Here is a 144179-nt window from a genome sequence, read left to right as displayed (position 1 = left end):
TTTCGGTTAAATATTGTCCTGTTAATGCCATGAACTATCAGTTACTCCATATGTCCAAAGGTTAGTAGTAATACAGATATTTTCTACTTCTTTAACAACTTGTGATCTAATAATTTGCTTAGTTTTGGTATAACATTCCTGAAGTAATGAGCCTGACGTAATGAACAAGTTTTTCTTGTAGGTGGTTTATATCCAGGAATCCACCCTGCAAACTTTTTAAAAGCTCGTTCTTCAACTATGGAAAACGGATGAAACGAGTCTTTGCATAGGTTTATTAAATCCATATCTATTTGTTTGTTTTGTTCTAAACTAATATTTTTATTAATGGAAGTATCCATCACCTTTTGACGCTTGGGTGGCTTGGAGTTCACTACCCACAGTAGTGAACTAGTGAGTGAACTAGAAGTGACTAGTGAGTGTAGTAGTGTCTGGGGGCTCGGGAGACTGAGACCTCGGAAGCCCTGAAGAAGACATCAGAGAGGATGTCGAAAGCTCGGCAAAATGGATATCGACGCGGTTCAACCTGGAAGCCTGGTGAGTTTAATATTAATTTTTATAATAATATTAATCTTAGCTCTAAGTTTAATATATATATATATATATATATATATATATATAAATATATATATATATATATATATATATATATATATATATACATATATATATATATATATATATATATATATATATATATATATATATATATATTTATATAAATATATATATATATATATATATATATATATATATATATATATATATATATATATTTATATATATATATATATATATATATATATATATATATATATATATATATATATATATATATTTATATATATATATTTATATAAATTTAATATACATTTTAATGCTACAGATCTTTTAAAGGTAAGATCATTTACTTAATTGTTTTTTATATTAGATGTATCGCTAATAACACACTTTTAGATGAACTGATATATATATATATATATATATATATATATATATATATATATATATATATATATATATACATTTTTACAATAACTGTTTGTTCTTAATCTTGTACATTTTAGAATCTTGACAAAGGCAAGGTTTTCCTGCCGAAACGTTGATTTCTGTGGAAAATAAAATGTTCCGCATGTAATATAATTTATTGAACCTAAACCCAAGAAAAACTAATTTTATAATATATTATATATATATATATATATATATATATATATATATACATATATATATATATATATATATATATATATATATATATATATATATATATATATATATACATAAATCTCTATAGAATGTATATATAGAAAAATTGACTGACTAGATAGATAACTTTGCGTTTACAATTCACTAATGCTATAAATCTTCTTACATGTTTTGTAGAAAATATCAGTCTATTATATTATTAAAGTAGAACTTAACAAAGTAAATACTTTTTATGTACGCTCAATATTCTTTTTGTTTGACTAAATTTCTTCCAATTTCTCAAATTTCTTATTTCATCATTTAAAAGCAGGAACGTGCTTAATACGCCGGCGACAAAACTGAATTTAAAAAGCATTGAACTGCATTAACTTCTTTATTCTCTGTTCTTTCATTTATAACCGACCTTTTCGTGTTTAGGCCAGTAGAAGATATTTGCTTTCGCAACTGAAAGCTAAGGCGAAGCGTGTCGCCATTAGCATTTCAGTATAATGGAGTCAGCTTTGAAAGTTAAATGCATAAACTTTTCCTTAGTTAAACATTTCATCAAAGTACTGAGCCAGCATTTTCGCAAATATAATAAGATTTCAAAATGTTTGATAAGAACGCCTTTTTATATAAAAACAAATCATTATTTCTAAGTAATATTAATTATCATTATTAAGAATGACTATTAGTTAAAATATATAGGTAACTAAAATTTTAAAATTAATTTCTTCTAATTCTCTTTAAACAACTGAATCCGATTTGAAAAAAAAATTGCATTTTCAGTGTCACACACACCACATACACTACACACACATACATAATTTGTACAAACCCCAGCTCCGAGTGACATGTGTGTTCCAAACGATCAGCGGGACTCACATGTCCGAAGATTAAGCCGCTTACACTCCTTAACCCTAGGCTATCGTACGTAAAAATTACGTATCATTGCGAAAACTCGCTAATTAATTACTGTCAAACGCGTCCACTCTTCCACTCCAAGTACTAGCCATGGTATAATGAATACACAAGGTATGATATATAATGTTCCAAAATCGGTTCGCTTTCGCGCATGACGTAGTCAAGAACGCTTATTCCCGCAACATTGGAATGTAGTTGTATAGGAGACTTTTAATTTTACGTTTTTTATATAATTTGGCTAATTTAATTATAGTAATTATAAAGAGATGATAAAATTATGTTATCATAATATTTATTCTTTATAAAACAGATATCCTTTATAAGACAAGTTTTAATTATCTTTTATTACACGTAGGTACAGGTTAATTAACTTATACTCCAGAGTTCGATATTTCAGATGTTTAAAAAGATACAGAAAAGTGGTAATGGAGGTACACAAAATTTTTACGTATATATACCTACTTAACACAAAATCAAAATAAATAATGACGAAGTCAACTTTATTTTTATCGAATGAGCTAGCTGGCCATCGAATATGAGTGTAGTGAGGGCACACAATATTGCACAACATTTAAAATGACATCTTTTGTAATATTGACGCATAAAATTATCTTGGTATTGTTTATAATAATGATAACATTGTATATTTTAATAATGAAAACATGATTTAACAAAGAAAAATATGTTATTTTGGAAGATGCTAAATTGATTTCATCCGAAACAGTTCTTATTGCAAATTGCATAGCAGGCTGAGGCTAGTTTCTTACTTAACAAATCGATATGAAAAAACTATTTGAGGTTTCATGACTAATAATTAATAAAAATATAGATTTAGACTTACGTCGTTGACCTAGAAGTAGTAAGAAGCTGCTCAACATACTTTTTGTCTCTCTGTGTTCGCCTCCTTGTACGCGTTTCTTTTGGTTGGTTAAAAGGGTAGCCGATGTTGATTTAGGCAAATAAAGACTAGGTACTGCCTCAGGTTGCAGTTTTAGACCCTTCTTAGGAACGTAATTTAAAAGTTCCTGTTGTAGATTTCTTTGGTAATCTTCAGTTTTAAAATGTGTAGAACAAATTCTTACAGTATTACAATTAAAATTATCCTATCTACAACAAGATATAATCCACAGTTTTCTGGTCACACTATCTTTAGGAAATGTATGAAACCTAAAGATATTATCTTCATTGTCACTATTGCAACAAGCAATTGCACAGCATACTTTGAAAAAGGTACAAAACCAGATATACAATGGCAAATAAAAACTTTCAGTTTTACAAAAAAATACTATACAGTATAAATAAATAGTAACTAAACACCATTTGTATAAAGACACATAATATGTAAGCATATATCAAAATTATTTTTCTATTATAAAATAGATGACTCAGTCAGTATTGAGTTACTTTAAAATATATTTATTATCTCATAACTTGCAATTTGCAATAGTCACCATTGATAACCGATATTATTGTTGAACTTTTGTTTTTATACAAGCTTTCTGTCTTGCCGGTGTAAAGTCGTCTGAAATCGATATTTATTGTGTTTTGCGTTTGAACTAATTTGTGTCTTATTTTTTTATCTACAAGAAGGTACATAACAACTTTTTAAATATATGAGATTGAATATCTTCCAGATTATGGTCTATGGACTATAACAGGTATATTTATTGTTTATTTTTATATTGTCCTTTTGTTACTCTAATCTGGTACAATTGCGTTTATGGCAAAAACGGTTAAAAATATTGGTAAAACAAGTCTTTTTCAAGAAATAAAATTACCCAACAACAATCAATTCACCGCTCAAAGCCTACTTTTTATAAATGTGAAAATTATCCTCTCCCCTGTGCCCTTCTTAAACTCTAAACTATTTAATGCGTTTTTCCCGAAAACAGTTAAAATTAGTAGATTACGTATTATTAGAATAATTTTTACATATTTTTTTTAACAATTATTATTTTGCATTCCACCTAACTAAAACAAACGCCACTTTTGCGTTCAGCGGCAAAAATAATATCAAATTGGCTACTATTGGAGAGAAAATTATACGCCCTTAAAATAGTATGCTAATTAACTCCCTGTCTATTTAAGGTTAGAATGGTAAAATTTACTCTTAATGAGAGTTCACTCTTAAAGGTTAAAAATATTCAATAAATGTTTCTCTTCTTTTTTTAAGTAAATATAGACAAAAGTAACTTATTTTTAAATTCTCTGCTAAAATCGTGTCTAGAATGAGTGCTAGGTGAGAAGTAGTAAAGACTGTCTACAGACGTTCTTGTCTGATTATGAGTAAAAAATAACTTTGGTGGATGTTTATTATAAAACAAGTTTTTTTCAGAGAAAGGAGTGCAGAACATGTTTTTATTAACTATACTGCATAAGTGAAGGTCAAATTTAAAACAGACAAGCTACTTAACAGATTTTTGACCGAGCTTACACCTCTTCTTTCCTTTTCTATTTACCCAAACTGGAAAATGGTTTTCACCATCAAAACGTACATCATCAACTTGATAAATCGCTTGTTTTCCAATACCAGATGAACTAGTTTTACTAGAAGAATCAGGTTCACTGTTTCGAGCTGATGATATTCGACCTACATTTTAATTTTCCTTAAAAGAAACAAGGCCAGATGCTATCTCTTCACGGAATTCTAGAAGGGATAGAAGCCTCCCCTCTTCGCAACTATCACTGACATTATTTGCTTTTTCGATACCTATACGTTTATATAATATGAATACGTTTGTGGCGATTATGTTCACAACATGATAGAATATCCGAATCATAATATTTCTGCTTTTGGCTCGAATGTGATATCGACCCATAAGGCCATTCACGAAATCAACTCCACCCATCTGAGCATTATATATACGTATAATTTGTAGACAATCAACTGCGATTTTTCATTGCTTCCTGTCATACCAAGGTACATTTGCTTTTTGTTGATTTGGAGTGGTTCTTATAAAAGGTTCAATACCAACATAAGTCGATGTCAGGCAAACACATTTGTTATCCTTCCATAATACAGTGCTTAAGTCGATCTAATAACTTGAGGTCATGGATTCTATAGAAAACCCTCTACTTTCTTTATTTAATTCACTATCAGTCAACAGATTAGCTACAAATATAAAATTAAACTAACTATCATTTTAAATAATAGAAACTATGAACAATTTAATTACAGTTTAATTAATGCACATGCCCCGACCGAAGACAAACTAGAAGACATTAAAGAACAGTTTTTCGAAGACCTAGAACAAGCCTACAGAAGATGCCCCAAAAATGACATTAAAATAGTGCTAGGTGACATGAATGCAAGAATAGGACGAGAGCATGTTTTTATGCCGACTATAGGAAGGCATAGCCTACACAACATCAGTAGCGATAATGGATTACGACTGATAAACTTAGCAGCAGCACTGAACATGACCGTCGCTAGCACCTATTTTGAACACAAGAATATACACAAGGTAACCTGGACCTCCCCTGACTTAAGAACAACTAGTCAGATTGATCACATCTTAATAAATTCAAGACACGGAACGGACATAATACTGCAGAAGTTATAGAGGCGCAAACATAGACTCAGACCATTGTTTAGTGATCTCAACACTAAGGGCTAGAATTTCAAACCCCAACAAAGAAAAAGAAATAAATAGAAAGAAATGGAATGTACAGAAGCTGAGAGATGCAACTGTTGCAAAACAGTACTGGGAAAATATTACCAATAGGTTAAGGAATCAAAGTCTAGGCGAAGAAGACCAGAGAGATATAGACTCATTCTGGAACAGGATAAGGGAAGATATTGAGTCAGCAGCACAAGATAAAATAGGAACAGAAACTTGTACCCGAAAAAATCACTGGTTTGACGATGAATGCAAAGACGCAACACAGAAAAAAAAATGAAGCCTATGCAAAAATGCTTACCCGCCGAACTAGAACAAGTATAGACAAAGAGAAGAGAAGAAAAGAAAATACACAGAATGAAGAAACGAAACCACTTAAAAAAGGAACTTCAATATATAGAAAACCTCAACAGAGAGAAAGAATTCAGAACATTCTATAAGGAAGTTAACATCAACAGAAAAGAATTTAAGGCAAACACAAATCAATGTAGAAGTTTAAATGGCGATCTCTTAACAACAAGAACAGACGTACTAAACCGATGGACGGAATATTTTAACCAGATACTTAATATAGAGGAAGAAGAAAACCCGGAAGACGAAAGCTGCGAGGTAAGCGGAGCAGACGAGAGGGAGGAAAATCCACCAACGATCCTGGAAGTTAAAGACGCTGTAAACAAACTAGCCAGAAACAAATCACCCGGAATAGATAATCTCCCAGCGGAATTATATAAAGAAGGTGGCCACGATATCATAATAGCCCTACAGCAGCTTATAAAAGAAATATGGATACAGAAGTCCCTTCCCAATGATTGGAATATTGGAATACTTTGCACCATACACAAAAAGGGTGATATCTTTGAATGCTCTAACTATCGAGGAATTACGCTCCTAAATGCAGTGTATAAAATATTCTCCAATATACTATGCCATCGTATGGCACCATATGCAGAGCGAATAATAGGACAATACCAGGCTGGTTTCAGAGGTGGTAAATCAACAATTCATCAGATTTCAACCCTAAGACAAATTCTAGAGAAAACACTGGAATACGGTGTAGACACGCACCACATATTTATAGACTACAAGGCAGCCTACGACTCTGTAAATAGAAGAGAATTGTTTAGAGCAATGATAGACCTAGGAGTACCAAATCAGTTGGTAAGTTTAACCAAACTAACCCTTGAAAAAGTTGAATGCAAAGTACGAATCCAGGGGGAACTCTCTGAACATTTTAAAACAAATAACGGGCTACGTCAGGGAGACCCACTCTCCTGTATACTATTCAATCTAGCTCTGGAAAAAGTAATACGTACGTCACAAATCACAACTACCGGTTCAATATATAACAAATCTGTGCAAATCTTAGCATATGCTGATGATATCAATATTGTTGGGAGAACGGAAAACGCAGCACGAGAGGCTTACGTAGCATTAAAGGAAGCAGCTACAAAAATGGGTTTAATAATAAACACCAACAAAACAAAATACATGAAAATAGGTACGCAACCACAAACACTACGGCCACTTGTTATAGAAAATGACGTCATCGAAGCAGTTAACGAATTTGTATACCTGGGAACGCTCGTCAATACTGAAAATGACACTACCGCAGAGATAAACCGCAGAATTTGCACCGCTAAAAGATGCTGTTTTGGGCTTAATCTCCTTTTTAAATCTATAATTATATCAAGAAATACAAAAGTAAAACTCTACAAAACAATAATACGCCCAGTCCTAACATATGGTTCAGAAACCTGGACTTTAACAAAAAGCAATGAAAACATGTTAGGATGTTTCGAAAGAAAAATACTAAGACGCATCTATGGAGCGGTAAATGAAAATGGTGTCTAGAGAAGACGATACAACTTCGAACTCTATAGGATATACCAGGAACCAGATATCGTAAAACACATAAAGATAGGACGTCTGAGGTGGGTAGGCCATGTAATGCTGATGGAGCAAACCGACCCAGCTAGAAAAACGCTCCTTGATAGACCTATTGGTCAAAGAAGAAGAGGAAGACCCAGAACAAAATTACTAGATAACATAGACCAAGATATGAGAAATATGGAAATACGTGCTTGGCGGAAGAAGGCGATGGATAGGGACGACTGGAGAAAAAATCTTGGGGAGGCTAGGACCCACACAGGGTTGTAAAGCCAAAATGATGATGATGATCATTTTAAATAATAGAAACTACGAAAAATTTAATTACCTCTCACTGTGCCTAAACTATAAATTTTTCTTGAATGTAAATATACCAAGAGAGGAATTGAGGTATAGAAGTTGTTAAAATACCAGATGTGATGCACGAAATTAGAAAGCGTTTGTGATAAACACACCACAACATTTGATGTTGCTAATAGGTCTGGTGTACCAGGCAAGACTACATTATCTCCGGCACCATTGTGTTTAATTATTTGTTCTATGTGATTCACAACATAGAACAAATAATTTCACACCCCATTTGTGCGTTTTTGTAGAGCAGATCAACACAAAGTTTGAGGATGGAATCAAACCTGTCATTCAGTTTGTTAGCTAGCGTATGAATTCAAAATAATGAATCATATCTTGCTTCACTTTTCTTTTTTCGTTGTGATTTATCTTGAAAAGATAAATACTTGTTTATGGCAATAAATCGCTTCGATGTCATACAATTTTGAATTGGCATAAAAGCATTGTTTCCCCAATAAGTATCTATATTAGGATAGCGATATATAAACATGGACAGCGTTAAACCAATATTATCACCGTATTTCTTCTCCAGTTGTGCTAAATGTTGTATTTATATATATTTTTAAATTTTTTACTCTCCTAAGAAGGGATGAATCGCCACGAAAAGCCACCTTATTTACATGTAAACGCAGTAAGCGATTACGCCATATCAATTTGGAAAGCTCTTTTGGGTTATTTATATTATATTCAGAGCTGTAATAAAAAAGACAATATACCTAACGTATAAATATGTTTTCCATATAATCTTACCTGCTCCAGTAAAGCCAACATCATTAGGTTGAATTAATGGCCCAGTACCTTTAAGAGTTACCAATGGAGATTATTGCATTCAATGCATACTCTAAAAAAATTATGAAAAGAGTTCTTGAGGGAGAAAAAGCAGGAATAAAGGTCAATGGAACACCAATTAACAATATTAGACATGCGGACGATATTATCATAATAGCAGATAACCTCCAAGACCTCCGAAGCTAATGAACAAGATATTTGAGAATGGAGAAAAATATAGATTATCAATAAACATGAAGAAAACTAAATTTATGAAGATATCAAAAACCCAAAATAATGATGAAAGCCTGACAATTAACGGTAAAACTTTAGAACAAGTCGGAAACTACAATTGAAGCGTGCATTTTCATAACGTTGTAAGTGCCAATATGCCTCATTTGGTTTTTTTAAGTTAAATGAGTTGCAAGTGCCATGTTCCATCGCCTAAAATTTATTTCATGTCGATATGGCTAGCGACGGCGTGAAAAGTGGGGATAAAGTAGCGGTGCAAGTCATAACGTTGTAAGTAGGTATCGTAGTGCAATTCTGTTAAATGTAGAGTGGCGCATCAGTTCGATGGTCAGTATGAACATCCCAGTGAAAGTAGGAGAAAGCACTCTTTCACTTACCATTTAGTTTTGCCTGGAGGATCTGAAATAAGGGTTTGCCTCAAAACATTTTGTAGTACGTTTGCCGTAACTCCAAGAAGAGTGCAACTTTTAAGAGAAAAAATTCTTGATGGTAAAATGGATATGTCAGAAAAACGAGGAGGGGCTCGACAAAATATTTTCAAGACTGTCTGGACTAACAAGATTATAGAGCATATCGAAAGTTTTCCAAAAATTGAGAGCCACTACGCAAGGGCGAAAACCCCGGATAAGCTCTTCTTGTCACCGAATTTAAACGTAAGTAGAATGTACCGTGCATTTTTAGAGAAATATTGTGCGGATTATCAGCCGCCTAACAAACCACCAGTGACTAGACAATGGTATAATGAAATTTTTATATCAAAATTTAACTTATCTTTTGCAAGGCCTAAAGTAGATACATGCTCCACATGTGATAGTTTGGCTGTTCAAATAAAATCAGGAGATAAAGCTGCTGTAACAGAACAGGAGCTTCACCATCGGAGAGCAGAGGCTGCTACAAAAGCAATGTCAACTGAGACCAAAAATGCATGTACAAGTAATTGCTATGTTCTTTCCTTCGATATGCAGCAGCAAATGTACATTCCCCAATTAACTCACTCCGAAATGTACTATTCACAACAGCTTGCAGTATGTAACTTAGGAATTCACGATTCCATCACAGGAAAGGGATTCATGTGTTTATGGACTGAGGACTTTGAGGGAAGGGGTGCCTTGGAAATTAGCTTCTGTTTATATACTTACCTTACTAAGGAAATTGGCAATCATGGAAAGAAAAAGCTTATTTTGTGGTCGGATAATTGTGGGGGTCAAAATAAAAATCAGTTCATGATCGCCATGTTTTTGACCATACTAGCAAATAACGTTTTTGAGGAAATTATTCATAAATTTCCTGTAAAAGGACACACTTTCCTTAATTGCGACAGAGATTTCGCAATCATAGAAAAACGTAAAAAAGTGTGTAAGGCTTATACATTGATGAATGTTGTTAACATTATTACTAGTGCGGAACAGAAAAATCCATTCTCGTGCATGGTTGTTAAGGACTTTTATGATTTCAAAACCGTTGCCTGTGATAAACTGAACACAAAGAAGTTAGGAATTTCAACAGCTACGCAGCTTCGTCTTACAAGAGAGAAATTTGGTACGGTGATGGTGGCTAAAGGACATATTGAGCTCGCTGGATGGAGTGAGACCGATGTACTCAAATCTGGTGTTACATTAACAGACTTTAAAATCATAGACCTTCAAAAAACTAGAACTCACTTTGGTATCCCAGAGAAAAAAAGAACAGATATTGAAAAAATGCTCCCTTATCTTCACGATGATGCCAAGAAGTATTTTAAAGAAAAATTAGGTCAACCAGGGCAAGTTTCTACTGTAGGAAACAATGGTTAAAAATCTGGCACTTAAAACGTTTTAACTTGCAAACCTGATGGCACTTACAACGTTTTGACCTTAGACAGATTTTTGAATTTTTTTTTAAGTAAGCTTTGTTTATTGTTCCTTTGCGGTATGTTTGTATTATATAATACCTTTAAACTAATCCTTTTTCAGTATGTTACATTATAAAAAATAAACATGTTCGATAAAAAACTGTTTTTTACTCCTCCTGAAAAATTTATAATTTGGCACTTACTACGTTATGGAAATGCACGCTTCAATTATCTTGGCACAATAATTAATCACACAAACGATTACTCCAAAAAGATCAAAATTCGAATAGAGAAAGCACGAACAAACTTTAATAAAATGAGAAAGGTACTTTGTGCAAGAGAATTGAAATAAGATTTGAGAGTTGGGCTAGCAAGGTGATATACTTTCTAGACTCTACTTTACGAGATAGATGCATGGACACTTAACGCGTCGCGTCGTCTAACTAAAATGTTGGAAGCATTTGAACTGTGGGTGTATAAAAGAATCCTGAAGATATCATGGACCGAGCATGTAACAAACAACGAAGTCATGAGAAGAGTCAACAAAAGAATGGAAATATTGGAAATCATCAAGACACAAAAGCTGCAATACCTGGGGCATGTTATTCGTAATGAAAGATACAACATACTTTAAGTAATTATACAAGGGAAAATCCAGGGCAAGACAATTGTAGCAAGGAGAAGAATCTCATGGTTGCGTAACTAGAGGGAATGGTACGGATGCACATCACTCGAACTATTCAGAGCGGCAGTATCTAAGATCAGAATAGCCATGATGATTGGCCATGAAGTCGAAGTGGATGTAGATGGTAATTTTACTTCAAATGTTTCGGTCGCTATGTCAACCAAAACTAATTTTAAAGAAGCTGCTGGTTGATCAACTTTGCTAATATCCAGTGACAAATTTATATCATTTACAAATGACTCAGTTGTCTAAGCTTTAAGCATTTCCTGAATGCATTCGTCAATAACTTGTGATTTAGTCTCTGATATCTCGGATAGCCTGTAAGGCTTCTCAGGCTTAATACTATCACCAATATAGTAAGGATCCACAATACTATCGTCACTACTATAAGTGATAACGTCGGTTTCAACGAAATCAGTAATTTCGAATACTTGTTCATCGCAAAATTCTTCCAAATTAATTTTGTTCTTGTGGTAACGATTTATTAATTTTTTTTTTAGCCCTTTTTCTATCCGAATTATCGAATAAAGGCCTCTCCCATTTCTCGCCATTCATCCCTGTTGTGTGCTAGGCGTTTCCACATTGGTCCTACGACTCTTTTGATATCGTCGCTCCAGCGCATTTGAGGTCTTCCTCTTGGTCTCTTCGCATTCTACGGTCGCCAGTTTCCGACTTCTTTGTTCCATTTACCATCTTCGAGACGTTCGTTGTGTCCAGCCCATTTCCATTTTAATTTAGCTGCTTGTTTCGCGGCGTCCTTTATTTTTGTTTTGTTCCGGATTGCTTCGTTCGTTTGCCGATCGATTAGTGAGATACCAAGCATCTGTCGTTCCATGGCTAGCTGAGTTTTTCGAATCTTGTCCATGTTCTTTTTTGTGAATGTCCAGGTTTGAGCTCCGTAAGTGAGAACGGGAAGGATACAAGAATCGAACACTTTGGTTCGAAGGTTTTGGGGTATCTTTTTGTCTTTCAGTATGTATGAGAGTTTTCCAAATGCGGCGCATCCCATTCTTACTCGTCTGCTTATTTCGGTAGTTTGGTTTTGTTTGTTAACCTTGATATTCTGACCCAGATATATGTATTCTTCTACATGTTCCACTTTTGTTCCTTGGATGGTTATCGTCGGTTGATCATCTTTATTCGACATTAGCTTAGTTTTACTCAGATTCATTTTCAGTCCTTTTTTATGGATTCCGTATGAAGCTCATCGATCATCGTCTTCAGTTCTTTCCAGCTGTCGGCTATTAGTACTACGTCATCTGCATATCTTAGATGGTTTAAATACTTTTCGTTTATCGACAGTCCCTTCGTTTCCCAATTTAGTGATTTAAAGATGTCTTCAAGTGTGGCAGTAAATAGTTTTGGAGATATGGTGTCTCCCTGTCTTACTCCTCGGTTGATTTTTGTTGGCCTCGTTTTCATTCCGTTATCCATCGTGACTACCATTTCAGCGTGTTGGTATATATTATGTATTAATATCCTATATCTAGAATCTATTCTGCTGTTGACCAATGCTTTCTCAATAGCCCATAATTCTATGCTGTCAAAAGCTTTCTCGTAGTCTATAAATGCTAAACAGATTGGTAAATTGTATTCGTTAACTTTTTCTATTAGGACCTTTAGTGTGTGAAGATGGTCACATGTACTGAACCCTTTTCTAAATTCGGTTTGCTCTACTGGTTGATATACATCGAACTTTGTTGTCAATCTATTTGTAATTATTTTTGTGAATGTTTTATAAAGTTGTGATAGTAGTGATATTGGACGATAATTTTTCAGATCTGTATTGTCCCCTTTTTTGTGTATTAATATTGTGTTAGCAGTATTCCATTCCCTTGGTATGTTTCCTTCAAATAGGCATTTATTAAAAAGTATTTTTAGGCACCTGATGACTTCTTCTCCTCCTTCTTTCAACATTTCTGCCAGAATTCCATCACTACCCGGTGCTTTATTTCTTTTCAATTCTTTGATTGCATTTTCTATTTCTACTTCGCTTATTTCGGGCATTACTTCAGAATTTACGTTTATTATTTGTCTTTTCAGATTTTGCTTTGAAGAGTCGGGGGGATCGTTTCTTGAGCGGTATAACTCAGTATAGAAGTTTTCAACTATGTTTGATATCTGAGCTTTGCTTGTTTCTAGTTGGCCTTGTTGGTTTTTCATAGTTATAATATTTTTCTTTCCTAATTTCGGTTTGGTATATTTCAGACTTTGATTTGTCTCTATCACTCTTTCTACATGTTCTTGTTGATGTTTTTTAATATCGTCTTCTATCTGTTTTCATGGCTCGATTAAGTTCTTTGTATTCTGTGGTATTTCTTTTGTTTAGTGACAGGAGCTCTTTTCGTTGTTTCAGCATATTCTTCGATTCTGCACTTATTATGGATTTTTTGTTGTTATGTCCACGTTGTGGAAATGGATTATCTTAGAAGGTCATGTCGAGTATCGAGAATGGAAAGAATCAGGAATGAGGAAATACGAAACCGTACAGGAATTAGAGATACTCTTTCAGATAGAATACAAGGAAGGCAATTACAATGGTATGGTCACGTGATGAGAATGGAGGAGGAGCGGTGGCCAAAGAAAGCCTTAATGTATGTTCCGCCAGAAAGAAGGAAAAGGGGAAGACCACCAAATTCCTGGAGAAGAGAAATTACAAAAACAATGCAATCTAGAGGCTTAGAAGAGGGAGATTGGAGAGATAGGAAAAGATGGAGGCTGAAATGCGGGAAGCGGCAATCGCCGTAGGACCCCCGTTATATGATGATGATGATGTTGTTATGGCGGGTTGCTACTTCTGAGCTAGCATTCAATAGTTCTTTTGTTATAACTGAGTTAATTTTATTAACGCTGAGTTGTTCTAGATTCAGTGCTTGGGCGGTTTTAAATTTGCTAGCATATTTTTCTTTATCGACTTTTAGCTTTTCTGTGTCTATTTGTATCGTGTTATTAAAGTTAATTCTACGTTTGCTATACTTAATCCTTAGTTTAGCTCTAACCATTCTGTGATCACTACCCAGAGAGACATTATTTATTACTGTTAGATCTTCTACGATACCTTTCTTGTTACACATGATGTAATCGATTTCGTTCCTTGTTTTTCCGTCTGGTGATAACCACGTCCACTTTCTTTGCGGTTTTTTCTTATAAAATGTGTTCATTACGAAATATTTTTTGCTATGTAGGAAGTTAACCAGAGTTTCTCCTCTCTCATTTCTAACACCATAGCCGAATTCACCAATATAGTTTTCGCTTTCTTCTAGTCGTTGTCCAATCTTAGCGTTGAAATCTCCTATTATAAGTGTGTAAGTGCTGTGATAGTTCGTGTTGGTTTCTATTATTTTCTCGTAGAACTCATCGATTTATACAATGTATCTATCACAGAAAAGAAAAATAATAGAACAACAGGAAAATAAGCATGTTTCTACGCACAAAAAGATAACAAAATTTCATACTGAAAGGAATATTTTTTATACATAAACCGACAAAGCCGTTTTAAGACGGTTTTGAAATTTTTGTTTATAAAGCATATTTTTACAATATTTTTTACTAAACGCATATTATATTACTGAAACAGGACCGTACTTACCATAAAATTATTAAGTTGATCACTTTTATCTAAAGATTTTTTGATGATTTAAAAATAACGTTTATGAAGAAATAATTTTCACTATCACATTATGCAAGAATGCGTTTAGTTGTATAGAATACCGTCAAGTAAAGTTTTGTAAAGTTGGACCTCGTTACTGTAGTAGCAAAAAACATTCGGTATAAGTTTTATAAGTTAACATGCAGAGACGGTCTTAAGACAGTCTTGCCTGTTAGAGAATTAATGATAAGAAGTTTTTAGATTGTCATATTATGTATGAAATATAATATGCTTGTACAATATAGTAGCTTTCTCTGTACCGAGTTATTTTCACTAATTTCACTGTTTGTCCTATTTAATAATAAATATTTTTAGATACACGCAGTTTTTCCTCTAAAACCGTTCCTGCTTAGGTAATAAATACAAAAGCGTGTTCTCCTGTGGCGCCTCCAGCGGTTTTGGCATAGCCGAACATGTATAAACCGACCGAATTGATCCCAAATAAAAAACTTCGCCAAGTGTGCATCTGGATATGTTTTCTCTTCTCCATCATTGGGGGGAGAAGAGGAGAAAGCAGTAAAACAAGCTTCGACGCTTCGAGTAAGGGGTAAATCTTAACCCATACTTTTTTCGGAAAAGCTTACACGGTAAGGAATTCAGAAGCGGGACAGATTTTTTATTGTGTTATCCAGCTTTTTCATGAGTGGAAAAAGGGTGAAAATCTAAAACGATTTGTTTTTATATTAGAAAATCTTTTTAAAATCCTTTTATATTGTTTAGTTTAGAAAGCGTTCTGCAATTTATATAGATAGTACTAAAGAACTTAATATTATATTTTTTAAAAAAATTACAAAGCAAAAAATTAAAATGTAAAAACAGTCAAGAAAAATATGCCGACTTAAAAATTATATTTGTTATATACCAATGCTTATATATATATATATATATATATATATATATATATATATATATATATATATATATATATATATATATATATATATATATCTTATTCTTCCTATGCCGTCCCCGTTAACGGAGGTTGGCGACCACATTTCTAAAAGTTTCTCTGTCTTTTGCAACGTGAAATAATTCGTCTACAGTCATGTTTGTCCAGTCTCGAATATTTCGCAGCCATGACATCGTCTTTCTACCTATTCTTTTTTTGGCATGGACTCTACCCTGCATGATGACCTGCAGAAGACTATATTTATCATTCCTCAGTATGTGTCCCAGGTATGCAGTTTTGCGTACTTTTATTGTTCTCAACTTAAGATATAGGTAAGAGAGAGACAAAAGATATATTTTCTCTCTCTTTCTCTCTCGGGAATAAAAATATTCCTTCTGTAAATATATTTAATATTTAATAATATGATTATTATTTTATATTAATTCGGCAATATATACATTTGGCCAAAGGCTTTCGTAAATAAATATTCTTCCTGGAACTTCTAGGATTCGTAATAACATTTCCATTTTTGGAATGCAATAAATAAAAAAATAAACACAAACACAAAATACAACCAAAAAACTGACACAATGTTCTTGACAAATAATGACATTAATTAGCCACCTTATTACTTAAGATTTTTGGTCGAATGAGTTGAGGCGCGGTATTAGAACCAGAAGTCGCGAGTTCGATCACAATGAGGAAATATACTTTTTTAATTATTATATTCTGATTTTTGTTACTTTGGTTTTAAAAATCAAAGAATAGAGAAATCATAATATATTTTTTTAATATCGTTTCGCTAATTTTATACATTATTATTTAATTTTCCAAACCATTTTATTTATCATTAAAGATTTAGTACATATAGTAGTCATGGGCGTAGAGATGAAAGGGACAAGTATAATGATTGTTATTTTAAATTTCTTTTATCTAGGTATATGTTTATATGCATGACATAAATTTCAAAAAAGGTCGATTTTACTTTTAAATTGTGATTTTTTGCATATATATGATACTAGTGACGTTATTCATCTGGGAAGAAAGAGTTATTCTTTCACCGAGAGTTAAATTAATAAGATTTTCACAATTTAGTGCGGATTTTAAAACGGTGCCACAAAGAATAAAAAAATCCAGGGACCTAATGATTTATACAAGTGCTTTCGCCAAGCACTTGCCAAGACGCTATTAATAAAACTGAGGCATAGTTCAGTTACCTAAAAATTTAGTAATTTAAGTTTTAAGGTTCAAAAAAGAGTTATTTGGGTGAAACTTATTTCGTTTTTGAAGTTATACTTCTATACGCGCGTTCGAAGTTAGAAATTTGTATGGGAGTGAATCGGCAAAATCATTATATATGTAAGATATAGGTAAGAGAGAGACAGAAGATATATTTTCTCTCTCTTTCTCTCTCAAGAATAAAAAAGTTCTTTTTGTAAATGTATTTAATTTTTATTAATATTAATATTATTTTTTTAATAATATTATTAGCATGGTAAATTAAACATATGCGTAAGTAAGTTATGCCTATTTTCATTTTTAAATACTTATGAATGTTGCATTTTAATTTGTATTGTATTATTATATTGAATTGTGTTGCAGTGTATTGTATTGTATTTTTATAATAATAACAAAATAAACAATGAATTTTACTGGAGAGTATGTGTAAAAAAACTTATTGCATTCAATTTCTTTCATACATATATGAAAATAAAAATATACATTTTCATCAAAATATTGATTCAATCCTTCATTTACTATACTCCTATTACAGGCAAAATGTTGTATATATACAGCAAACGATGCACCATATACCTATATACCTATATATGTTTCTCTTTCTGCTCTCTCTTACCTATAGCATTACATATGTAATGATTGTACAGATTGACTCCCATATAAATTTGTAACGACGAACGCGTGTATAGAAGTATAACTTCTACCGGCAGTCCCACTGGACTGCCACACCCGTTTTTTTTATTATATGTTATACAACCATTTGCAAATAAAAATGACGCATTTATAAAAAATAAATTTTTAAATAAATTAACAAATATTGAATTTAATTTAAATAATATTTTAGTAAGTTTGGACATAAATAGTTTATTTACAAATATGCCATTAGATAAGACTTTGAATATGGTCATGACAAAATTAGAGAGTGATGATACATTGGCAACTAGAACAACACTAAATATATCAGCTATAATGGAGTTATTGACATGATGTACTGGTAATATATATCTTCAACTAAATAATGAATTCAATAAACAAAATTTTGGTCTAGCAAATGGCTCTAGTTTATCTTTATTATTAGCCGGTATAATTATGGAAGATTTTGAAACAAATATTATTTCTAAACAAAATTTAAAACCACAGTATGTCGACGATATGCAGATCATGTATTCTATAGTATATTTGAAGAATAAGCTGGAGTAAATTCTCAGAAAAAAAAACTAAATTGTTAAGCATATTTTAGTACGTGTGCTTTTCGTACAACGTCAATATTTTAGCTTATTTTACGTTGGGTTTGACTATTTAGATAGAAATTTTTCCATGTCACATGGACTATCGTAAAATTTAAATACCTGCTATTGTTAGAACTGTGTAGGCTAGGGTTTTTTCAGCTGGTCACAGACGTACTTTAAGGGTATTACATTATTTGTTTCGGTTTGTTAGATATTTAAACCATTTTCAAAGCATATTATATTTATATAAATCTGTTTATTTTAGTAACGTTATTTATGGTTATTTTTGTCGTTATGATAATGACCCATTAAATAACAAGAAATAAAGAAACTCTTAAAATACACAGGTATTTAGTTAATGGTCTTTTGATAGATTAGATAGAAAAAGTCGATTAGCGAAAGATGGTTTCTGATAAATGTGAACGCTATCTTAAATAGTATAAATTTCGATTTTGTTTGGAAAACCAATGATTAATAAAATGGTTAATGGTCTTTAAATAGTCATTCATTAATATCAGAAAATTTTTGTTTAGTCGATTATAAGCGAGTGAAGAGATCTGACACAGTTGTTTTTTGCAAGAGTGAATAGTGAGTTTATAGAATATGGAATTAACGTGTGATTATACACCAGTTAAAAAATTAAAGTTGAATCATTTATCACTTAACGAAAAGAGTGTTATCCTTAACGTCTACAATTATTTTAAGCAACACAATCCTTCCAATACTGTTGATAGTATAGTTGAAATTTCGTCTAAAGTAATGGGATATTCAAAATCAACTGTATATAACATTTTAAAAGAGGAAAAATCAGCTGGTATAACGCCACCCAAACCGAGACCAGGAAGACCAAAATTGTCGAAAGTGAATGTGGATGAATTCTTCAAAAATGCAATTCGTAGAATGGTCCACTCATTTTTTTTTAACAAACAAATACCAACTTTAGATAAAGTTTTACAAGCCATTACCGACGATCCCGATTTACCCACAATAAGTAGAGACCAACTTTGGAAAGTTTTGCATGAGTTAAACTTTAAGTATGAAAAAGTGGGCAGACAGTCAATGCTTATCGATTCCGAAGAAATTGTGTGTTGGAGACGAGACTACCTCAGAAAAATAAAAAAAATGAGGACAGAAAATAAGAACATTTATTATTTAGATGAAACGTGGGTTAATGAAGGTCATACTGTAGGGAGAGTTTGGAAAGACAAAACTATAAAAACATGTCGACAAGCATTTCTGGAAGGATATTCACCTGGTTTCAAGGAACCAACAGGTAAAGGTCGACGATTAATTGTTACCCATATAGGTAGTATGAATGGATTTCTTAAGGAGGGTTTACTTTTGTTTGAATCAAAAAAGACCTGTGATTATCACGAAGAGATGAACGGAGACGTGTTTGAAGAATATTTCGAACAGATGATTGAATTCATACCTAAAAATTCAGTTATTGTGATGGACAATGCAAGTTACCACTCTAGATTAGTTGAACGTTTACCAACTACTCAATGGAGGAAAGATGAAATTGCAATGTGGTTAACTTCTAAGAATTTAATCTTTGACGATACAATGACAAAAGCAGAATTATTAGAGCTTGCTAAAATAAATAAACAAAATTATAAAAAATATGTCATTGAGGAAATAGCCAAAAAACGAGGAATTGAAATACTTCGCCTACCACCGTATCATTGCGAGCTAAATCCGATTGAATTAGTATGGGCCGAAGTTAAAAGTAATGTTGCTCGAAATAATACAACTTTTAAATTGTCAGATGTTACTATTCTTTTTCATAAATCAATATCCGAAGTAACGACTGAACATTGGCAAAAATGTATTAATCACGTTATGGATATTGAGAAAAATATGTGGAAGCTTGATCATATAATAGATAGCAGTATAGAACCTATAATAATTCATCCCGGATCGGATAACACTTCGTCTGAAACAGAATATGAGGAAGCTTAACTTTAAACTGTAGCTCAGAAGTTTATTTTACATTTGAACTAATTGCCGACAACTTCATTGTTTATTTTTTATTTATTTTTTATTGCTAATATAATTTTCATTCTTATTTCCAATATTATTAGTATTAAGAATATTATTATTTATTAATAGGAATATATAAAAATTTACAGTTTTTCTGTATGTATTTTACGTTTCAGTATAATTTATTGTATTTTATTATTTTATATTAACTGTATGTTTCACAAATAATAGAATTTTTATTCTTTTTATGTATATCTTTTTATTTTAAACCAGTATTGGATTGGATTACTTTGTTCTAAATATCCAAATAAATTTAAGGCAAACTTTTCTTTTAAGATTACGTTTTAGTTAGAAGATGTGCACGCCTATGTATTTCGAGGTGCGAAGATTAGTATTCTGAGAATTTACTCCAGCTTATTCTTCAAATATACTATAGATTCATGCAGATAGAATCATGGATCAGAGTTGCTAAACACATTCCTAAATAATATAAATATTAAAAAAAGAGACAATAACATTTTCCATGGAAAAGAAATATAATACACACTACCTTTGCTCATTTTTTAATCTCTAAGAACGATATTGTATATGAGATTTAGGTGTATAGAAAACCAACACACACCAACAGATATTTAAATTACAAATTAAATCACAATATCAATATTACAAAGCAAATCATTAAATTCTTATACGATAGACCCAAAATTGCTTCTTCTAACGAAAATTCCTTGTGGAGAAAAACATTTTTTAATATATGTTTTATTAAAAAATGATTATCCTTTATTGTTTATAAATAAGGAATTTTTCACAATCGACCGAATAGAACAGAACAACTTAGAAATTTAACATTTTAAAAACATTTAAAACAAAAACACATTTTGGCCTATTTTATCTAAAACTGAACCTAACAGTGAACAAGAAAGAACAAAGAATTGTATTTATAAAATACCTTGTGAATGCGATCTGTTTTATTTTGATAAAATATCAAGGACATTAAAAGTAAGACTAAGTGAACATTAACCTTATATTAAAAATAGAGAATTAAATAGATCTCAAATATGTAAATACGCATGGTAAAATGAACAAAGTGTTCAATGGAATAATTCAAGTATAGTCCTAAAAGGAACAGATGGTAAAAAGAAAAAAATCAAAGAAGCAGCTCTAATATTATGCTAAATGAGACCAATTGTGTCGCAAATTCCTCGGCAGAATGCAGTGGGATCTGGTTAACCATATTAAAAGAGGAAGTTAATAAAAGAAAAATACCAATATAAGTAAGTCAGTAACATATCGAGGATACATAATTTATGATTTTTAACCCTGGATCTGCACTGTTGGGTCTCAGAAACCCAGAGAGTCATTCATTGCAATGTGACATGCGCATGAGTGGTTTATGTGTGTCGTCACTTTATGTAAATTCAGTCTGTCGTAAGCCGAGTTAGAATACGGGTCAGCCAGTACAAGCATGGGTACCCCGGACCCAAGGGTGATGTTTACGGTAATAATTTTGTTTCAACTTATTTTTATTTATTTTAGTAAAATGGCGTCAACTAGTAGAGAAAATAGTCGAGTAAAGGCATCAACTAGCAGAGAAAATCATCGTCCTTTAACTGAAATAGAATTACAGAGAGAGGCAGACAATTTATGGAAGAATGAGAGTGAAAACGACATCGTAGACGATATGTTTGGAGGGGACGAGTCTGATGAAGATTACGTTGAAGAGCAACTGTCAGACAGCAACAGTGAACAAAGCGACAATGAAGACGAAATAGTGAATGAACCAGTTAGAAATATTCCTAGTTTACTGGGGAAAAATGTTCATCGGTTGAGCACACAAGCACCAGCAAGACAGGGTCGTACAAGACGAGAAAACATTGTAATACATTTACCTGGCCCCAAAGGAGAAGCGAGCACAGTTCAATCTCCTGAATAATCTTGGAATTTGTTGTTCAACGAACAAATGATAGATGTTATTGTTTTGCACTCAAATGAAGAAGTCATTCGTAAATGCAATGATATTAGACAGCAGAGTTACACAAGACCAGTAACTAGAACTGAAGTGAAGGCTTTCATTGGGCTGTTATTTTTAGCAGGTGCATTATGAGTTTTTAACTATAACTTAGATGAACTTTGGTCAGTAAGATTTGGAAATGGAATATTTCGGGAGACGATGTCACAGCAGCGATTCCAATTTATAACCTTATGTCTGAGGTTTGATAGTAATGACAGTAGAGCAGAAAGAAAATTAGTGGATAAATTTGCACCTATACTAGAATTATTCGACATTTTTGTGAATAACTGTAAATCGTACTATACACCATACGAATACTGTACTGTAGATGAACAGCTTGTAGGATATAGAGGAAAATGTCCATTTCGAATCTACATGGCTAGTAAGCCTGATAAGTATGGAATAAAAATATTGATGCTAAATGATTCAAAAACATATTATATGCTCAATGCAATTCTATACGTTGGAAGAGTAACCACAGAAAACAATGAATCAGTACTGGCTTATTATGTTCTAAAACTTTCACAATCAATACATGGAACTAACCGAAACCTCACTGTTGATAATTGGTTTACGTCAATTCCCTTAGTTGAACAAATGTTATAACAGTATCAATTAACTCTCCTAGGTACTTTGAGAAAAAATAAGAGAGAAATACCTGCTACATTCCTCAAAAAAAAAGAAGTAGGTACATCGCTATTTGCTTTTGATAGAAATAAAACTCTTGTTTCATATACTCCTAAACAAAACAAAATTGTTCTTTTGCTGTCAACATTGCATTTTGATGACTCTCTTAATGCCATTACGGGTAAGCCCAATATTATACATTCGTATAATGAAACGAAGGGAGGAACAGATACATTTGATCAGCTCTGCCATTCTTACACTACCTCACGGAAGACCAGACGTTGGCCGCTACGAGTTTTTTTCAATATACTTGATGCTAGTGGAATAAATGCAATAGTTTTGATTTCTCTCTCATATCCCCACTGGAAGGAAAGTAGAAACAATAATCGAAAATCTTTTCTAAAGCAGTTAGAAATGAGTCTAATTGAACCATGGTTACAAGAACGATTGACCGTGGCTGCTTTACAAAAAACACTGCGGCAAAGAATTTCTGAAATTCTGGGAATTAAAGTCCCCCCACTACAACATGATGTTCATTAAACAAAAAAAGTTAGATGCTGCTTTTGTGAAAAAGGAAAAGATAGAAAAACCAGTTTTGCGTGTTCTGAGTGTCGCAGACCATATTGCATGGAACATAGAGCTCAGCTATGCTGTGAATGCGAACATCAAGATCCAAGAAACTGAAGACCTGGCTAAGAATAACTAAGACTTATATTACCAAAAGAGTTTATTTTTTTGTTACAAGGATAGTTATACAGGTGTATTTTGAAGATAATAATTTCAATTTAATGTTTATTTGTTTTAATAACAATTTTTTATGTTTGAATATTACTATATGTTATTTTTGAATTTCAACAAATATATCTCTTTGTGAAATACCACACCATGGCTAAATTTTTTTCTACACATTCTACTAAGATTAGACATTCTCCCAAATCCATCAAATATTCACATTTTCTGTTTTTTTTTGTCAAAAAACAGCTTTGGGTTTCTGAGACCCGAGTGTGAAGTTCATACCTTAAAAAATAAGAGTGATGTACCAGGGTTAAATAACAAACATATAAAATCAGACTTTGGTGTTTATTGAGAGTAAACTAAATGTAGGACCAAATACTTACCATGTCGGGATAGTATTATGAGGTTTTTTTTTCTTATGATTTACTATACATATAATCACTAAAAGGAGAATTTTACTATCACTATGGCACGTGGTTGTCGTTTTAAAGACGAATTTCATGCTATGTTTTTTTTCTGACGAATATTCTTAAATTAAAGTTGATTTCATGTAATCGAATGAACTGTCTTACAATAAAGTCGTCCCAGGAACACAACTCAGTAATATTGGCAGTACTATTTTAAAATCATTTACTTTAAAATGTATAATATATGCCTGAATTGACAATATAAATTAATCAGATAAAATTAAATTATTAGAGCAATTTTTCACCAAATAAAAAACAAAATTTGTTAATTTATTTTAATGTTTGTATTTTGAGAACGATTTCCGAACTGGAAATTGAAACGTCAGTGAACTTATTTTCATTTTCATTTAAAGGTTATTTTTATTAAAATAAAATCTACTTCAATTATTTAAAAAAATAAAAATTTTTCAATAAAGTGTCTCCAGAACCATTAAGCAACTATTCTTAAATTGAGATGAGTGTGTTCATTTATGTTTCTGATTTGTTATTAAAATTACATTTTTTTTTATTAAAATTAAATGCTCTCTCTTAAATGACCACTCCACCAGCTTTTGATTCCCCTAGAATGGTCGCTATTAAAAGGTGTTAGTGTATAAATTTTATATTAAATTAATATCTCGTTACTGAAATATTACAAACAGCAAAACTTAGGTCCTTAGAAGTAAATTATTAGGGTATAATCGGTTAAAGGTATTATCGGTGTGCCTTCGTAATTTAAATTAACAATTATGTTTATGTACATCATATATTACATTTATATTACATTTATCGTGGTATAACCTGATGCAAAACATAGAAACAAATGGTATTAAAGCAGAATAAACTTAAACACGTTCAGAGTAGAGAATTAAAGCTATTTTCTCGCAGAACTCCCAGCTGAGAACATCCTTCGACGAAACCACTAAATTCATCCACAAATTGCTGTATACTATTATTTCTACCGGCATTCTGGCGGCCCCTTTGTGTACAGCATTTCTCTTGGAAATCCTCCCTTTTTGCGAAATATCATTGCCAAATACATTTTGATCCTATCAGAAACAGAAACACCGCCTTATATTGGATTTTGAATTATAATAAATATTTGGTAATTTAGAGCCTAATTTGTAAGGGTAATTAGACAAACATAGTCGCTCATTAATATAGAGAGATAGAGAGGATTTTCTGTCAACGTATTTAAAAATATGTTCAAATCAACATTTGAATTATAAAATCTAAATATACTGGTTTTTGAGACAAACGGACTTTTTAATTACTTGTCAAGTAGCTTTAATGGAGATACAGCTACTCTTGTAATAAATAAATAATGCAGTTTTAACTGGATAAATGAATAATCAACATCCACCGGAACTTTTTAAAAAGTATAAAAAAACAACTAGAAAATAACAACTTTTGTATTAAATTTATTTCGCTGTTACACTATTGTTCAGTTGATAAACTCTCTAAAGTAAAAAAAACCATACTCAGACAATTATAATGAAAAAATAAAGCATTAATACCAAAAAAGTTACACTGTAAAATTGAGTTGTTCATAAAAAAATGCAGTTTAATCTATGTTAGAAAATCTTTTTTTTTTTTAGAAAATCGATCTCCTTTTTCGTAAAATCTTCGTTTTGCAGTTTTTTGTCCCTCTTCAATTTCCAACAGTTATTAGCCATCATTCTAATATTCCATATTTGTTGTTTATGTTTCTTCATCTCCTTTATGTCCTCTAACATACGCAGTTACAAAAAAAATCCCTATATTATCTTATTTCTTTTATTTAGTTATGTTTTATTTCACTAACCAGTTATACTGTAAAAGATAAAAACAAAAAATGTATACACGGGTTGTGTGATGGCTGTATACTCCTGGAAGTGCACACTCCATCCATTGCTACTTTCCACTAAAAACCCTCTGTTACAGCAGTTATGCCAAAGATGTAACAATATCAAGTTATTTCTAAGACATAAACATTAAAACGCCTCTCAGGCTACCGCCCCTCAGGCAATACAGCCCCTCAGCCAAGTCAAAGGACCTACTGTCGCGAAACCTGAGCATTGAGGTCAAGGGCAACAAGCGTGAGCTCGTTGACCAGACCTTTCCGGCACTCTACCGGCGAAGAGAACAAAATTTATTTTGCCAATTCGGCGGCTTAAAGCTTGGGAGTCGATAGGTACCACTCCAATAAGGAGTGTGACCGGTTTGATCTTCGAACATGTGGATGCACACTAATCCATTGTAACACACATGTCTCCGTCCGGCTCGCGGAGATAAAGAATACGGCCGGGGTCAGAAAGCCCTGCCTGTCGTAAGAGGCGACTAATGGGTAGGAATAGGGAGGTGGAGAGCCGTCGTTCGAGATGTCGGGTTGGTAGAAACGCACACGGTCGCTTCGGCGACACGGTCACCGGTCTACATTCCTAGTATCCGAGACGAGACTACTCGTGGGACCACTCTACTCCCATTCCAAAAGAGCCTGGTGAGGTTGAACGAGCTGGGCCCGTAAATACCTCTCCTGACCTTGGTCAGGAGGGGTGTGGACACACCGCGCCTGACGGCGGTCAGGAGCGGTGTAGGTGCCCCGGCACGTACCCACCGGGAGATCCAAGAGTGGTAGAGGAGAGATCCTCGGCGGCGACCTGTCTACGTGTGAGGTGGAAATTCCTCCGCCTGCCGAACCTACCCGCCCGTAGTGTGGGAGTAACGGGTAGGCAAGGTACTCACAACACAGGTACTACGGGGAAGGTGGAGCCCCCGCGGGTTGCGTGTGCTAGACGTGTCGTGGTAACCCTACGGGGTACCCCCAAGGGGGACCTACGGGACGTCTTTGGTACGCGCCCCGTGGCACCTTCACTTTGGTGTCGGACTCGTAGGGGCAGAGGTTTCACTAACGGGCGTATGCCGAAAGGCCAGGTAGCCCAGGGTCCTGCCAGTTTTTTAATTGGAGGGCACGCCATTCATGTCATGTAACACACATGTCAGTTGGAGCTGGGGTTTGTACAAATTGTGTATGTGTGTGTGTGTGTGTGCTCTTATGACCACGGGGTAAATCCAAGTAGAAATTACAGGCCTAGAATTGAAGACTAGACATTATTTGAAGAAATAAATATATAATTAGGTAAACAGAAATAAAATAAGACTTCTTCTTTTCTTCGTCTAGCCATTCACGTCCACATCTGAACATAAGCCTCTTCAAGTCTTCCTTTTCATTGTTTTTTATTGTACGCTACTTGTAGCCAATTTTTCCCGGCAGTCCTTTTCAGATCATCTGTCCATCTCATAGGAGGTCTGCCTCTGGGTCTTTTGTGTTGGTATGGTCTCCAGGTTAAAATTGATCTGTGCCATTTGTTTAGATCGCTCCTAGCTACATGCCCAGCGTATTCCCATTTCAACTTTAATGATTTTTGCACCACATCGGTGACTTTGGTTTTCTGTCTTATCCATGTGTTTGTTTTCTTGTCCTTAAGTGATATACCTAGCATTGCTCTTTTCATCGCGTGTTAAGTGACTCTAAGTATATTCATATTCTTTTTTATGATATATAGTTCAGTTTACCGAATGCTGCCCAAGCTAACTTTCTTCTTCTTTTATTTCTTCAGTTTGAATTTCCCTATTTAGTATTATTTTTTGTCCTAAGTATATATATTCTTCAACTTTTTCTATAACTTTATCGTTTAATATTGTCACGGTGTCTTCGAAGTGCATGACTTTTGTTTTGTTTAAATTCATTTTCAGTCCTATTTTAGAAGATTCGGTATGTAGTTCTAAAAGCATGGTTTGCATTTCTCGTAGGTCAGTAGCTATCAGGATTATGTCATCTGCAAATCGTAGATTACTGAGGTAGCGGCCATTGATGTTTATTCCCTTATATTTCCAATTTAGGTTTTTAAAAACGTGTAAAAACTCCAAAACTAAGGTGAACAGTTTGGGTGATAAAGTATCTCCCTGTTTGACTCCCCTGTTTAATGGTACAGGGTTCGTGTGTTCATTTTCATTTAGGTAGTATGTAGCTGTAGCTTGGTTCATAGTTTCTTTTATTAAGTTAATATATGTGCTGTCTATTCTACAATTTTGCATTGCGTTTATTACGGCCGTGTGTTCTATGGTATCGAAAGCTTTTTCGTAGTCTACAAATGCTAGGAAAACTGGAAACTTGTATTCGTTACATTTTTCTATTAATATTTTTGTGGTTAACAGGTGATCGGAAGTTGAATAGCCTTTTCTAAAACCTGCCTGTTCATATGGTTGGTATTCGTCTAATTTCCTTGTTAGTCGAGTAGTTATGACTTTGGTGAGTATTTTAAACAGGTCTGCAGCCTACTGTCACACCTGTTTAAAAATAAGACTTACTCACAATCAATTAAATTTTACCACCAAAACGACAGATTTCGCTTACTACAATTTGCTAAGCATCTTCAGGTCTAACGGTACCAGGTAAATTAAATGCTTAAATTACAAAAGCCCATATAAGGGTGCGGTCTTATAAAGATAACAAACACAGTAATTATGCCAATATTACATGTCTGTGATTATTAATATAAATAAAATTGATAAAGCAGACAACCCACAAATTGGTATAAGATAATCTATTGAGTTAAAATAAATTAGTAAATAACCAAAATTTCACTTACATGTCGGTACAAGAAATATTAATTAATGATTCGGAAAACATAGTTCAAACTATCCTGGATTGCTGGTGATGGGTAATCATCGGTTTTATTGGAACTGTTTTGACAATTAGCGGGGAAGTTCTTGACGGGAGAGATATTTACAAATGAAATAGAAAGTACGTATTATGTAATTGTTTGTTAAATGATAGTGATGTTTAATATTATTTAAATAATTAAAAGTTATTTACATTTATTCCATAGATACATTTTAGAAATGTGTGTTAATTTATTGAATTTTTTTAAAATTATAGTTATATGACAATGAATGACGTTAGATGTACAATCTTGTGGGTGTGCAATTTCTTTAACTTGTAGTTATCAAATTTTTGATAAATTAGATTTGGTTTCTGCCTCAGCAGAAAATTGTGATGTCAAATGTATTAAAAATATTAAAATTAAAACAATTAAGGACAATCAAAGACACTTAGGGACAAACAGAACACAATCAAAAAGATAAAACAGACATTAAATTTAAAAGGGGGCACTTATTGGTACTACATCACTTATTAGGAGAGGAACTGGTAAAAAAAGGTTAGTTTTTTGTTGTCTACTAGATTTGTAAGAGGTAAATTTTGACAAGCTATTGTAGGATAAAGTGTGACAGTTCTTCTTCTATTACTTAGTATTGTAACTAAAGTTAACTAGTTTTGAAGCAATAGATAATTGAAATAGTAATTAAATATTTAAAATGTAAAGTTGTAAGCTAATATGCATAATATTGGCATACTTTTAACAATGACTAAAGGAATTAAATTTAAACTTAACAATCGAAATAATTGAAATAATTTCTTATATAAGAAACTTGGAAAGTCAGAATTACAAAACAAACAAAGTCAGTATTTGGTAATAAAATATTAATCCAAATATATAATAAATATACAAAATTTGAAAAGCTGTTGTCGGCGTGAATGAGCCATCTGTAATGGTATGTGTAAAACTTTAAAATTTTAATATATTAACCCATTAAGGGCCGAGACAATAAACAAAGAGAAATTTGACAATTGATTTATTAGATTGGATTAAAAACACATAAATTAAGACTAATTTACAACCAAAAAGAATTTTTTTTTCTCATGAAAGGAAAAACAGGTGGGTGCGTATACGCACCTTTGGCCGAATACGTATACAATTTTTTAAAAAGAAACATATTGTATCTTAACTGTAAATTAAATTTTAAGATGAAAATTTTCGAAACATTAGGGGTGTAGATGCACTGAACACTTTTTACATAAATAAACAGTATTACTTTTGCACATCCGACATTTTCTTCTTGCACTATTATCGTCTCTTTTTATAACGTGGCCAATATTGTCGAATCTAGTTTCATCTGGTAAAGCAAATTTAGATGGACGTCCATATATTGAGTTTGACAATGATGTAGCGGTTTCTTCACTATTCTCTGCATGTCCACTATATTTTAATAAGTTAAGAACCAATCTCGAACGAAACTCCAGTTGGGAAATTTTAGAATCATTCGCAATTTTAAAAATTTTTCAACTATTGACCACCATACTGTCAATCATGTTAGTAAACAACGGCCACCACCACTTTTTTCCTCTTATTTTAATACGGTAATTTGCAATGCCATTATCATGCAGATCCACTCCACCCATGTATTGGTTATATTGGTGAATTACATTAGGCTGAGGGATAAGAATTTCTTTGTGTTCTTTACGGCTATAACGTTTAATTTGCATAAGGGGTAAAACGTCAAAATGTATTTGTCATTACAGTCACTACTGAATTATCGTTCCATCTTGTCACCAAAACTTCTAAATTGGAATCGAATGCACATGTATATGAACCTCTTTCCTTTTTTTTTTCATAATTTTGTTTTCTTCCAGAAGACACTTAGCAGTGCGATTTTCCCTTACTGTTCCTGTTGCAAAAAATCGTTTTTCTTTCAATAGTCCAAAAAGAGCATATGACGTAAAGAAGTTGTCGAAAAAAACCTTATGTTGCTGTGGGTTTTGAACTATCGAAAGTAAATTCAAAACAACTGCCGTTCCTAAGCTAAAACTATTATCTGTTTTCTCAGTTTTTCCGCCATATGGAATAAATTTGAACAAATAACCAGTATCAGAACATAAACACCACAGTTTAAAACCAAATCTAACAGGTTTTCCACGGATGAACATTTTGCACGAATGTCGCCCGAAATATGGAACCATTTCCTCGTCAATGGAAATATTTTTTGCAAAGACTCCAAATTGTGCAAAATTTCTATTAATTATTTCAAAAATTGGTGACAATTTTGCAAATTTATCATTTTTATTCAGTAAGGTGTTATCTGACAAATGTATGTTCTGTTTGATTGAACGAAATCTATGTCGGCTCATGCTTTCTCTTACAATGTGCACTTTTTTATCCTCATCCTTCGACCAATACATATCAACTTGAGGCAGAGTGTGATAACCAGATAATATACATATGCCAATAAATTTTTTTAAATCTGTATCATTCATTTCAAAATCGTGACGGTTATTCTGCGATGCATAAATATTTGTAAAATATCGAATGCTCTCACTTACTTCTTTATCAAAAAAGAGTGAAAAAACTTCAATAGGAGACTTGCCTCCATGGTTGGCTTTTATATTTTCTAAATATCAATCAGACTGATGTTGAATTACTGCCGAGTACGTTAACAATTTCAAATTTATAGTCATTTGTGGTTACAAGTTTAATATCTCTATTCGACAACGTGAAATTTGTATTTGATTTAAGATTAAAATAAATTTATTTAAGTAATAATACTAGTCTGAAAGACATACATAACATTGAAGAATCGTTCATAGTAGTATTATTACTTAAATCAATGTATTGCTTTTAAAAATAATAAATGTTTTAATTTTAATATTTTTAAAACATTTGAAATCACAATTTTCCACCAAAACAGAAACCAAATTCAATTTATCAAAAATTTGATTATCACAAGTAAAAGAAATTGCACACCCACAAGATTGTACATCTAACTTCATTCATTGTCATATAACTATCATTTAAAAAAAATCAATAAGTTAACACACATTTCTAAAATATACTTATGAAATAAATGTAAATAACTTTTAATAATTTAAATAATATAAAACATAAATTTCATTTAACAAACAATTACATAATACCTACTTCTTATTTCATTTGTTAATATCTCTCCCCTCAACAACCTTCCCGCTAATTGTTAAAACAGTTACAATAAAACCGATGATTACCCATCACCAGCAATCCAGGATAGTTTGAACTATGTTTTTCGAATCATTAATTAATAATTCTTGTACCGGCATGTCAGTAGTATTTTGGTTATTTACTAATTTATTTTAAGTCAATAGATTATCTTTTACCAATTTGTGGGTTTTTACTTTTTGTCTGCTTCATTAATTTTATTTATAATAATAAACACAGACATGTAATATTGGCATAATTACTGTAATTGTTGTCTTTATAAGACAGCACCTTAATATGGGCTTTTGTAATTTCAGCATTTAATTTACCAGGTACCGTTAGACCTGAAGATGCTTAGAAAATTGTAGTAAGCGAAACCGGTCGTTTTGGTGGTAACATAAAATTGATTGTTAGTAAGTCTTATTTTATTTCTTTTTACCTATTTGAAATGGACTCACACAGACAATACATTCATGATTTAAATATATAATTATTAATTTGTAAGAGTTTCCAACATACGCGTTAAGATGTTTTATATTTTTTTTGTATAAAAACGGCGCCTTATGTAAAAAAATTAAAAAAAAAATTCAAAAGGTATTTTTAATTTGATGAATGATTATTTTATGGATTGTTTGTCAATGATGATTTTATGGATTTGGCAGATGATACTGTTATTACACTGTTTTGACTGACCTCTTCTATCATTGGCGGTTTTGTTATTTGCATCAAAACTGTCACTGAATTACTTATTTCAGGTATAGCTTGTTCTATAATAGTTTTACTGATTTTCTCTCACGAGACATTCTATAGTAAAAAAAAATCACTTACTGCAACTGTGGTTACAAGAATAATTCTTAACTAACAGTGCACTACACGGTAAAACAGTATAACGAGAAAATATACCTTTCGCAAGATGAGCTTTTTTTTACATATTACCGACGCAGCCTACCGTGAGTATGGTACGAATTAAATTTGTATCATACTGCAGCTAACGTGTTAAAATAATTCACGAAATTATTATAGGGTAGACTTTTGATGTGCGCTATAAATAATTCTAAAATATGCTTTAATATAAATTACCTTCCTTGTGAGATTTTCTTAAACTTTTGCTAAAACATACGACATTGTGTATAATTTATTTATTTTTAATATAATAAATGTTCCTCTAAATACTAAACTATACTAATAAGTGGCGGAAGTATAAGCATGGAGTAAATAAATCAAACCAATGTACATATTATAAATAGTAACCCTTGTGACCCAAACGTTAACCTTTGTGCGTAATGCCGATTCATCTGCGAATGGTAACTAAGCAAGTTCAACATCCTTTTACCCTCTCAGTGGTTATACTTATATTGGTATTTTTAAAGAGGGATAACTGCTTTTCATACGCGTTATGTATGGAATGTTAGAGAGTTAGAGTATGGAATCTACTCATAAAATAAAATTAGTTTCAGCTTTAACTTAGAATTCTGTATATTTTGATGTTGAGTTTTTTATTTTGTTTGCTATTGAAACTCAGCACCATACAGTATTTTTCTTTTAAATAATAAGAATCGTGACTTAATATGATCATGATATATCGTGAAGTAAAATAAACCTGATTAACTAAATAATTATTCAACAAAAATTAATTTCATTTTTGTCTAGTAGTGAATTAAATCCCTAAGATAGTGTACCCCCTAAATTACGCCACCATGAGCATAGCGATGTCATTTGTAAATGTAAAAGAAACGGGTGTTCACCTTCTCCGTATTATTAGAGTAGATGGCTCATAACTCCGTTATACTGGGTCCTAAGAGAGACCTCTGCCACATTTTTCTACCACTATTTCCCTCTCTGATAAATAATTTGTTAAGAAACCTAAACACATTTTATCTTGTAAAGTGTTCATAACCTCTGTCCAATCTAAGGCATTGAAAACATTTTATACGTCAAACATCAGTACGATCGCCTATTTCTGGTTATCCCTCACTATGTGAGGGTCCTGCAGGACTTTTATCACAGTCAGAAGGTAACAGCCTACCTATTCCTTAATGTATTGGTTTGCCTGTTATTATTACCTCGTATCTAATCAAACTTATGTATGACAAGAGGCACACAGAGAAATAATAATTATTTCATCAAGAACTCAACTATTTGACAAAAGACATGTAACTTGCAATTATTGGTTTAATAGTGATTCATTGGTATACCATTTACTCTATCTATCTATCTAATTAGCCTTCTTCGGTCCTTCTTTGGACATAGGCCTCCCCAATTCTTCTCCATTCTTCTATGTCTGTCGCTATAGTTATCCACCTAGAGCCCACGTGCTTCTTAATATTATCTGCCCATCTCATTTGGGGCCTTCCTCTGCTTCGTTTATATTCCCACGGTCTCCAACTTCTAACAATTTTGTTCCATAGGTCTTCTTTTTGTCTTATATTGTGTCCTGCAAATCTCTAATACAATTTTGCAACTTCTTGTCTTACATCCCTCACTTTTGTTGTCTCTCTTATCCACTCTTTGCTCTTTTTATTCATTAATCTTATGTGCAACATTTTTCTTTTCATTGCTTTTTGGGTTTTTATGATTTTGTCCATGTTGTCCATAAACAATAAGTGAGAACAGAGAGTAAGCATTGATTGTATACTTTGATCTTAAGATGCTGTGGATATCTTTAGTTTTTAAGAATGTAGCTTAGTTTGCCAAATGCCGCCCATGCCAGTCTAACTCGTCTTTTTATTTCTGCTGTTTGGTTTTCTTTGTTAAGTTTTGCACAATTCACTATTTTCACCAATATGGCTATTATTAGTAGGCTAATACATACTTCGATGTGCATCGCCCTGCCTTGTAACTTCTACGAATTTTAAGATTCGAAAATCGACCTGGAAATGCCCATATTGACATACAGGAACATATATAAATATGGGGTATTTTAATGCATACCAAAACCCTTCTGTTCCCACAATGACATGGCGCCCAACTACCAGTGGCTCTTGCGACTTATGCTCACACTGAAGAGCTAAAAAGAACTGCTCTACGAGCTGCGTTACAATCCACATTAGCAGCTAACTTGTACCATTATGATCTTTTGCTGTTTCTGACACTGTCCCGTGCCGAATGTTTTGAATAACAAAAAGTTCCCGAAGCTACCTATCCCAGAAGCAACTGGGGCCCTGGGGTAGCCGTGAAGTCACTCCTTGCCCTACCGTATGTATTTATAAGTGCAAATTGGCGCAAGCATACTCGCCTACCATAAAAAAGCGGCTAGCAAATAATTATGGGTCTGCAATGTTCAGGAGTAGCACTAATTACCAAGAAAAAGATAACTTCGACCGAGTATGGTACCTTATTATCACGGCGATAGAAACCCTAAAAAATGACAAATCCCCGGGACTAGACAATATTAATGCAGAACTGATTAAAAAAGGAGGGCATGAACTTAGAACTAAAATACACCAATTAATGAAAGAAGCCTGGGAACAAGAAATAATGCCAAAAGAATGGAGTGGCTGTATTATCGTGCCAATATATAAAAAAGGCAGAAAGGATACATGGGGCAACTACAGGGGAATCTCACTAATCGGTACTACATATAAGATATTAGCTTCAGTTGTACTAAAACGATTACTGCCATATACAGGGGAAATTATTGGCGATTACCAATGCGGCTTTAGGCCTGGAAGATCAACAATCGACCAAATATTTACTATCAGACAAATGCTAGAAAAGAATTGGGAATATAATAAAGAAGTACACCAGATCTTCATAGATTTCAAACAAGCATATGATTCCATAGATCGCTTAAAACTGTGGAGTGCAATGATGGAGTTAGGCGTACCAAAGAAGCTGACCATGATTGCGCGAATGTGTGTCAACAATTCCTTTGCATAAATTAGAATAGGAGGCAAAACTTCAAAGGCTTTCGGCATAAGCACCGGACTCAGACAGGAAGACCCGCTGTCCCCATTACTATTTAACCTAGCATTGGAATATGCAATGCGAAAAAACTATACCAGAGTCAAACCAGACATAACTGCCAGAGGAGCAAAGATTATTCTCGCATTTGCAGATGATGTAGATGCAGTAGCACAGACAACACTGGAAGTTAAGGATATAGTATCGAACTTTGAAGAAGCAACACTAAGCGTTGGCTGAAAATAAACGAAGAAAAAACTAAATACATGGTCGTATCAAAAAAGGAACGACAGCGACTAAGACAAAACATTACCATAAACGATCATAATTTTAAGGTGGTCAAAGAATTCAAATACCTAGGAGCAACAATTACCAGTGAAAACACAGGAGAACGGGAGGTTGAAATACGAATACTGGCGGGGAATAAATCATTCTTTGCCATTCAACATCTAATGAGGTCAAAGCTTCTCTCAAGGCGTGCCAAAATCCAAATGTACAAAACCATAATACGACCAGCAGTGACATATGGAAGTGAAACATGGACATTGAGAAAGAAAGAAATCAATAAGCTATTAGTATGGGAACGCAAAATCCTGCGAATTATATATGGTCCTTGCAGGGACAGCGTGACAAATGAATGGAGGAGCAGATACAACAATGAAATAGAGACTCTCTTCGGGAAAGGAAACATCGTAAGATACATAAAAGCCAATAGATTAAGATGGACAAGCCACGTGGTACGGAGTGATGACGACAGACTGATTAGCAATGTGTTTTGGGAAAGACCAGATGGTAGAAGATCGACAGGAAGGCCTAGAAAAAGGTGGAAAGACGCAGTCAGGGAAGACCTGGAGAAGATGGAAGTAAGGCCATGGGAAATAATAGCACAGGATCGGAATCAATGGAAGGCAATAGTAAACGCGTCAAAAACTCACGAAGAGTTGTAAAAGCCAATGATGATGATGATGAGTATGGTACCTGCAGAAGAAGAAGATGAAGACCACCGCCACCACCAGAAAGCTTGTTTTGTTTGAAAGTGTTTGAAATTTAATTTTTTATAAACCGTTTGCAATTTTGTTTACTTTTACAGCTCTGCAATTACTTTATAATTAATTTTCTAAACTTTAGTTACTAAATTTAGTTTGGTTACTAAATAAATTTCTTTCCAGTAGAAGTATCTCCAAAGGGGAGGGTAGGGTATCACCATCGGCTACTTGTAGTTGACTAATTCGAACCTCGATAAGCATTGTTTTGCCTTGAAACCTTCACGAATTTTAGGATGGGCCAATCGACTTGGAAATACCCATATCGACACAGAAGTACAGGTATAAATTTGAGCAATGAAAGACCGAACAATACCAAGCAATACTAAGCACAGGTTGGTCAACACACTATTTTTCCCATTGCTACATACGCAGATAGAGTTTTAAATAAAAGTAAGAGTAAGATCGAAGCCTTGGAAATGTGGCTCTATAGAAGAATTCTATGCGTATCCTGGACAGAACATATAAGCAACCTGTCAATTCTGGAAGAGTTTCGTATAAAATATAGGCTATTAAAAAAGTAAACCAAGCATACCTAATCTACTTCGGCCATATAGCTAGAAGAACGCGGACCATGGAACTATTGGTAGTAGAACGAAAGGTAGAAGGCTAAAGACCAAAATAAAGATCTCCAACACGATGGGAAGATCAAACGAAGACTCTGATGGGAAAATCCCTACATAAAGCCGTCAATATGGCAAAGGACCGCGGCCAACAGATACAGCAAGCTTATAATATTTAGAGTGTCGCCACGCCCTGACAAGGTCTCAAGGAATAAGGATTAGGATATTGGCGATACTATAAGATGAAACCGCAATGATATTTTTCTTTCTAATTATAATATACCCTGGAATTTTTAACGAATATAAAGATATGAATTTATTTTTTAGTTACCCAAAGATGTACAAATTTAAATTTTATTAAAAGGAAAAAGACAGTAAAGATTTTATTTCACGTATAGTACGTCTGTATATCCGCTTATATACACTTATATACGTATTTCACTCTAAAAGGGATCTTCAGAATGGCTATTCACAGACGCTCTGAACGTGAATATAAATGTTTCATGTCTTAAGAAGCAACTTTGTCATGGCTTTGTATGGACGCAAATAGCGACATCTGATAATAAATCCGTAAACTAATTTTTCGAAACCAAATTCAGATTTCTACTTTAATCTGTGCCTTCTAAGAATTGCAAGGCAAAACAGACGTTGGTAAAGATGTTATTAGAGACATGAGGAATCTAAAATTGCATTCCACAACATATCTCCTCAACTAAGCAAAAATCCTTAGCGAATTGGTTTCTAGTACTCATAAAGAGTATACCGGTATAAAAGGAGAAAGACAGTTAAGATTTGATTCCACGTATAGTGCTTCAGAACGGCTATTCACGTTCAAAGCGTCTGTGAATAGCCGTGAATAAATTAGTTTACGGATTTATTATCAGATGTAGCTATTTGCGACTTGCGTCCGTACGAAGTCATGTTAGAGTTGCTTCTCAAGACAGGATAGATTTATTTTCACGGTCAGAGCGTCTGTGAATAGCCATTCTGAAGATCCCCTTTAGGGTGAAATACGTATAACCGGATATACAGATGCACTATATGTGAAATCAAATCTTAACTGTCTTTTTCCTTTTATTCCGGTATATTCTTTATGAGTACTAGAAACCAATTCGCTAAGGATTTTTGCTTAGTTGAGGAGATATGTTGCGGAATGCAATTTTAGATTCCCCATGTCTCTAATAACATCTTTATCAACGTCTGTTTTGCCTTGCAATTCTTAGAAGGCACAGATTAAACTAGAAATCTGAATTTGGTTTCGAAAAATTAGTTTACGGATTAAATTTTATCGTTTAGAACATACAAGTAGGCAGATATTTACCCAACCAAAATCAATAAAAGGCATGTTCTTAGAGTTTTTCAAACAACTTGATATAGAGGTATTGCGTGCCATATGACTCTATTTAAAATTCTTTTACAAAATGGCGTTCATAGCGTCCATTAAAATTCAGAAATTATTTTTTTGTAGTTCAGTTACTCTGTGTTTAAGTTTAACGATTTACAAAATTGTGCAGAACAGATCATTTGGATATGCAATGTATGTTGTCTAATTGTTAAGATTTTATTTAATAAGCTTAAAAAAAAGACATTTGCATTACTATATTATTTACTATATTATGTTACTTACCTAAAATTTTGTTGATGATTTATTCTACTGTGAATTTAAACCAACTTACCTAAAAAAAAAATAAAAATTTAGTTTGAATACTAATTATTATCAGTTAATTAATCCTTCGTTCATCGGATGTGATCTGTGAGTCCACGGCAAAATAAAATTTTTGGATAATTACTTAATTTAATTTACTTTAATTTCTATCTTTACAGTACCTTCCTAGCAACAAAATATCATTCGTTTTTTTTTTATAAAAAAACTTTGTTTCAAATTTCTAAATAGGCGCTGCATGGCTGTTTGTCCACACAGACCCCACCCGATCAATCGTGTAACAATATTTGCATTAGTTTGTATTTTTCTTAATGTCTTGTTGTGTTTGGTAATGTTTGTGTTTTGTTTAATCCGAGAAATTACCTCACTTATGATTCCAAATCTCACAAACAAAATGGTACAATGCATGAAAAGTGTTTACATATTTTTCTAAAATATCAGTATCAGAATTTCATATTGACATTCTCTTGGACAACTATTATAAAGGTACGAAGTAGCTGCATAATTCACTAATCTAATTTATGGGACAAAATAATCATGAAAAGGAAATAGAGAAATTAATGAAGCTGTAATATGAGGAGATTGATACAGTGAATAAAATTGACGACTTTGTCGATGATTAGATCGCGGATCCAGATTTTTTTGGAAACAGTGATCATAATACAGACACCGAGCAGGAAAATGAAGATAAGCAAATTTTAAATTAGAATGAAGTCGAGAATGATAAAAACAATTAACCAATTGGTTATGACAGATGTTCATACTATTTTTGGTTAAGACGGAACTAAATGGAAAAAATTTGTCCCAACTATAAATATTAGAACACGCAACGAAAACATAGTGACTGCCTCATATACTGCCAGAGGTTGTTCCAACCCCTCCAAATAGATCTTAAAGAGTGTAGGTGCAATGCAGCAGCCTTGGCGAAGTCCTTTGGTCACTTTTATATTTCTTGTCACTTTTTGTCCAATCTTTATTACACTCGTCATATCATCGTATAACTCCCTTACAGCATTAATGTAAATCGGCGGAATATTCTTGTCTGCTAGCACCTGCCATAGCTTGGCTAATGGGACACTGTCATACGCTCTTTGAAGATCAATAAATACCATGTGTGTCTCTATATTATCTTCCAAACGCTTTTCTATTGTTTGTTTTAGGCAGACACATTTTCTATACAAGAACGACCAGTACGAAAGCCACTCTAATCTTCAGCGTCTTTCCAGAAATCTTCAATTCGGCTTTTAATTATTTTCCCGTAGACTCTACAGATTGAGTTAGTTACACTAAGCCCTCGGTAGTTCTTACAATCTTTTCTGTCGCCTTTATTTTTGTATAGATTGCTGATATATGCAGTTTTCCATTCTGGAGGTAGCTCTTCTCCTCTCAAGAATAAATTAAAAGTATAAGCCAATAGCTGAAATAGTTTGTCAGAGCCATATTTAATCAGTTTAATGGGTACTCCCCCCGGTCCTGGAGCCTTTCCATTTTTTATAGCGTTGGCGTGTTTTTTAATTTATTCTGGTGTTATTTCAGTTTCTTCGCGGTAGGAAATATCATATTTTTGGTAGAGAATATCTTGGAATTCTGTTCGATCTTCTGTCAGCATTTGTTCATAATATTTGACCCACAATTCTGGGGCTATTAGAGTTAACCTACTGCATTTTTTTCTATTTGTTCTACTACCTCTAATTGTTTTCCAGGCTTCTTTACTTCTTAATAATAGTCTCCCGTTTTATACCGCTGTCGCGGCTTTGGGAGTATAGCAGAGTAGTCTGCTATATCTAGGGCCTACGGTATACAAGGAAGGTAACATGGCCAGTGCTACGCTTCAACCGTCTATTATTACCCCTGGTTTTACCCAAGGTACTCATTTTTATTCAGGCTGAGTCGACCTGGGGCCTATAGACATTTTTAAAATGTCTAGATGTTCTTGCCGGCGGTGGGATTCGAACCCTGGCCCACCGGCTTGCGAGTCAAGCATCCTACCGCTTGCGCTACGCAGGCCCTCTTCTTTACTTCTTGCTGTACCCATAAAATTTTCTACGTTATCGCAAGCTTTATTCCACATCTCATTTTTGGCTTTATTTACCTCTTTTTTTACTTCTTTGTTTCAGCTGTTGTACTGTTGTCGATAGTAAGGGTCCTTTGTTGCTAGCCATTTGTTATACATATTCTTCTTCTTCCCCACAAGATCTTCTATTTCTTTATTCCACCATTCATTTCTATTTTTTATGCTATCCACTTCTCCAATAGCTTCCATTGCGGCTTCGTCAAGAGCTTTCATAATTTCGTTGTACGTATTAATTGGTGAGGAGTAACAAACATCGTGCAATTTCAGATTCAACCTCATTCGATACAGAAACTGGGTAGACTAATTTTCAAAACCTTGTAGATTATATCTCTTTGTTGAAATGCCTTGCAGTATCATTGAACTTTCGTTTTCATTTTGTCGTTGGCTTCCTTTAAATGTAAATAGTAGTGACGCTTTAAGCAAATGGTGATCAGATCCACATTCTGCTCCTCGATGGACTCTAACGTTATTAACCTTTATTGTGGAGTTTTCTTTGCATATACAGTAATCGATTATTGATTTTAAATTCCTCGTTGGCTGAATCCACGTGAATTTATGAATATCCTTGTGATGATAATATCCATTCATTATCTTAAAATTCATATGATCGCAGAAACTTATTAATCTCTCACCGTTTTTATTTATTTTTTCTTCTCCAAATGGACCGACCACTTTGCTATTTACTTTTCTTCCGATTCTAGCATTACTAGCTAGCATAGATAACTGTATTGAAGTTAAAAACACGAATGTGTACATGAACAAAATTTCCGTAAGATATGGCTGAATGTACACGTAGTAATCCAGTAGGAATCCGATTGTTAATTGATTTATTGTATTTAGTTAAACTTCGTCAAGCATCCCGAACAAATCTGGAGTATTAATCGTCAAATAGTGTGAGATATGAGATATTTCCTGCTACAATGACAAAATGTAGGTTTATATTTTTACTAAAATGTATCCGTTTTAATGATAGTACGACTCGGGAACAAAGAACAGAAGTGGACAAATTGACAGCAATGTGTAGTATCTTTGATTAGCAAGAAGAATTACTCATTGGGAGCTTTTGTGATTTTGGACGAAATGCTACTTACTTTTAGAGGTAGATGTAATTATAAAATGGACATTTCCGACAAATCTAACGAAATATGTACAACAAGTTTTTTTTGTTGTTGATGCCAAAACTTTCTTCACCTCACATATTGAAATCTATGTTGGTATTTAACCCGATTGCCCATATAAAGTTCACAATTCTACTGCTGTGACAACTGAAAGAATGTGCTCTCCTTCATAGAGTTCAGGAAGAAGTGTAAATATAGGTCGTTGGTTCACAGGATATGCAATTGTGAAGAAATCGAATCACCTTAATTGGTACAATTAGAGCCAACAGACGACAATTAGCTGCAGAGATAACACAAATTAAAAATAGGTAGGTATATTCTTTAGTCTTTGCATTTAGCAACGATATGACTGCCGTATCACATATATCCAAGAAAGGAAATTTTTTTTTATTTAAACACAAAACCACATCAACCGCGCAGGGTTATTAGTGGATATAACAAATACATGAAATATTACATTAAATAAAATTGAATAACTTGATGTCTTTTAAATAGCTTAACACTGTCGAAATTTTTTTGGTGAGAAATGTCTTGAGATCATCATCTGTGAATCCGTGGTATCTTCTTTCTTCCTTGAATTGAGGACTATCAAGCAGGACGTGTTTCACAGTCAGTGGGTTAGAGCATGAAGATAGCTACTCCACCACTGGCCTGTTGTGCTATTCTGTTTTTTGGAAAACATTGATAATTTCGAAGATTTATATTAACTTGTTTAAAATGAGTTTCTTGAAGACATAAGACCTTTGAGCATAATTCATTTATTAATAGTTTTAACTGTTCCAGATGCGTATAAAACCCATTAAGATTCCACTGTAAAATAAAGGAATTGGACATGTTAGAATTCTGCTTAAGATAATTGTTCATCTGTTTCTTCTGTGGAAGAGATATTATTGGGATTTAGTTTCTTTTTTAATCTAGTTATATTATTTTTTAATTTTGAATTGTGGGTATAAGCGTGAACAAAATTAAGGATCTCAATTAGATCGGTAGCTTCATTCGAGTAATCTTTTGAAATTATTTCAGGGTGTTTGGCATTGTATTTTCTAGAAAGTCACATATTTCATTATAATTTAGGATAAACGGTGGTGATCTGTTTTCTATTTTGTCTTTAATTGAATCTAGTGAAAGTAAAAGTTCTTCGCGGGAATTTCTGGTTGACTTTTTTGACTTTTTTTTGGTTTGCTTACTACAGGAGAAGTAAATATCTGTGAATCGGTCTGTGGGGTATTTTCGTTAGTGTCTGGAGAAGATGAGATGAACCTTTTTAGTTGATTAGGGACGTTTGTATTAATTGGATTTGGTGTTATTTCTACTGGAGTAGGATTTCTGATGTTGTTTGAGGTTGATGATGTTGGAGTTTGTAAGGAAGATGTTTCACTTGTATTACTTATGGATCCTGTCAGGTTATTGTCAGTTTCCATAATTTGTTCTGTTTGGCTATTAAAGGATTTTATTGTAATTAATGTGTTTTGAAAAGTTTCTGGGTGTGCACTAACAGTGGATGAATTAGCTTTGTCAGAACTTTGTAGTTCTGTTTGGTTATTAGATGTATTTACTGTAGCTAATATGTTTTGAGAAGTTTCTGAGTGTACATTAGAAGTAGTGGGGTTTGCTTGGTTAGAGCATTCACCTTCCTGATGTTCAATAGTCTTGCATTGTGTACAGTTAAATCCTTCTATAGAAAGGTATAAACGATAATTGGTATTATCATGAGAGATAATGAAAGAATCAGGAATATATATATATATATATATATATATATATATATATACATATATATATATATATATATATATATATATATATTGTCTAAAGGTGTAATAAATATTTGCTTTCTAAAACTCCAGACATGATTGTATTCGCTTTCAGTCATTTTTGAGATGGAGTTTATACTCATCTGATGTAGTTCTTGTTCATTTAACGAGTTTGGAACAGTAAGACAAGCATTTGATATAACTAGTCTTTGAGCTGGAGAGATAAGTCTTCTTATTTCTACTTGAGTTTCTTTTATATTAAAAATATTTGTGGGAATGCAGTAGTGAATCAACTGCATTTTTAGATGATAGATATAGACATATTCTATTGTTGGCAGTTCTGGAAGCGAAGGATACGTTACGTGGACCAACTAGTGAACCAACGGCGATGATATAGTTATGAACTTTAGTTCCTTCAATACTGGAAAGTATTATAGCTTGTTCTTTTGTTGGATCTTTAAATGTGTTGACAACACTGGAATATGAGACGTGAGATGAAGTGTGAGTAGTATTCATAGTTTTATTCGAAATCATGGTTGATTAATTATAAGTATAAGTTTATTAATTAAATCTTGCCCAAGTACTTTCGCTTCCTAGAGCATTTTCAGGGGCATCTAAAATAAGCCAAGAAGAAACGTTTTTTGATTTTTTTTTAACTGAAGAAAATTAATTAACTTCGATAAAAAACTCGAAGTTGATGGCTTATAAAAGTTTTTATACTACACTATTGTATAGCTCTCATACAGGGAACCTAAGATGATGCTTTACATATTCTGGATGATCTTAATAACCTCTGTCCTAATATCTCTTTTACACTGGAACCAGAATCTGACAATAAGTTGAACTTCTTGGATATGAATATCTCGGAATAAAGATTCTCTAGAGTACAATATTTACAGAAAACCTACTCAAACAGATCATGTTATACATGAAACATCTAATCATCCAACCCAACATAAAATGGCTGCTTTCGACAGTTACATTCATAGGTTACCCAAATTTCCACTTTTTAACAATAACTTCAATTTAGAACTTAGTACTCTCAAAGAAATTGTTTTCAATAATGGTTATGATCCCAATATTATCCATAAGCTTATAAATAGAGCTAAAACCAAAACTGCAGAAAAGCTTGCATATTCATTACAATGTTTGCTTTAACTGCTTCAAATAACATCAGATATTTCTCCTTTACTTATATTGGCAACATTTACAATAAAATATCTAAACTTTATACTTCTACAATTGAAAACATCAAAATTTCATTTAAGTCACACAACACTTTAGGTTCCTTTTTAATCAACACCAAAGATGGGATGAACATACTTGAAAAAAGTGGTATTTATAAATTAAAATGTGATGATTGTAATGCCTTTTATGTAGGTAGAACCATTAAAAAGTTATCTACTAGAATTTCAGAACATTTGAAAAGACCAAACTCTTCAAGTTTTGGTCAACACTTATTATCCAGTAAACACAATGTTAACATCAATACTGGTTCATCTATTTTACATGACATTAGTAGAAAGAAAAACTACTTGGAGTTGGATTTATTGGAAGATTTGGAGATAACAAGAAAAACAATTGAAAACTCTCACTGTCTTAATACTCAAATTAATTTAAATTGTACTAAATTTAAACCTATATTTTTAAAAACTTTATTGCAACTTCACCTCGTGGGGAAGCCAGCTCGGCTGTTTAGACTTCCTGCACTAAGTATGCCCATTAAGAATTTATTATTATAATTTACAAAACCATCTCCACAGCAAACAGCAAACATCAAACATATACCACCTCCACAGTTGTATATTTCAACATCTCCCACTGTTGGTCAGTTGGTCTTGAGTAATGCTTTGGCATTTTAATTTTATGGTTTTCCCATTAACTGTGAAACTCCCATTCTCTCTCCTAATGCCAAAGATAATGTAGCTTTGTTGTTTTTTAAAAAATCTTATACTGTTCGTCCTTGTGTAGTGTAGTGTAATCTACAATTTTATGTTTATGACATTCTCAACAGATTGTTGGATAGGATAAAATTGACGAAGTCTAAAACGTTATATCACATAAAAACTTTTATCAACCATCAACTTCGAGTTTTTTATCGAAGTTAATTTTATTCAGTTAAAAAAAATAAACTTAATAAACTGTGCTCGATATCTGCCTTTCGTTTGATCAAAGTTCATTTATTCGAGCACTCAACTTTACCTATATCAATATTAAATAATTAATAGGAATTACGATAAATAGATCAACCAGCATATTTTTTAATGTACATCGAATAAAAAAGGAATTTGATAACTCATTTTAAAGCTCCAACCTAGCAAAACTAAGTGGGCTCTCACAACAAGGCACCGACCGCCAACCCTCACTCTGACCATACCATATTAATTATCGATCACCAGGTAAATTAAATGCATTCTTTTAAATGCAAGCGTTCACTGTCGGTGATATGATATAATACGCGAGGATACGATGCGATGGTCTCTGTTATGAACGTACCCTTAATCTGAAAAATCTAAACATTCAATTCTCATTTCGGAGTTTGAATCTAGCCGTCGCGCGTCAACGAGTGTATAACGACGAATATATTGAAAATACATTGTCTAAAGTAAAACATGGTGTAGTGTCATTGCCCGAGGTGGTTTTTGCACGATTGGAACAATGATTAACTTTTTATCAGAAAGTGATTTAAAACTTTATTGTATAAAACCAGTTAACAGAAATAATTTGCTGGCCTTATAGGCCAGACATTGATTCCTCTCAAAATTAAATTGTCAGCTAATATCAAAAATATTTGACTGAAGCTTATCAACCAACTACTCCTTCTACAAAAATTTCTTAACAACATTCAATAATCCGCAATAACCAACATATACTAAACAACACTTCTTCGATGTCATACGTAAAAGCAGCAGAAACATTACCGAAAACATTATCCAAAGACAGAACAGCCAATCATACTCCATGCCGAAAACAGTCTTTAATTCAATCACGTTTTTCAGAAATCCCAAAAATCACAAATTTATGAAATAACAGTTTTCTGTAATTTTTGGTAGAATATAGGTACACGCACTTAACAGTAAACAGAAACCCCAAAACTCATTAAATTTACATACATTTCTTGCCAGTTAAAAATTTCATGTATTGCGAAACACCAAAACTCCAGGAATTTTGGTGTTTCTAAAATATAATATATGAACACACTGATTTTTGACATGACAGGAGGTTTTGAGTTTTTTAGGTTATGCACATTATTTGTGATCTCTACATATTGTTAGTTGTTATTACAGTAAAATTTAATAATAATTTAAGTAATGGAAATTGAAAATGAGTCTTTAACGCACAAAAAAAAGTGGAATATCTAATATCGGTGAATATAAAAGAGAAGTTATTAAAAGTTAAAGGGTCTGCCTATAAACGCTGGAGTGATGCCTTGGCGTCTAAAGTGAATCAAGGACCAGACTGCAAGTAAGCCTTAAAGCTTTAAAATATTACTAACTAGCTAAATAATAATGTTCTGAGGCTATTTCCTTATGGCATGTTAAACTAATTACTATTTAAATTGAAATAAGCCACAATTAAAGGTTAAAGTACGTTCATTGACGTTTCAATTTCCACTTCGGAAATCGTTCTCAAAATACAAACATTAGTAAATTAAACAAATTTTGTTTTTTTGTTACTTGGTGAAAAATTCTTCTAATAATTTAATTTTATCTGACTTATTTATATTGACAATTCAGACATATATTATACATTTTAAAGTAGACGACTTTAAAATGATATTGCCAATATTGTTGAGTTGCGTTCCTGGGACGACTTTACTTGTAAGATAGTTCATTCGATTACATGAGAACAACTTTAACTTGCAAATATCCATCAGAAAAAATGATAGCATGTAATTCGTCTTAAAAAAGACAAACACATGCTGTGATGACAGTAAAAATCTCCTGTTAGTGACTCTATAGTAAATTACGAGGAAAAACCAGGAAAAAAACCTCATAATACTATTCCGACATGGTAAGTATTTGGTCGTGCATTTAGTTTACTTTCAATAAACACCAAATTCTGATTTTATATGTTTGTTATTTAAAAAACATAAATGATGTATCCTATATATGTTACCGACTTACTAATACTGGTATTTTCCTTTTAATAACTTCTAAAGTGTGAAGAGTTCGATACTAACATAAAAAGTAAATTTTTTAATGAAACAGCAAAAAGAGTAGCACTGGCAAAAAAAACTGTTCATAAGAAATGGGCTAACAAATTTTATAACAAACTTAAAACCATTTCAGAACTTTGTAAAGTAGATGATAATGTAGGTGGTATTTGCATTGATTACACGCAAAAGATGCAACTACCGGTTATTCCTGTCCAGGAAACATTCTATTTAAGACAACTTACTATTAATGTTTTATGTATTCATAATATGAAAGATGATAAGGTAACATTCTATGTGTATCATGAGGGAACAGGAACTAAAGGGCCTAATGAAGTTGTATCATTTTTATTATATTTTCTTGACAACAATCCAGAATTTAAAAATATTAACCATTAACCAATAGATTTAATAAAATTGCACAATATTATCTCATACGGGGACATTCATTTCTACCGTGTGATCGGAATTTTTCCGTTCATAAAAGGAAAATTAAAAAATCAGATAGGATTTACACGTTAAAAGAGTATGTAGAGCTTATCATCACATCTAACAAGAGTTTAAACCGATTTACTGTAATTTTGCCGAATTCTGATAACATATTGAACTTTAAAAGATGGCGGCCCACGTATTTTAAAAAGACGATGCTCTCCTATAAATCTTTGGGCAGAAATATTCCAAGAGTTTAAAAAATTGCTTTTAAAATATCCAACTTTCGACACTTTATTCATTCGAGTGATCACGATCGAATTGTTATTGCAAAAGAGTACATAGATGGCTTGATAGATCATTCTTTTCGGCTACAAAATAGTAAAACGGATGTTATTAGTTTCCCTACAAGAAAAGCATACACCGAAGGACATATTCCTATTAATATCAAGAAGATGTAAGACTTGAGAAAACTAGAAAAGTATCTACTAGATAATGAAGAAGTCAAGGACTTTTACGGAGAAATTTTTAATTTGCCAACATTCGAGGTAGATTCAATTGAAATAATACAACTAAATGAGTGATTACTACTGATATATTATTCTGTATGCCCATATTTTTAAATAAATGTTAATATAAAACATGTTTTCTTATTTTTACATCCTTGAAAAATGTGTATATTTCAAAAACCTCAAAAATCCACAAAAGTAAAAAAGAAAAAAAAACATATATAAAACTAAAATTCACCACTTTTTTATGCAAACTAATTAAAACACATTAATCTCATGATTTTATTTCAAAAGCTCAACAGGTTTTTTTAAATATTTCATGAAATAAGGTTTTTTCTAATTTCTTAACATTTTATAAAAATGAAATTATGGGGTTTCTGAAATATGTAATTCAATTATTTTATTATGTAAAAGCAATTTCAAATTTCTCATCGGTTAGATGAGAATTTTGAGTTCAAGGAAAGTATTAGAAAGCCTAATAATTATGGTGACATACACGCTACTTCTTCTAGGACATACTTTAACATTTTTTTTGATAAGGATTTGTGTAATCAAATTATCGTACAATCTAATGTATATGCCGAACAAGAAAATTTTTCGTTGGAGCTAGATAGCGTACAATCGGATGCTTTTGTAGAAGTTCTTATAATAATGGGGTTTCATCCTTTACCTACATTAAAATGGTACTGGTCTAACGACATTGATATTCGAATAAACCGAATCACTGATATCTTCACGGTAAAATGCTTCCTCATAGTCTTGAGATATTTAAATATAAACAACAACACGAAAATGCCTCCACCTGAAAGTCCGGATTTTGACAAACTTTTTAAAATTAGGCCTCTTATAAACAACCTAAAAGCCAAGTTTTTGTCTACTTATACACCATCTAGTCATTTTTCAATAGATGAAAGTATGATTGGTTTTAAAGAAAAATTATCACTGAAGCAATATATGCCTATGAAGCCTATCAAAAGAGGCTTCAACGTATGGGCTATTGCTTGTCCCGAAACTGGTTATTTATTAGATTTCGAGCTCTACGAGGGCAAAAAAACGAAAGATACTGGTAATATGTTGGGAGAAAGTGCCGTCCTAAATTTGAGCAAATCATGTGCGGAAAAAGGTTATTTATTGCCTTTACTTTGGTAACTTTTTTTTGACAATTCCGCTATTTGAGAAAATTCTTACGAAGAAACTATTTGCTTGTGGTATAATCCGGCAATACGTGTCGTAAACGCACAGGATCCCAGAGAGATTCACATCAATTTGAAAATACAGGACACCTTGCTGTAAAGGGAACGTACCAAAATGTAAAACTTGCTTTGAACACAAAAATTAATATTTTCATTTCTATAATTATTGTTAGGTAATAAATAAGTTTATATACTTGTATAATTCACTTTTTAAAATAGAACATAAGAAAAATATAATGGTATCTATATTTACCAGTGATCCTTCGGCACTTTATTGTCACCCTAAACAAACTCTGGTAGCTATATTTACCAGTCATTTTTTGTGTTAATTAGGAAAAAAATCATTCGCGGATCTTTTAAAATATTTTCCCGTAAATCTATGGTCATATTGAATGCACACTATGAGCTGTAATTAAAAACCCAAGGAAAAAAAGTTTTGCCACTTGAAGGGTTAAAGACACAGAAAACTAAACAAAAATTATCAATTGGCAATAAACTATAAGCAAACATTCCGATGAACTTAAGAGACCGTAGATGGCGTAGCTTTTGTAATACTGAACTTTGCCTGTTTATTTTGTCTTAATCTAATAATAGGTATCTTATCAGCAAAAATAGAAGTTTATTTATTTTGTATACATATGTTCCATGATTAATCACAGAAATTTTTTAATGCTCAATTTCATAAGACTACAACTAAATAAAAAATAAATTCAATAGTTATTTTACCTATTTAAACTAGAAAAATAATGTAATAAAATATTTTTATTTTGTTGTTTTTATCTCGCCAAAATTTCTCATTCAACCTTTCTCTTTTATTTTGTTTAGGTTACAGGAAATTCTATTTAACGAGATCTTATTGCATGTGCGAGATATATTCATCGTATTATATATCTTGTCAATCTCCCTAAACTATTTAAATAAAGCAAAGTCATTAAAATCTGCAAAACAGGCAAAGACACTTCACTACTGGATAGTAACAGACTAATCGCCCTGTAAGATTTTATAAGATTTTTGAGAGGAGAATCTACGCGAGGCGTGTATAATCTGTCAGCAGAACTATTTCCGTAGAATAAGCTGGATTTATGCCAGGAACGAACCTCAGTGATCAAATTCTTTTTCTAACAACATTAATTGAAAATGGCTTCCAAAAAAAAAATCAAAACGGCACTAGCTCTCATTGATATAACTTACATTTACGACATGGTATGGAAAGAAGGCCTACTACTTAAATTGTACCAGATGATATTATGCAAATCATTTAATAACCTAGTAAATCAAATAAAGTGCGAAAGATTATTTCAAATTAGCGTTATTGGAAAAATTAGTAAATTCAAAAGTTTATAGAATAGCTAGCCCCATGGGTCGATTCTACGTTGCTCTTGTTTAACATTTTCACCTTAGGCGCTCTCATTACAATCTCACAAAATTTTTTTTCTATTTAAAATTTTCGCATCAACCATTAAAGGTTATTGGCGGGTTTTACAGATTTTAAAGTTGTTATTAAATATACTAATTACAAATTGCGTATTAAATTACAAATAATAAATTACCAAATTACAAAATTATATATATATATATATATATATATATATATATATATATATATACATATATATATATATATATATATATATATATATATATATATATATATATATATAAATATATATATATATATATATTATAACATTTATATATATATATATATATATATATATATATATATATTGAGATGATTGGTGTTTACAAAATTAATTTATATGTTATATACTAGATAATATTAGATATTAAAATTATTTGGTTATTTTAATAAGTTATATACTAGAGAATTTTATAAAAATATATTTATGTGAGGGCATTTTTAAGAAATTAGCATATAATAATAATTGTAAAAAGTTGTATTTTAATAATTATAATGTTGTAGATATATTTAAGTGAGCCATGTGACTAGGCAACCAAAAATACTCTTGAAAGTGACAGATAGAAATTAATAATTATTACGAATATAAAGTGGGGTTATAATGATATGTTGTTTAAAATGTGTAGTTTATTAAATTAGAATGTTAAGTTACTGATTTAAGTGTATATTCTGATCTGAAAAGCCTAAATGTCAACAAAATTATCAATAGAAAATAAAAGAATTCTCCAGAATGCAGAATTTGACCTTTGTTTATGGTGGAACATTCTGGAATAATGGTTGTCTGTGGATCGAACATATACTGTTTCCAGAACATCCACATAGAAGAAATAGAACAAAATCGAATAGGATTTCTTGCTACATAATTCTGGAACATGGAAAAAGATATATATACCCGGTGATTTGGATTCAAATCATCAGTTATGAGTTACAGTTACTATGATGTCCAGTTTAGTATGATGGTTAATTAGAGTTAGCATGAAATAGAAGTCAGATCAATTATAGTCAGACAGAAGGTCCAATTGTTCAATATAGTGAGTTAAATGAAGATTAAGAAACAGTATACAGAAAATATTATTGAAGATTAAAAATTATGTAATGTATAAATAGTGATTGGATAATGCAAGAAGTATTAATTGAAAATTAAAATTATATAATATATTTGGTGATTGGATATTGGTATACTGAAAAGAAGAATAAATATAAATGCTGTTTGCTGGTTTGCTTGGTGGTTTATAAATGCTTAAGAAGAAATATATTTTAAATTGGTGGAAGCTGATAATTGGAAAAAGTAATTTCATAAAAAACAAGGATAACCGAAGCACGAAGACGATAATTGGAAAAAGTAATTTCACAAAAACAAGGATAACCGAAGCACGAAGACATTGAGTGGTGATTAGAATCTATATAGTGGAAAACAGTTCATTTAGGCATTCAGTGACAGAAAGGTACAAAATTTTGTTAATATAATATAGTTAGTGTCATAACAATTTCAATTTTGAAGATAGTTTGTTTAAATTTTACATTGTCTATAGAATTTAATTAGTTCATAAGAATTTCAATTTAAAGATAGTTTATTTTAAATTTACATTGGCTAGGTTAGATATATATGTGTGTTTCATAATAGATATAATAAAGATAATTTAAAAAAGTACTTACAACCTAATTCTTTGAGACCGCGATAAAAACCCTATATTATTAAAAAACACTCATTGCTCATCATTCACAAACAATACATCATAACAATATATACATATATATATATATATATATATATATATATATATATACATATATATATATATAATATAACTTAAATTTTGTGTAGTTAACATATGTCCTTAAGGAATTTAATTGTATTTGATACATTACAGTTTAAAATATCTTTTAGATATAGATATAAAAATAAAGAGGACATTCAATCAATATAATATGTTGAACAGTTATTGGACATTCACAATAGGAATCTTTAGGTAGTAGTTCTTTTGTTATGAGATGCTGGTGAGTTAACGCTGTATGTCGAATTCTTAGTCAGTTTATAATCACCTGTTGCCTTTTGTTAGAATTATACTTCCAAATTTGTTGCCAATTTTTTCCACTGTGCTGTTTAATATTGATCTGTATATCACTGAATGGAAAGTTTGCTCGTCAGTAGCAGTTTTCTTTGCTAATTCATCTACTTTTTCATTTCCTGCGATACTTGTATGTGATGGTACCCAGAGACATTTACCGTGCACGTGTCTGTTTTGTAGGTGATAAAGTGCTAATTGTATTTGTTGCAGGATAGCATGTACTGGATATATTTGCCTTAAGCTCTGAAGAACAGATAAAGAGTCGATAATGATAAGAAAGTTTGAGCTTGTGTGACTCTTACACATGTCTAATGCCTTTAAAATGGCGATTGCTTCTCCCGTGAAAATGCTGCAGAATTGAGGGATGCGAACTGCATATTCAGACTTTCCTAGAATAAAGGCCGCTGCATGTCCGTTTTCAGTTCTTGACGCATCAATAAAAATTTTATTAAATGGCCAAATATATGGCCTAGGAGGACAAATTCGTTAAACTTCCCATGCTCGAATCGGTATCAATAAAGTGTTATAACTAATTTCGGCATATCCGAGCCGCATCAGACACTTTGGGCTGATACAAATTCAAACTCGGAAAGTCCAACGAATGTCTCCCAAAACTTCACTACAACAGTAGTTAGCTACAAAGGCGCCACCTGCTTTGGCGGCCGTGAACGAAAACGATATGATAATATCGTTTTCTGTATCCTCTGCGCTATGCGAAATGTGTAAAAGATATAATCTTTTAGCGAAAGCCTCTATCGCTTTATTTAATAAAGCGATAGCGGCTTTCGCTAAAAGATTATATCTTTTAAAAATTTTATTATTCATAATAGCCAGTGTATTCTGAGATCCGTTCTCAATATAATTTGTTGATGATTTTGGGATTTGTGGTACTCTTTGGATAAGCCGTGAGGGATATATCAATAATGAGAAAATTAATAGTCCAGGGAGGTATATTTCGTTGTGTAGGATAACAATGTGTCGGCTGCTCCATATCAAAACCTTATCTCGTTGAACTTTCTTTAAGGGGTGAATATTTAATTTGTTGATGGCAATGAGTAGGTGGATATATTATGTAAAGAAGTGGATAGTTAGGTTTGGAAGACAGTCTCGCGGTATAATTTAAAGAAATGTGTTGTCTTCGTATTGATAGGGGGGATTTATCTAGGATAACCTAAAAACTTGAAACAGGACTAGTTCGGTAAGCACCTAGAATAGGTCATAAACATGTGTTTCGTATAGTGTCTCATTTGTTAAGAATATAATTACTCGCAGTTGAATAGCATATTGCACCATAATCCAGTTTACTTCGGATTAATGATTGGTATATATGCAGCAATTTTGTGGTGTTCGCTCCCCAAGATTGGTTTGATAGAATTTTAAGGAGATTTATTTTAGATTGGCAGGATATAACTAGCTTTTTAATATGTTCTGCCCATGCTAACTGACTGTCCACTGTCCAGTCTCAGGCCAAGAAAGTCAATGCTCTCTACTTGTTTTAGGTTGATACCATTTAGAGTAACTGTTGTTTTGCAATCAGTTTTTTTATTGGATACGATGAAACGAGATTTATCACCTCCCACACAAATTTATTTATGCACATGACATGGCTTTAATTATACAAGGAAAAACATCGAGAAAATCCAAGTTCAGTTTATAGAAGGCTACCTAAACATTATTAGCACATGTTTTTAAAAATGGGACCTTCAACCAAATCCTACAAAGCCAGAAGTTACTGCTTTCCTTTAAATAGCCGCGAAGTAAACCACAGACTAAACATAAAAAGCGAAAAAATTAATTCTGTAACGTCGAATTTTTAATTTAATCGAAAAAAAAAATTACATTTGAGGCATACTAATTTTTTTAAATTTCACCTATAAATGATTAATCAATGGCCTTAGTTTGAATATTTTCTCATATGTGGCATTATCTTCTGGTATTTTAGAATTATGTTTAAAACGAATTTTGGATTTTATTTCTTCCAATCTCTTCCTGGTCATTACTTCTGACACGTGTGGACAGTTTAACTTAGTTTTCCAATACAGTCTTGAGTTGAATAGTTTTATCATGGACATTGCCAATAGGGACCCTAAAAAATTGTTCAAATTCAGGAATTGACAATTTTAGACTTTTATTAAGATTTTCTTCAATGACATACAAGTTTGACTGCTCAACTATCTTCTGAAACAACAATTCTAAAATATTCCATAGGTCGCTTTACAACTCCAGAAGACTTTAGTTGACCTAACCATATAGGCAGTTTATCTGTAACATTGCACCATGTTTCTGGTGCAGCTACTGTTTGTTTACTGGCTTCACTTTCTTTAGTGCATCTGGATCATGTCAGGTTCATCTATTATAAAAAAAGTATAAATGAGTCAATTTAAACTATAATACAAAGAGACAACACAGGTAATACAAATTACTAAAAAACTATAAAAAGAGAGACGTACTTTTTCTGTCTACAAAACAGAGACGATGTGATAGAGATAACGCATAGGGAAGGTCCTAAAAGAAAACCTGCAGATATTGTCGAGTACAATAACTCAAAAGCGTTTATGGACATGTCAGATCAAAAGACAGCTTACTCAAACTGCTTACGAAAGTCTGACAAATCGTACAGAAAAGTGACATTTGAGATGACTATTGGTACTTCACTGGTGAATGCTCTAATTATTTTTATTAACATCAACTAAAGCAAAATGTCAGTTACAAAATTCAAAGAAAATGTGTGCATGCAACTTCTTCAATGTAGTGATCTATCTCTTCCTGTATAAGTTGAAACCAAATATAAACTTACTTAAAATGCTTAGAATAAAAGAGGCAGATGCACGATTTGTTAAAAAAAAAACTCTGTACTACATGGTCGATTTTATGCTTTAAAAAACAGAACGGGTAACATATGTATGCAACGAATGTGGAGACAGCCCTTTTATGTGTTTAGAATGTTTCTTTGCCAACCATGTTTTTACAAAAAAAATAACTAAATTATGTACAACAAAACTGACTCTCAGTACTTAATTTTCTAGTTAAAAAATACTACATTCTTTGTTATTTTAATTACAGAATATGATGTACTATTGTAATGTAAACATAGCAAGGAAATAAAGAAGGAAAAATTAAGGGATAATTAGCCTAGTAAAGAGTAAGGACTATTTAAGTAATTATTACATATTACAAATTGATTAAAGAACAAATAAACTCATAGCTAGTAGGTAACATATTAATGTAAACATTTTACATTAAACAAAGATTGAAAACTCGACCCAGTTTAAATGTATTACACGAGTCTCAAATATCAGGCCACCACGGTTGTTTAAACCACGTTTCAAAAACATAGACCTCCGCTAAAAAATAACACGGGGACCCAGTCAGCAAAAAAAAACAATAACGCGACCTTGGTACTACGACTGAAAATTGAGAATACGGGCTGATAAAAAAAGCGAACAAGCGGGGCCAGCGGGGCCTAGTGGGAAGTTGGCACTCTAAACGCACTAAATACGCTAAGGTAACTAAGATCTATATACTAACCCAAGGTATATCTAATGATACGGAATTGTCCGACCTTTAATTCCTTGCTTTGTCTTTTCTCGTCTCCCTTCGTGCCTGATCGAACATTATTGGTCATAACTGATATTTTGTAGTGTACAGTCTATTTAATACATTGTAAACTCGAAATTTGTTTTTGTTATTTCTGGCCGTTACAGGTAGAGACTAGAAGAGATACACATTTCGCTTATGCAGTGCTCCGGCTTCTAACGTAAGCCCGTAGCCTCTCACTCTTTGCAGGACCTGAGAACGAGAAGTCCTTAATCCCCTTCCTTCCAAAAATTTCCCTACCCTCTTGTAAATCCGCGAGGGCGGAACCAGTCAGTCCAGACTAGTGGAACCAGTAAGCCTTGCCCTGCTCGCAGGGATAAGTATCCCCTAAGAATTGTAGATGCATTGATAAGGATATTGAGACAGACGTCTTCTACAATGGTGACAGCCTTTATTAGAGTGGAGACAATTCATTAGAGGGGTTTATTAGAATTATTTACAGCTTCAATCCTAAATTATTACAGCTAGCCACCCCCAATTTACTACACTATCATATAAATAAAAAAAGTTGATGTATATTTAATTTTCATTTTATTATCCCTTATGCCTTTAAAAATTAAAAAAATCCCAGGATATTTTTAAATTTCATAGTTATATACCAGACTCAATGATATTCCTATTTAAATACACGGTAAATGTGTACCAGCCACGGACATAAATATGGCTGAAACTTGTGTCCATTATATGTAGACATAGCTGAGAACTAAAATTGCATGTGTCCATATATGGTACACATGGCAGTTAAAGTGTTAAAACACGATCTGAAGCTCAGATCAGCAACTGTACGAACAGTTTTTGGTCTATGAGAGAACAAATAAAGTTTATATTCTAGTGTTCATATTCTAAAAGTATTGGTTTATTAAAAAGTTTGCCAATAACTAACAAATAAATAGATTGACTTCACATAAACATGACATTGTAAATGTCCCTATTGAAATAATATTCCACTCTGAAATTGAGCTGACGCAATAAAATCTTTATTGCACTTGTACTATGAAATGAAACATTTGATACAAAGGGAATTGATTAAATTGTTATCTTTTGGCAAATACTTATTAAATCACCACAACACACTAGTTCACATTTAAAATTAAAATGGATTCACATGAATCTTTATTAACAATTATAGTCTTTAAAAGCAGAGTTATGCAATTTAATTAAATAACAATTGTAACTGAATCACATTATTTATGACATAATATTGTTAATGTAAAGTTTCTTTATAAATACCAAATATTAAAAATTAAACAGAGGTGGTTTTAAACTTAACAAAAAAAAAACAAATAAATTACACAGGCCTGCAAAAAATATTTTTTGAAAGTTGTTTGAAATTTGATAATTGATTTGTATGTACTTTCTTGCGCTGATTTCAAAAATGCAAACCATTTTTGTCTATCACGTCAGGTTTTCTCACAAAGTAGGGAGTATGTTTGGGTATAATAATAAAATTTAAATAATGTTTCACCTTTTTCCAACGTTACAAAATTTAGTTCATTTATTAATAATGTTCTAAACTAATTTCTATTACAGTTATATTTCTCTTTAGGTTCTCAAGTCCTTATACTGTACCATGTCCATGCTGCCTTTTCATTTGTTTCCATGTTGTCCACAAAGTTGCCTCCCCTTCTTTAGTCAATACCTTGAAAAATTGTTTTATTAGCCTCAACTTTATGTGAAGTGGTGGAAGTGATCTTTTATTAGTTTTCTAATGACAGATCACTCACTCTCCTTCTTTAGTCAATGCCTTGACAAATTATTTTATCAGCCTCAACTTAATGTGAAGTAGTGGAAATAACACCTTTTTGAGCTCTTCCTTCTCGTCAACATTTTTAACCCCTACTTGTAAGACTTCTCTCACGGGCCAAACTTTTTTTTATGTGGTGTTGCTTTCTGCCTCGACTGTCCCATGACAGAGAAAGCAAGGGAACTTTGTATAGGAACTTTATTGACCAAGTAGCATCGAAATCACTTTTAATTCAGCACATAATGTCCATTTGTGATCTGAATAGCATAGTTTGCTTAAAACCAGTTTACAGTTTTCGTAATATTTTTTCCAGTAAACCGAGTGTCCAACTGGTATAGAAGCATACTTATTGCCATTGTATAGAAGTACTGCTTTAAGGCTGCTTTTTAAAGAATCAATCAAAAGTCGTCACTTATCAGGAGCATATTCTAGTTTGAAATGTGTCATAAGTGCAAGAACATCACTGGAAAACACCAGTCTTCTTGCGATCTTCTGCCGATTCTTTTACTAAATAATTCACTGTCTTCTTCACTACCACCTTGCTGATCCAATGCCTCGTGGTCATCATGTATATCATCCAAAGAATCTGAAGGAGAAGGTAGTGGCACTTCAGGTCCATGAGGAACAGGGCGAATGGCTGATTAAATGTTAGGGTAAGAAATATCTTTTTTGTTTCTTAAATTAAAACCTCGTACGTTGCAAGAACAAAAACAGCAGTCACTAATATGATTTTTGGGCTCCTTCTAAACCATTGGTATTTCAAAACGTAAGAAATCCTTACCTTGAAACCATTACCTCAATTCTTCAACACACACTGAACAAACTTTATGTGGGGGCTCAAAGCTTATCTTGATCGCCTAACTTTATACCAAAATAAGCAAAATATACTTTGTTAATCAAATTGGAAACGTTTCTTTATTGATGTTTAACGGTATAGTTACCGTAAATGTAACAGAAGCATTCTGTCATGTTTATACATTCTCTGGTAGCCATTGTCCAATGTCTACATAGCACAATAACTTCACAATACCAGAAAATAGTCACTACTTTAAAGTACTAATAAAAACAATACTAAGTGTAAAGCTGCTGTGAATTGTAACACATTTCCAAAGGCTCACTGTTTGTTAATGGTGGATGGGTGGGGGTACGGCAAGAACAAGTGCTGACTTAAAAATACTGCTGGTTTCTCCTAATTACTCCTTATTAGTTCATTTTGTGAAATAACTGTACGTAATAGAATTTTGTCACTATTTTTCCCAAAATCAGCGTTAAACACAGTATGAAAATCAGTTATTAAATTTTAAACAATTTTTTCGTCGCAGACCTGTGTTATTGAAGAATACTTCCTTGCACATATGGAAATAAACTAGGGTATAAGTATTTTTTTTATTAACAAAATCACATTAGCCAAATTGGCTTTTAGCAAAACAATAATAGCGAACAATAATTTGTATTACATTTATAATGTTAGTTTAGATAGGATTTAAAACGTTAATTGAGGCTAAGAAACCTTTTATGTTTGAAATATTGTACTGTAGACCTAAAATATCACTAAGTTTGTTTGGTATATTGTACAACATGCGCTTTGGCGTTAATGCTGGACATTTCTCTAATATATGTTTCGTTGTTAATTTTTTATCACAGTTGTCACAATTTGGTTCTTGTTTGTTGGAGAACACGTAGCTATTGGATAATCGCGTATGACCCAGTCGGAGTCGCGTTAATATTACCTGGTCTCTCCGACTTGTTGGTAATATAGGCCAGGGTTTTATCGATTTTTTAACATCGCGTAGCTTGGCCGATGACACTTTCCACCTTTCTTCCCACATATATCGCACTTAAGATTTAACCGCCGCTTTCACGTCCGCACTCGTAAATGTTTTAATACTCTCCGCACTATCAATACTCCGCAGCTTCTTTTGCAGCATTGTCTGCCTCTCCATTTCCTGGAATTTCCATATGGGATGGTATCCAGAATAATATATTATTTTTTCCATTTATTGAGCGGTACGGATTTCTTCTTTTATCTTGATGACCAAAGAATTAGTTAAGTAGACATATTGGATTGACTGTACGGAACTTAGAGAGTCTGTGAGTATAATATAATTGGTATTATTGGATGCGTTGACAGCAAGAGTGGCCTGGTATAGAGCATATAGTTCAGAACGGTAAATGGAGTACTCTGATGGGAGTTTGTATTTATTTGTCGATTTTGGGGTTATGATTCATTGCAGCACCAGTACCTTCATTTGATTTAGATCCGTCTGTGTATATATGTGTATAATCCTTGTAGTTGTGAAGCATATCGTTGAAGGCTGATTTGATTAATTGTGGGTTTTTTAAAGGTTTTTTGAAAGAATTGAGGCGGGATAGGCACTGAGGGTTCTTTAGTTGCCATGGAGGAATTAAGGACGATCGGGAGAAAAAGCATCCTGGAAACGTGTAGTTTAATTGATTTAAATAGCTTCTTATCCTTGCGTAGAAAGGTTTGATAGTTTTTGGGTTATTTATGAAAAGCTTTTCTATAAAACAATTGTGAATACTAGGGTTTTTTGGGTAAGACCTGATTTTTGCGGCGTATGCTACACTTAAATAAAGTCTTCTGTCTCCTAAGGACGGTTAACCAACTTCAAAATAAATACTTTCAATTGATGTTGTGCGAAAAGCTCCAGATATTATACGTAAAGACAGGTTGTAAAGTTAGTGGCTGTAAAACACACAGTAGATCCATAATCTAATTTTGATCTGATTAATATTCTGTATAACATTAAAAGTGTTGGGCGATCCGCACCCCATTCTTTATTGGCCAGAAGTTTTAGAAGATTTAATGGCCTGTAACAAGATAAGATCAAATTTATTATATAAAGTTTCTAGCTTAGAGTTTCTTCGAATGTCATGCCCAAGAATTTTATTGACGTTACACGTTTTAGGTTCTCATCACATAGTCTTAGGTTGGGGGTGTTTGTGACATTTTTCTTAGAAAACAGGATGAAACGAGTTTTTTCAGTGAAAAAACAGAAACCTGTTTTTTGTGACCAGAGTTCTAAGTGTAGTGTAAAGTTTTGTGTGTGACAAAATATATTTTGTATATTTTTACCTTTGTAAAGACGCATGCCTTTATGGGCGATTTTAATTTTTTGTGAATATCATTAATTGCCACTATAAAGAGCGTAGGACTTTATGCCACTATAACTGAGCCTTGAGAAATGCCATTTTTGATGTTGTGTTGTTTGTCCTAACTCTGAAAGCTCTATTTTGAGGAAAGTTAGTTAGAAATAAAGAAGAAACAGTGACCTTGGATGACCTATGTAATTTTTTAATTATATAATCTTGCCAGGTTGTATCGAAAGCTCTTGATATGTCAAAGAAAACTGCTAGACATTTATTCCTTAGTGCGAATGCTTCAGAAATGTCACTTTCCAAATGTATGATATTATCTATGGTTGACCTTTGCTCTCTAAAACTACTTTGTTCTGAAATAATTAAATCTTGTCTCTCCAGGTGCCATCTTAGTCTATTATTATTAATTTTTTTAAATAACTTACACATGGCGCATGTTAAAGATATCGGTAGGTATGACTCGGAACTTGTTTTAATACTATTATGTGTTTTTATAGGTATAACTGTTGATTCATGCCATTTTTCAGAAAATTTGTGCTGTAGCCAAATAATATTAGACAGATTTAGAACTTGTTTGTGAGCGCTATCAGGAAGGTGTTTGATAAAAATACTAGAAATATCGACCGGACCAGCGGTAGTTTCTTTGGGATTTGATAATACTTCTGTATACACAAATTAAGAAATGGGTAAATTTAACGGTTCATCTGTGTTAGGTATAATGCTAATTGTCTTATTTTTTTCTTGCTGTTTTTAATTAATGAAAGATTTTTTATAATTAATATTACTGGATCAGTTTTTGTATATGATAGCAAGGATATTTGCAATCTCAGTATTACTAGTAGAGATTAAGAGAGGTGGCCTTTCGGCCTATTCCACTGCGACCTTTTCAGATCTATTGTGGTCCTCTAGTCCTAGATAACATTCTCTAGCCTGACCCTTTTTATAGGGTCTAGTAGCTTCGAGACTGTACCTTCCATGTAGCTATTTGCCGGTGGATTTTCTTCTCCTAGTGCAAAGAACCGCACATTTGCCAGACTGTCACACTGACATCAAATGTGCTCTGCTGTTTCTTCTTCGAGGTGACAGAATCTGCACAGGTCATCATCTGATAATCCCATCAGCTTCAAGTGCCTATTCAGCTTACAGTGCCCTGTTAGAAGACCTACTATGACCTTGACTGTTTTCCTGTCTTTGCTTATTAGGTCTGCCGTAAATTTTGGCGAATGTTCTGTAATGAACTGTTTCGCCTGTCTTTGTCCTGGTGAATTCCTCCACCATTCCAGAGATTTGCGAGCTACCCACTTCCTTGTAGCCGTTCTTGTTACTGATTTAGCAACTCCGCAGAAGGGTTCCGGTCCAATGAATGGCAATGATGAGCCTTGTTTGGCCATTTCATCTGCTTTTTCATTGCCCTTATGACCCTCGTGCCCGGGTACCCAGGCTACCGTAACCTTGCTACGGTCTCCTAGTTTATTTAGGGCACACACGCAATCCCATACTAGCTTAGAATTGACCTCTACAGAATTGAGTGCCTTAAGCGCTGCCTGACTATCTGTGAAGATGGCAACTGAACAGAACGTTCTTTCCTGCCTTTCTATTTCTTCCACGCAGTGATGGATTGCAGTTATTTCCGCCTGGAAAACTGTCACATCCTTAGATAGACTTACCGGCAGCAGCTTGTATGGGTACACCTTTATTCCAGTCTTCCCTGCCTGGTATCTTAATTGTGAACTTATTGTTAAAGCTATATCTCGTAACTGTTGCATCGATAGGTTTCCCCATCACAATATCGGCTTTTAGCTCCTCGATTAGCTTTCTGTTGTCAGTACCATGCATCTGGCTTATATGTCCCTGACTATGGATTAATCTGTGCATCACGGATCTGGCCTCGCCCTGTATAAAAATATAAAGTGGTGGTAGATTCAACAGGACTTCCAGCGATGCAGTAGGAGTTGTTTTTAAGGCCCCCGTAATACACAAGCATGCTAGCCTTTGTGTATTACCTAGCAGCCTTATTGCTCCCACTTGCTACGTCTTTGTCCACCACGTCACCGAGCCATAGGTTATCATGGGTCTAATAACCCTTGTATATAACCATAGAGTCATTTTGGGGTTAAGTCCCCAATTCTTACCGCACATTCTTCTACATCTGCCCAAGGACGTAGTAGCTTTCTGTGTGGTTTTTAGAATCTGAGTATTCCATGTAAGCCTATGATCAAAATATACCCCAAGGTATTTTGTTTCTTTGGCAAATGAAATCTCTGTTCTTCCCAGCACCGGTGGTTTTAGGCCTTGTAGTGCTGTTTTTTTGGTGAAGTTGACAATTTGTGTGTTCTGAGCGTTGACTATCAGTCTCTCTTGTTTACAGCAGTCGTCAACTATATTTAGAGCTGCTTGCATTCTCTCAGACACTACCTGAGCAAACCTGCCCCTGACAACGATTGCTATATCGTCAGCATATCCTAGACAATAAAAGCCTTCTGTGGACAGATTTCTGAGGAGATCATCTACCAAGGTTGCCAAAAGTAGAGGGGACAGAACTCCTCCTTGTGGACAGCCTCCACCTACTTTTGCTTTGATGGTTGCTTTACCCAGAGTGGACATTACTGTCCTATTCTCCAGGGATGCCCTTATCCATCTGCATATTACCGCAGGTGCGCCTCGTCTACTCATAGCCCCTATCAAAGAGCTGGTGGTAACATTATTAAATGCCCCTTCTCTATCTAAAAAAAGCGGCTATTGCTATCTCTTTGTCTTTCATTGACTTTGAGATAAGCCTATTTAGATCATCCAACGCAGAGTCCGTAGATTTACCAGGTTGGTATGCATATTGACGATTGCTTAGAGGATTATCTTTTAGCACTTCGTCTCTGATGTACCTATCAAGAAGCCTTTCCAGCGTTTTTAATAGAAAAGAAGATAGGCTTATTGGTCTATATGACTTTGGTGTTAGGTCTGATACTTTACCTACCTTAGGCAAGTATATGACTTTGACCTTTTGCCATATTTCCGGTACGATCCCCCATGCTAAAGTGGCTTTGAGGAGCTTGCATAGGTGTGGTATCAATACCTCTAATTCCATATGCAACAGTATTGGATATATGCCATCTGTCCCTGGAGACTTATATGGCCGAAACTTATTTATAGCCCATCTAATTCTGTTTGGTCTTGTGATTGCTGTGGCTATTTTCCAATCTGTAGACCTTGGTCTAGTGAGCCTTTGGTCTATGTTGGTTTGCCTATCTGCATCATCCAGAATTGTTGAGCCCGGAAAGTGCATGTTCATTAGTTCTCTAAGACTTTCCTCTTTGGTGTCCGTAAATTTGCCATTAGCTTTCTTTAGGAAACCTACTTCTTTGGTTGTAGCACCATCCTTTGCCAGGACTTTATGGATTCGAGAACATGCCGGAATATCTGTAATCTCCTCGCAAAACTCTCTCCATAAATTCCTTTTGGCTTTACGAATTTCTTTATTGTATAGCGTTAGCTTATACCTGTAGGCATCCCAATCTTGGTTACTTTTGGCTTTATTAAATAGGCTTCGGACTTCCGACCTCATCTTCCTTAAGCCAGACTGTATTACTGCCCGACCTTTTCTTTTTTTTCTGGACAATTTTCCTGGTAAGCCGCCATAATAGCTTCACTTATCGTTTCTGCCGCCGAATCTATAACCTCTGGACTTTTAAACGAAATCGTACATTACGAAATCAATTGTCTGGCTTCGATCAAACCGATGGCTTCAGTCAATTCAAATTGACTGAAGCCATCGGTTAAAATTAAATAAACTAATGTTCTTACAGTTTTACTTGTATTTTTTGTTTCGTTTCTCCCGTTTAGTTTTTAATCTTTAATGTTAAGTTATCGTAGAGTTTTTATAACATCTTTAAAAAAACCCTACAAATTGTTTTTGTAAGTATGAACCCTGTTGGTTTGTTTACTTATATTCTAAAATCTTTTTTATTTGTAGTGAACTGATGATGCTTTTAAAAAATAAAAGCGAAACGTATTCAAATAAAGCAATAAAGTAGTTGACGTCTTTTATTTGCCAATTATTGACCGATAAAACCTCTGCTATTCAACCATTGAATATATTCCAAATTTAATCAACGGTCGTATTTTTTACTATATATATATATATATATATATATATATATATATATATATATATATATATATATATATATATATATATATATATATATATATATATATATATATATATATATATATATATATATATATATATATATATATAGTTTGAGTTTAGTTCTTGAACCTTAATATATATTTTTTAGTGGATTTTCTTGGGCTTAGGTTCATAAAAAAATTTGATTTGGTACTAAGGCATTTTCATATATTTATTCGACGTTTCGGCAGGAAATCCATGCCTTTTTCAAGAAGTAATATTGACTAAAAAAACATTTTATGACAGACATAATACGATTTAAAAGTTAAACTTTTGACTTACCAAGCATGTAAAAATTTGTTACTAAAAAGTAGACGTCACAATTAAAATGATATTAAAAACATAGGACATACCAACTAAGTCACTACATGTAAAATATATTTTAGATCTAATGTGTTGTTTATTGAAGTTAGTTTATCGTTTAAACAACCAGTTATTTTAACATCATAGGCGTTCTGAGATTGTCTTATTATGTGTTTTTAAATTAAGTTAAAATATATTTTGTTCAAATTTTTGACATCTTTTTTATCATTTATTGCATTATTATTTTTTTTTATTTGTATAGACTCTAGAAGCTCTCTCTTTTTCCTGTTGGGTTCACTTTTTAGGATCTTGGTTTTCTCAAAATCAAATTTATGTTTTTTTTCGTTTTCATGTTTTCTGAGGGCGGTTGAGTTTTTTTTGTCATATTTGTGGGAACGTATTCTTGAGTTAAGTAGCTGACTGGTTTGTCCAATATAAACTCCATCACAATTCGAGCAGGGAATTTCATATACAACATGCGATCTTTTTAATAGAGGGGTTTTTGTTTTTAATCTTGTAAAATTCTTTTTCAAAAGATTGTGCCCTTTATGAGCAACCATAATATTATGTTTGGACAGAAGATTTGCAATTTGTTCTGATAATCCTTTTATATAGGGAAGAGACATATAGTTTTTCTTTACCGTGTTGGTTTCATTGTTATTATTGTTATTGTAAAATTTATGCAGTCGCGATTTGAAAGTGTTGTCGATAAGGTGGTGTGGGTATGAATTAAGTGTTAGTGCTGTTTTTGCTTTTTTAATGGCCTGAGGTCTATTAATAGGATCGGATAATCTAATAGCTCTATCGGCGAGTCCGATAACTACTGATTTCTTTTGAGACAGGGATTTACTACTTTCTTTTTTTGATACGTTCCCACAAATATGACAAAAAAAACTCAACCGCCCTCACAAAACATGAAAACGAAAAAAAACATAAATTTGATTTTGAGAAAACCAAGATCCTAAAAAGTGAACCCAACAGGAAAAAGAGAGAGCTTCTAGAGTCTATACAAATAAAAAAAAATAATAATGCAATAAATGATAAAAAAGATGTCAAAAATTTGAACAAAATATATTTTAACTTAATTTAAAAACACATAATAAGACAATCTCAGAACGCCTATGATGTTAAAATAACTGGTTGTTTAAACGATAAACTAACTTCAATAAACAACACATTAGATCTAAAATATATTTTACATGTAGTGACTTAGTGGGTATGTCCTATGTTTTTAATATCATTTTAATTGTGACGTCTACTTTTTAGTAACAAATTTTTACATGCTTGGTAAGTCAAAAGTTTAACTTTTAAATCGTATTATGTCTGTCATAAAATGTTTTTTTAGTCAATATTACTTCTTGAAAAAGGCATGGATTTCCTGCCGAAACGTCGAATAAATATATGAAAATGCCTTAGTACCAAATCAAATTTTTTTATGAACCTAAGCCCAAGAAAATCCACTAAAAAATATATATATATATATATATATATATATATATATATATATATATATTGTTATGATATGTAAAATGGAGAAAAATATTGGTTTGTTTAAAAATATTTCAAAATTCAATAACATTAAAATAATTCAGATAAGTAGGATAATATCCAACAAACATTTCGAAGAAGGAGAGTTATTAATTTCTTGAATTACCTGTACCAAACAAAAAGTAAGCTTTGCATAAATTATTTCTTTGTTATACTTGAGTGACCCGCATAATTTTAAGTGAAAACAAAAAGACAATTGAACGGGGTTTTCCAAAATACATTAATGCAGTGATTAGGGACAAATAGAAGAGATTTTAGATAGAGGTTTTTGTTAGTTTGTAAGAATTATAGAAAATATTATTTGTAAATAAGTTTTAGGAAATTTTATAATTATAGGTAAAAGTTTGTTTGTTACCGAAATGAAAAAATGGGGGAATTGTGACGAGTTTTGATTGGCGGAGATTGAAAAAGGTGGGATAAGTATGTAGGAAAAAGTTTAGCGAGATTGAGGAGAGAGAAAAGAGAATCAGTGGATTTTCCAATTCTGTAAGACAAACAGGGATTGTTCTTTGGTGGTTCCCAAGAAGTAGCAAGCAGTAGTGTTGAATGTTAGTGAGTTTTTTGTGGAGTTAGTGTATCTGACAGCAGCTGAAGCAGCAAAATATTGTAAGTCATATTTTCCTACTTATATTCCAAGAGTCACTGTTCAGGCCAACGAGAGATTCAGTTTATCGTAAAGAGAAGATATTCCAAGAGTCAATTTTTCACTCGGGCCAACGAGAGATTCAGTTTATCGAGAGGAGAAAGGCTATCATAATTTGAATGATTGTTGCTTTTGAAGGAGATCATTAAGGACGATATACTTGCAACAATCTGTTGTAAGATTGCTGATTACATAGGGAGCGGTTGAGAGGAGATAATACAGTCTACAAGGAACAAGGATTTGGACCACTCATCATCAGAGAGAGATATTTTTGTTTTCTGCAGTTTTTTTTTCTTTTATTGATAACACAATTTTTACACGTAATTTAGAAAGGATATAAATATTTTGATTAGGAGAGTTAGAATAGTTTGGAATTTTGAGTTTTCAATTAATATTGTTTGTACCATTAATTTTGATTGTTCATGTACGGAGAACAAAATTTTGAGAATCCTTATATGAGATTTGTTTATTGAAAACTTTTGAGTGTGAATTATTTCATTATTTTTATTTCAATATATAGTGTTAGATCATATGTGTTTTTTATTATTCCGGTATTCTCTGGACCTTACCTTTCACATGTAATAGCATAGATATTGAAGCACGAATTTAACCCTGAGATAAAAGAATTAAAAATTGTGATAGAGTCATAATCATATCATTTAAATAATTTTAAATAATCAAAAAATTAATTAGCTAATTATTGCTTGGCGCACCAAGACTTTAAATATCACAATAATATATATATATATATATATATATATATATATATATATATATATATATATATATATATATATATATATATATATATATATATATATATATATTGTTTGTCAATTTGAAAATTTACAATGGGCTATATCTCATGAACAAAAGATAATATCGAAAAATCCTTAAAACAGTTTCTAGGACAGTAAGGGGAAACTAAAATGACATGAAAGAGAACTTATCCCCATCAGCCCCCTAGGTCCCACCCATCACAACCAAAAAAGTTTAAATTGCAAACCCCTACTTGTGATACATTACTGAAAAGACTACCAAAAATGCTATCCAATACCATAAATAATAATTATACAGGGTGAAGAAATAATTGTAAAACTTTGGCTTAAATGGAAAACTGATTGAGGTTTTTAATGAGCCGGCTTACTAGACTTTTGTATTTGTAATGCTATCTCCAGGACTATTATTTTTAATGATAAGTGCCCGTCAGATTTTTTTTTTTGTTAAATAAAACTTAATTTGCCGTTTTTGCAAAACAAGTTAAAAACACCTGTTTTTGGGTTCTATCAGATTCCATAATTTTTGGTTTATTTGAGAATGTTAAATGCCATTAGTTTTCATCATTTGTACGATCGGTACTGTCATTGAGTTGTAGTTGTCACGATGATTTACAGTATACCTGAATGCCTGTAGATCATTTTGATATTTGCCTCCCAGTGTTATTTACGAACAGTTCAAATATTTCATGAAAGGCATCCAGACTAAAATGTAAGTCACGTGTACGTCCGCGATTTAGATGAAAAATTTGGAGAAACGGGATCAGCGCAAAATAAAAAAAAGCGATGTCCCAAGATTACTAAACCAAACATCCCAAATTGAGTTCCTTGGAAATTTTGCAATAGAGCCTACCGCATCAACACGTCAAGTATCTGCAATGACGGAACTTACACATGAGTCGGTTAGAAAGGTATTGAAATTACATACGTTTTACCCGTACAAAACATAAATTCTTTAAGAACTAGGCGATGATGATCTCGACCGACGAATTGAGTTTTGTCAACTCGTGACTGAAAGAATTCACGTTGAACCGAGAATGTTAAAAAATATTTGTTTCAGTGATGAATGTACTTTTCTACTGAATGGTAATGTAATTTAACAAAAGTTTCGGTACTGGAGTGATGCGAACCCGCATCGATTCAGAGAAGGTAACACTCAATATCCTGAAAAACGGAATGTTTGTGCAGGAATATTATGCGATGCTATAATGTGCCCCTTGTTTATACCAGGCAATTTAAGTGGCGAAAAGTATCTCAATATGCTGAAAAAACCCATCGAATCTTTAATTGGACAAGAATTAGAGAACCAATTAGAGAACCACTTCTAAACAGATGGAATACCTCCTTGCTATGCCGCTCCCGTTAGGCACTGGTTGGATACTAATTATCCGAAAAAATGGATTGGAAGGAGAGGTTGTGGCCACTGAAGTCACCGGACTAACCGCCACCTGATCTTTTTCTAGTGGGTTACCTCAAGTCAGTTGTTTATAAAACTCAACCTGTGTCACTTTGGGAATTGTGAGAAAGGAGTACGCAAGCATGTTGGGCTATTTCTAGAACAACAATTGCCAAAGTTCGTGCAGAATTTAAAAATAGGCTGTTCTATTGTTTACAAAACAACGGAATCCAGTTTTTTTTTTTTTTTTTTTTTTTTTATTATAATTAACGTGTCTCGACTACGAGGTCATTGACACGATGACAGTATAATACAATAAAAAGTATATACAATTTTACATTTGACAATATACAGTACTTATTTTTTACAAATTTTACCGTTACACATAATTATTAAACTTTAGAGTTTACTAAGCACTTCAATGTCTTTTAAATAATTAAACAGGTTTACAAATTTCTGAGTTTCAGTTAACATTGCTTTAATATTATCTCCCAACTGGTGTTGTTTTCTTTTAGCAGAAAAATGCGGACATTCTATAAGAAAATGTTTGACTGTTAAGAGACTGCTGCAATGGCCGCATGAAGGTGGATCGGTAGATGCCATTAGAAAGCCATGTGTAAGACGAGTGTGTCCAAGTCTTAATCTTCTTAGAATAACCTTGTGTCTTCTGGGCATGGGTGGTAGCTCTAAGGAAGGTATAACTGGCTGTATATCGTGTAAGTGACTCTGAGTTGTGTTCCAATTAGCTTGCCATTTGTCATATATACGCTTTTTAAACATTTTCTTAATATCATTATGCAACTGGATATTTGATATAGGTATATCCAAAGTAGAAGCTTCTTTTGCGGCTACATCTGCAGCCTCATTTCCTACAACTCCTACATGTGAAGGTACCCAGACAATAGTGACACTTACTCCATGATCCGTAAGTTTATTATATATGTCATGTATTAAATTTACCAGAGGATGATCTGAGAACATATTTTTGATTACTTGTATTGACGATAAGGAGTCCGTGCAAATCGCTACATTGAGGTCAGTTGGTTCCAACATACGAAAAGCCTCGACGATACCATATAGTTCTGCAGTGTATACACTACAAACGGCAGGAAGTTTGATTAGTTTTGTAGTGCTGAAAGAGGAAACAACAGCACTACCCACCCCTACATCATTTTTAGAGGCATCTGTATAAGGAACTTTACGAAACTGATTTCGATTAAGTATGTCTAGGAACAATTGTTTAATTATAGCTTTAGGAGTATCATGTTTATTAAAAGAGCAAAGGGAAGTATTGACATTCGGAAGTTGCTTATGCCACGGAGGATGTGTAGAGATATGAAAGGGTGAAGTTGCAGAAAGATCAAAACCATCGAGAATAGAGTTTAGTATGCAAGAGAGGGGTTGTGCAGCTCTAGTGGTCTGAGAATGATTAATGAGATTATTTGGTTGTATAATTAGTTGATAGACTGGATTTTGTGGATTGGCTGATAAGCTAGCTGCATATGACAAAAGAAGATGTTGTCTCCTTAACCAGAGTGGTGGTTCGTTAGCTTCACAGTACATACTTTGAGCTGGGCTAGATCTGAAGGCACCTAAGCAGATTCTAAGACCCGTATTGTGTACGGAGTCAAGAGCTTTCAGATGTGACTTGGAGGCAGACATATAGACAAAACTACCATAGTCCATTTTTGAGCGAATAATGGATCTGTAAACTGTAAGCAATACCTCTTCGTCGGCTCCCCAATGAAAATGTGCTAAACTTTTTAGAATATTAATATTTTTTAAGGAATTGCCTTTTGTTTCCTGTATGTGTGTATTCCAAGTAAGTCTGGAGTCGAAGGTCAGTCCTAAGACTTTATGATGATCAATAACATCTAGTAATACTCCGTTGTATGTCAAAATTGGATTATCTTTTGTCGTTTTTCTGCTAAATCTCATGATTTTAGTTTTTTGAGAAGAGAAGGAAAGCCCAATATGCCTCGACCACTGTTCTATATTATCAATGGCTGTTTGCATTAGTCGACAGGTTGTTTCGGTATTCTTTCCTCTGCAAAAGAGTACAAGGTCATCAGCGTATAATGCGTGTTTAACTGGAAGATGAATACTTTTGCCTACATCATTAAATGCCAAACTAAACAGAGTTGTGCTTATAACAGAACCTTGTGGTACTCCATTATGTTGGATACGAGTAGATGACCGCTTTCCGTTTAAAATAACTTTAAAAGTTCTATCATCTAAAAAATTCTGCACAAAGTAGAATATGTTTCCACCAAGTCCACATTGTTGAAGATTTTGGAGTATTATAGATTTTTGAACAGTGTCAAAGGCTCCTTCTACATCAAAAAAGGCTGCTAATAAATCTTGTTTACAGGCCATAGAGTCGGAAATATGTGACTGTAAAATTACCAAATTATCTGATGTAGAGCGATGAGATCTAAAACCGGATTGTGCCGGTGAAATAACTCTATTTTTTTCCAAAAACCAGACCAATCTTTTGTTTACCATTTTCTCCATTAATTTGCACATGGTGCACGTCAGTGATATTGGCCTATATGAATTAGATAAGCTTTGTGTTTGGTTATGAACTTTTTTAATTGGTATAATATATGATTCTCGCCACAGCTTAGGAAAATTATAACTGTTCCAAATACCGTTGTAAAATTTTAATAAAACAATGATGCAAGGAGTCGATAATTTCTTTAAGAATATGAAAGGAATGTCATCTGGACCAGAGGCTGTGTTTTTACACAAATCGAGTGCCGTCATTATTTCCTCTAAGGTAAATGGTGTGTTAATAGGATCGATTTCTTGTACAGTTTTTATTGTGGAGGCCTTTTCGGTTAATGTGTCTGATGATATGTTAGTTGAGTATTGTCTTTTGGATTTTTGTTCAAACGTATCAGCTAGTAAATTGGCAATGCGTTGTGTGTCATTGATAACGATGTTTTCATAGCTTATACTTTGAATACCAAAACTTGTCTTACGGCCCTGCATTTGTCGTATTTTTGTCCATACTTCGGCAGAAGGAGTGTTGGTTTTTAGTGATGAAGTATATTCTCTCCATGAAATTTTCTTGTTTTCTTTTAGCACGTATTTTGCTCTGGCCTTTAGTTTTTTAAATTGCACAAAATCTTCGTTATTTCGAGTTCTTCGATATCTGTTTAATGCTTTTTTGCATTGACGAACTGCATATTCACAGTCCTTATTCCACCATGGTACTTTCTTTCGTCTATAGGTTGTAGAAGTTTTGCCAATATGTAAATCAGCTGCAGAGATAATGCAGTGGATAAAAAGGTTCAGAGATACGTCTACGTCATCAGAAAGAGACAAAAGTGGAAGTTTTTTTTCGAGATACGAGCAGAAGCCAATCCAATCTGCATTGGCGATTCGCCATTTGGGTACATTATAATTGCTAGATTTATTCTCGCTATTTGAAATCAGAATTGGAAAGTGATTGCTATCAAAGAGACTGTCGAGGACATGCCAGTTTAATAGAGATGATGACTTTGGGTCAGAAAAGCTTAAATCAATTGCTGAAAATGTGCCAGAAGATATATTGCAGTATGTGCTTGATCCGGTATTTAATAGGCAAGTGCTAGAACAATTTAATACATTTTCAATGACTTTTCCCCTTCCAAATGTTTTATCAGAGCCCCACATAATATTATGTGCATTGAAATCACCCACAAGAAGATAAGGAGTGGGGAGTTGATGGATTAAATCATACAGTTCCTCTTCTGAAAGTTTGTAATTAGGTGGTATGTAAATGCTGCATACTGTAATTTTGCTGGGGCACCAGATGGAGACTGCGACTGCTTCAATGTCAGTAGTGAGTATGTGATGTGTAGAAAACAGATCTCTGGAAACAAAAATTGAGGTGCCGCCACTGGCTCTCAGGAAGTCCTTTCGTAGACAATGGTAACCCTCGTAATTTTTAAGTTGTCCAATTTTGGTATCTTTAAAGTTTGTCTCCTGTAAACATATAAAATCTGCTTCTGTTTCTGCGATCAATTGTTGGATTCTTTCGTATCTCAAATAGAATCCGTCACAATTCCATTGAATTAATTTGAAAAGTAACTAAGTAATTAAAAGGTAGATTTTTGGGACTTTTGTGATGTATCTGAGAGATAATCGTCGTCAGTTGATGATTGTGATACTTCAGCGTTGCTATTATCTGTGGTTAAATATTTCTTTAATTTTTTCGTTGTTCTAGTAACTCTACCCTTAACAGATCTTTCTGTTAACGAAGGATATATCTTATACATATCGTCCAGCAGGACCTGTATATCTGTAGTAATTTGCAGAGCTTCGATTACTGGGTTGCCGTTGCCAAATGAGTTCTCGAGGAATGCAATAATCTGATCAGCTGTTAACGAATAGTCATTCGGATTTGTGTTACAGAGATTTTGTATAATTGTCTTTGTGTTGTCTGATAGAATAGCTTCGTTTGTGGACTGTATCCTAGGTTTCTTCTTAACTAATTTTGGTTTATCAGTGCTGGAGGAGTGCTCAGGAGGGGGCATTACATCAACGTCGGATGTCTGGTCTTCAAGAGAATTTGTGTCATTAGTTGATGAATGCAGTCGTTTGACACCTGGTGCTGGTAATAATGTAGTTGCTTGAATATTCTCAGAATTTGTATCAACTATTGTAGTTGTTGACAATGTTGATGATAAATTATTTGATTGCGGCAATAAGGTTGTTTGTGTATTTATGTTAGGACATTTGTTTGCTGTGTGTCCAGGCTGTTTACAAAGGAAACATTCCATACGATCTGTAGACAAAAATATTCTATATGCAATATTCTCATGCTGTATTAAAAGTGACGTTTGAAGCTCGTAGTTCTCAGTAGCTGGAATAACATAGACTTGACGTCTGAAACTCATAATATGCGAGTACTCATCTCCTGGGATACCTGCCTTTAATAATGATATAGGCGACACCATTTGAAGTCCGAAGTCTTTGAGTGCCTGTTCTATGACCTCGTTAGGTATGGATGGACAGACATTTGATATTAATATTCTCTTAGCTGGGGAAATTAGTCTTCTTATACTCAGCTCAACGGAATTTACAGTTACAGTGGAATGCTCTAATATAAGCTGGTCTACAAGTTCGGTTCTTGATAAGTAGATACACACTCGGTTGTTTGATATTTTCGATGCAAAACAAACATTTTTGGGATTAACGATGTTTCCAACTGCTTTAACGTAGTCCAATAACACAAGATTGGGATGAGAATGTATGATAATTGCTTGTTCTTTTTTTGGAAAAATAGGTTTAGGTCTTGTTTTGGCTGCAGCAACGTATGAAGTTGTAGGTGTATTGTTTTCTCCGTCATTCGTTAACATTATTGATTTAGTTACATTTGAAGTAGTTTGTTCAATTTGGTTGCCCTTGTAGTCAAAAGCAACAGGTTTAGGATTATCCATAGTGGTTGTAATTATTGGCCAGTATCTAGATAACAACAACACACCATTTCGTATTACTGGTTGCCTTTAAAATTGGCGTAAAGCGAAAGGCGATTTGAAATATATTAGTATTTCACTAATGAGCACAAAAAAGTTCAAAGATAAACAAAATAAACAGTTCAATGCAACAATAATTATAGTCAGATATTAAATATTACATTTACGCTTACTCGCAGGCAAGAGTCAACAGCAGTTTCCAATACACTACACTTTTATGTTTATATGTCCAAAATTTAGTAAATTTACAATCCAAATATTCACTTTAAAAACCTAAACAACGATTCTCGACATACAGAACGACCTTCACACGTTCAGTCACCATAATCGAATCCGGAACCCAGTTTAAACATTTACTTAATTGACATTTTTAACAAATTTGTAGTTCAACAAAAACTTTATTAAATTTTCCATTTAAGCACACAAATATTGCCTTACCCTGTATAATTATTATTTATACTATTGGATAGCATTTTTTAGTCTTTTTTCAATTATGTATCACAAGTAGGGGTTTGCAATTTTGCAAACTTTTTTGTTTGTGGTGGGTGGGGCTCAGCAGTTCGATGGGGGTGAGTTCTCTTTCATGTCATTTTAGTTGTCTTTTACTATCCTAGAAATGGCTTCAAGCATTTTTTGATATCAGCTTTTGTTCGTGAGATATACTCCATTGTAATTTTTATAATTGACACACAAATATATATATATATATATATATATATATATATATATATATATATATATATATATATATATATATATATGTATATATATATATACAGGATTTGGGAGTATGGGATATGAAATTAATGTTGGTCTTAAAATTTTCATTTATAAATTAAGCTCAGTTATACGTCACTAATCAGAGATGCCGAAAATTAAACCCTTTGTAGCAAGAAATGTGCACTGGTGCGATATAATCGATTTCTTTTTCAATTTAAAAATATTTCCAGTGAAACGAAGATGTTAAGCTGATGGACTTTCCCACAAATTCTCATTTTAAAGCCAAGCAAAAATCAATTACCATCATAATTGATATTCAGTAAATCCGCTATAAAATCAATCTTAGTTCCGATCCTGATAACCCAATCCATGGAGTGGTTAATTCAACACGTTTATGTACTTACGTATGAACTTATACGTACATACATCTTAATGTACGAACATTGCTAATAGGGTATCGTATATATTTTAAAGACTTAAATTTTTATAGATTTCTTTTTTATAAATAATACAACATTTAAAAAACTATAAAAATTTTTACTTTATTATTACTGTTATATTTTTTATTTATGTTAGTTCCTTATTCAATTTATGTTTCGACATCTTATGTATTAGCATAATTAGACAATAATATATATATATATATATATATATATATATATATACATATATATATATATATATATATATATATATATATATATATATATATATATATATATATATATATATATATATATATATACTACTCTCCAAAATTAACGCACCACCTAAAATGGACCATGATTTTAAAACTATATTTCTTCTAAACCCTTAATTGGATTTCCATGATTTATTTTTCACGTTGTAGGTATATTTGTAGTTAATGACTATATTAATGTTTTTTAATAAATGTCAACGTTTTACTTATATACAGGGTGTAAAAATAAAGTTGTGTTTTTTCATTTAGGTTTGCAACACCAGGTGGAATATATTAGAAACAAACGCTACATGTTATGAATATTTAAAGATCGCTTCATTCTTTCTTCACATTTTGGTAAAAAAATCATTACGATATGTTTATTATCAAAAAAGAAAAGTATGTTCAAAGCATTGCGTGATTTTTTACTCTCCAAAATTAACGACCGACCTCAACTCTACCATAAATATTAAGCTATTTTTCTTGTGTATCCTTGATTGGATTTAAATAAATTTTTTTGCTCATTGCAGACCTATTTCTAAGTAATTACAGTATTATTGTTTTCTTGGAGGTGTCAACATTTCACCTAGATACGGGGTGTAAAAATAAATTTGATTTTATTTTGCAACACCCTGTGGAATTTACTTAAGCAAATGCTACATCTTAATCTTAATACTTTAAAGGGGTATTTCATATTACAATATCACGAGTTATTCAACTTTTTCGAGAAACAAACGACCATACGAGACGGCGTGGGTAAGGAACAGAAAAACTTACAACACCACGACAAGATCAGTTTATCAGGCTTCGTGCTATAAGAGAACGTTTTCTCACAATGAGACATTCACAAATACAAGTGACAAATGTTCATAATATTCAAATTAGTAGAAACACTATATAAAGGCGTCTCGCTAAACAATATCTGCAAATAAGGATACTAGTCAGAGCTTTAAACGTAAATCATTGTAGAAGTAGATTAGAATTTGCCAGAGCACCTTGACTAAAATGTTGATGACTGGAAGTACGTGTTGTTCACTGATGAATCGTGGTATTGCCTATATAGCTCAGTGTGAGAGTTAATCGACGGCCAAGAGAACGCTATGTACAGTGTAATATACGACCTACTACTTTATTCAATGGTGGATCTGTAATGGTTTGCGGAGGAATATCTCTTACAGCGCAAACGGACCTTGTTGCTTTACGAAGAGATTTCTTAACAGGTGAAAGGTATATTACCGGTATTGAAAGTAGTTTCAATACCGGTAAGCGACCTCCCCTTTTTCTCCACCTCTTTAAATTTTCCGAATTTACTCGAAAATTAACCTTGAGACATTCCTCAACTTGACTTAAGAAACGTAAAAAAAATAGAACGCAATATATCGCAATATATCGTAACATTTTAACTTCCGTTGCAAACAGATAAACAGGGGCGTCTTGAGAAATTTTTAATACATAAATATTTCGTAGTTAAAAAAATTTAAAACGCTACAAATATTGGCAGTTATTTATAAGTATACCCTTATCCGAGTTTGACGGTTGTTCAATAATGCGTGGTGAATGGTGACATAAACACACCGTAAACTGTACGGTGTGTTCTTTTTGAACATTGGTAACTTCAGTGTATGTAAAGGTCTGTAAATTACTTTCAAATGAATTTATAATTCTATTGGCTGTTGTCTTCTTATTATTTATTGACTCATCGACATATCCTTTGGCCGTTGTTGAAGATTTCCATCCGCCATGTTGTCTAAGAGCCCTTAAATCACCACCGGCATCTACCTAAATAGTGGCAGAAGTTCGTCTTAAACAGTGACCTGTGTACATTTTGGGATCTGGTAATTTTGGTAACTATTTTGTTTAATCCTACCACCTGTTTCTTACACTTACCTCTTTGATAATTAAAAAAAAATTGATTTATTTGCCGATCGCTAATTTGTAGTCGAAATTCTATATATTGATTGCAGGTTTTATAGAAATTACCGAAAATAACGAAAGATCTACATATTTTGGTTTTCGTATCAGGAATTTTAACCATAACTTGGTACTTAAATCATCAATGTCAGAAATTTTAAGATTTTTGAACTCTTGTTTCCTACAAGCTCCACATATTCCAATAATTGCAATAACCTTAAAATAAAGTATTATAAGTAGGCACATTTATGTTAGGCATACTTGTAAATAAGATACCTTTATTAACAAGTACTGTACATCAGGAGTCCCATTTAAAAAAGTTTTATTTCATCAAGAAGTTTTAAAACCTTCTGATTGCCTTTTTAGATAAGCTCACAATTTCGGGTAATTTTCAATATTAACATTATTTTTCAAAGTTATAACACTTCTTAGCATAGAATATATTGCCAATAATGAGTATGGTTTAAATTTCGTAGCGATTTCTCCAAAATAAGCCAAGAGTACGTTTTCAGAAAATGAATTTACATTATTTGTTGTACGTCAGTATATAAATTGCTGATATACCTTTTCATATCATCCCCTTAATACTACAACTAGGTAACTCGAAATTTTACGATTTTGAGTTATCTACAACTAGGTATGTTCTATGCCCATTCTATACATGAGAATCCAATTACACACTAATAGCTTTGTCATAAGTTCGAAAAAAAAAATTGTTGCTAAAAGTGGTCATATTAAAATATCTAAAAGTGCAACTGACAACGCCAAAAATTTCTGCTGCAGCAAGTGTTTAACTTGACATACCTAATTGTGCGCCCGGGTAACTCGTGTTATGCGTTGCCTCCTCCGGATATTCTTTAAGATACCTATTTGTGCAGTTCGTCATAGCATACGTTGTGAGTGACATTGTTGCTTTATTTTTCGTAATATTTTTTGAAACAAAAGTAAAAATATCTACAAGAGCCAAATATATATTAAGATTAGTACGTGACCAGTTAACAGAAACAAAAGGTGAATGTTTAAATACTATTTGGAAAAATAAATTTGTTAAAATCGTGGCAGAGCTTATTTTTATAGGTTAGGTATTTGTCGATTCATTAGTTTTTGAACATAAATATAAAATTAATACCGTAGGATACTATTTTTATGTGATAAGCATAATATACCGAGTATGCATATTATGGTGAACTTATTTTTAGAACTTATTTAGCAAAACCTATGAAAATAAATTTGTAAAACGCTGTTTTTTAAAAAGTTTTAAAAAATTATTTACATTTTTTAGCGGTTTAAGACTAATAAACTATTAGACTATTTAAGATTCTTTAAAGTTTTTTAAATAGTTGTTTTTTGTAAAACGTATAGGTATCTTTTATCCACAAAATTTAAAAATATAAACATTTCTTTGAACTTAGTTTAAAAAGTACTAAAGTATTTTTTATTTTCAGATGAGAATACTGAGGTCCTTCCATCCACTTCTAAACAATGTTATAACGATTCAGAAACAGACTCTGATCCCTATTCTCCTGATCACTCGGAATATAATCCGGACTCTGATGATTCTTCTGACAATGAACTTGCTCTCGCAAATGGAACTTTTCAAACTATTAACAACGACTTGCATGACATGGAAAAGTTGCCTGTTACGAAAAATAAGTCAAGAAAGAGGAAAAGGAATGAACAAAACTTGAAAAGAAATATTGCAAAATCAAGAAAACAACGCGGCGAAGCATACTTATCTTCTAGGGGTAAATACGTACCAGGAGTAGTCATGAAGGATGCTTGTTTAGCTACCTGTAAACGAAAATGCACAGAAAAATTTTCCTATGAAGAGAGATTGTCGATTTTTCGAAGATATTACCAGTTAGAATTCTACGAAAGAAAACGAGACTTTATTAATGGCCATACAGAAACGAAAGATAAAAAATGGCATACTGCAGAACAGTCCAGACGTCAAAAAACCATTTTATTCTACTTACCTAAAAATGCGAATAGAATCCAGGTTTGTAAAACCATGTTTATCAATACCCTGGGAATTCGAAAAGGAATAGTAGACATATCTATGAAAAAGAGAACTGAAGAAAACTCGACTTTGGTAGACAATCGGGGAAAACATACAAAAAAGATCACGTCACCTGCTATCCTGGCAAGTGTAAAAAACCATATTGAGAAGTTCCCTGTAGTCAGTTCACATTATTGCCGTTCAAAAACACAACGGAAATATTTATCCTCAGACCTTAACATCACCCTTATGTATTCGTTATACAAGAAAGAATGCGGTGAGAACAATCAAACACCAGCTAACTCTGCCATTTATAGAAAGGTATTTTCAGAGGAATATAATCTTGGCCTTTACCGACCTCGTAGACCAGTGCCGGGTTTGTGTGGCCTACAACTCCCCCTTAAGCGATAAAGCATCTATGGAAACCGAATATCTCACTCACATAGCAGTTAAGAACAGAGCCCGTGATGAAAAGAGATTAAGTAGACAGTTAGCAGAAAATTCTAACGGTACACTCATAAGTTGCAATTTCGGTCTTCAACAAGTTCTTTTGGTACCAAATGACCCAACAAATAACGCTTTATTTCACAAACAAAGACTAAAAGTATTTAACTTCACCATTTATAATACAGTGTCTAAACAGGGTGATTGCTTCATGTGGACCGAGGTTGAAGGAAAACGAGGCTGCTGTGAGATTGCCACTTGTTTATACCAATACTTTAAATCTTTGCCGGAACAAGTAACTCAGGTTCAGTGTTTTAGTGATAGATGTGGTGGACAAAATTTAAATAAAAACGTCGCTAGCATGTGCTTAACAGCTGTTCAACATATTCCACATTTGGAAAGCATTGAACTAAACTTTCTAGTTTCCGGCCATAGTGAAATGGAGTGCGACTCCATGCACTCAGCCATTTCAACAGAGTTCAAAAAAGTAGGCAAAACACATTTACCACAAGACTGGAAAACAATTGCTAGATGTGCCCGGAGAAAAGGAGATAAACCGTACATCATTCATAACATTACTCACGAACAAATATTGGATTGGAAAAATCATGCGGAAAAAATTTTAATTTTCAGAGGTAAGGACGAAAGTAGGCAGCAAGTAGCATGGCAGAAAATGTGTTGTATGTTCTTTTCTAAATGCGAACCATCCATTATGAAATTTAAAGAAAACTTTAACGAAGAATTTAGAACTTTAAATTGCCAGAGAAGGACAAAATCGACTTAAAATATAACTACAATAATGCCAAATCCTTTATATAAGGACAGAATCCCTATTACTCTGGAAAAATACAAGGATCTATTGACATTGTTTAATACCAAACCTCCCGCAATTCCTCTGGAAAATAAGGATTATTTTGAAAACCTGCCTTTTAAAGCAACAGGAAGAGAAGTATCAAGTGAATCTGACATAAGTGAGACCGAGTGAAAGAAAAATATTGGCTATAATTATTAGTTAAGTTCTTCTACTTTTTTTGTTATATTTTGATCAAAATATGTTAATAAATTTCTTTTTTGGTATTAAAAAGTTGTACTTATTGCTACGTCGACAACTAGGTATATTTAAAAATTTTGAATAAAATCCTTTGTATAAAAAGGTATATAAAAAACCCAGTTGGGCTATGTTAAATTGGCAAAACGTTTTCGGAATAAGTATTCCATCATCAGTACCCTAAAAGTATTTAACCACTTAATTAAAAAGAATTGAAATAATTTAAGTTTTGACTAAGGTTAGTGTAAAATGTGGTTAATACTTACAAGTTAATACATGGATGTAGCCACTAAATATGGGGTTACAAACCCTTTAAAAAATTGCTAATTGAAATTTAGTTTACATAATGTCTGTTTTACAATTTAGATGGTAAAGTTACCGTTGGATTGGTAACATGGCGACATATGACTCTGCAATAAGTTGCAAGTCCTGAGACGGTATGTCTACGAGGACTTCAATAAAGCAACTGATTAAAATGACAATCTTGGCAGGTTATGACGGAAGTTGTGACAGAGCAGTCAGTGTAACTATATGTGTCTATTTAAGACAAAAGCCAACGTTATTTAAAAATTGTGAAAAATTGAAATAAAATAAAATTATAACAGTATCAACCATCAATGTTATTGTTGTAAATTATGTATGTAAGATAAAGTTATGGTGAGAAAATTATGTGATTAATCACATAATTTTCTCACCATAACTTTATCTTACATACATAATTTACAACAATAACATTGATGGTTGATACTGTTATAATTTTATTTTATTTCAATTTTTCACAATTTTTAAATAACGTTGGCTTTTGTCTTAAATAGACACATATAGTTACACTGACTGCTCTGTCACAACTTCCGTCATAACCTGCCAAGATTGTCATTTTAATCAGTTGCTTTATTGAAGTCCTCGTAGACATACCGTCTCAGGACTTGCAACTTATTGCAGAGTCATATGTCGCCATGTTACCAATCCAACGGTAACTTTACCATCTAAATTGTAAAACAGACATTATGTAAACTAAATTTCAATTAGCAATTTTTAAAGGGTTTGTAACCCCATATTTAGTGGCTACATCCATGTATTAACTTGTAAGTATTAACCACATTTTACACTAACCTTAGTCAAAACTTAAATTATTTCAATTCTTTTTAATTAAGTGGTTAAATACTTTTAGGGTACTGATGATGGAATACTTATTCCGAAAACGTTTTGCCAATTTAACATAGCCCAACTGGGTTTTTTATATACCTTTTTATACAAAGGATTTTATTCAAAACTTTTAATATATGGTATACAGCCAAACACAGGAACTTAGTTTCCTTGTGGAGGTATATTTAATTATTTTAAAAATTTTAATTGCTACAACTAGATATCTTGATTTTTAATAACAAAAAAAACTAAAACAAGGCTTTAGAACGCTTACAATTAATTAGAAGTTAGATTTATTTCAACTTCGTGCTGTAAATAGTAAAAAAAAATTCATTTACTGTAATACAGCACGGTTTGTTTCTTTTCAAATTTAAAACTGCTCTCCTGAAAAATAGCAAATTTTGAGTTACCTGATTGTAGTATTAAGGGGACGATATTTTCCTCTAGATTTTTCTGATAATAGGTTTTCGGTAGTGTTCGCAGCTAACTGCATAATATTGGGTGGTGTGCTACTAAATTCATCTTCACTATTCGATGAACTCATTTTATTTATCTCTATTTAAATTGCGACTTTATTTACACTGAAAGATTAATAATTTTTAATCTGTCAAAATCACGTCTGTTAATTCGTTTCCATGGTAACTCGACCAACTGACTTACAAGGCTTATGTGATATTACATATTACTATAGAACTGAAGCGAAATTTTTTTTATTACGTGCTAGTCATGTAGGTCATACATATATAATTTACTAGTAAGAGAGTAGAAAAATGTAATTATAAGTTTAATATATCCAAACTAAAAATACTTATGCAAAGTACAGTTTTGTACTAAAAAAATATTGCTTACATAGTTACATTAAAATCATTAATGTGTTGCACTCACGTAGCATTAGAGTCATCTAATTAAATCACCAGTCATAAATCACAACCTTTTGCATCAATACCAATATTACATGGCTATTAATTACGATAAATGTAATATCGATGTGTGTGCCAGAAGGTTCTGAGTTTAGCATCAGTTGAATACCTATTTTACGCGCTGTCCCCAATTTCACCTTGATCGAGCCGTCCAACCAGAACAAAGGAAAATGCCCTTTACAATCGAAGGGTTTGATTAAATTGCGTGTCTTCTTTTATCTGGCACTATTCAGGATAGCTTTGGAGTTTGAAATGGCGATTACCATATTTAACATACGAAAACGGCTTTTTAATAAAAATAAAAGTAGTATTTAAGTATATTTCGGTTACCTTGGTAAACACGAAATAGGTAAAAGGCTATTATTATAATTATTTTTACATATTTAAAAAAATGTTTGCTTATAGTTTCGAAGACAAATATATATAAAGCAGCGTTAAAAATTATAAGAGATGGGATGAGTTTATAACTCTTTAAAAGTAGACAAATTCAACATAAGTAGATAAAGTTATCATGATAATTTTTCAAATCAAATCAAATAAATTTCAAAATGTCATACTTGAATCTCGATCAAGAACACCACCACAAGATTATAAATATTATGCGTGGTAATAGATCTTCTATAGTAGAGAACAGCAACGAATCTAATGTTAACTTAAATTTTAATAATTGTACTTTCACTAACTATACTTTTAATAAATAAATGTTTTGTTATGTTGAGTTATGATTTTTTTTTTCGAAAAATTATTTGCCGAATATCCATCGGACATTGATGAATGCCTCATAATTTCATGACAAATTTCTCAAGCTCGTTGCTTGGTAACAGCACTTACCCTTCGGCTTCGTGCTGTTACCAAGGAACGAGCTTTCGATTGTCATGAAATTATCTCGTCTGTTATCAATGTCCTAGGGATATAATAATAATAATAGTCTCCCGTTTTATACCGCTCGCGGCTTTGGGAGTATAGCAGGGTAGTCTGCTATATCTAGGGCCTACGGTATACAAGGAAGGTAACATGGCCAGTGCTACGCTTCAACCGCCTATTATTACCCCTGGTTTTACCCAAGGTACTCATTTTATTTAGGCTGAGTCGACCTGGAGCCTATAGACATTTTTAAAAATGTCTAGTTGTTCTTGCCGGCGGTAGGATTCGAACTCCGGACCACCGGCATGCGAGGCAAGCATCCTACCGCTTGCGCTACGCAGGCCCTCCTAGGGATATTACTACTGATAATAAAATTTAATTAAACAATTCATTATTATCTATACTAAAATTTTTGACAATCAGATGAAACTTAAGTGTCAGAGTTTATTATTTATCGCTGGGACCAAATGCATTTTTTCTAAATTTAAGAGAAGTATATGCTTCTTGATTTAACTGATTCGACGCTTTTGTAAAACATAAAGAATCGGAGATGAATATATTTTTTTAATATCCTTAAATTTAATTTATATTTTAGTCTGTTTTTTGGAGAAAGAAAGATGAATACACATAAATCATTGGCTGGGCGAAACATTCTCGTAGCATAGTATGAGAATAGTGCCCTACGAAGTTTATACTGCTGGGTCTGATGATGGGTTATATATTTTAAACCTCGGAAGTGGGTTAACACCAATAAAAAAACCTATTTGCTACACATTGTTCGAGTACTACTGTTACACCCCTCTTGTGCACAGCGACGGCTTTTATTGTTAGGTATAAATATTAAAAGGTGATTGTTTCCATCGTATCTTAGATTGTCTGAGATTCTATTAAGCGAGACACTAAATTTCGAAGAACTGAGTCTTTCTCCATGCTTTGGAGCATTTGTATATTTTTTAAGATATGACTGAGCAATACATCTTCTGTAATCTAATTGGGAAATCTTGGGGTAGTGGTGCTTGTAGACTATCCAGCTGATATTAATACTTGCATCAATAAGCCATGTGAAGATACGCCACCACCAATTCTTTGAATGGATTCCAATTCTATATGTAGAGATATTTTGGTCCATTAAATCCGTTCGTCCCATATTATTGTTATATTTGGCAATGATTTGCGGTCTTGGAATTTGCACATATTTTTTTTCTTTTTTGCTACATCTACGCACAGTTTCTACAGGCGCAGCACCATAAGCTGTAAATGCAGCAGCCACAACGTTATTGTCTACCCACTTTATAATAAAGATACCATAATCGCTGTTGATACATAAAACAAAACTACCACGGTCCTAATTTTTCAATTCTTTTTTTCTCGGTAGTGGACAAGTTTTAGGATTTCTGTCATCCCTAAAGGTTCCTGTAATATTATATCCTTTTAATTTCAAGTAGTTAAAAACGTTTATATTAGTGAAAAGAGTATCCACATAGAAATTATAAGGATATTATTTATGTGGTATCTGCTCCAACATTTTTATCAGGGGAGTGGTAGGTTTTCCAAAGGTTTCTTCAACTGTGGTGTGTAAATATTTTCGTTTACCTTGGTAAAATTCAAAATCTAGAAAATATCCATTGTAGGAATTGAGCGCCTACATCTTGAAACCAAATCTAATTGGCTTTGCTTTTATAAATTGCTTGCACCCGTGCTCTTACCAAAGTATCAAATCATTGACTCATCATAAGACAAGTGCTCAACGGCAATAAAAAGTTTATGAAAATTATTTTTAACCATTTTTACAACTACTTTGGAGTTATCTGTGCAGTGTATAAGTCGCATTATCTGAGTGAATATTTCCCGTCTTATGAAATTATAAACTGCTTCATTTCGCATGTCAGGCTGGCTGTTCCAAAAATGTCGCTTGATAGGCGTTCAGTCGTATTCACACACGAGTAGAATAGCAATGAAACACCGAATTTCTTCCGCCGTAATTTGAGGATCTGGACAGTTTTTAAAAATGGCATACCTTCTTGTTTCTGTTACTAACATCTGGATTATATTATCATCTAACATTTATTCGAACAGAGCAACAGGATCTTCGATATCTTTTTTATTACTTTGCACAGGAAAAGGTCGTGCATGTGACGAAACTAAATCACAATTCTCGTTCCAGTTGCTTTTACTGTTAAGCTTAATTTTTTGAGGGATATTATTCCTCTCTTTCTGCTTTTCAAAATTCTCATTTTCTATAGTTTCTCTGTCTGTATTTTGTTCGAATGCATCATCTGAAAGAGCTTCGTCATCATCACCATCTCTATATTTTTTAAATCTAATTTCCACTTTGGACAGAATTTGACGGCCAGTTAGATTGTCTAAAAAACCTCCCTCATCCTCATTTTCATAATCCTCATCCGTTAATTAACTGGCATCCGGAGGATCAATGAAGATTCCATCTGCATCATCTATATATGCTAATTCTATTGCTTCTTGTAGAGTTAAACTCCGTCTAGAAAGAAATAAAGAGTATTTATACTTATTTCAAGGTTGAAAAGAACACGTACTCCAGAGAGCCTAGCGTTACATATGTAACTCTACAATTCAAAGGTGTTTTTATCAAACATACACAAAGTTTTTTTTTAAATTTTCACAGACAACAACAAAAAAGCATTATTCAACAGTGTTCTTGTAACATCATGCATTTTACTCTAAAAATAAGATTTTTTAACAATTACTTGGTTTTAACAAAAGTGCAGAAATTATCTAGAAGTTTGATGCGTTGTGTATTTAGATGCAGTTTTATTTTACCGTTTCCAATATTTAGGAAATGTTTGAAAAGTATTTACGCCGATAGACCATTGTGCACTTGTACTCTCATCTTAACCCGGCGTCACATACGTCGATTTTTCTGTCATTAGTACATATGTGGGGTGTGACAAACCCCAATTTCTAAGAAAATCAGAATTTTTTCTGGCAGTTTTTTTATATGTTTTTTAATTTCATAGTCTGAAGTGATCATCTAAGAACTATTTAAGCAAAAAAGAAATAATCAGAACACCTTTATTCAAAAGAAATTAAAAATAAACTAATAATAGGCAATTCTCCATAAGCAAAAACCACAACTTAACTGAACAATCTTACCAAAAAATATAAACACCATATGATCAAAAATACAATAGTACCCAAACGAAAATCTAATAGTAAGATAATACAAGAAAAAACTCTGCCCGGTTGTACAGTGGAAGAAAAAAAACTAATCGCTATTTGAATTCATCCAATTTTGACAACTTATGACAGCATGCTCCAGGCACAGTAATGATTCACAGTTTGAACAGAAATATTTAGTTTTCCGATCTCGGCTTCTTGGACATACTGAACATCTTCCCATGCGTTTTGGAATCTTGGCAGGTGGCACTGCAGGGGCATCTTGGCCAAAATGTACAATGTTTTGACGAATACTCCTTGGTATTCTTGGATTATTTTTTCTTTCAGATATGTGGTCCTGGATCAATTCAAAGCCCAACATTTTGATAAACAATCTTCTGGCAAGTTTTAAATCTTGATTGTTTTCTCTGTATATCACCAAAGCATTTATGGCAGCTGTATTCAAGAGAGAAAACACGATCGTAAGAGGCCATCTCCGTGAGTTTCTAGATACGTTATATGATGCAGACAGTTCATCCACTACATCTACTCCACTTTTAGTAAAGTTGTAGAAGCTTATTATTTCTGGTAAATTTTTATCGCCAGTTACTTCATCAATAGCTCCATCATGGTGCATGGTGGACAACAGTAGGACGTTTTTATTTTTTTTCGGCACATACGATAAAAGTGTAATATCTTTCTGAAAGCCAAATAAAGATGTCATTTGTTCTCTGTTCTGGACTGTCAAAAATTGTGCTGGGATGCATCGTTTGTTCTTTCTCAGCGTGCCTACTGACGTAAGTTTATGCTCGTTCAGCAATTTTATCATTAATTCATAACTAGTGTATCAGTTGTCAAAGGTCACATTTCGGTTGGAACCAGAAATAGGTTGTATTAGCCTCTCTACTATATCTATTGGGGAATTACTAACACTGTAGGGACCTTCTGGCTGTTTTTCTGCATACATTTTACTCTAAAAATAAGATTTTTAGACCAAATTTAAAACGTAGTACGAACGGGCGTCAACTAGGGCTTGCACTTTGATCCCATACTTTGCAGGCTTATTGGGCATGTACTGTTTGGAAGCACATCTTCCACGAAAAGACTCCAACTTCTCATCTATTGTCACATATTGAGAAGGAGTGTAGGCCTGCTTAAAATTTTCAATAAATTTGTCCAGAATTCCACGAACTGGAGCTAATTTGACAATCGCCAATCTGTCTTTACGATTCTCGATGTTATCGAACCGAAGACAGACCATCAGGAATTGAAAACGATTTATACACATCGTATTGCGGAATATATCGACACCAGTCCCATCTGTTTGCTATAAGTCTCTCAGATTCTGACGATTAGAATGAAACATACCTGCTAAATAAAGAAGTCCGATAAATGCTTTAATTTCACATTCATTGGTTGGTTTCACCATGCATTTATTTTGATATGCAATTGATTTTTGTTAAATTTTGAGATTGGTCCAGCGCACTATGTCTTCGATCATTTGTCGGTCAAAAAACAATTGCCAACAATCTAAAGCACGTTTAGCATTTTTTGCATAATGCTTCACACCCGGCAAATGAGTAATAATGTTCTCCGATCTTGTTCGAACCCGTTTATTATTTGAAGCAGGTTTGTTCCATTGTATTCCGTCTTTTCCGAGATACATTTCTTCGTTTCTTGGAGGTCCGTCAGTGCTTTTATTTTCCGTCTCATTCTGAAGTTCTGTTTTTGATGTCTCCATGTCTGAATCTCCGTCAGAAACTACATCTTCTATTGCGATATCCTGCTCCGAGTCGGTGTTGTAGTCGCTTTCAGAGATATGGTCAATATCGTCATCGCTTCCCGATTCGATGGCATCGTCATCAATTTCAGCCCATAGAGCTTTAAGCTTTTTCTGTTCCGCTTCGTATGACATGTTATTTTAGCTAAAAAATTAAACATTGAATATGCAGATTCAAATAAGTCAAAAATAAAAACTTACTTATAATGACAAAATTGCAAACGCGAGTACACAGGTGGGGTTTGACACACCCCAGAGCGTTTCAGGCGCGTGTAACTTCACTCACTGCCTACAATGTACTGAGGTAACGCCTGAATTCGATGGTGGGGACATTTTTGGGAAGCTATTGGGGTGGACGTGCGCATAAGTCTGCGTTTGATTTATTTTAAGAGCAATATTTGAGAGCTGGGGTTTGTGAAACCCCACATATGTAGTGCCGAGTTAATGGTCAATCGAACTGGTTCAACATTTCACCATAAAAACGATTGTGTTAAATATGTATTAATCTCATCCGCATATGTAAAGAGGGGAATAACCGGTAATGTCTGTCAGAAGTCAGCAGATAGTAGTAATACAGCATCACCGAATAATTTGTCGTTGTCGTTTTATTCTTGCATCCATTTATCCCACAGGTAACTGAACTCGTTTGTATCACTGCAACCATTATACTTATTATTTTTTTACATATTGCATTTGATTTGCTATAAATGTCTAATGGCAGCTTAAGTACTAAATGTGCTGTTCGCCCAAAATCTAACAATTTTCGAAATCAACAACTGTAATTTACCTACATTTGGCTTATATCAAAGACTGTAAATTATCATAAATTACCATTAAAATATATTACAATTACGATAAAAATATCTATGGAAAATTTTATGAATTAAGTGTACTTAAATAGATTTTAACATTCTGAGAAGATGTTAAAAGTTAATTTTATTTTTAATTCTTTTATTAAATTCATAACCGTTAAAATGTATTAAATTAATTTACAAACTTATATTCTTAACTGTATTGCGAAGAAAATGTTGAAAAATCGTTGTTTATTGTAAATAAACAATATTGAATCCAAAATGGTCTACCAGGATTCCTTTTCCTTTGATTTTGTCCTTTCTTATCAGCTGCATCTCATTTCAACAAATAGTATTCTTTATTTTTAAGTATGTGCCCCAGATATGATGTCCTTTTTTAATTGTGGTAAAGAGTGCTCTGTCTCTTTCCATTCTGTCCAACACCATTTTGTTCGTAATGTGATCGGTTCATGGTATTTTTTAAATTCTTCTGAAAAAAAAAACACATCACAAAAGCTTCTAGCTTTCTCATTAAGTCAACATTAATAGACCAAGCGACCATAAAAAAGAATAGAGTGGATGTATCCTTTCGCATACGATATCGTATTTGCAGATGGATACTTAGAAATTTAACCCTTTTACTGACAACCATGGTTTTCTTTTCTTTATGTTTATTGTTAAACCAAACTGTTACTTAGTATCAAAAATAGTGTTTGATAGCCTTTGCAGGTCTTTATCACTTTCAGCGATAATGACTGTATCGTCTGCATAACTAGTGTTATTTTTATTTTCACCATTTATCTTGTCCATTCTGTACATTTTTTAAGTGCTTGTGTAAAAAACTCTTTGGAGTGTATATTAAATAGTAATGGTGTAAGTACACAGCCTTGTCTCATACCTCTACTTATCTGTTGTGTATCCGTGCTATTTCCATCTAATATTACCACAGCCTGTTGGTTCCAATAGAGATTTCTCCCTAAGTTATTATTTTTGTTGAGTCCTCTTCGCTTTAGACATTCCATGAGAATATTAGATTTAAATTTGTCGAAAGCTTTTTAGTAGTATATAAATGCGACGAAAAGATCTTTTTGTTGTTTACATTTTAGAGCAATAGTTGTGAAAATATACAGAGCTTCTACTGTTCCGAAGCCATTACGAAAACCAAAATGTCTATTACTTATATACAATTTACACTTTCTGAATATTCTTGCATTTACAAGCTTTAAAATGTTTTTAATAGATTTGTCATTAAGACTGTTTTAGAATTATAAAACTGCTTTTAACTTAATTATCAAAAATACAGTTTTATTTTATGACAATTTTGTAAACTTTATTAAAATTTTTGAAGATCAAGCCGCTCTTATATTTTTATGTCAATATTAACCTCCATCGAATAAATGTATTTTTTTAATATTTTAATATAAGATTTAGTATTTATTGATCCCATTATTGTTAAGGAATTCGATCTAAGTCAGTCTTAAATATTTTTATTTATTTTTATTTTATTATGACAATATTATTCCATACCTATAAAATTTCATAAATTTAATACTTATGTAGTACTCCAGAAAATATTAGTATTCAACCAAACATTGAAAATTGATTCTTGTTGTTTTGTTACTGATTACATCGACTATAAAACCAAACTTTAATTATTCTATAGCATGGTATATACTTACATTGGATTTCACTCAATTTGTAACAAATTGTTCTAAAAAGTCCAGCAATTATCTAGAATGGGGAAATTGTCTGAAAAGTTTGACGACAAAATCTGTTTTAATAGCATTAGAAGCGCCCTATCGCCTCAAGAATATGTAACGAGGCGTAATGCTTCTGTAAATTGTATTAAATTTTATGCAATGTTACAATATAATTTTCTTGAAAACTACCTGAACTATCTATAAAATTTACCTTACTAGTAGATAGATAAAATAGTCTCTGACAGTTACGTATATTGTAAAAATTCATAAATTACGCTTTCTTAGAAGATTAAGTTGCAGGGTACCGTAATCTTGGGTGACTTTGACTCACTTTCAAACTTTAAATGTAGATTTCAGTATTCTTAATATACACATATGTCCAAAAGTTTGGAATATTGGAATATTTCATCTTTTTATTGATTTTTATATATAAGCTCTTCTGAATAGTTAAACATCATTTTGTTTCAATTCTCAACAATACTAAATAAATCTCAAAACCAAATAAACGATATGCAAAAAAATTATTTATTCTCTTGGAGTAAAAAACTTACAATGTACAACTTACATTTAAAAATAAATTAATATAGAAAAAAATAATTTTTAATAATACGAATAACTAGTATTTCCTTTAGTGGCCTGTGTGCATGCATGTAGGCGATTTGGCATGCTGCCGATTAACTGGTCGAGCTGGACTTGCGGAATTCTCTCCCATTTTTCACGAGCATCATCTTTTAGTTCTCGAAGTGTAATAGGAGGATTGTTTCGGTTCTTGATGCGTGTTTTGAGAATGCCCCAGGCATGTTTAATAACGGTCATATCGGGGGAATTCGATGGCCACTGTAATGTAGATATTCCTTCTTCGTCCAGAAAATTTTGTACTACTGCTGTTCGATGAGGAGGTGCATTGTCATGCATTAAACACAAATTCATCACCTACTGCCCCTCGGAATAGACGTTTGACAGGATTTAAAACTTCCTCGATGTACACAGCACCAGTGACTCTTCTCTCTTCTTGTGTTAGTAGGTTAGTTTAGGAACACGTAGAGGTCTTCTACGATACAAATTTACCGCATTTAGTCTGCGTGTTATTGTTTGCCGTGAAATATTCAGTCCTTAAAGCCTAAAAATTTCTCTGGATATACCACTTGTAGATTCCAGACGATTTCTACGAGCTATCAATGTTATTTGCCGGTCTTTTGCTGCTGTTGTACATCGACGTCTACCACTTCTGGGACGATCCTTGACGTCATTTGTATCTTGGATTTTTTTTTTATTTTCGACTTTTTATAGCACTCTGAGTAACATCAACAATATTCGCGATATAACTTTGACCAAAGCCCTGTTGTACCACAGCAATTACTCTAGATCTGTCAAAATGAGATATCACATTTCTAGGCATTTTTAAACGGCTCAATTCAAATTTAAACAAAGACTGAAATAATGTGTAAATACGCTAATCAGTTGAATGCGACCAAAATCATACAAAAACGATTCAAATTTTTTACCGTTTTCATTTAATAACGTTCGAGAATAAATAAAATTTTGAAACCACCATACGCTTAGATATAATATATACGTATTTCAAACTTTTGGACATGTGTGTATAAAAGTATGTTTTGTTATTTATTTGTATTTGAGTTTTGACAACTTTTTTACAAAAATTACAATAAAATACAAAGAAGCGCTTACTTTATTATAAAAAAAAATATGTGGTGTGCAAAGTCACTTGCTAGTGTCGGGTGACTTTGTTTTAAGCTACATTTTACATCTATTCTCTGTGATTATCATTGTTTGGGCTAAAGTCACCCTACAAGATAAATTAAAAACAAACATTTTGTTCACAAAAAACATAATTTCTTAACAAAAAATGAACAATAAAACGATTTGCTAGCTTTTTTTTAATCTGGAAAGAAATATCGGTTTTCTTTAAGTTCCAATGGCTCTGTAAAATCAATATTACGTAAGTGGTAGGATTTTCTTATGGCGACTTTGGACCATTGTCATAAACTTCTTTCATCCAGTTTCATTACTTGCCACCAACGGTAACAGTTATTAATAGCTCTTACAAATCCATCGAATTTTCCTGGAAAGCTGTCTAAGTAGTCGGATACAATTACGAAGTATCCAACTGGAATGGAAAACTCTTGTAGATCTGCATTATTCCTATAGCTCTCTTTACATGCAGAATTAGACATAGTATCTGCAGTGTTTCCAAATACTTGTATTTTATTGAAACGTTTTGTTTTTTTTACCATCTTATGTTTAGGTAATTCACTAAAGCCAGATGCAACAATGGTCGCCTGTTTAGAGATTTCTTGATCTAGGCTACTGCCAAGTACAACTTCATTATTAACGTCTATGAAGACCTCATTTTGTAGATTTTCTTTCTCTGTTTCGTAAATTTGATTATTGGCTTGATTACTCGCCTGTTCAGTTTTCCTTCCAATGTTACGTTTTGCTGCCATTCCAGTATTCGTTTTTGATTTTTTGTTGTGCCATTTTCTTTTACTGGCTTCATCTTAGCCGCTTTTTTTACAACTGCCGCATCTTGTTGGCTTTAAACATCTTTAGCACAGATACTTTTTCCTGTTGCAATTTTTATTTTTCTATTGCTTTTAACAACGCCATCAGCTGTGGACTGTAATCCACTTTTTTCTGCAATAAAATTTAAAATAGCGTCACTTACTCTCGAAGGTACTTGCGCTGCATCAGTTTTGTAGTTTGGAATTCTGGTTAGTACTTCCTCTGGGTTTAGGGGAAAATACCACATTTTTTAAAGCTACTTTCTTTTTCCGCCATTTACACTAATTATTTTAACTAGTTTTTTCAAAAGGGTGGGAAACGTGCTTTTTGGGATTAAGTTGGTGTTAATATTCAGTGTTTTGTATTCAACCAATATATTTCGCCAAGCTATTTCCATCAGTCGAAAGTAGACGACATCTAATGGCTATGTTAGGTGCGTAGAATTAGCAGGAAGACACATGAATTTAATGTTTTCTGCTGCACACAGCTGTAGGTAAAACTTTTAATGATATATGGGACGATAAATTGTCATCAATTAACACTTTAGTGATGTGAAAACCATAAATGTGTTTCAATGTTGGCAACAAAAGAGAAGTGAACCAGTCTTCAAAACAAGCTGTGTCGAACCATCCGCTTTTCGATCTGTTGTACCGTACCCCATTTGGACCATTTTCTACCCAAGTCGACCACAGTTTATTCGATTTATATAAGATGTATGGAGGTAGCCTTTCTCCAGCCGCATTTTCACAAAACATTATGGATGTTGCAGATTTACTAAAATTCATCATCCTTTCAGGATATTTAGTCCCACGTTTTGTTCAAATTTTCTTTTTGTCGGGGTCGTCACTTAAATTTGTTTTATCGTAGTTCCAAATTTTTTTACCTGGAACATCGACAAGTTCATTCTGCAATTTGTTAAAATAGTCTCTTATAGTGGTTTCACTGATTTCTGCTATCAATCGTTTGATGTTGCTTGCAAAACGTTGAGTTAACAACGGATTTCGTTTAAGGAAAGCATTTAACCAGTATTTTCCTGGCAAGTTATTTTTAAATTGCTTAATAATTCGACCATCACGATCTAAACAGTTTTTCACTAAACTTCGTAAATCTGTCTAATCCAATGGAAATCCCTATAAAATATGAGACGTGAAGGCTGTCCTCTTCAGCTTTTATAAAAATTGTCTGACCACCATATTGTTTTGTATGCCTATTTTATAATCTATTGTTTTAGGTACTTACTGGCACTCCAAATTCTATTGTAGATTTTCTCTGAGATAGAACTTAATTTCTGATAGCTTCTAGAGCCCTTTCGATTGTGTCTGCCGTATAATTTCCATAATTTTTACTATAAGCAACACGTTTGTAATTGGAGGGCATCTAAAAGAGAAAAAAGGTTACCCATGTCGTGAGTGCTATACAGTTAGTAAACCCTGCAGTTGTTACAAGGCTTAATTCAAATTTAAAATCAGTATTTACTTACTTTAATTTAATATAGAACCAACGAATGACCAAAATTCGACAATCAACAAACTGGGCCAAAGTCACCCGAAAAATCGTTAAATTTTGTAGCACCTTGCAAATAATACCCGACCTTCTTAGTGTCTATGTTTAGACTGAATAATTAATACCGCTGTACGGCGGTTAAGAATTAGCAGATTTTTAGTATAAAACTATGTAATTAATCTTACTATTGGAAATATTGTTGGTTGCCGACCAATTTGTCCGAGTCAAAAAATCATATGTGAAATGGCTACATTTTAGAAATTAGTTTTTTTTCTTAATATAACCCGTACTACCTTAATTTAATAAAATTTTCCTATAGTTCATATGGTACTGATGGTGCAGCATAATGAAATTTACTTGATAATATATTGTACAAGCGCCCTAGTTACTAAAATATCTTTCTCCCAAAATGAGCCAAAGTCATTCGAAATTACGGTATCAGAATTATGTAGGACGAATAAATTTATTTCTTAAAAACTGATCTTATTGAATCGGGTTTAATATCAAGCAAAAAAATATGTACAGTGTTTGAGATGAGTATGGACTTTATTTCTAATATTTTTAGATTTAGTACTACTTTTAGCATGGATGGAAATATTATATTCCTGTAGCCGCTCGTTTGTTGCCATCCAAAGAATATGTATCTAATATAGGTTATTATTGACTAATATAATGAATCTGAATACCTTATTTGTCAGTATTAAACAAATTTTGTGAAAGGAAGAGTAGTCGAGCTACATAATATAAGTGCCAAATCTAAAAATTGCCAGAAATCGAAGAAAACTTAACAACCAAAAAAAATAAAACAAATTGTTTATGGAAATTCCGATTTATTAACAAGTACGGAAATAAGTGATATCAAATTTTTGGTGTTAATACACTGAATAAACTTAGTATTTCATAATAAATAAAGAAAAAACGGAAATGATCACAGAAATAATATATGAAATAGATGATTAAAAATCCAAAATCTAAAATAGAGGTGAAAAATGCTATATTTTCCTGGTTAATGAATTCTAGCATGGCGCGAAGGTCTTTTTTCCTACTTTTATTTATGTGCAAAATACCAGGAAACGCTAAGAGCTCTGCGGATTTAACTTTTGGACAGTCACATCTTTTTTTAATACACGATACTTCCCCCATCCCATTAGGACACCAAAATTTTTCTTGTAGAATACTGTTCCTGGCTCTTCTTTCTTCACACCTAACTACGATAATTGAGTAATACCAAGTTTAGATGTATCTATAAATGGTGATAATATTTTATACTCATATCTCAAAAAAGTACATTTTCCCATATCTAACAGTCTGTAAGGCCTGGAAGGTCTAGCAGCAGCAATTAAAGTTTTTACATCGTGTACTGTTTGAAACTTGGAATGATAAGAGCAGAATCTCTATCTGAAGATGAAAAGCTGTAACCGGAAACTAAAAATTAATGATCGATTTTATCAAAGTGCTCATTGGCTACTAAGAAAATGTATAAGAACATAAACCTTCGGTTTTCAATTGCCCTGCACCGTTGCTACTCCATAGACGTAGTTTTCGCTTGTAAGTTGAAAGCTGTCCTATATTATTTAAGGCTTGTAGAAGACATGATGCAATTTGGTTCCCACCCCGACCCAATTGTCCTTTATACCAGATGCACATTATCCCATCTGACGTATTTTGCACGTGTGTTCCAAAATTGTAGCATGACAATTGACAGCTATAATACATACTACTATGCGTCACTTTGGGAACCGAAATTACTTTTTATGTGTAATGGTATAGGTATCGCAACCTGGAAGAGTACTGCTCGTAAAGTCTTCTTGAATAGCACTAAGAGTTTCACCTGGTATTCTGTGATGTAATTCTAAGTTTTAGCTTTTCTGGGTACATTAACCTCTTTGTCCTTGCTTTTTAAAAAAATTTAAAAAAAGTAAATCACAGGTCTTGCAGGTATCAACTCTGCGTCTTCTGAAAGAAATTTTTCAAAAAAAATCCTATAGAATTTGTATGTTGTGGTGCAGTCAGCAAAAACGTTTAATACTTTATTAACATTAAAGTAAGGATTGAGATATTCTTTTTCATGTTTTAATCGACTGTAGTGGCTCTTGTCCCTCGGGAAGCTATTGAATCTATTCTAATCCTATACATGCTGTGCTAGGAAACTTGCTGTGCTAGGCCACCACCCACCACGCTTAGTGCTGTGGTACCGATAGCTAACCGCAACGATTTAGTACACATCTGATCATTGAAAAATGTGTATCGCAGTTTGTTTCTTCTATTTACGAATACTGTGCGGCATTCATAAAGGGTGATAGTGAAGACGAACAATACCAGTACGAAAGTAGTTAATCAGAATATAATATATGCCGTTAAGGTTTGTTTTGAAAGTGATCCCTAAAGTGTTTTTGATGAATTTAACGATTTAGATGATAGTGATGCTGATGTAGCAGCAGCACGTGAATAGTCTGAAATAAATATGTTATCACCACCGCCGCCACCGCCAAGATTTCAGGACCAAAAAGCCGGACCAACAACTGTATTGGTCAAAACAATCAACAATAACAAATCAATTTTTCAGAAAAACTATGAGCTATCAGAGATATTGCCAAATAAAAAAATATTTCTTCTTCTTCTTCTTCTTCAAGTGCCATCTTTGTTCCGAAGGTTGGTGATCATCAGGGCTATACGTATTTTCGAAACTGCTGACCGAAACAATTCGTTGCTGCTACAGCTATACCATTCCCGTAGATTCTTTAGCCAGGAGTTTCGTCTTCTTCCTATGGACCTTTTTCCTGCTATTTTCCCTTGCATAATTATTGGAAGCAGTTCATATCTTTCGCCTCTTGTAATTTGTCCCAAGTATTGCAGTTTTCGTTTTTTGATCGTAAATATGACTTCCTTTTCTTTATTCATTCTTCTCAAGACCTCGACATTTGTGACTCTCTCGGTCCATGATATTCTCAGGATTCTGCGATACATCCACAGTTCAAATGCCTCTAATTTTTTGGTATCAATCTTTTTCAACGTCCATGACTCCATTCCGTAGAACAGCATAGAAAGTACGTAACATCTCATTAGGCGAAGTTTCATTTCAAGGCTCAAATCTCTTCCGCAGAACACTCTCTTCATTTTAGTGAATATGGATCTGGCTTTTTCTATTCTTATTTTGATTTCTGCTGATCTATCGTTGTCTTCATTTATAAAAGTACCTAAATATTTGTATTTGCTAACTCGATCGATAATTTCATTGTGTAAATATAAATTTTGGACATTTTGTGTTGATTTCGATATTACCATAAATTTAGTTTTCTTTATGTTCAAAGATAGTTCATATTCTTCGCTGCAGTCTGCTATTTTATTCACCAATGTCTGTAGCTCTTCAAGTGTTTCTGCGATCAGAACGGTGTCGTCGGCAAATCTCAGATTGTTTAATCTAACACCATTTATTTTAATACCTACGGATTGCTCAGAGAGTGTTCTATTCATTACGTCTTCGGAATAGAGATTAAACAGGGTTGGTGACAGTATACACCCTTGTCTCACACCTCGCTTTATTTCAATTTCTTCAGTGGTATTATTCTCTACTCTCACTACTGCTTTTTGATTGTAGTACATATTTGCTATTAGTCGTATGTCTCGTTTATCTAAATTCTTTTCTGTCAGGAGTCTGATTAGGTGATCATGACGCACTTTATCAAAGACCTTGTTGTAATCTATGAAACACATGAATACATCTTGATTTATGTCAAGACACCTTTGAGATATAACGTTCAGTGCAAACAACGTCTCTCTTGTTCTAAGTCCATTTCGGAATCCAAACTGGGTATTATTGATGTCCATTTCCAGTTTTCTGTGTACTCTAGAGTGTATAATTTTCAGAAATATTTTCACTACATGGCTCATCAGACTGATTGTACGGTAATCACTGCATTGTTTGGCATTTATCTTTTTTGGTATAGTAACAAAGGTGGATAAAAAATAAAATAAAAAATTAAATAAAAAAAAAATAAAAAAAATGTTTACATTTTTTTAATAACGAAGAATATATACCTACCTACCAAACAAGCATCCAAATTCTAAACTAAATAGAATTTGGCCTATTTATAAACACTGTTTAAAAAATTTAGGAAGTGCTATTATCTCGATCGTAACGTGACAATAGACGAAAGTTTGTTATTATGCAAAGGACGATTTTAATGAAAACAATACATTTCGATCAAGACAGCTCGATTTGGCATAAATAGATATATATGTTGTGTCAGTCTAAAAGCGGTTATATTTGGCCATTTATAATATTTACCGGCAAAGGAACTGTTGTTAACCAAAATTATGCAACGTACGGATTTACATCGCAAATTGTACTATCTCTTATGGAGTCGGTATTCGACTTAGGCTTAGGCTAACTGAAAACATTTATTCTTCTCCCCAACTCTCTGATTTTCTTATTACAAAAAAAAAACTGACAATTATGGAACCGCAAAGGCTAACAGAAAAGAAATGCAACCACTTATGCACCCAAAAAAAGTTTCAAAAGGAAATATCATTGGTTATCAACGTAGAAAATTATTAGCATTACGATGGCGAGATAAAATAGATATAATTATGCTTTCCACTGTCTATATCACAAATACTATAGTTAAAAAAAAACGAAATGAAGAAAGGGTAAAACCAATAGTAGTAAATGACTACGATTCTACAATGGGAGGAGTTGTTAGAGTTGACTAGCATATCAGCGGTTTCCCTATAACCAGAAAACGTGAAAAGTACAGTATAAAAAAACATTCTACCATCTGATACAGTTATATTTTTGGAACTCTTATTTGTTATATAAGAAAAGTGGAGGACAATACACACCATTACAATTCCGAATGAATGTGATTAAAATGATATTTGAAACCTATCACTCCAGTATAATCGTACCAAAAACTGCTCGCCCTGGATCGGCTCTAGCGCCTCTTCATCTATCTAATAGACATTTCCCAGAATATGTTCCTCCAACACAGAAGAAAAATAATCCGACACGTCAATGTGCAATGTGTAGCAGAAAAAGGGATAACACCGGAAAAAGTGTTCGAAAAGAAAACAGATATATGTGGCCTAACTGTCAAATGCCATTATGTGTTGTGGCATGCTTCAAAGACGATCACACTAAATTAAATATATAAAATATACCTATGCTTTTATGGGCAAACAACGTTTTTAGCACTTAATTTTTCTGTGAAGAGATAAGTCGTGATAATAATTTTGGTTTTTTAAAGGGTTAATTTTTTCTTTAATATGTCTCATTTCTTATTTTTTTGGTAATTTACATGTTGCATTACTTATATATATTAAAATATGCCAATTAAAAAATTGTCACATTTTTCACAGATTTTGTGTGTGTGTGCTTTTGGTTTCTTTTGACTGTGGACTTAATCCATTAGCCGAACTAAAATTACTCTTAGAATTATATCTCTTATACTCATTATATTTATGAATATTTATAACCTATTTGATAATAATGATTTACGATAGTTTCAAATTAATTCGTAAGGCAAGCGGTTATAGGGTACTATGGATAAAGTCCTCTGGCTGAGTTTAAAACAAACAACTAACCGAATCCTAACATGCGGCATAGCAAATGAAAGAGGTTAAAATGATTAATATATTAAGATAAAAAAAAATCAATCAGTTTTTAGTTGATACCACCCGTGGAGAAACAATGACGACTATTAGATCGAAGTCTGTTTGTTACTAAGTGATGAACACGATACTGTATCTTATTTGTAGTGTACCGTTTTGTGCGTCTTAAAACGTTTTATTTTGCATTTTTCATATTTATTTATAATATCAAAATAATTCTGTATAAAATATTTTTGGTGTAACAAAACAAAAGCATTTTAGTAGAACATTTATCCTACGTTCAATAATCCCGATGCGTTAGAATTGAGCCACATTGTAGTAGATAATAAAAAACAATCTTTATATAGTATTAGGTAAAAGCAATAATGTGATATCTAGTTAATACAATCCAAATTCTTGTTAAACTTGAAATTTTCTGAGAAAATTATATTTTCCAATTTACTCTGTAAGATTAAACTAAATTTGTGCCTAACAAACAATTTAATTCTCTTAAAGTTTTAATAAACTCTGGATTTGGCCAGTTGCATGCATAAATTGCTTTACTTAAAAATTAATTAACAAAAAGAAAACTAAATCGTAGTGATTTGTATAGTAAATAAACTGTTAAGGAAGAAACTAATATAGCTTCCGTCATATAGTTTTCGATTATTTGAAATCACATATTACAAGGAAACTTTTTATTACGAATGAAACTAATGTACACCAAATGAAAATGTGTAAAAATTATTGAATAATACGTAGTACAACAATACAATTTTTGGTCACAAATAAATAGAAGAAATTAAACCATGTTTCAATATATTATATAATCTACTATAGGCATTATAATAAATATAAATTAAACATATGATTTATTAAAATTAGATGAGAATAGGACTTACTCACAATTAATTTATTCTACCACAGACGACCGGTTTCGCATACTACAATTTTCTATACATCCTCAGGTCTACGGTACACGCCAAACTAAATACTGAAATTATTACAATTACAATAAAAATTACAACATTTTCTTATATACCTAAATATATATATATATATATATATATATATATATATATATATATATCTACGGCATTAAGTGAACTCCGCCCATGTTAAAATTCAGGTTCAATTGAGCTCCGTGGTCAAGTGGATACCGATATACGGAGCTCACTTGACAATTCCGTAATATTGGTTCAGTCGATTCATCAACATGTAGAGTTTAATAATTTATAAAAATTTTTTGGAGCCCGTAAATACCCCTGTATCATAAATGTATATCGTTTAGTTCACGTGTATATATTATAGGGGTCGTTCAGATCTTTTTCATTGTATGTTTGAACCATACATTTATCGGTTTAAGTAAGCTCTGAGAGTTTGGCAACTGTGCGATTATACCGTATATTTTCAACATATACCCTGAACGGTTTATATGGGCTCCTTATTTTTATCTACTATTTGTAGACAGTGTAATGTCATATGCATTACACTGTGTAACAGAGGATATCTTATTACCTGGTATAACTACGTACTAAAAGGTAACTGGTTCTTTAAAAAACAGGTATATAGATACAAAAGGATTTCGGCTTATTATTTAATGGAATGTTCGCTTGCATAGAAAATTTTGTTTTTTCTGCATTTTTAGAAATGTTGTTTTTTTATTTAATATAATTTTATTAGTTCAATGCCGAATTCGATGTTTTTTTTTATTACAGAAATTTCGTAATGTATTTTGTTTATGTGAGTATGTCTTTGTACGTTTTATGTAAGCACCCGATTAATAAAAACTACTTTTATTTCATCTACTCTTCTGCGATATCTTGTATAAAGCTTTTTTATTATTTTAGTTCTGGTCTTATTTGTATACTCATATGATATCTCGATAGAAGGTTATCTCAAAATAAATATGGTTAAGTGCTGCAATAGATATTTTTGTGTTTAAATGGGTAGTAGTGTGCACAAAAAAAAAGAATGGTTAATTTGTCTATCAAGGTATATTCGGCAGCAGAAGCATATAGTGCAAGCGTCTATGTTTTAAAGGCGGAAGGACGTACGCCTCATTTTTAGCTGACAAGCTTGCGAAGAATATTATTTCTGGTCCTCAATTTACCTTTTAGTTTTAAACAATGATCTGTGACTGATCCCGTGGGATACAAACTATTTTCAAGAAATTTATAGGAAGTCTACAGTTCAACAATTTCATGACATTATTGGATGTTCAGTTTGTGAAAGCGTCTATGTTAGGGAAATTGAGGAGCGCACATGAGTTTTTCAGGGGTTTTGGCTAAAAATTGATTCATAGTTTATTTTTATTGTGCAATAATAGGTGTATCGTCTTTATAATATTAGTCCTATTATCTACCGGTATGAGTTGATCGTTTGGGTAAATGTTATACAGTGTAGGTGCTTTTATGCTACCCCAAGCAAGACCGTTTTTCATCTGCTATTCTTAACATTGAGTGATACAAAAAATATTCTCTTGTGTAGGCATACGCAAATAATATAAGTGAGTTTGTTATCTAAGGGGATATCATATAGTTTTTCGAGAAATATTTGGTAATTTAAGGTGTTGTAAGCGGCATTTATATTGAAAAATACCACCCCTGATACCCGATATTTTTCGTACCCGTCTTTGATGTGTTGGGTAAGATTTAGCATTTGTAATCTACATGATCTTCCCTATCTATAGCCACTTTTGTTTACAGATTTCGTAATAGTGCTCAGATCCTCAATGTAGGTAGTTGTATTATTTTTCATTAAATATGTAGATGGTGGATCCAAGCTGAACATCGTTGAAAGGTTCTCTGAAAGCTGACTGGTGTTGTCCTTTCTTACTTTGAGTTATTCTTTGCTTTTTTTCCGACAGAGATAGCATGTCTATATCTATATTGTGGTTTTCAGCGATAAGCTTTATACCAAATACCCTCCGTTAGGCCCTATATGTGTTTCCTGCACTAGAAATGAGTCAGATTCGTATTTAGCGCATATGTCTGATAAGTTTAAGTAAAGTAAAGTTTCTTGATCTCTAGATATACCCTTAACAGTTATATACATATGTTATTAGAATAGTTGGTCCTAAAAAGGACCAATTTGACAAAATCATATTAAAGGGGTGACTGACGAATTAGCCGATTAATTATTTAATCATTACCCTGGGTATGCCCGATTGTTCTGATCTTCTTAGTACTTAAATTTTCGTAAAGGCTCGTTCTTTGAACCCCGTAAGTAATGCCTAATATTTTACTTTTTATTGAAAATTTAAATTTTACATGCCGTGTATTACTTTTTGACGATATTTCGAATCAGATTTGTATAGTAATAATTTAAGGTATTAAAGAGCCTGTTTGTGGAAAATAAATAAGTTTGTGATATCGTTCGTAACTCATATATAGATAATAAAAAAATAAACAGTTAAAATAGGTGTAAAAAATTTCAACTTCATACATGGCGCCATTGTTCAGGTGATGATGAGTTTATCACAGATATCAAAGGTTACATTTTAATTCAAGGTTCTATTTGCGTATTTTCAATATTAAAAGAGTAGGAAAAGACATGTTTATGCTTTTATTTATTTTTTAAATCTATTCTATTTTCTTTCTAGAGTTCCGTCTTCTTTGAACGACCTGTGGTCTTTTTTCAATTGGGCACTTGTCTAAGGCTATGACAAATACTCTGTCCTCTGCTATTCTACATTAATATGACTGATTCATTTTCTCTTTCTTGCAGCTATTTTATTGTTTATCCTGTCAATCCTGTGTATCTTTTTCTTCTTCTTCTTCTTCTTTTTATATAGACATTACTCTGTCTGTTTTTCAATGTGTCTCCAGTAAGTTGCCGTTCCATGGTTTTCGTGGTCTTCTTGCTGATCGTCTTCCTATTGGGTAACCGTCTCTTGCCATGTCTACTACTCCATTTGTTGTCATTCGGCTTATATGATCGTTCCATTCTACTCTTCTATTTCTTAACCAGTTCTTAATGTTCTTCACCTTGTATCTACATCGTATATCTGTACTTCTAGCTCTGTCCCATAGTGTCTTACCATCAATTTTTCTAAGTGTTTTTATCTCTGTTGTTTCTAACATCCTTTTTGTCCTCTCTGTGTCAGGTCTTGTTTCTGCTGCGTATGTCATTATTGGTCTGACAACTGTTTTGTAAATTCTGCCTTTGGTTTCTTTCCCGATATTTTTATTTCTTCATATTGTTTCATTTAAGCAGCCTGCGGCTCTGTTTGCTCTATTCAGTGGATCTTCCACTTAAGTTTCGAGATTTCCGTAGCTAGATAATGTGATACCTAGATATTTAAACTCCATCACTTGTTCTATTATCTGACCTTCCAGCTCCAATTAACATATTAGTAAACTTGCTGTTGAAACCATGCATTTTGTATCTTTTGAAGAAATTAACATGTTAAATTTTCTGGCGGTTATATGAAATCGGTGTAGCATACGTTGTAAATCATCTTCACTTTGAAGGAATAGTATTGCGTCGTCTGCATAGCAGATTATTTTAATTTGTTTTTCTCCCATTTGGTATCCTCTTTTATTTCTTACTTTTTTATTATTTCATCCATAATCCGGTTGAACAATAAAGGACTCAGGAAATCTCCCTGTCTTATCCCATTACCAGCTTCAATAGGGTCGGTTAGTTCTTCTTCTACTTTTACTTTTATTGTGTTGTTTTGGTATATATTTTCGATTGTTTTGATTATTCAATGAAATTGACATTAATTTGATAGTTTTCATTTTATTAGTACTGATGGTATATAACTAGCATCTGTTGGTACTATATATCAATTTGAACATGTATAAGTAAGAGCACTCTCTTGTTAGTAATTTCAGTGTAAATTATGACGAAACCAGAAATAACCCATAATATTATCCCACACCTCAAAGGTCTGCCTCGCGGTATCTGGGAGACGCAATAATTCGCTTTTGATAGATAAAAACAAAAACCCACTAAGACGAACACAACATAAATCAAAAAAATCCGTCAACCTGTCAATAGGGACATACAATATTAGATCAATGTCTACGGATGAAAAAGTAAATGAATTGGAAGAAGAATTAACAAACATAAAATGAGATATCATAGGCCTATCAGAAACTCGACGAAAAGAAGAAACCCGAATACAGCCTATGTCATACTTAAAATAAGAAGAACATCAATTAAAATTATCCAGGTATATGCCCCCATGACAGCTTATGATGACGAAGATATCGAACTATTTTATGAAGATATATCAAAGGCTATGGAAGAACATAAAAATCGTCTTATACTACTAATTCGAGATTTCAATGCCAAACTGGGTAGAAAACTAAACAAGGAAGAAACTAAAACAGGAGATTTCAAGTATGGTCAGAGAAATGATAGAGGTGCTACTTTGATGAACTACCTAGAAGAAAAGCATCTATACGCAATGAACTCCTTTTACAAAAAGAAGCCCCAACGAAAGTGGACATGGATCAGCCCTAATGGATCCACAAAAAATGAGATCGACTACATACTGTCCACGGAACGATATATCATTAAAGTTGTAACAGTTCTTAACAGATTCACAATAGGTAGCGATCACTGGATGGTCAGAGCAAAAATTAGTGTTGACGGTAACTACGAAATGAAAAGAAAAATAATTAAAACCTGGGATCTAGTAGATAGAAACAAACTAGGGCAATATAAAGAGATATACAAAGACCTATTAAAAGAACAACTTACTTAAAAATTAGACAGTGATGACAAAGATATAGATGAAATAGACAACATACTTACAGCAACGATGATTACATCAGGAAAAGAAATAGCAAAAAAGGATCTAAAAAAGAACAACTATATATCAACAGAAACAAAGAAGCTTATGGATAAAAGAAGGAAGCTATAGAATATGTAGAAATCAATAAAACAATAAGCAGAATGATAAGAGAAAATAAGAGAAAAGAACAAGAAATAAAAATAGAAAAAGTAATACAAAACAACAAAAATATGAAATGCTTAAGACCGAAATTAGGTAAGTGTGAAATAAACAAAATAAACGATGAAAACGGACTAGAAACAAACATTAAAGATGACATTATAAATATTATCCACCATTTCTACTCAGAACTATATAAAACAAAAAAGGAACCACCAGAAACAATTAAAAACCAACTTAAAGCTAAAGTAAAAAATGTCAACTCAGAGCTACAGCCAGAAATAAGCAAATCAGAAATAAAGAAGGCATTGAAAGAAATGAAAAACAACAAATCGCCTGGAAAAGATGGAATAACTGCAGATATGCTGAAATATGGTGGAAAAGTGGTAATTAACACTCTACATTCCCTTTTTAACAAGATATTAAAAGAAAAAAGAATCCCAATCAACTGGAAGGAATCCGTAACCATTATCCTACACAAGAAAGGGGATAAAGCAGATATAAAAAACTACCGTCCCATAACACTCCTTAATGTAATGTATAAACTCCCAACAAAAATTTTAACCAATAGATTGACGACAAAATTCGATGGAAACCCAACAAGCTGGTTTTAGAAAGGGATTCAGCAAAAGCGACCATTTACTAAGTATGAAAATACTTATAGAACGAGCAAATGAATACCATATTCCTCTATATATAGCGTTCATACATTTCGAAAAGGCTTTCGACAGTGTCGAACATTGGGCAGTGAAAAGTTCTTTGATTAACAGCAGAATTTACCACAGATATACGGAACTAATAGCCAATATATATAAGGAAGCCAAAACAACAATTAAAGTATATGAATAAACAAAATCAATACAAATAAATAGAGGCGTGAGACAGGGTGACACAATATCACCGAAACTTTTCAATCAGGCTGTGGAAGATATTTTTAAAAGATTAGAATGGGAAGAAAAAGGTATAAAAATTTGTGGACAACACTTGAACCATCTAATATACGCTGATGACATCGCATTGATAACAGATAAATGAGAAGAATTATTTGAAATGATGAAAGAACTGGACGTAGAAGCTGGAAAGATAGGCCTTATTATGAATTACAGCAAGACCAAAATTATAACAAATACAGATGAAAACATCACAATGAGGTTCGGACAAGATGAAGTAGAACAAGTTCAGGATTATATATATCTGGGTCAAACTATAAAACGTAACAAAGAAAACCAAACAGCAGAGATAAAAAGACGAGTTAGACTGGCATGGGCGGCATTTGGCAAACTAAGCTACATTCTTAAAAACAAAAGATATCCACAGCATCTTAAGACTAAAGTATACAATCAATGCGTACTCCCTGTTCTAAATTATGGTTCTCAAATGTGGACATTTACAAAAGCAAACATGGACATAACCATAAAAACCCAAAGAGCAATGGAAAGACAAATGTTGCACATAAGACTAATGGATAAAAAGAGAAACAAGTGGATAAGAGAGAAAACAAAAGTGAGGGATGTTAGACAAGAAGTTGCAAAATTGAAATGGAGATTTGCCGGGCACAATATAAGACAAAAAGAAGACCAATGGAACAAAATTCTTATAAGTTGGAGACCGTGGGAATATAAACGAAGCGGAGGAAGGTCCCAAATGAGATGGGCAGATGATATCAAGAAGCACGTGGGCTCTAGGTGGATAACTATACCGACAGACAGAGAAGAATGGAAAAGGATTGGGAAGGCCTATGTCCAAAGATGGACCGAAAAAGGCTAATTAGATAGAGACAGATTCTCCCCGTGTGATCTTAGTATTTCCGTTGATTGAATAGTATAGGGTATCCAATATTTTAATTAATGGTATGTCAGAGTTTTATAAATTTTATATATATTTGCAAAATGAAGAAGAAAGTTAAGCACAGGCAGTTAAACAGCTGATCTGTCAATTTAGAAGTAAGAGCAAGTACCAACTTGCTGAAAAGCATACCATACACAAAAGGGATAATAAAATGTACTACACAAACTATAGCGATATGAGCTATATATAAGCTATATATCTATTAATTATTAGGATATACAATATTTTTTCTAATACACCTGGAACGATTGAGTGAATAATCAATTATTGACTATTAGGCAGTTAATTAGAAATGTTGGGAATACAAAAAAAAACATTAAACTAGTTATTTATAGATTTTAAACAAACCCTGATATAATCATAAGAATAAAACTATGAAATACCATGGTAGAACTAGGCTTACCTAATAAACTAATTAATAAAGTATCTTACTGTCGACTTATTTTCACATGTACTGCAAAGAGCTTTAAAAAATGTGAACGAATTATTAACAGCTGTTTTGAAAACTAAATATTATGAGACGAATTGGGGATATTATATTACACAAACTAAACCGCTTGCCTACAAAAAATATTAGGAAAATATGATACGACGCGAAAGACTAATGACTTTACGGCTAATTGCTACATAAGTATCAATGTAACTATAGCTCGCAAAATGGGTTCAATTACATTGCAATTTTTAAATTTTTCGTGATAAAATGAAGTGATTGATTGTTGTTTTGAAAAGGTAAGTTGTTTTTTATTTTTGTATTCCTATCATCTGATATTGTAATATCAACAACATTTTTCATAATATATTCTGAAATGCGCTTTCTCTTACTGATAACGAACAAAAGTTTTATTAACTTCTCGTTAATATAATTATGTAGGAATTAAGAATTTTATCTTGTTCTTACTATAGTGCTAAAGCACAAATGTAGTCATAGTCTACCGTATTTTTTTCATAGTGGTCATAGTTTTTAATTGTAGTATAGCTTATGTGTTTATAATAACTAGTGCAGAGAAAATAATAAAAATTTTTACCCTGTGCTTTATGTTTATTATCCTTTATTGTATTGGAACATCTAGAAGTATAGCAATATATTTTAATTGTTGAACAAAAGAGAAAATAAAAACACTTTTTGTGGTGTGCCACTTAACCATACACAAAATTGTACACAAATAGTCAAATGGTAGTAAAAGTTTCCGATATAGGCCACCAGACGGTAGAGGCACCGCCGCGCTCTATGTCTATACTATGAGATGTTTTTCATACAGTTTTCGGATCAGATTTTTTCAAAACATCAAATTACATTTTCTTTTTGCCTTTCTTTATTTAGGCTAACCGCTACTGTTTTTTTCTTCAGCGTTTCTTCTTAATCTACATTAATGTTATTATATTTACAATTCTTTCTGGAACGAGCTATAATTTTTCTCAAATAACCATTTTGTGTGGTTTAGTCGCCTTAAGGTTTAGCATGCTTTGTCAGATGCTCTTTAAAATCCCTTTTAATATTAATATCGTTTGAGAAATTTTTCCCAGATACTTATATTTCGTTTTGATTTTCAATCTTCTTTTAATGTTAGTTTAAATGGTCCAGTAGTGTGTTCCTACAGTTCAGTTATAAGCAAAATTAGGTGTTGTTGTACACCTAATTCTTTTAGTATCAGTCATAAGTGTATCCATTTGACTCTGTCGAACGCTTTACGATAATCTATAAAACAAATCCATAGTGGGATATTGAATTCCCTAGACTTTTATACTTTTTTTTTGGACTATTATAATAATAGCTTTAAAATTAAATGTTTAGTGAAAATCTCTACGCGACTTTAATACATTAAATATTTTAATTAAAAATCGACATATCTATTGAAATTAGGCAGTAAAAAAGTATGTTATTAAAGATTGATTAATAAATTATTGTAGTTTAAATTCAACTACGCTATAAAACAAACATTGCATGTCATAAACTGCAGTAATCCAAAAATTACAAAGATCTCCCTGTTGTTTGAGTTTTCTTTAATTATATTAATAGGGTAACAAGCATTATAATCCTACCGAAGGGGCTTCTACTTTCATAAACTGTTACACGATTACTCTATCCGATGTACGTACATTTATAAACTAAATGTTTTAGTGACAATGCCTTTTAATAAAAAATACTAATTAATAAAAATGGAAACTTAACTTTTCCACGTTTATAATAGACACTTTCTTATGTTTAAAAATATATAAAACAAGTAATTAAAATTACCGCCTTGTTTATTAAAACTAAAAAGTAAAATAAAGTTATGTGTCGGTTAACAATTTATATTTAACTACATTAGCCAAATAATCCTGAAATTCCTCCATGACTAAATTGATGGATATTTAAATAAATTTCAAGTTCCAAAATGTACCAGCTGTAAAATTTGAAAATCTACTACTAATACAATTATTGGCAACATCTCAGGAGATTAGAAGTGTACGCAAAATGGTAAATACGGATCCCACAAATGATTTATCCTGTTGTGGAGTCCACTTAATCCTACATGTTGGTCGGAGTCTAAATAAAGCGCTGCTTAGATACTACTATACACGGTGTATATTCTACTGGAGTTAGTATGATACCGTTTTAGAACGGAGCTCAGATTAACCGCTAGATGTATATATATATATATATATATATATATATATATATATATATATATATATATATATATATATATATATATATATATATATATATATATATATATATATATATATATATATATATATATAGATCTAGCGGTTAATGAGGGCTCCGTACAAAAACGGTATTATACTAACTCCAGGCGAATATACACCGTGTATATTATTATCTGGGTAGCGCTTTATGTGGACTCCGACCAACACGTCGGATTAAGTGGACTCCGTAATGGGTTAAAACACTTTTGGGATCCGTATACATTTCTTTGCGTACACAACTAAACCCCTCCGATGTTGCCAATAATTTGATTAGTCGTAGATTTTTAAATTTTACAGCAGGTACATTTTGGAACTTCAAATTTATTTAAATATGAATCAATTTAGTCATCGAGAAATTTCACAAATACGTACTTGGTTAATGTAGTTAAATATTTTATGGTGGTAATTTATATTACTTGCTTTAATTTTAGATAAACTGAAATTAGTGTCTATTATAAATTTTGAAAAGGAAAGTGTCCATTTTTATGTACTAGTATTTTTTTTAATGCATTGGCACTGAAACATTTATTATATTATAAATGTACGTTCCGATGTTTCGATTGCTACAGTGTATGACTTACAATATTTGTTTCATCAAGCAGTAAAATTTAAATTATAATAATTTATAAATCAATCTTAAAATTATAATTTTTTACTGTCTAATTTAAATATTTCGATTTTTTAATGTAGGGAATTCAATATACTACTATACTTTAGATACACATAAACACATGGATATACTTATGGTAGATACTAACAATCAGTAGTGAGTCATTACCCAGATATAATATTTCGGTGTCTTATGGTAACTTAATTTTAGCCAACATATCTATTACAATTACATATAATATGTTCGGCCTTATCGTTTTAAATACTTTGTCGCTTGTGCAAGCTATTATTATTTTCAATGTTTAATCATTGTTTTTTGTATCTTGCGTTGTCAGGCATATAATTTTTAATTTAGAAGTACATTTATGTATAATATTCTTTTTTCTGTCACTTGGTTTAAATATAGTACACTTACATTCTTCTTGCTTATTTATTTTTATTCGTAATACTTATAAAGTATGTAATTACGTACCCGTTGTTGCAAAAATCAACAACGGGTACGAAAGATATCAGGTATTAGGGGTAGTATTTGTCAATCTAAATGCCGCTTACGACATAATAAATTAGAAAACATTTCTCCAAAAATTCTATGACGTCCCCTTAGATAAAAACATCACTTGTTTTATTCACGATCTAGATTGAATTGCTCTATTTTGTTGATTCGCTTGTATTTATTTTTCATTTTGTTGGTTTTAAGTAAAACATTTTTCGTGTTCTCTTCACTTTGTTGGAGATGTCGCAGATGGGAGAGAGTTTTTTATGAGATCAATATCATTACCATATGCTAGAAGTGCTTGGTACCTTAAGCCATTAATGGATTGCATTTTAAATAGGTAGGCGATTTCTATTTTAGTAAGCTGTTCTTTAATTTTTTGAATATTTGAATTGGAAATCTGTATATTATTCGACTGTTTTATAACACAGTGTTTCTTGTGTTATAGAATATAGTGCTGTTTATATAGTGCTGTTTAGTAATAATAAAGTTCAAGCAACAATTCATATATGCAATAACTTGGTACTGATATCACTGCTCCCCGATACCAGGTAGCAGTCCCGAAAACATTAAAACTGCTACACTCATGCTTCCTATTATTCAACGATTAGTCAGTCCAGGACTATACTCCTTATTATGGTACTGATATTGCTGCTGTCCCTTATAAGTGAAAAAAATATGCAAGGAAGGTTTTGGCAATTTAAAAGGATTTTGTATGTTAGAATATTATTTCTCCGAGAAAGTGAAAAGTATCTATTTGCTATACGGATTTAATCTATAGATGAAATATTAGAATGCTATAGAAGAATGCTATTGGCAGCAAATAATATGGCAGATAATATGCTGGAATTAGCAGTAGCATGTACTAACAGTGGCCATAACTAGTACACTGTTAGTACATGCTTTTAGAAAAGAGAAAGACAGCTTATCCAATTCAAAAGCAGACAAAATCAATTCCAAATATGGATCGTAAGCCAATCCCTTATGTAAAGACTCTAAAGTAATAATTAGTGAAACTCTATCTTGTAAGCCAACAGTATAAAGTGCTGGTACTAGATATACAAGTAAAATATGAAATAAAGCCAAAATATCGAGGAGAGTCACAAAAACAATTAATTGACGTTAACAAGCGACAAAGTAGTTCAATTTAGAACAGAAATAAAAAAAGAATGTGTTGGAATATGGAAAAAGGTCATAATGAAATTTGGAGAAATGTGTCAAAAATTATTAAAGAGAGTGTAACTAAAATACTTAAAAACATCTCAGGAAATTGACTTAAAAATTGGTAAATATAGATAGTCAGACAATGTTTAAGACAATATAAAAGACAAGAGAAGATTATATAAGGAGGGACAAGAAAAAATATCAGACTAAGATTATCAAAAGTATCAAATAGATAAAGAGGAAGCAAAAGTAGCGGTAGCACAATCTATGGTAGCAACGTATGAAAAGCTGTACAATGAACTGAGTACTAAGAAAAAAACATATACAAAATTGCTAAAAGTGGAGCAAAGAAAACCAAAGATTTTAATCAGATTAAATGTATACGAGATAAATACATTAAACTATTTATGCAAGGAAAGGATGTAAAAAATCGCTGGAAGGAGTACGGCTCTTATTTTATTTTTTCATTGTTTGTGTTTTACTTACGTACGTAAATTCTTATTTTTCTTACTGCGGGATGTATTTTTGAATTTAATTTTTTTGCTTAAAACGTAGCAATTGCCAGCTTGTATTCTGTTGTTATTCTCTTTTGGAGTGTTTTTGTTAAAAGTGCTTTTAAATTCCAAATATTTAGACCGATGAAACATTTCAAAGTGATAGCCATATATTTTTTTATTATCGTTAATTTGGAGGACCCTTTTTTGCGCTCTTTTTCTATTTAATGTATTAATGTTTTTTGCTTACCAATAATTATTTTCGTTACTGTATTCAACTCATCGTCGAAGGTCCGTATAACATGAGGACCTTAATTATTAAACTGTGAGATTTTCTGTATTTGCTTTCCGGGAGATGCTCTCCAAAACGATGGTAAACGCGATTGGAGACAGGGCATCTTCCTGTTTGAGGTCACTGGACATTTGAAAGTAAGTTGGCAGTTACTTTTCTTATTTTTCATTAAGTATATTGTTGTGAATTTATTAAAAGGTTCAATATTTATAACACTTACGGATTTAATTTATTTCTTTATTTATATTAACTTATCTGACAATAATTTATTATATCCGTACGTACAAATTCGCGAGCGCGGGTCTTGAGTATTAACTGGCCCTCCATATAAAAATGTTGTATTTATATACGAAATCCTGATATACTAGAACAGCATCGAAAGATCGCATTGTCTTGCATCGAAAAATCGAGAAGCATCTAGTTTTGGAGGATTCACCATAATTTGAACCTAGATCATTCGCCAAATTTCTACAACAAAACAGAATTATTAGTCATCATATATTTAGGCCAGTATATATTTATCGTAACATTGCCCCCCTCTTAAAAGATGGTTCCTCCTGGAACCTTGTCGGGACTGGAACCGGAACTGTATGCTGGTATCGGCAACTGGACCCTCTTTTACAACTTCCAGTTGTATAAAAATGACAAGGGACGGTTTTCTCTCCGCACAAGGTACTTAGCGGATTGCAACAGACTAACACCTGGACTTCGGTGTCTTTGAAGATCTCCTCCACCATATTTCGGATAACCCTCCAATCTAATTGGCGGCACTCCAACTTTGGCATGGCTAACTTTTGCACGTCGGACTCTAGTACGTGCTCTCTCAATTGAAGTAAGGCTTCCCATACATCTCGGTAGGTAGGTTGGTCACGGGCAGTGTCTTTTGTTACCAGGTAGAAAAGGTAACGTGATGCATCTTGGAGTTTCAAGGTTTTACCGGGAGCTGGCACCTGGCATTGCAGTTCTGCAACTCGACCAAACTTCCTTCGAAAGACGGATGCCAACCCTGGTGCGTCTTTGATACTGGCCGGGATGGTAAGGGCCAGCGAGTAGTCATCGGGGAGCGCGAGTAGATCTTGCTTTTCTTCAGTGGTAACACCATGTCTTGCTTTACCGGTACCTCCATAGGCACCCATGAATTCCTCAAACGTGAGGTTAAACACATCTTGGACTTGGTTTACTTCCACTTCTTCATCTACGTCGTGGTCACCTTCGAAAGATGCCAACCGGTTATGGTGTACTATCATCGGCTTTCCCCTCGGAATCTTGCTTATTCGGTAGATGACATCGTTGATCTTCTCCATGATGAGGTATGGACCTTCCCAAAACTGCTGCAATTTGGGAGAACAACCTTTTCGCTTCTTGGGATTATACAGCCATACTTTGTCGTTCTTCTTAAAGCAACCCTTTTCGGCTTGTGTATCGTACCGTTTCTTCATTCGGTCGCTAGCGATCTGAAGGTGGGAACGGACCAACTCATGTACATCGTCCATTCTTCTTCGTAATTCGATCACATAATCTTCACCTGCTACATCTTCTCCAGGTCGACACCCAAATTCTAGATCACAAGGTAGTCGCATTTCGCGTCCGAATAGGACTCTGGCTGGTGTCTGGCCCGTTGATTCGTTAACAGCAGATCTGTAGGCCATTGTAAAGAACGGGAGGTATTGGTCCCAGTCTCGCTGATGATCGGACACCATCTTTGTCAAATACTTGCCAACTGTCCTATTCATTCGTTCTACCATACCATCCGATTGCGGATGATACGCGGTAGTTCTTGTTTTCTTCATGCCTAGTCTATCACATATTCCTTGGAATAGATCACTTTCAAAGTTCCTGCCTTGGTCACTATGGATCTCCAAAGGCACTCCAAATCGGCTGATATATTCTTGGATCAACTTATCTGCAACGGTGGCGGCCTTCTGGTCTGGAAGTGCATAAATCTCGACCCACTTAGTGAAGTAATCCATTACTACCAACATGTACTTGCCCCCATTTTCACTTTCTGGAAATGGCCCTGCAATGTCCAAAGCTATTCTTTCAAACGGGCTTCCAACATTATATTGTCTCATAGGAGCTCTCCTTTTCCGGTGAGGCCCGTTACTCGTAGCACAAATAGTACATTTCTTACACCAGTCTTTTACGTCGTCGGAACTGTTCATCCAATAAAACCGTTCCCGAATTCGCTGAAGGGTTTTCCTTACACCAAAATGCCCTCCCGATGGACTGTCGTGTAACTGACGAAGTACTTCGGCTATTCTGCTCTTTGGGATCACCAACTGTCTTCTTTTCTCTGCACCGTCATCATTTTCCAGGACTCGTTTGAGCAAGCCATCTTCGATGATAAATGAGTCCCACTGGGCCCAATACGTCTTAACTACTGAGCATAGGTTTGATATTTCCTGCCAAGGTGGTCGACGGTTTTCCTCTTTCCATTTTCGGATTTTCTGTATAACTGGATCTCTCTCTTGTTCTTCCCTTATCTTAGTAGGCGTCCAGTCGTCGTTGACAATCGTCGTTCTTAGCACTGCTGCTTCCTTGGATTCCGTTTTGTTGCAGTGGGAACACTCTGCGGGGCATGGCCTTCTGGAAAGAGAATCAGCATTTCTGTGGCTAACTCCGGCTCGGTGCTCAATCTTAAAATCGTATTCTTGGAGTCGTTCGATCCACCTGGCTATCTGACCCTCTGGATTCTTAAACTGCATCAACCACTTAAGGGCGGCATGGTCGGTTCGGATTAAAAACTTCCTTCCATAGAGGTATTGATAGAAGTGCTCTACTGATTTAACTACTGCTAGAAGTTCTCTTCTCGTGACGCAATAATTCCGCTCAGGTTTTGAAAGAACTTTACTAAAATATCCGAGGACTCGTTCCTGTCCTCCTTGAATCTGAGACAGCACTCCTCCAATTCCCACATTACTTGCATCCGTATCTAAGATGAACTCTCCTTCTGGCAGTGGATACCCCAAAATTGGTGCTGTTATTAAATGCTTTTTCAACGTTTCAAAGGCATTTTGGCAGTCTATATCCCAGCGGTATTCTCTTGCTTCCTCTGTAAGTCGCGTTAATGGCTTAGCGATATCTGCAAACTTCTTAATAAACCTCCGGTAGTAAGTACATAGTCCAAGAAAACTTCTCACTTGATGTTTGTCAGTTGGTTTTGGCCATTCCTTAATGGAATCGATTTTTCCCTTATCCACGGCCACTCCTTCTTTACTGACTATATGACCCAGATAATTGACTTTACCTTGAAATAGCTGGCACTTCTTGGGGTTTAGCATCAATTGGGCAGCTTTAAGTCGATTAAAAACGTTTTCTAAATTCCTCAAATGATCTTCGAATGTCTCCCCCAAGACGATTATGTCATCTAAATAAACCAGGCATGTTTTCCAAGATAACCCTCTCAACACATTTTCCATAAGCCTCTCAAATGTCGCAGGAGCATTACAAAGTCCAAATGGCATAACGTTGAATTGCCACAATCCAGATCCTGTGGTGAAGGCTGTCTTTTCTTTATCGACTGGGTCCATTTCTACCTGCCAGTATCCAGACTTCAAATCTAAAGTAGAAAACAATTTACTTCCAGCCAATGTGTCCAATGTGTCATCGATCCGAGGCAGAGGATAACTATCTTTCTTGGTAACGTTGTTCAGCAAACGGTAATCCACACAGAACCTCGTCGTTCCGTCTTTCTTCTTAACCAGGACCACCGGAGAGACCCATGGACTCGTAGAAGGTTCTATCACCCCGTCTTTCTTCATTTCCTGAACAATCGTTTCAGCTTCCTCTCTCTTCGCCTGTGGTAATCGTCGAGCTGTTTGACGAATTGGCTTAGCATTACCAGTATCAATTTTATGCTTAACAACGGTAGTTCTTCCCGTCTTTCCTCCTTTCGGTACGAAAATATCACGATACTGCCGAAGAAATTCCCTTAATTTCCTTTTCTCCATCTGATTTAGAGACTGTCCTGCAACTGCAACCATTTGGTCGAATTTGTCGTTGGAATTATCAGATGTTGTCGCCTGACGAATTATGGATGTCACAGGTACACAAGTTCCTACTTTTGTCTCTTTCTTTATGGTCACTGGGTAGTCGTTGACATTGATAAGTCTCACAGGAATTTCTTTAGCCGAAGTCACCAATTCCTTTCCAATTATGATTCCACGGCCAACCTCATCGTCGTGGTTCCAAGGCTCCATCATAACAGGTCTCCCTTCGTCTACAATTCCCTGTAGTCGCGCTACTATGATCGTTTCGCTTCTCGCAGGCACGACTGTATCTTCTGTAATGGCTGCTTGCACAGTGTTGTCATTATGTGGATGGAGAAATACCTCCTCGTTGCCAACTTTGATTACCTTATTCTTAAAATCCAATTGGAATCCATGCATATTCATTACGTCCATTCCTAATATAACATCCTCTTCGATGTCAGCAACTATAACAGTATGGACAAACTTTTCTGCCCCAATTCCCAATTGTACCTGGATTTCTCCATGAATGTTGGCATTTTCACCTGTAGCGGTCCGAAGTCGTAACCTCGTTGGTAACAGTTTCTTTCGGCTGTTTATAACTGTCGGGCGTATAATGGTTCTGGTCGCTCCGGTATCCACCAACAACGTATGCTTTTTACCATTTATGTCTCCATCTACATATACACTATCTTCACGACATTTCAAAGAAGCTATTAGTATGAGAGGGTCTTTGGAAAAGTTCTGGGTCGAAGCTGCCCCCCTAAGGCTGACCCGTTCTAGTTTTCCTGATGGTGAGTTTCTTGATTTGCGTCGTACCTAGGGTGCTTACAGGAGCTTCGTACGTGTCCTATTTCGCCACAATTCCAGCATCTGATGGTCTTCGTTTTCTTGTATGTCATGCTTTTCATCATATTAACGAGCTGGTCAAGTTTATCTTTATCTCCTTCCTCTTTTACAGTCCTAACTTTACTGTACCCGCCAGAGGCCTGCGTAGCTGACTCGTATTCGAGGGCGGCGGATAGGACATCAACCAGCGTCTTGTGACGAGCTAATCGCAGTGTTCTCTGCATTTCATGATCACGAAGACCATCAATAAACGTTTGAACGGCCAATTTTTCCATCATGTCTTCGGGAGCTGTTGGATAAGCATATCGTACTAATCTGGCAATATCTACCTCATATTCTTGAAGAGCCTCATCTTTCTTCTGTCTACGATTTTTAAGCTGTGACTGATATACATGCTCCAAATGTTCGTGGCCATATCGCATATTTAACCTCTTCTTCAGTTGTTCGAAATCATCGGTCTCCTCTACGGCTATGGTCTGAAGCACATCTAAGGCATCTCCTCGAAGGGCGATAGTCAGGTTTACAGCCTTTTCTTTTTCAGACCATCCATTTGCTCTTGCGGCTGATTCGAACTGTTTCATGTAGTTGTTCCATGATGATTTTCCGTCGAAAGTTGGGACTTTAACATGAATAGAACCTCCACTTCCTTCAAATTTCGGCCGTGTCTCCAACTTAAATTTCGTCTCGTCTTCTTTTATCTCCACTGTAATCGGATTGTTACCTCTCTCTGCTGTCCCTGTTTCCTCCATCTTCTTTTCCATCTCTTTCCATATCTTTTCTTCGAAGGCTAACATATCGGCAGCAACTTGGTTTTTTAATGAAGATATTCTATCGTCCAGGGCAGACATCTCAGAAGTGACTTTAGAGATTTCCGAAGAGATGTTAGCAGAGACTTTGCTTTCCAGCGAAGAAATCTCGTTAGAAACTTTGTTTTCTAATGAGGCGATGTCGCCGGAAACTTTTGAAATATCGCCAGAAACTTTGTTCTCTAATGATGCGATGTCACCAGAAACTTTGGCTACATCACCAGAAACTTTGGCTACATCAGAAGAAACTTTCGAAATATCGTCAGAAACTTTGTTTTCTAATTTCGAAATCGACGAGATAACAGCATCTTCAAATATATAAGTCTCTGGATCTAGTCCTTCTTCTAGCAAAGCGTTCTTTAGTCGTTGGACTAACTCAGCCTTTTTTCCGGTAGAAGCTAATTCTCTGTCTTCGAGATGTCTTCTTAAATTCGTCACTGTGAGCTCATAAATCGTAGCCATTTTCACAATTTATTTTACGTATTCACTTGTATTATTATTATAAGTCTAATTTATGTTCGATCCCACTCTGACACCATTTGTTGTGAATTTATTAAAAGGTTCAATATTTATAACACATACGGATTTAATTTATTTCTTTATTTATATTAACTTATCTGACAATAATTTATTATATCCGTACGTACAAATTCGCGAGCGCGGGTCTTGAGTATTAACTGGCCCTCCATATAAAAATGTTGTATTTATATACGAAATCCTGATATACTAGAACAGCATCGAAAGATCGCATTGTCTTGCATCGAAAAATCGAGAAGCATCTAGTTTTGGAGGATTCACCATAATTTGAACCTAGATCATTCGCCAAATTTCTACAACAAAACAGAATTATTAGTCATCATATATTTAGGCCAGTATATATTTATCGTAACAATATAATAGTGAATATTTGATCAACGGTTCATTGAATTTTCCTAATTTCACATTAATCTTTCCTAATTTCACATTTGTGGTTGCTGGATGTCAAAGAAGACACCATTTTCCATAGCGGGTACTATGATTCCAATGGGGTAAAGTACAACCTACATATTTGTTGCCAAAATTACTTTGCTGCTGTATCGAGTACCGTTTACTGGTATATGAATTTTGTTACGAATTTATACTGTGTGCTGAACTTTATTAAATCTTTTACCGCGAATTGAAAAGCATGTTTTAACCTTTATTTGTAACATTTTTCGTTACCGTTTAGTGAAACATTATACGTTTATCTAAATAAGTATTTTTGCTTTACATTGATATTTATGTGGCAATTAGCTATAAAGTCATTAGTCTTTCCTGTCGTGTCATATTTTCTTGATTTTTTTGTAGACAAGCGGTTTAGTTTGTGTAATATAATATCCCCAATTCGTTTCATAATATATTGGTTTCAAAACAGCTGTTAGGCGAGTTCATTCACTTTTTAAAGCACTTTGATTTTTAATATTTTGACCACGCATATTTAGGTTTTCCAATATTTGCGATTTGTATAATCTTTATGTATATAACTATCTGTTTATTGATTTTACTTTTTAAATAGAGTTTGGAATGGAATCTTCCTGTTTGAAATCAATGTACATTTGAAAATAAGTCGACAGTTTTCTTTTCTGTAATGGTATTTCATAGTTTTATTCTTATGATTATATCAGTGTTTGTTTAAAATCTATAAATAACTAGTTTAATGTTTTTTTTTGTATTCCCAACATTTCTCATTACCTGCCTAATAGTGAATAATTGATCAACGATTTATTAAGTTTTTCTAATTAAACACTAATATTCACCTACTTTATAGTTCACCTATTTACTCAATCGTTCCAGGTGTATTAGAAAAAATACTGTATATCCTAATTATTAATAGAGATATAGCTTATAGCGCTATAGTTTGTGCAGTACATTTTATTATTCCTTTTGTGTATGGGTATACTTTTCAGCAAGTTGGTACTTGCTCTTACTTCTAAATTGACAGATCAGCTGTTTAACTGCCTGTACTGAACTTTCTTTTTCATTTTGCAAATATATATAAAAATTCATAAAAATCACTCTGACATACCGATGATTGAAATATTGGATACCCTATACTATTTAATCAACGGAAATACTAAGATCACACGGAAAGAATATTATGGGTTATTTCTGGTTTCGTCAAAATTTACACTGAAATTACTAACAAGAGAGTGCTCTCACTTCCACATGTTGAAATTGATATATTATAGTACCAACAGATGCTAGTCATATACCATCAACACTAATAAAATGGAAACTATCAAATTAATGTCAATTTCATTTAATCAAACGTACTAACCTTAAAAATGATCATTTAAGGAAACACACCTCAAAAATATTTACAATAAATTAAAAATAGCTTAAGCGTTATAAAAGTAACAGAGCAGCAAAGCTCACAGCATGAGAATAATAGTGCCTCGTACTTTTATATAGAAATTTGTTGACAGACAAATATTTATTTTTTTATATACTAGGTTTTAAAAAAAATGTACTCAAAACAAATAAATATTATCTAACAAGTGTTTTATTCCAGTTTCATATGAAAGTACCAGATCTTAGATATTATAAATTTCGTCATAGGTGCAAATTTGAATTGAAAACTAACTCATAGAGCATATAGTGAAATATAAATATCTTAGCCCTCTATTGCCCGACTTTTTTGTAAACTTATTTGTTTATAAAATGTTTTAATTGGTATATGTGCTCAAATATCCATTTACAACAACTAGTAATTTTTTTAGATTTTTTAAATTTCGTTTGGGAAGAGTTTTGGGAGTGTTTAGCAAAAACTAACGAAACAAGTTATATACTTATTTATTATGCCATTCAAAAAAACAAATATTTGTAGTTGTAAAACATAAAGCAACTTTACATTTATCGCACATTACTTTAGAAGTATTACAGCATCCTGGTTTTTTGCATCTTGCCTTTTTTTCAGAAATTACTGGCCTTTGGTCAAGCCTAACTTCCTTTGGTAGTACAATAGCAGTAGATCCTCTCCTCTGTTTTTTTACAATTTCGTTCTCAATTTCACTGAGCCTGGGACGTCCTTTGTTTTTGATCTGGTCAGTTCTTACTAACAGTACGCTACATAAGTGGGACTTAAACTGTAACAAAGGCAACTGGTTTTTCTTTTTAATTTCAAAGTAATCGCAATCACGACGATGCAACAACCAGCTGTTAATAACAGCTAAATCCAGAAGGTGAAAAAATATTTTTAGATACCACTTTTTAGTGGTATCTAAAATCTCTATGGAATTTGGACAGCATACAATAATTCTTGATTTTTGTTTCTTATCCCACCTCTTGTTTAACGAAGTAGGCTCAGAACCAACAAATGTACTAAGCAAATGAACCGGTTTATTATCGTACCACTTTAACGCTGTTTGTCTTATGCCATCTACTGTAGCGTGCTTTTCTTCTACAGTACCTCTGCCCTGTTTCTTCATATTCTTGTCATTTGAAAAATGGCAATAAGGCAATATGTTTGGAAGAACAGTTCCCAAACATTGCAGTCCACGTTTTTCCATTTCAATCTGCAACTGAATGCTATTGAACCAGTTGTCAAAATATACTTTATAGTATTTGTTTGGTTTGACTATCTCACACATTCTTATTACTACATTTCCGCTGGTGTCTACATTAGGTAAATGAAGAGGATGTTTAACAGTTCCTGTATATAATTCCCAGTTATAAACAATACTATTGCTATCACACAAAACAAATGCCTTGTATCCCCATTTTTTGGATTTGTTCTTCATATATTGTTTTAAAGAATGTGCCTCTTTGAATGGTATCATTTGTTCATCAATACACAATTTTTCACTAATTGGAATACTTTGAAAATTTTAAAATAAACCGTTGATGAACGGTCTAATTTTGTATAACTTATCATTATTGTTGACCATATTTTCGTTATTATTGAAATGCATTTTAGTTTTTATTTCTTCCCAGCGATTCCTAGATATAGTATCGACTATTTGAGCAACACGTGTTTCCTTCTGCCAAAATGATCTTATCCTTGGCATGCCATATATTGACATCAGTAGAACAGATCCAATAAATTGGTTTAATTCTGCTAGTGTCATATTCAATGGTTTATTTATATTCTTTTGCAGTGCATACAAATTACTTTGTTCTATTATGTTTTCCAGCATATTGGTAGATATCATCTTTTTAAAATAATGTAGAGGGGATTCCGGTTCTAATAATTTGCATGTTGGTAAATTACCTTTCCATTCTGGAATTGGAAATACTGTTCGGGAACCACTCTTCCACTGAATGTTTTTTACGATCATTTTTGACCTTTTGAGCACATTTTGTTCAGTGTGTTTTTCTGTTTTATCGGTATCGCCCTCATCTTCATCTTGGTCTAAATTTAAATTGGTATCCTGGTCTAAATTTGCTTCGTACAAATCGTCTTCATTTTCCATTTTATTTGATCCTGGATCGATTGATATCTGAGTACCTGGAAAATTCATTATCACTTTCTTATTATCACTATCAAAGTCAGAGTCTTTGTATTCCTCGGATATTTACTGCTTTTCCCGTAGAACGTTTTTGTATCCATCTTAAAGAAATAATTTAGAATAATATGGTCCAGCGTGGATTCAAAGCAACATACCTGTTTTTTATCACAGTACTGAAACAACACAATAAAATAAACAAATGTCAACGGTAATCAATATCTAAATGCTGATATAATGCCCCTGTATGTATTTTTATATAAATTGTACACAATTTATAACAATAAATCACGATCGAAAATACAAACTAATAAGGCAGTCATGTCCATTTGACATATTGTTAAACATTTCCATATAGGTTTCATCATAGGTTCACAAAGTGTATTAAAATGTATAACCAAATGTCGCCTGAAATTAACAGAGGGCATACTAGAGTCGGAAATTGTTTTAAAAAAGTTTTCTGCATCAAAAACTCTTTTGTTGCCTTGAGTACACACGGGGCTATAGAGGGTTAAAATAGCTGTATCGAGCGAGGATAAGGTTATTGATGAGGAAAAAAAGACCTATCGCTGAGGAAGTGAGAAAGTAATTGGCAAACGCAAAGAGCACTTTAATTACATTAAATGAAATATGCATTACAATCTATTATGACACACATATCTTGATACACATATAACAAGACAATTAATAAACACGTTAAGAGAATATTAAGCAATAATAACCAAAATTTAATTTTTAATACACAAAAGAAATAATGATATACAGAAGATACACAAATTAAAAAAACGTTATCCCCTTATTGTACGCAAGAGAGATACCTCTAGGAAAAATCAAAACGATCGAAAATATATACCAAAACAACACAATAATAGTAAAAGTAGAAGAAGAACTAACCGACCCTATTGAAGGTGACAATGGAATAAAACAGGGATATTACCTGAGTCCTCTATTATTCAACCTGATTATGGATGAAATAATAAAAAATAAGAACTAAAAATAATCTGCTGTACAGATGACGCAATACTACTCTTTCAAAGTGAAAATGATTTACAACGTATGCTGCACCAATTTCATATAACCGCCAAAAAATTTAACATGTTAATTTCCCCAAAAGAGACAAAATGCATGGTTACAACAGCAAATTTACTAAGATGTTAATTGGAGCTGGAAGGTCATTATAATAGAACAAGTGTTAGGACTTAAATATCTAGGCATCACATTATCTAGCTACGGAAAGCTCGAAACTAAAGTGCAAGACCCAGTGAATAGAGCAAACAGTGCCACAGGCTGCCTAAATGAAACATTATGAGGAACTAAAAATATCGGAAAAGAAACGAAAAGCAGAATTTACAAAACAGTCATCAGACGAATAATGACATACGCGGCAGAAACAAGATCTGACACAGAGAGGACAAAAAGGATATGACACAGCAGAGATGAAAACACTTGGAAAAATTGATGGTAAGACACTATGGGATAGAGCTAGAAGTACAGATATACGACGTAGATGCAAGGTGAAGAACATCAAGAACTGGTTAAGAAATAGAAGAGTAGAATGAAACGATCGTATATGCCGAATGACAACAAATAAAACAATAAAGACGGCAAGAGACGGTTAACCCATAAGAAGACGATCAGTAGGACGACCACGAAAACGATGGAAAGGCAACTTACTGCAGGCACATTGAAAAACAGACAGAGTTATGTCTATATAAAAGGAAAAAGTAGAAGAAGAAGAAGATACACAGAATAAACATTAAAATAGTTGCAAGAAAGATAAAATAAATTAGTCATATTAATGTATAATATCAGAGGACAGAGTGTTTAGAGAAAATAATGAATGTCATATTAATGTAAAATAGCAGAGGAGTATTTGTCATAGCTTTGGACAAGTGCCCAATTGAAAAAAGAACACAGGTCGTTCAAAAAAGACGGAACTCTGGAAAGAAAATAGAATAGATTAAAAAAAATAAAAGCATAAACATGTATTTTTCTACTTTTTTAATATTGAAGATACGTAAATAGAACATTGAATTAAAATGTAACCTTTGATATCTGTGATAAACCCATCACCTGAACAGTGGCGACGATGTATGTTGTTAAGATTGTTTACACTTATTTTAACCATTTATTTTTTTATTATCTATATATATGAGTTGTGACAGATATCACAAACTTATTTATTTTCCACAAAGAGGCTCTTTAGAACCTAAAATTATTACTATACAAATCTGATTTGACATATCTTCAAAAAGTAATACACGGCATGTAAAATTTAAATTTTTAATAAAAAGTAAAAGATTACGCATTACTTATGGAGTTTAAAAAACGAGCCTTTAGGAAGATTGAAGTACTAATAAGACCACCGCAATCGGGCATACCCCGGGTAATGATTAATTAATTAATCGGCTAATTCTTCAGTCACCCCTTTAATATGATTTTGTCAAATTGGTCCTTTTTAGGACCAACTATTCTAATAACATATGTCTAAGATAACTGTTAAGGGTATATCTAAAAATCAAGAAACTTTACTTAAACTTATCAGACATATGAGCTAAACACGAATCTAACTAATTTCTAGTATAGGAAACACATATAGGGCCTAACCGAGGATATTTGGTATATAGCTGATCGCTGAAAACCACATTATAGATATAGACATACTATTTCTATCGAAAAAAGCTTTGAGCTTGGATCTACCATCTACATATTTAATGAAAAATAATACAAATACCGACATTGAGGATCTGAGCACAAAGCTTATTACGAAATCTGGACCAAAAACACTACATGGCTTATCCAGATGATGAACAACTGTATTCAAATTAGGAGATACCCAAAGTCTAGAGACCAGCCAAAGTTGTTACCTTGCTTAAACCTGGCAAAAACTCCAACGACCACAAAAACTATCGGCCAATATCTTTATTTTGTCAGCTATTCAAAGTGATGTACATCACAAATACTAAATCAAAGATGGGTACGAAAAATATCGGGTATCAGTGGTGGTATTTTTCAATCTAAATGCCGCTTACAACACCTTAACTTAAAGAATATTTTTTCAAAAACTATATGGTATCCCCTTAGATAACAAACTCACTTATATTGTCTGCGTATGCCTACACAAGAGAATATTTTTTGTATCACTCAATGGTAAGAATAGCAGATGAAGAACGGTCTCGCTTGGGGTAGCATAAAGACACCTACACTGTATAACATTTACACAAACAAACGATCCATACCGGTAGATACTAGGACTTCTATTATATAGACGATACACCTATTATTGCACAATAAAAATAAACTATGAATCAATTTTCAGCCAAAACCCCTGAAAAGCTCGTGTGTGCTCCTTCAATTTCCCTAACATAGACGCTTTCACAAAACTGAACATCCAATAATGTCATGAAATTGTTGAACGTAGACTCCCTATAAATTCCTTGAAAATAGTTTGTATCGCACGGGGTCAGTCACAGATTATTGTTTAAAACTAAAAGGTAAATTGAGGACCAGAAATAATATTGTTCGCAAGCTTGTTAGCTAAAAATGAGGTGCACATCCTTCCGCCCTTAAAACATAGACGCTTGCACTATACGCATCTGCTGCCGAATATACCACTTTAGACAAATTAACTATTCTTTCTTTTTGTGCACACTACTACCAATTTTAACACAAAAATATCTATTGTAGCTCTTAACCATATTTATTTTGAGATAACCTTTTATCGAGATATCATATGTAGTACACAAATAAGACCAGAACTAAAATAGGTAATAAAAAAGCTTTATACAAGATATCGCAGAAGACTGGATAAAATAAAATTACTTTTTATTAATCGGATGCTTACATAAAACGTACATAGACATACTCACGTAAACAAAATCTATTAGGAAATTTCTGTAATTTAAAAAAAGCATTGAGTTCGGCATTGAACTAATAAAATTATATTAAATAAAAGAACAACATTTTTAAAAATGCAGAAAAATAAAATTTCCTATGCAAGCGAATATTCCATTAAATAATAAGCCCAAATCCTTTTGTATCTATATACCTGTTTTTAAAGAACCAGTTATAAATACCTTTTAGTACGTAGTTATACCAGGTAGAAAGATATCCTCTGTTACTCAGTGTAATGCGTATTAGATTGCACTGTCTACGAACAGTAGATAAAAATAAGGAGCCTATATGAACCGTTTAGGGTATGTGTTGAAAATATACGGTATAATCACACAGTTGCCAAACTCTCAGAGCTTACTTAAACCGATAAACGTATGGTTCAAATATACATTGAAGAAGATCTGTACGACCCCTATAATATATACACGTGAACTAAACGATATACATTTATGATACAGGGGTATTTACGGGCTCCAAAAATTTTTTATTAATTATTAAACTATACATGTTGATGAATCGACAGAACCAATATTATGGAATGGTCAAGTGAGCTCCGTATATCGGTATCCACTTGACCACGGAGCTCAATTGAACCTGAATTTTAACATGGGCGGAGTCCACTTTATGCCGTAGATATATATATATATATATATATATATATATATATATATATATATATATATATATATATATATATATATAGATATATATATATATATATATATATATATATATATATATATATATATATATATATATATATATATATATATATATATATATATATATATATGTTATGATGTACTGTTTGTGAATGATGAGCAATGAGTGTTTTTAATAATATAGGGTTTTTATCGCGGTTCTCAAAGAATTAGTTTGTAAGCACTTTTTAAATTATCTTTATTATATCTATTATAAAACACACATATATATATATATATATATATATATATATATATATATATATATATATATATATATATATATATATATATATATATCTAACATAACCAATGTAAAATTTAAAATAAACTATCTTTAAATTAAAATTCTTATTAAACTAATTAAATTCTATAGACAATGTAAAATTTAAACAAACTATTTTCAAAATTGAAATTGTTATGACACTAACTAAATTATATTAACAAAATTTTGTACCTTTCTTTCACTGAATGCCTAAATGAACTGTTTTCCACTATATACATTTTAATCACCACTCAATATCTTCGTTCTCAGCTTCGGTTATCCTTGTTTTTGTGAAATTACTTTTTCCAATTATCAGCTTCCACCAATTTAAAATATTTTTCTTCACCAACATTTATAAACCACCAAGCAAACCAGCAAACAGCATTTATATTTATTCTTCTTTTCAATATACCAGTATCCAATCACCAAATATATTATATATTTATATTTATTCTTCTTTTCAATATACCAATATCCAATCACCATATAATTATCATAAGTTGATTTATACTAATCTTCAATCATAATATAATTTTTAATTTCTTCCAATATCCAACCAATATTCTTCTAATATACTTTCCAATATTATCAAATTTAAATACTAAATCACCGATTATTACATACTTTATACTTTCTTCCTAATTCTGACTAAACTGTAACTGATCTGACTTCTTCTTACTAACTGAATGGCTTATTTCATGCTAACTCTAACTAACTTTCATACTAAACTGGCCCCTAGAATCCAAATCACCGAGTATTTATACCTTTTCAATCTTCCAGAACCATCTAGCAAGAAATCCTGTTCGATTTGTTCTATTCCCTACCTATATGAATGTTCTGGAAAAAGTATATCTTGGATCCATAGACATAATCATATTCGAGAACGTTCTACCGTAAACAAAGGTCAAATTCTGTATTCTGGAGAATTCTTTAATTTTCTATTGATAATTTTGTTGACATTTAGGCTTTTCAGATCAGAATATACACTTAAATCAGTAACTAATACTCTAATTTAATAAACTACACATTTTAAACAACATATTATTATAACCCCACTTTATATTCGTAATCATTACTTAAACGTCACTTTCAGAGTATGTATATCTGGTTGCCTACGCACATGGCTCACTTAAATATATTTACAATATTATAATTATATAAAAAAAACTTCCCACACCGATTACATGCTAATTTCTTAAAAATACCCTCACATAAATAATTTTTATTAAATTCTCTAGTATATAACATCTTAAAATAACCAAATACATTTAATATCTAATATTATCTAGTATATAACATATAAATTAATTTTTTAAACACTATTTTTCCTCCTCCTACGTCCAATATCATTTCAATATATATATATATATATATATATATATATATATATATATATATATATATATATATATATATATATATATATATATATCTATATAAATATATATATATATATATATATATATATATATATATATATATATATATATATATATATATATATATTGTTATGATGTGTTTTTTGTTTGAATGATGAGCAATGAGTATTTTTAATAATATATAGGGTTTTTATCGCGGTTCTCAAAGAATTAGTTTGTAAGTACTTTTTTAAATTATCTTTATTATAACTATTATGAAACACACATATATATCTAACCTAGCCAATGTAAATTTAAAATAAACTATCTTTAAATTGATATTCTTATAAAACTAATTAAATTCTATAGACAATCTAAAATTTAAACAAACTATCTTCAAAATTGAAATTGTTATGACACTAACTAAATTATATTAACAAAATTTTGTACCTTTCTTTCACTGAATGCCTAAATGAACTGTTTTCCACTATATATATTCTAATCACCACTGAATGTCTTCGTACTTCGGTTATCCTTGTTTTTGTGAAATTTCTTTTTCCAATTATCAGCTTCTACCAATTTAAGATATATTTTTCTTCAACAGCATTTATATACCACCAAGCAAACCAGCAAACAGCATTTATATTTATTCTTCTTTTCAATATACCAATATCCAATTATTATAAGTTGATTTATACTAATCTCCAACCATAATATAATTTAATTTCTTCCAATATACTTTTTTTAATCTTCAATAATTATTTGTGTATAATTATAAATGTGCATTAAATTATATGCATAATTTTTAATCTTCATTTAACTCACTATATTAAACAATTTGACTATTTGTACCTGATTCACTGACTCCAACTAACTTTCATATTTCTTACTAAACTTTTCTGACTGACTTCTTGAAAATTCTCAACAATTTACTTCACTATTCACTAACTAAATGTGTCTAGGTACTAACTTTCATAATAAACTGGCCTGACTTCTGACTAAAAACTTCCCAAAACTGCCATCTTGAATCCAAATCACGGGTATTTATATGTTTTTGGATTTCTAGAACCATCTGGTAAGAAATCATGTTCCAATTTGTTCTATCAAATACTTGTCTGAATTTTCTGGAACAAACCATTTCGCAAACATGGCCATCTCCGGAGATCCAGAGAATTCCATTCTTTTCTATTAATAATTTTGTTTACATTTAGGCTTTTCAGATCAGAATAAACATTCAAATTAGTAACTAACACTCTAATTTAATAAAATACACATTTCAAACAATATAACCCCACTTATATTCGTATTATGATTAATTTCTATCTGTCAATCCACTGTATAGTTGGTTGCCTAAGCACATGGCTCACTTAAACATATATCTACCACATTGTAATTACTAAAATACAACTTTTTACAATTATTATATGCTAATTTCTTAAAATGCCCTCACATAAATATATTTTTATAAAATTCTCTAGTATATAACTTATTTAAAATAATCAAATACTTTTTTATATCTAATATTATGTAGTATATAACTTATAAATTATTTTCTATAAACCCCAATCGTCACAATATACCCCAAAATAATATTTAAAATAAATAATTTACTTATTATTTTTTTAAATATTAATTTTCTCATACCTTATTAAATTTAATAAATCAAAATTTTTTTTTATTTAAAATGTGTTAAATACATCCCTGTTCACTGTCTATGTCAAAGCAGAGAACAACGGAGCACAGTTCGGCTATTTTATGGTCAAACTGTCATGTCAAATGAAGCAATGGATGCGATATCAGAGAATAAAATCTAACCTTAATTAAAAATATAATCGATATGGTGTTCTGTTTATTTATAGACAAAATCTAGGAATTATTTCCATTCAAAATAACTTTCATCAATATAAATTGGTAAGTTTTTTCACTTTATTATATTAGAAAGACATTTTTATAGCAATTATAGTATCAATTTTGTGTCTAACCCCAAATTATGATTTTTAGGGTACAAATTAATTTCCATATATACAAAATTCAACAAGTATGATGTCAAATTGATTCAAAATAATGAAATCTACCATCTACCATTTAACAAATCAAGTCTATTGAATAAAATGGATATATCAGTAAGTTATTAGTGTTATTATATTTGTATTAAAGGTATTGAAATCATTATTCAATCTCTTCATGATATTGAAAAATGTCGTTGATATGAAATATGCCTCTTAGTCTGTTCTCTGCATCTATTAACACATAACTATTTAGTCCATTCTGATTTTCAATTGTATATGGACCTTCAAACATTGGTTGTAATTTCTTACAACGGTTTTCTTTAACATTACTTTTTCTAAGTGAACGAATTAACACTTGGTCTCCTTTTTGAAATGTGATTGGTTTTTTTATATTTCGATTTTGTCTTCTGATATATTTTTCAGCTTTCCTCCTAATTCGGTTATTCACTTTCTGCATTACTTGTTCTAACATATCCTGATTATATTCACTAATCCACTTTCTGTTTCCTATATGGCCAAACATTAAATATTCTGGTACTTCCTCTGTATTCAAATTATGTGTATTATTCAAAAAATATTCTACTTGTGGTATATGTTGCTGCCAAGTTTCATGTTGGTTTTGGCACAGTATCCTTAAATATTTTATAACTTCTTTAATATATCTTTCTGCAGGATTTGCCTGAGGATGTCTGATACTTGTAAAATGAATGTTGATTCCCGTTTTCTCACAAAATGTCCGAAATTTTTGGTTGTTAAAATATGTAGCATTATCTATTATGCAATTTCTAAATGGTCCTATTTCTTTGAAAAATTGATTAATATATAATTTTAATGTTTTAACATTTGTTCTAGAGCAGGGATATAGTTTAATAAATTTTGTATATAAATCAACTATCACTAGTATATGCTTTTTTCCTGTTGGACTGAGAACTAAATTTGAAATAAAATCCATGGAAACTGTATTTAGTTTTTCATATACAACATTAGATTTATATGTGTTCTGGTTTTTGAAATTCTTTTCTTTGTTTAGTTGACATATTGGGCATTGGGTAGTAATTTCTTTTGCTATACTTATGTCATTCTTTGCAAAATAATTGTTCCTAAATAGCATCCATAGCTTTCTTGAACCAATATGCATATAATTGTTATGTAAATTTTTCAATATTTTCTTTACTAAAGTTCTAGTTATTACATATACTTCTATGCCATTTATTATTTTATAATATACCCCATCTTTCCTAAGGACTTTTTGTTTTTCACTCAAATTGATCTGATCTCTTATAATTTCTTCTTTAGAATATAATCCAGTACTTTCTACTAATTGATTTAATCCAATTTTTATTGTTCGCTGCCCTTTTGTGATGTATTTTCTAACCTTGATAAAGCATCTGCCACTATATTGGATTTTCCAGAAATGTATTTGATTTCAAAGCAGTATTCACTAAGTATTAGACTCCACCGATGTATTCTACTGTTTCCATATTTGTTATTTAATATAGACGTTAAAGCTTGGTGATCTGTTTCTATTGTAAATTCATTACCCAACAAATAAAATCTTAATTTTGTGACACAGTGTATTATACTTGCTAGTTCTAATTCTGAAACTGAGTAACCCTTTTCATGTGGCTTTGTAATTCTTGAAATGAATTGTATTGGGTATTCGACCCCATCATGTATTTGTAATAATACCCCTGATAATCTCTCTATTGATGCATCTGTTCTTAATATGAATGGCTGTGTGTAGTCAGGATAGTATATTTTCAAATTTGACAGAAAAATGTTTTTAATTTCTTGGAATGCTAGTTCTCTTCTCTGGTCCCATCTCCATTTTACACCTTTTCTCAGTAGTTCAAGTAATGGAATTTCTTTTATACTTAGATCTGGTATCATCCTTTTATAATAATTAATTATTTCAATAAATCCTCTTAAAGTTCTTAAATTGTGTGGTGTTTTATATTCCTGAATGACTTGTGTCCGTTCTGGATCCATTTCGATTCCCTTAGTGTTAAGTTTATAACCTAGATATATGACTTCTTTTTGAAAAAATGTACATTTTTCTTGATTTATTTTTAGTCCAACTTTGTCTAATCTATTTATTATAATTTTTAGGTGTTTCTCATGATCTTCAGCCGTTTTAGAAAAAATTAATATATCATCAATGTAGTGAATTACAAAATGTTCATATTGATCCAAAATATCATGAAGACATCTACATAGAGCACTGCAAGATGATTGAAGTCCAAATGGTACTACTTTGAATTGATATACTACTCCATCTATCTGAAATCCTGTATACTGTCTACTTTTTCTTTCTAGAGGTATTAACCAGAAACTATGCTGTAAATCGATTTTAGTGAAAAATGACATTCCTGTAATTCTTCCTAGTATTCCATCTATACTCATTGGTGCTTCAAATTGCTTTTCAGTAATCTTGTTAATATTCCTTGCATCCAAACATAACCTGATTTCACCTGATCTTTTTCGTACTACTACTATGGGGTTAATAAAACGTGTGTCTGCCTTCTCAATGATCCCATCTTCTAACATATTATTAATTGTTTTGTTTACTTCTTCTCTGTATTTATATGGTATTGGGTATGATTTTGTTTTAAAATCTTTTTCTTCTTTAACTTTTATACTATGGATATAATTTTGTGCAATTCTATTTTCTTTATTGACAAGTCCCTTGTGTTGCTGCAATATGGAAATGACTATTGATTTATATTCTTCAGGGCAATTTAAAACTTTCATTATATCTTCTTCTTTACAAATAAAATTATTCTTCATTATGTACTCATTATTCCTTGCTTCCAATTTTACGCACTCCGCCTCGTAGGCATCCATCTGCTTAAAATTTCCATTCCTTAAATATTCACTACAATAATTATTCTTTACATTCTTTTGGGACATTTCCCTATCATCAAAATACATTTCTTCTTCATAAACATCATTATTTTCTTTTAATAATATCCTATCAACTCTTATTCCTTCTTCTACCTCATCTTTTTGCATAAATTTAATTATTTGCCCTTCCAAAGTTACCATTTTTTCTTCAAAATCTATCTTTACTTTCTTCTTTTCCAATTCATCATTTCCCATTAATATATCAACACATAAATCCTTGACAATAAATCCTTGCATATTAATTTCTTTATTAAGAATATTAATTTTAAAATTGGCTAGTTTTTCAATTTCACCCAACTTCTTATTATTTGCACCAATAATTTTAATTTTTGTAATCTTTATTATATCTGATAGTTTTAATGTATTAAAAATAAAATTCTCCGAGACTAAAGTACTTTCTGAACCAGTATCTATCATAATTTTAATCATTTTATTTTTGGCCAAAGCATTTATATAAATTAAATTAATAGATTCAATAATTTTCTCTTCATCTAAAGAAATAAATTCAGAAGGTTTTTCATAATAGCAATGGCCTAACTTGTAATTCAGAAAGTTTACTGCACAAAATTTTGATTATTAGAATTGTCAGATTGTATCTGACCACTTGGATCTGATGTCCTATGTCTTTCCCTACTATGACTTCTACTCACATTTTCTTGCCTTGTACTATTTCGTTCCCTGTCTTCGCAGCTCCTATTCCTTTGTACACAATTTACCTGTCTGTTATAGTTAGGTCGCTCTGTATTTCTTCGATTATTAAAATCTTGTCTATTATTATTAGTACTGTTATTAAAATGTTGTCTATTATAATTACTGTTATTATTATTAAAATTTTGTAAATTATTACCATATCTATTATATGATTGTTTAAATTGTTGATTATCATTTTTATTATATTGAAAGTTATTATTGTTTTTTCTGTTGTTATTATTACTTGTCATATTGCCTCTTTGTATTCTTTGAATAAAATTAATAAAACTATCTATTGTTTGAATATTTTGTACAGTTACGGTTTGCACAACATCAGCATCAAAATGTCTAGATACATTTAAGACTGTTTCATCCTCTCTAAGTGGTGGTTCTAAATATTTTGCAACTGTTATCAATTTCAATGCATAATCTACCATATTTGATTTTAAATTTTGATTATACTTTCCAAAATATAGAATTTCTCTAAACTTGGCTTGCTCTAATTCACCCCAATAATAATTTAAAAATTTATATTCAAATGTTTGAAAATTATCTAAATCATTCTCAATACTAGCAAACCAAGTTGCTGCATTGTCATTTAATGTCATTCTAATATAATCTTTAATATCATTAATATTATTCACAAATCTTAATTTATGTTTTAAACTATTTATGTATACTCTAGGATGCAAATTTTTTATATTACCAGAGAATTTAATCCCAGTCTCATTTGTTAAATTTAAGTAAGGTCTCCCTATGTCTCTTATTTGTGAAATATCATCTATTCTCTGTTCCACATTTCTTATTTGATTACTATTTATTTGGATATTTTGTTGTATATCGTCTAATTTTTCTTCTGTGTTTCTCCTGTCTTCATTAATTTTTACTTCTAAGTTACATTTCTCCAACTCTATTTTCTGTTCTATATCTATTTTATTATCTTGAATAATCCTCTTTACTTCTGTCCTCTCATTTTCTATCCTTTTCTTGTAGTCATTCCGTATACTTTTTATTTCATTTGCTACTTTTTTCTCTGCAGTTTGAAGTTTTTTATCCATTTGTTTTTCTATTTGCTTTACAATTTTATTATTATTATCTTCTATTTTCTTTTCTAATTTTCTATAATTCTCTTCCAATTTCTGTTCCATTTTTTTCATGTCCTCTTTGACTTCTTTTGAATTCTCTTCCATTTTTTTCGTATTCTCTTCCATTTTCTGTTCTATTTTTTTTATGTCTTCTTTGACTTCTTTTGAATTCTCTTCCATTTTTTTCGTATTCTCTTCCATTTTTTTCGTATTCTCTTCCATTGTCTTGTTCATCTGCATCATTAATGACATCAAAGCTGCCATATTGACATTTTCCTCTCTTTCTGGATTCATTTCTGCAGTATCTTGTGGAACTTGAACTAAACTCTCCTCTTGTATAGGTTGTGTTTCTACTTCCACATCTTCTTCATTCTTTTTGCTTCTTGTACCTTTCTTTCCTTGAGACATTTTGAGACTTTACTTGTTCAAATATAATTAAAAATAAAATCTATAATTTTTCCTTTCTACTGATAATTAATTTAATTATATGAGAGCACTTATCTTCCCAAACTAATTCTTTTAAATAGAGAGCCACCGCGTTGGGTGCCAAATTGTTATGATGTGTTTTTTGTTTGAATGATGAGCAATGAGTATTTTTAATAATATATAGGGTTTTTATCGCGGTTCTCAAAGAATTAGTTTGTAAGTACTTTTTTAAATTATCTTTATTATAACTATTATGAAACACACATATATATCTAACCTAGCCAATGTAAATTTAAAATAAACTATCTTTAAATTGATATTCTTATAAAACTAATTAAATTCTATAGACAATCTAAAATTTAAACAAACTATCTTCAAAATTGAAATTGTTATGACACTAACTAAATTATATTAACAAAATTTTGTACCTTTCTTTCACTGAATGCCTAAATGAACTGTTTTCCACTATATATATTCTAATCACCACTGAATGTCTTCGTACTTCGGTTATCCTTGTTTTTGTGAAATTTCTTTTTCCAATTATCAGCTTCTACCAATTTAAGATATATTTTTCTTCAACAGCATTTATATACCACCAAGCAAACCAGCAAACAGCATTTATATTTATTCTTCTTTTCAATATACCAATATCCAATTATTATAAGTTGATTTATACTAATCTCCAACCATAATATAATTTAATTTCTTCCAATATACTTTTTTTAATCTTCAATAATTATTTGTGTATAATTATAAATGTGCATTAAATTATATGCATAATTTTTAATCTTCATTTAACTCACTATATTAAACAATTTGACTATTTGTACCTGATTCACTGACTCCAACTAACTTTCATATTTCTTACTAAACTTTTCTGACTGACTTCTTGAAAATTCTCAACAATTTACTTCACTATTCACTAACTAAATGTGTCTAGGTACTAACTTTCATAATAAACTGGCCTGACTTCTGACTAAAAACTTCCCAAAACTGCCATCTTGAATCCAAATCACGGGTATTTATATGTTTTTGGATTTCTAGAACCATCTGGTAAGAAATCATGTTCCAATTTGTTCTATCAAATACTTGTCTGAATTTTCTGGAACAAACCATTTCGCAAACATGGCCATCTCCGGAGATCCAGAGAATTCCATTCTTTTCTATTAATAATTTTGTTTACATTTAGGCTTTTCAGATCAGAATAAACATTCAAATTAGTAACTAACACTCTAATTTAATAAAATACACATTTCAAACAATATAACCCCACTTATATTCGTATTATGATTAATTTCTATCTGTCAATCCACTGTATAGTTGGTTGCCTAAGCACATGGCTCACTTAAACATATATCTACCACATTGTAATTACTAAAATACAACTTTTTACAATTATTATATGCTAATTTCTTAAAATGCCCTCACATAAATATATTTTTATAAAATTCTCTAGTATATAACTTATTTAAAATAATCAAATACTTTTTTATATCTAATATTATGTAGTATATAACTTATAAATTATTTTCTATAAACCCCAATCGTCACAATATATATATATATATATATATATATATATATATATATATATATATATATATATATATATATATATATAAATATATATATATATATATATAAATATATATATATATATATATATATATATATATATATAATATATATATATATATATATATATATATATATATATATATATATATAATAGGCTTAGGATTGCTTGTGATTAGGTGAAATACGTAGAGGAGTACGACAGGGATGCATTTTGTCACTGCTGCTATTTAATGTTTATAGTGAAAGCATCCGCCAGGAAACCCTTTTGTAAGCAAACGAAGGAATCGTAATCAATGGAGAGGTTGTAAATAATATTCGATACGCAGACGACACTGTACTAGTTGCAAAAACAGTAGAAGAATTACAACGATTACTTACAAATATAAATATTGCCTGCAACAATTATGGCATAAGTATCAATATCAAAAAAACCAAGTATATGTTGTTCAGTAAGAACATGACACAACCAGCACATATTAGTATAAACGGCATTCAAGTTGAAAAAAATATCAAGTTACAAATACTTAAGGACTTCAATAAACGAAACTGCAGACCAAAACAATGAAATAAAAAGACGTATCGAAATTGCCGGGGCCGCCTTCATAAAGATGAGAAAATTCTTCTACAATAGAGATATAAGCATCCCTCTACGATTAAGAATGCTAAGAGGCTACGTATTTAACACGGTATTATACCGTGTAAAGGCTTGGACTCTTAAACAGAACAACATAAAAAATATTGAAAGTTTCGTGATGTGGTGCTACCGTCGAATGCTGAAGATAATTTGGGTTGAAAGAGTCACAAACTTTGAAGTAATGCGAAGGATAGGAAAAACCTAGAAATATTGTAAACGATCAAACGAAGAAAACTCGAATATTCGAGTCACCTGATGAGAGTACATAAATACGCATTACTTCAAAATATAATGTAAAGAAAAATAGAAGGAAAACGCAATCCAGGCCGTAGAAAAATGTCATGCGTAATTTGAGAGAGTGGTTTGGCTGTACCACTAATGAACTGTTTATGTCAGCTGTAAACAAGGTCAGGATAGCCTTGATGATGTCCAATCTCCGATAGGAGTGGCACAAGAAGAAGTGATTAGGTAATCAATATCCTTCTGGGTATCAAGTTCCATGCATTAATTATAAACACCTTCCGAAGTGATCCAAAAGTTTGAGAAGGATGCTATAATTTAAGAAGTCTCCGACTCATTAGGTCCTACAAGTGTTTAATTGGTAACAAATTAGGGGATCTTGGGGAGCCAGGGCCAAAGATTGACTCTGGCCTGTTAAAAAAAAGTCCTTGGTACGCCTCGCATTGTGTGCTTTGCGCTAGTATGCTAAAAATTTTATGTTGGAGCGTCTAAAATAGGGTATGAAATGGGGTTCCAGAATTATTACTACGTATCGATGAGCTGCCATATTTTCTCTAACGAATAATAAAGGTAACCTTAAACCATAAGCCATATCACTCCACGCCACATCCCTAAAGATCCGGTGCACGTGCTGCTCGACAAAAATCTGTTTCGTTTTTCACCACGTGAAAACCTCTTCTGACCCTGGCTCGGCCATATTGTATCCCTTAACAAAATCATCAAGATTCATCACTAAAGACAAACCCATTCCATTCCTGTTACAAAACCAACCGTTCATTGCTCCATTCAAGATGATAACGTCGATGTTTGGTGCTAAGAGGTTGCACTCTGCCATAAGTGAAAAATAGCCAAAACTGCGAATTCGACGATAAATTTTTCGGATTCCAATTGGTCTTCTATGTTCTGAAAACTAGTGATTTGAAAAAACGTATGTTCGGCGTCCTTCTTTATTTGTTGCCCGATAACGTCCTAAGAAAGTATCGAAACTTCTGTGAACCCTATTCGCAATTTCTATCCGAACTATCCGAAAACAAATTCTGGCTTTTCTTGGGCTACCTACCCGCTCCCTAACACACGCGCTAAATTGACATTTGTTCGTCTTTGTACTCTAGAAATTTTCTAGGAAACGACTTAAAAATAATTAAAAACCGTACACCATTGCTTAATTTTGGTCGATATTTAATTTAAATCTAAAATTATATTACAATATAATTTTAAAATTATTATACTTATATTAGTTAAATTTCTTCTT

The 144179-nt window shown here is 32.5% G+C and overlaps 1 protein-coding gene across 1 annotated transcript; it reads right to left on the bottom strand.

The window, feature by feature from the left end:
* Positions 1-71743: 71743 nt before the first annotated feature.
* LOC140442175 (uncharacterized) lies at positions 71744-75004 on the bottom strand. The gene is made up of 2 exons (XM_072533252.1): positions 73996-75004; positions 71744-73560 (listed from the first exon to the last, which is right to left on the bottom strand). Exons 1-2 carry the CDS (start codon positions 75002-75004, stop codon positions 71744-71746), a joined length of 2826 nt encoding a protein of 941 aa, XP_072389353.1.
* Positions 75005-144179: the final 69175 nt, after the last annotated feature.

The sequence above is a fragment of the Diabrotica undecimpunctata genome, chromosome 5, assembly GCF_040954645.1.
Source record: "Diabrotica undecimpunctata isolate CICGRU chromosome 5, icDiaUnde3, whole genome shotgun sequence".
NCBI lineage: Eukaryota > Metazoa > Arthropoda > Insecta > Coleoptera > Chrysomelidae > Diabrotica > Diabrotica undecimpunctata.
Note: the sequence above shows the minus strand (reverse complement) of the source record. Positions and strands in the feature narration are given on the sequence as shown.

What these genes read in the sequence shown, in the direction of transcription:
- LOC140442175 (XM_072533252.1), bottom strand. Translation starts at nt 75,004, where the DNA reads ATGTGGGGCTCTGATAAAACATTTGGAAGGGGAAAAGTCATTGAAAAT. An exon ending in TTTATTAAAATTTTACAACG is followed by an intron (nt 73,561 to 73,995) that starts GTATTTGGAACA and finishes GAACTTTTAAAG; the next exon opens with TTATTTTAAACGGAAAGCGG.